Source organism: Ursus americanus, chromosome 3 (genome assembly GCF_024610735.1).
Source record: "Ursus americanus isolate L20-20 chromosome 3, mUrsAme1.1.p, whole genome shotgun sequence".
NCBI lineage: Eukaryota > Metazoa > Chordata > Mammalia > Carnivora > Ursidae > Ursus > Ursus americanus.
This window is the reverse complement of record NC_142129.1, coordinates 47,523,607-47,647,223: the sequence shown is the minus strand read 5'-3', so window position 1 is coordinate 47,647,223 and position 123,617 is coordinate 47,523,607. Positions and strand designations below refer to the sequence as shown.

The following is a 123,617-nucleotide window of genomic DNA, read 5'->3' as shown; positions in this document are numbered from 1 at the left end:
ACAGAGACTTCTGCCACCGGCTGAAGCTGGATGTCTTCATAAAGCCCTTAATGACAGAGATTTTTTTCTAAGTAAGTTCCTCTGCAAAACAACACCAAAGAATGCACAAGAAGAAATAACTTATCTACAAAATGAGCAGATAACCAGCCATCCTCTTTACTATGCTTCCTATGAAAATAGGAAGAAAAAAATTTCTCCAATAACACTCACATAGGTTTGACTGGATGCTGTATTTTTAAGAAGTCATTTAACTCCTTGTGAGTTAATCTGCTCTCTTAGGAACTCTGAACTTTTATGAAGATTACAACAGACAGAAATAAGCAAGCTGACAATATATATAGCCTGTGTGTGTGTGTGTGTGTGTGTGTGTGTGTGTGTGTGTGTGTGTGTGTTTTAATTCATGGGAAAGATTCTCTACATTGGGTAAAGCTGGATATCGGTCCAACAGCCTTTCTGCCCATTCCCACACCCAGGGTGGGATGTGGCCACGGAGGTGGTGTGGACGCTTCCTCCGGGCAAGTTACTCAAATGAACCTGCCAGAACTATCGCTCTTTTTTTCTGCTACTAATTTTAGTCACCAAGAAATCACTCAAGCAAGATCACCAAATGAGTAACTAAAATAAAACCTTAACCCAATATTTTTCAGTAAAGAACTCAAAAGTCAGAGCAGCAAAACAAAGACTCCAGAATTCTCACAGACACGCAAAATGACAAAAGAGAACCCAAATAGAGTTTATAATCTGGCTCCCACTAAGATGCGGACACTCTTCCTGAGTGCTGAAATATCAGTACTTTAATAGGTCATGCAGGATGACTTCAGGGCTCTGCCTTGCCACTATTTCAGAGATGTGGGACTTGTGGGAGGGTTTTGATTTTTCAAAACACTTTCCAGGTTTGTTTTTTGGACCTCTGACTTTGGGGACAACTGTTGGACTTATGCTGAGTTTAAGTGGCCTCTGCACAATAAAGTTTGTTGAAATTCCAAAACTATATCTTAATTTTTTTTCATTTTAAACACTTAGTAAGTATCTTTACCAATTAGCACTTGCAGCAAACTATCCAGCTCCTAAGGAGAAAGGCATTTGGAGACAGAAGGTCCTATTTTTTTTTAATTTTATTTCAGAGCTGGAGAATTTGGTTTAATTCTTCAGAGGGAGTGGGGGAAATCTGCTAGGTCCCTTGTGGGTACCCATTCAGAGAAAGACCCCTGGACAGGCCACAGCATCCCCAGTCACTTTGCTACTGAAGAATGTGAGGGTTTGGGGCCAGAGGGGGTGGTGGCTGAGGCCAAGTTGGAATTGTAGCCTGGAAAATTTTATTTCACCTCACTTCACTGTTGGAGCAATATTGGGAACTGTTTTGGAAATCATAGATTATGTAAATTTCCTGGGATCAAACAGAAAGAGCAGCTAACAAAAGAAAGGCGGAAATCTCCTACTGACAAACGACCAGTTTCTTCCCTAAACTATCCTTTATGACGTGTCAGGAAAAACAACCTAATGGCTCTGGGGACTTTTAAGTTGGGCATTGAAGACACCTCGACTTCCCCCAAAACTTTAGGGCACAGTTTGGAAGACAGAATTTGTCTGTATGTTGAGGAGGAGTAAATTTCTCTAATCTTTAGTGTTACCTAGGGGGATCCCTAACTTGCCTTTTGAGCGTCCTGCGCCTGCGGGTCTTAATTCTACAAAGGAGGAGAGGAAAAGGGAAGAAGAGAGAGAGAAGAAAGGGAAGGCGGAAGAAAAGAAAGCGCTTTAACTCCTTTCATTTAGCCTGGGGATTCAAAGACTAAAGTTAAATCCGGCCATAAAGTTTATTGCTTCAGACTCACAGGCGGGTGAGAACAGTCCCACCGAAATAAAAAGAACGTGCAGGCCAGCAAGGTTCAGGGCCTGGTCCCGGGTGCGGGGGGAGGGCGTGCTGAGCCCTCCCCCCAGGTGGGGACCCGCAGTCCCCACAGTGCCCGGCTCGGCCTGGCAACCCAGGGGCCCAGCCTGGAGGTGCGGCCCGCGCCTCGCCGGCCTCTGCCACCCTCCGGCTCTCTCACGAGCCAGCCTGAAACTCGGCCCCGAAGGCAGCCGCCTCAATTCAGGGCTGCCAAATGACCCCGGCCCGCGAAGACATATTGCCACAGCCCCGTAAGGAATCCCGCCAGAGTCTGCCTCGGCCCTGCCCGGGCCTTTCTTTCAAACTGCAAGCACTCCCCAGCGCAGCGCGGCCCTCGGCGCCCGCGGCCGGCGCCCCACTGTCTCCCAGCCCCCACCCTAGGGCTCCGCTACCCCCCGACGAGCCAGCCCCGCCAGCCCCGGAATGGGGGGCGGCCTTGCCAAGTCTCGGCACACAGGCCCGTTCGCACACAAAAATCATCTTTTGCACGCCGGCTAGAGCAGCGGAAGTCATTAACATTCGCGGTGGTGCAGCAATTAAAGTTAGGCCTGGGGACGCGGCGGCCACAGGCGCTTTTCACCGGGGTGCCTCCGCAGAGCGGGCTCCTGGCGCTGCTCCTGTGGGCAGAGGACAAGTTGGCTCTGCCCTTTTGAATTCAGAGGCAACCTCAGAGTTACTGAACCAGAGAGAGAGAGAGAGAGAGAGAGATCGAGGAAGAAAGTTTTCAGAGTACAAATAAACTTGAAAGCGCTCAGGAGGCGAGCTTACCTTAAGTCGGAGGGAGCCATTTTTCAGAGAGTTTTGAGAACTTGTGGTTTGGACACTTCTGGACCTAAAATTGACAATTTGAATGACCAGGCGGCACACGTAGCCTGCAAAAGAGTCAAATGGAGTCCAGCGTCAGTGAGATTATATGTTATGTGGTATATAATGTTGGATGTCAACTCCCCAAAACCATAAAACTTACTTTAATGGCCCCACGTGACGTTTTATAGCCAGTGAGCCGATCTGTCTGTGCTATGGATGATTTTACGATCTAATTCATAGACAAAACCCTATTCATTTGGCACCCAAATGTCATATAGCCGGAACTGGGGCTTATAAAGTTTACTGTTTTATAACTTTTAAAAGGAAAGACGGCATCAGTGTAAGCAGTCGGTAAATGTGCAAATCTCTAGTTGCGCTTTAGCCGCTCTGAGGAGTTTCCCAATCGAGCTAGGATGGGGTAAGTACCTTCCATTTGTAGCAAATTAATTGTAGCAAAAGAAGCCAACTGGGCTCAGGGTGAGGAATGGGAAGGGGTGCCTGGGTGGGTTAGGGGCAGAGGGGTTGGGAGCCACAACCTGGCACAGCAGCCTCTTCAGCAAGTGGAGGCCTAGGATGACCTCAGGAGGGAGGCAGCATCTGTGTGGGCCCTGAGGACTGCTAACAAAGCCCTGTGCTCTTGCTCCTTTCTCTCTCTTCCTCTTTTCTTGTACCCAGCAAGTTAACTTGGTTTCCTCAGAGATGGGCAGGTTGGACTCAGGCTCTGGAACCACCTACAGCTTTCCCACGTTCTGCCCTGAACTCTGATGGGTCAGAGTGAGGGAGGTCGCGGGTCAGGGTGTTGGTCTGAGGTCCCCTTGCACAGGCAGGCTGCTCAGGTAACCTCAGACTCACTGCCTTCCAGCACTGGACAGACAGAAGAGCAGAAAGAGCCGCTCGCTCTTTGGGCACAAACCAGACCAAGAGAACTTACAATAGAAAGTTTATTTTTTGTTTCCAGTCAGTATTTTTTCCTTAAAAACAAATACAAAAAAAAAAAAAAAAAGCTGATCACAGTTTGCTTAAACAGCCAGACTCGGACAATATTTGTAACTTTGTTCACAAAAACATACATCACTGAAGCTGCGCTTATGAGAGCCACTTCCAGAGTTCGTGCAAAGGGTCCTACAAAGGCACGCAGGGACACACCGCTCGGAGTCACAGTTTTCGTCACAGAGTCACTAGTCACTACACGTCAAACAAGTTAAGTTGTGTCTCATCAAGTCACCTCTACGACAGCATTAATTACACAAGGAATATAGGTAGTTTGAATAAAAATATCTTTAACAGCTTGAAGCTATTGAGACAGGAACACTTCCACTCACATGCACAGTTAAACAACTGGAGTGCAACACACAACATTGGCACTAAACGAGGTTGAAGGGGGACTTTTTTGTGTGTTTTTTTTCTCTTTTTTGTTATAGTTACTTCAAGTAACACAGCTTGCTTCATATAAATAAGTTAAAACATCTATTTTTTTTTTCAAGACAAAGCCATTCAGGACAAAGAGATGAACAGAAAGCAGATCTACTTATACAGGCGCTATAATGGCAATAAACAGGCTCATGATTAAAAGATGAATTAGGGCAACGAGAACAGGGCTTCTTCACAGAAGGAACACAAGGGAGTTTCAGAAAGTCACCTTAGTACTGACACTACGCGGGATCCGCTAATACTGCTCAGTACTTTAAACGCTCAAATACTCAGGGGCGGAAGGCCCCTCCCGCCGCCGCCATGCTCATGCTTTTCAGCTTATTATCTTTTTTCCACTTCATTCTCCGGTTTTGGAACCAGATTTTAATTTGTCTCTCGGAGAGGCAAAGAGCATGTGCTATTTCAATCCTTCTTCGGCGGGTCAGGTAGCGGTTGAAGTGGAACTCCTTCTCCAGCTCTAGGGTCTGGTAGCGCGTGTAGGCCGTCCGGGCCCTTTTGCCTTCCGGGCCGCCTATGTTGTCTGCAACAGAAAAGTCAGCCATTTAGCCACCAACTCCTCAGCCCCTGGTTACCCAAGTCCAGCTAGGGTCCTGCGCAGGGTACAGGGGAGAAAAGCTCAACAAGTCCTCTCTCCTCGCCTGCCCACCCCTCCCGAATTTCCTTCCCTCTTCCTTTCTAGAGAGAAAACAATACAATTTGGACTCTGGGAACAATCGGCCCATCTGAGGCAGGAGCCGCGTCCCGGAGGATCGCCCGGCTTTCCTTCACCCCTCTCCTGCCCTCTGGCCCTGCCCCTGGCAGTCCCGAGGCGGGGCACAGCCCTCCCAGGCAGCCCACCTCTCAGAAACCCACGGAAGCAAGGCCCTTTCCTGAGCGCCCAAGTGGCCTCCAGGTCACCCTCCCTTAAAGTTCCAGCCCGCGAGCCGCCTTCTGTTCCAGCCTGCACGCTTGGGGCGCCTGCTTTCTTTTTCTTCCCTTTCCTGCTGTCCCTTCTGCTCCCAAACTTCAGAATCCCGCCGGCTCTCGCCTCGATTATTCCCCCCCAAGCCCCTTTTCGGGGACTCTAATTAGTAACGCTGTTTCCCCAGCGTAGCCCTCCTCATAAATTATCCGCCCTGACAAGCCCGATTCACAGCCCCTACTGCCATCCTCTACCTCTCTGCGCCCTGCTCGGCTGGCCTGACCCGGGAGCGCGTTCCGAGGCGCTGGGGTTCGATATGGGATTTTTCCTTTTCCCCCGGTTTCGACATCTAAACTTGCCTGGCCAGCGGCCCTTCTCCTCCCCCTTCCCCATTTGCGAGCGTTGGGCACTGCAGAGAACAGAAGGTGAAAGGAGGAAGGCAGGGGAAGGAGAAGGGCGAGGAGAGACTCCACAGGGCTGGGAGAGGCGAGACCAGGAGAGAGATGGGGAGAGAGGGCGGTAAAGAAGAGAAGGGGGACCGAGAGCCGCGCCCCCGCGGCCGCGTGGATTTAGAAAAAGGCTGGCTTTACCATGACTTATGTGCAGCTTGCGCATCCAGGGGTAGATCTGGGGTTGGGCGGGCGGCGCCGGGCTCGGCTCGCTCTGCGCGCTCGCCTGCTCGCTGCTGGCGGGGGCGTCCTCCTCGGCTCCGGACGCCGTGCCAACCCCCTCTCTGCTGCTGATGTGGGTGCTGCCGGCGTTGGCCGAGGCGCCGCTGGAGTTGCCCAGGGAGTTTTTCCCGCCGTGGTGGCTGTCGCTGCCGGGCGAGGGGGCCACGGCGGAGCAGGGCAGCGGGTCGGGCGGAGGCGAGTGCGTGGACGTGGCCGGCTGGCTGTACCTGGGCTCGGCAGGCGCCGCGCTGGCGCCGGCCGCGTAGCTGCGGGCGCGCTCCCCGGAGCCAAAGTGGCCGGAGCCTGAGCGGCCGACGCTGAGATCCATGCCATTGTAGCCGTAGCCGTACCTGCCGGAGTGCATGCTCGCCGAGTCCCTGAATTGCTCGCTCACGGAACTATGATCTCCATAATTATGCAACTGGTAGTCCGGGCCATTTGGATAGCGACCGCAAAATGAGTTTACAAAATAAGAGCTCATTTGTTTTTTGATATGTGTGCTTGATTTGTGGCTCGCGGTCGTTTGTGCGTCTATAGCACCCTTGCACAATTTATGATGAATTATGGAAATGACTGGGACATGTACTTGGTTCCCTCCTACGTAGGCACCCAAATATGGGGTACGACTTCGAATCACGTGCTTTTGTTGTCCAGTCGTAAATCCTGCCTGATGACCTCTAGAGGTAAACTCGTGCACTAATGGGGGAGTTGGGTGGAGGCGAGAGGGGTGGCGCGCGCGCCCCAGGCGCGTGCCCGCCACCCGCCGCCGCCGTTCAGTCGGACTCGAGCGCCACCCGCTGGAGGCAGGGAGCATCGCTCCGCTTCCGACCCAGGGCTGCAAGGGCCGGGGTCGAATTGAGGTTACAGCCCATTATGGCAAAATTATTGCATTTCCCTCGCAGTTCCATTAGGATGTACCAATTGTGAGGCCGTCAGCTGCCGATCGCGCGCCCGGCGAGGATGCAGAGGACTGGGGGGAGATGGTGACTTGGATTTTATTTACAACAACTTTATTTCCCCGCTGTGCAGCCCCTCTTATTTTTGTGTCGAGGTTGGGGTCGGTTCTGCCCGTCGTGCCGGCAGCTCTGAAATTTGAAAATACAGATATCACCTTCGGGGAAGGGGGGAGGCCATTTAGCCAATTGGAGAAATAAATCCTGCCCGCAGCAGCAGCTACAATTACGGCTCTGTTTTTCTGTGAGTGCATGAGGGACAGTGTCCCTGCCGCTCTTAAATGACAGGCGTCTATTAAAGATAGCTTTTGTGTAGTGTTTCTCCGAGGCGAGGTCAAATTCCATACACTTTTATAACCGGAGTCGATTTTTCTTTCGTGTAAATATGGTTTTCGTGTCATTAGTTTGCTATTTGATTTGCTTTAAGTATCCAATCTGGAGAATCTTCACCACCAGGTTCCTTTCCTCGAGGCAGCCGGGCCCCAAGTCGGAGGGTTCTCCGTGAACCCAGAGAGTGGGCCCAGACTCCCTGCAGCCACAGAAGCTGCTTGGAGGCTGGGGATCCCTGGGCCGAATTATTAGGGTCTTGCTCAGACCTCCAGAAGTAAAATGAGGGTGCTAATGGAAGCATTTCGTGGCAGTGCCTAGTATCTTCGTAGTTATTTTCCTGGGTCCTGAAGGACGAAAGTAAATCACAAATATAGCCGAAAGGCATGGGGGGTATTTCCCGCTGGAGGCTGAGCGTCGCAGGCACCCCTGGCACATTTGGAAACCAGGACTCTTGCCGTTTCCATGGCCCTGAGCCCCCTCTTTAGGTCCTGAAAGCTACTCTGGTAGCAGCGCAGGCACTATCGGAGGCGGGGATTCGGGATCCGGGATCCGGGATCCGGAGCTGGAGCCTTCGGAAGCCCAGTCTCTCCGGGGGCTGTAAAGTTCCACCCGCGCCCAGGTTGGGTCGGCTCGGCTGAGGCTGCTTCTCTTCCACAGACGGTTGCGCGCGGGGCCGAGAGACTAGGCTGTCTCAGGGCCCCCTTTGTTCCTCACGCTTCTTCCTGTCCAGGAGCGGCCTGGGATGCCACTGCAGTGCTGGGGCCCCAGCCTTTAGGCCCCCTATTCCCAGTGGCTTGAGTCGATTTGGTGGTGACCTCCGGGACTTGGTGGCGAGGGACCGAGGTGGAAACGCCCAGACACCGAAAGGGGCTCGGCCCAGGTTCTTTCCTCTCCAGCAACCCCGCGTCCCGAGCTCAGGGGCACGCAAAGGCGCTAGCACAAGAGCCGGGGACGAATTCGGGGCGCGCCCTGGGATCCGGAGCCTGCTAGGGCAGCCTTAGAGAGCGGGACTGTGTGTGCAGTGCGCCCCGCTCCACCGCTGGGATTGGCTGTGTGTAGGATTTTTTTTTTTTTTTTGTAAGAAATAAATGCTCAGGCATTTGCAAAGCTCCGGCTCCCCTGAAGCTGCAGAAGCCCCCCGGATGGGAGCAGGCGGGGGAGAAAAGTTGGGGAGCAGGCGAAGGCAAGGGGGCAAAGCCGAGGGAGGTTGCGGCGCTGGCCTGGTCCCTGCCCAGGCGTCTACTCGCCCGCCTTTGCCTCAGCGTCCTCCCCGCTGGGCTGCGTGGAATTGATGAGTTTATTTTCCTTTTTCCACTTCATGCGGCGGTTCTGGAACCAGATTTTGATCTGGCGCTCGGTGAGGCAGAGCGCGTTAGCGATCTCGATGCGGCGGCGCCGAGTCAGGTAGCGGTTGAAGTGGAACTCCTTCTCCAGCTCCAGCGTCTGGTAGCGCGTGTAGGTCTGGCGGCCTCGGCGCCCGTGACTCCCATACACAGCACCTGCGGGCAGAAACGGCCGGGCGCCGGTGAGCCAGCATCCCGGCAGCCGAACCAGTCAGCCCCGCGCCCCTGGCCTCTAAACTGGAAACCACCCGCCTCCACTCCAGCCTCTTTCGCTATGTCTAAGGCCAAAAGCCGGCAGGATGGGAGAAGATTATTTCATACCAAGCGAGATGTTTTCCACCTAAAACAATTCGGAGTGAGAAGTTATAGTTTTTGAAAAATCTGCCCTGTAAGAAAACCATTGCAAGCAAAAGAATAGAAAGAGCATTCTTAATTCAGGGTACCTGAGTCGTGTTTTTGTGGGAGTGTAGGGTATGTGTCTGGAAGTGATGGGTGTGGAACCCTGTGAGTAGGGTGGACACTCGGAATTCACACACAGATCTCTGTGAAGGTGTTACTGTGGCCAGACATGTCAGGGCTTAATATGTTTGGTTTTTTGGGGTTTTTTTTGGAAGAAAAATGGTCAGCCCCCTCAAATCTTTGCAAACTCCCCCAAATTGTATGGCCCTTCTGAGAAATGCAGAGCTCCCTTGAAAAAACAAGTGGATCTTAAAGCAAAACACTGTCAGTTTAAAAATCTGCATTAGGTTCTGCTCTGCTAAAAAGGATTCTCTGTCGAATTTTTGGAAACCAGAGGCAAAGGGATGGAGCTATGGGCCATCTGGGGTTTCTGGAAATATAGGACTGTGATGGGCTATCTGTTCTGGTGCCAAAAGAGCCCATGGGTGGGGGGCTCCCCCCAAGCTGGATGTGTGAGACTCAGGCAGGGCCTCAAAAGGAGGCAGAAGTTGGCTAAGAGTGAGCAGTTGAGTGGAAGGGGGAGGAGGGGAGGGAGGAGAAAGAGAAAAAATCCTGAGGCTGGGGATGTGGCCCTCCAAGGCTTTAGGGAGACACTAGAAGAGGCCAAGTGAGAGCCTCTATCTATATGGGTTTCTGAAAGGCAGAAAGGAGATGGGTTGGGGAGTGAAGGGGAGTTATCAGTGATGGGTGCAGAAGGCCATCCCTGCTTGGGGATCTGAGCAGGGTGTTACCAGAGTGAAGTGTGGGCAGGCACTCCTCCCATCCAGCCTAGCTCTCTGTTCAGGTTGCCCCTGTCACAGAGTCTCACATAGAGTGGCAGTGACCCCTCTGGATCCCCTAAGGTGTCACCTTACATGGATGCTAGTGCTCCGCCTTCACTTTGCCACAGCTTGATTGCCTCACTGGGAATGGATTGGGTGGTGGTTGTTGTTTGTAAAATCTCTTTAGAAAGCCGAAAAACTTTGTTCATTCTTTCCTCCTTTCTATTTCCTCTTTCTACTTTCTCTGTCTCCTCCTTCCTTCCTCCTTTCCCTGCCCCTCTCCCCCTCTCCCTCCACTCTCTTGGGGGGGCTGCAGGGAAATGCCTTACCCGCGCAGGAGTTCATCCGCTGCATCCAGGGGTAAACAGGGCTCGTGTACTTCCGGTCGGTGCCTTCGTCATGGAGGGCTTTGCCCGGCACGCTGCTGCTGTCGGGTTTGTACTGCTGCTCGGGAGAAAAGTGCAGGTAGTCCCCGGGGCCCCTCTGCTTGCCACTGCCCGAGGGCGAGGCGCCACTGAGGTCCTTATCAGAATAGAAACACGAGGCCCCGTACTCGTAGGACGCCCGGTTGCAGGCCAGGACCGAGTTGGACTGTTGGTAGAAACAAGGTGAGGTGTACGTCTTGTCCGGGAGGCTCGACGCCCCGTACGAGGCCGGGAAGGGCCTCAGCGCGTCATAGCCGGCCGGGTAGAGGGGCAGCTGGCCCAAGAAGGAGTCCTGGCCGCTGGGCAGGCTCCCGGGGAAAGTGGGATTCACAAAATAGGAACTCATTTGCGCGCCCCTCTGCAGGACTGTGATTTGTTGTGTATTAGTACATCTGGCTATAACTATTAGTAGTCATCGAACTGGTTTGTTTCTGGATGGCCGAACGCCAAAAGCGACAGCAGCAAATCGCACCAGCTGACGCGGCGGCGGCCAATGGGAGCGAGCGCTGGAGCCCGCTCCCCGGGGACCGCGGCGACCGAGGCAGCAAAGTTACAAACAGCCCCCAGCCCGCCCGCCCGCCGCCCGCCCGGCAGATTAATGGGCGCGCACAGCCAGCCGGCCCGGCTCTCTTCCCGAACGCCAGCGGCGGGCACCGCCCGGGTAGGGGCGTGCGAATCAGGCCGGGGTAGGGGCACTGGAGTCCGGGCCGCCGCAAAGGCCCCGCCAGGCCCGCTCCTTCCTCCTCCCTTTCTTGCCTGGTCGGATTTTGCTGGTTTTTCTTTCCAAACAGGAAACCTGACAACCCCGCGCCCGGAGGGGCGGTGACAACGAAGGCTTTGCTCCCCGTCGGCCTGCCCTCCGGGCAGGGCCCTGAGTTTGCCCCTCCCTCCGCACTCCCCTAAGGGTGGGTGCGGGTTCCAGAGCTGGAGAAGGGGGTCTGAGAAACCAGGCCTTCGAGTCCTGCTCCGCACTCCTGCACCTTAGGAATCAGGAATCGGTGCATCCCTTCCAGCTCTCCTTCCCTACACCCACCAAGGGCCTGGGCCTCCCTGCCGCCGGGTGCGGAAGGCTCACCTCAAGCTGACCAGGATGCGGCCAAACGTCTTCCCCCGCCGGCCCCATCCTCCCACATACAACACGTCTCCTTTGAGTGCCGCCGGGCTCCCCTCCAAAGGCCAGCGACTGCGTGGCCTCAAAGCACCCCACAAGCTGTGCGTCCCCGTCCCACCTTTGAACCCAGGAACTGGGAGGCCAGAAAGCACTGGTTTCAACAAGAACGGGACCTACAGAGGAGTGGCCTTGAGACTGAGCTCCGAAGCCTGCCGTGGGACCTGCTCCCCTCGCCGAGCACTTGGGACTCGCCCTCCCGACACCCGGACTGCTCAGAGCTGAGACAGATCCAGATGTGGAATCTCTGTCCTCATTCCCGAGGCACAGCGACTCAAAGTCCCTGCCCAGCCAGGCATAAAGGGCAGCTGGGATGTCCCAAGGCTGTGAGATCATTGATGTGCTTGGTTTGCTGGGCGCCCCATAGCCCTCACTGTCCAGGGGTGTACCCTCTTCCATGCCTTTCCTGGGACTGTTGGGGGCCTGCCGCCTGCAGTCTCCAATAATGGGAATAGCTGCCTCCACGGCTCCAGGAACCGTCTGCATTGCTTTTTACCGTGGTCCCAGGCCTGTCCTTCCCCAGGCAGGATGTGAAAAGCATATCCTGGGTTGCTTTCCCTTGCTTGATAGGTGTGCCTTCGAGATAGTTGACTTTTACAGAACATGGATCAATCTCATTTTGTAAAATGTGATATCTTTCCAATGGCATTTTTACAACTGTATTTGTTGGGCTTGTAAAAACCTTGAATTAGCTTTAAAATCCTCAATTCTGTGGAGGCTGAAGAAAGACTATTTATACAATTTGGTTGATTTTCCAAAGGATGTTTGTAAGATCTGTAAAACTCTGAAGAATGCAGGCTCATGGGGTTCAGGACTTGGGCGGGGGGGGGGGGGTGGCGATGCCCTCCTAGGAATCTGCCAATGACTTCCTTAATCTCTTCCTCGCTTTTTTTATTTTTCCCCCTGCCCTCACTTCCCTCAAAGGGAGAAAACTGGGAAAGGACTGGGCTGCGGGTGGCCTCCACAGAACCTAGCGAGCACCCTTGAAAGTGGCTTCTGCCCACCCGATGGGGGCTGCACCCAGAAGCCTTCTGCCTGTGCCCCAACTAATCCAAGCTGGGAAAGTTTCTCCTTTGCATATATAAAGAAGGACCTGGCAGGAGAGGATAGAATGTAATATTTCCCTCGAATTTCCTCAGAGAATGGACACGATAGGTGAAAATGAAAACTCAAGTTAAAAATTCTAAAGGGAACTATTTTTTAAAAGCTATGTCCAAAGAAAACCATGTTTGAGTTATTGTTTCTTAAACAAGAGCATCAGATGACAGTGATTTCAAACAAATTATTGTGTAAGACAAAAATAACTGTTGGGAGATGTTGATAATGTTAACATTTATAATTTCGGTGTCATACCTCCAGGTCTCATACAGTATTGGGACTGATGGCAATTTACTCCATATACTACTATTGTTATTATTTGTTATGGTTTGACTTAGATTCTTAATTTAACAATTACCCCCAGACAATGACAGAATTTAATTTCTCAGCTAAGAGCCAAAAAACAAACAAACAAACAAACCCAAAAACATTGTATTTCTAGCTTCTATAGGCACTGAGATAGAAAAAAAAAATAAATTGAAATCTCTATGTGTTAGCCAAGGCTGGTACATCTTATGTTGGCAATGGCCCAATTTATTTCTCCAACCAGCATTAGGCATTTATATATATATATATATATATATATATATATATATATATATATATATATATATATATATATATATATATATGGAGAGAGAGAGAGAGAGAGAGAAACAGAGCGAGAGAGACACACCACACTCAGGCAAGAATAGGAGCCCCAGACGCTGGAGGGAGCCTCTCCTGGGATAGTGAGAATGGCTACCAGGACTCTCTCTTCTAGGTCAAAGCCACAGAGAAAGTCCACTTACCTTTCAGCGGTTCTTCAAAGGGGACTGGATGGCGAGCGGGGCCCCACAGTCCGCCCTTTCCCTGGGCTGCCCACTCGACCAACGCCAGCCCGGAGGGCGGCCTGCCGGTGTGTGGGGGGGACCTTGAGGGCCCCCCCGGGCCGCCTGCATCTGTAGCCCAGGCCAGAGCCCACAGCATACAGGTGCGGCCTCTGCCTGTCACAGGCCCTCGCCTGACGCCAAAGCCCGCCTTCCTTGCCATAGTCAATCCTCCTCAGGGCCAGCCAGGCCTGCAGGCCTCGGGACCAAGAGTGGTCTCTCCGATTTCAAAATCCCGCAGCGGGCGCCTTCCCCGCACCAGCGTGCGCCCCGGGGGCGCCTTGGGACGCGCAGTTTGGACAGAAGCAGCCATGACGTGCCAGGCCGCCTGTGCAACCAGTCTCCATGGCGCTGGGGGTGGGGGGAGGACCCGAGGCTAGTCGGGCGTCCAGCTCTTGTCAGGGGTTGCCGAGGCGGGGGAGGTTCCCGACAGGCCCTGGGAGGCCGCCCCTCTGGTCCTCCCTTGCCCCCCTCTCCTCGGCCTGCTTGGGAATCTCTGAGGGGCCCGCGCAGCAGTCGCGCCAGGCTGCACGACGCGGGGCTGCGGCTGGCGTCGGTCCCGGCGACGGCCACAGCGTGGCAGCAGCGAGCGCCCGGCGCGGTCGCAATAAATAATGTGCCCGCGGCAGCCGCAGTCAGACAGCCCGCGGCCCTGCGACGCAAAAGCGCCGCTTTATCCGCCCTGAGCGCACCCACAGCGCGCGCGGCCGTCCCAAACATCCACAGCTCCTTCTTAATTTTCTAACGCATACCAAGGTATTATCTTAAGGTGGGAAAACAACAACCAAAGCCACAAAACAAACAAAAAGAACTCGAGCCCAGAACCTCAGGATCGTTTCTGGTCGCAGTCCCAGGAAGCTCCTGGGGCAAACGTGGCCGAGGCGCACCCAGGCCAAGCCGCGGTCTGTGCCACCGCGCCACAGAAAGCCAAACGCCCACGGCACCCTCCGTGCCTCCCCGCGGGCGGCTCCAGGGTCCTCTCGCCGCTCGCGGAAAGTGGGGCGTGCGGTCGCCAGCCGGCTGCGCCGAGGTGGGTGGGGGGTCCCCCTATCGCCCAGACTCGGTTCGCGTCCTTCCTTCAACCTTAGCTGCGGCCCCTGCCACACTCAGTAACACCACTATTTTCTCTGCACCGAAACTTCCCGCCAAGCAACACCCAGCCAATTAACCCCATCCTCTCCTCCAACACAGAGTTCCACCCACGCACCTAGTCCCTCTCCCCGCGCTTCAGACACCTCTGTCATCGGGAAACCGCGTGAAGGGAAGCAGGCAATCAGCAGAGGAACCTGGCTGAATTAGTAAGTTTTTGTTTGTTTTTTCCTCATTCTACCCTTCTCTCCAGAAACCGATTCCCTCCGAATAGAAGATGCTGTGTTGATACGAATAAAACGCCTGTCAATTAATTCACTCTGCCCTCACCTCTTCCCACCTCCCCAGGTCGGTAACTGTCTCCGGTTGTTGGGGAATTCAGTCGAGCCAATTGGGTCATGAATGAAAAAAAAAAAAAAATCCAAACGCGAGAGGCTGGTAGGGAACGCCGAGTGCGGGGCCACTTCATTGGGGCTCGGCAAGGTCGCTGGGGAAGAAGAGAGAGAAGACCACAGAGCTCCTGCCCCATGCCAGGACGCTGTGCCACGGAAGGAAGGCTGGCATTTACTGCCATGGTGAGCCAGGGAGAGGAGAGAAAGGGAGTGTGTGTGTGTGCACGCGCGCGCGTGATGGGGGGGCAAGTGTGAACGGTGAGTGTGGGCGGGGGTGAGTATGCCCCCTTCAAAGCCGCCCTGGGTGCCCTCTCCCACCGCCGCCGGCGCCGGCTGCCATCTCACCACCTTTGCTCCTGTCTCCCCACATGTCTCACCTTCAGATGGCGGCTCCCAGAAGCTCCTGCCCCTCTGACAGCTGTCGCTTGGGCAGCCGAGGAGACGAATCGTCCTCCTTCCTGGTGCCAGAGGACGCAGGAAATTAGCCAGGTTGCGAGTTGCAAAGCGGCCGCCGCGGCGCCGGGAACTGGACGCGCCCCACCTCCAGCGGGAGCGGCCGGGCCGGGCCGGGCCAGGGCCTCGTCTCGCTCGCCATCGCCGGACAAAGCGCAGCCAAGCCCGGCTGGAAGGCAGAGCTCCGAAGCAGGCAGGACGGAGCGGAGCAAAAGAATGCGGCTCTATTCTCGCAAGGGAAATTATAAAAAAGTTCATGTTCACGGTTCCCATCCACATGACCGACAGCGGCCAATGGAAGGGCCGAACAACTCATAAAGTTGTATTGCAAAGTTGTAAATTTTCATAAACAACAACGGATTTATGACCCTTTCCCCATCACTAAGAGGAGGCAGCTCTTACACCGGCGCCATCTTACCACGGAGGCCGCCCCGACTTGGGGCCGCAGGTTTTACAAACCCAGTTGGGCCGGGTTTTATTAAAAGAGCAGTAAGAAGCGGACCCAACCTAGGCAGGAGACTGGAGTCGAGGTCATCGCCTGCCAGCTCAGCCTATTTTGCGCTGTCCCCATCGCCCCTCGCCCCTACCCAGACCTCCACCTTCCCAGCACCTGGACGCCCCCGCCAAGGCTCGGCAGCCCGGTCTGCGGGGCCCCTGCCCCTTCCCATATCTCTCAGTTGCAGTGCTGTTCCCCGGGCGCCCTTGCTTTGCCTGAATGCAGGGTGGGAGGGGGGCTGCGTCAGAGGCCCTGAATCCCACCTCCTAGCATAGGGCCCTGTTCAGGACTTATGGAAAATTCGGGATCATTGGCAGGGTAATACCCCTTTCCAAGCCCACCCCACAGCCTTAGAGGAAAGGGTAGATTTTGGATTTGCTCATGGAATTTGTGGAGGTTTTTTTTTTGTAGGGAGATTCATAGAATATAATGTATCCATCGAAGATTCCGTTTTCAAGAGATCTGGAAGATATTTGTGCACACACACAAAACCAAGATGAAAATCTCCGGAGAAATGCACATATGCAATTATGGACACACAGAAATGCACACACTCAATTATAGACACAGAAATACATGCACTCAATTTTGGACACAGAATTACATAAAATTACTGACTCACGTAATACATGAGTAATACACACAGACATACATAAAACACACATACAAAAGAGGTACACACATACTTATACAAATCTACACCTTAGAAGCCACACAAAAAGGGACTTATACGTATACGCCAATACATGGACACTCAACGCTTGGACCTTATTGGTCCTTCCACTTTTGCTTCCCCAAAGCTCCTGTGGGCATCCAGACATAGCAAACCCTGGCTAGGCTAACCCCAGCCAGGCTTACCTCTTTTTCCCAGGCCCCCCTGTATAAAGCAGTCCACACCTTTTTGTCACCAAGCATCTTTATTTTTCTGTTACATAAAACACGGTTAGCTGGGCAAGACAGGAAGTGTGCCTTCCCATTCCTGGAACCCCCAGCTAGACCCTACAAGGACAAGGGGGACGCAGGACAACACAAGAGATGAAGGGCATTGGGAAGGGCATCGGCCCTCCCCACCAGCTATAAAGTTAGCTCAAGACAACACACCATGCTACAAAGTCACCCCATTAACACATCCTTCCCAAGTCAAGACACTGCCTTACAAATGAGCCTCAAGACTATATAAATGACCAAAAAAAAAAAATCTTGTTCAAATATACAATATTTGCTATTGTAGGAAAAGTCAGGGTGTACATATTCAACACGGCTGGACAGTAGGACATAGGGGCCAGGGGAGGTGCAGGGAGGCTGGGAGCATCTCTGCAGTCCTACTAAGCAGAAGCTAACCCAGAGATCCGCAGCTAGCCTGGGAATGCTCCCCTCCAGAGGTGGGGGTAATGGGCCTGAACTTGGGGTGCCCAGGCCAGAGAAGGAGGGATTCTAGGTTGCAGCACTTAGAATGCTTTGGAATAAATATATTATTTTTCAATTTAAATAGAAGCCAATACCCTGGTCCCCGGACCCCAGCGCCTTCTCCATGCAGCCTCAGGGACCTCAAAGGCTGCCAGGGAGAAGCAGGAGGGGCCTGGCCGGGGAAGGGCCCGGCACTAGGTAGCAGGCGAGCCAGTGAGCACAAAATAGGTAGTTTGGGACGAGTAGGTAGTACTGAGAAAATCAGGTCCTTGCCGGTATGGGGGAGGTGCTGGGTGTCTGCCAGTGTTGGGACATGCTGGGCTTCCTGGGAGTGGAGGCCTACTGGGGCTGGGCCCATAGGTAGTTTGGGGTGCCTCTGGCCGAGGCCTGTGCTAGGTAGTATTTTAGCCGTGCCAGCACCGAGCTGGTCGGACTGGGGTTAGGAAGGGTGTCTGCTGGGGGTCCTGGGGGCAGAGAGATCCCCAAGGGGACCCAGTCTAGGCGGCTGCTCCGTCCAGAAAAGATGGGAGCTGAAGTGGGTAATGGGGCAGATGGGTGCAGGTTGGGGACTGTTTTGTTGTTGTTGTTGTTTTTACGTTTTCTTTTTCTTTTTTCCACTTTTGTAAATAAAATCAATGAGTCTCTAAAGACGCTTTTCCCGACTGTCTGGTGCAGCCAGGGCCCCGACTTGGCCCCTCATTCCTCCTCCTCTTCGTCGTCATCTTCTTCGTCTTCGTCCTCATCGTCGGCCTTGTCGGTGGCGGCGGCAGCGGCGGCGGTGGCGGCAGCGGCGGGCACGGCGCCCTCGGGGGCTGCGGCGGCCGGGCCCTCATCCTTATGCTCTTTCTTCCACTTCATGCGGCGGTTCTGGAACCAGATCTTGATCTGGCGCTCGGTGAGGCAGAGCGCGTGGGCGATCTCGATGCGGCGGCGCCGCGTCAGGTAGCGGTTGAAGTGGAACTCCTTCTCCAGCTCCAGCGTCTGGTAGCGCGTGTAGGTCTGGCGGCCCCGCTTCCTGTCGGGCCCTTGGAGCAGACATGCGGACACATGGACACATGGACACATGGACAGATAAACCAACAGAGACAGACAGGACAGTGCATTAGCCAGGCCGCCGTCCCAGAGCCTGCACCTTTCTCCCAGCGCTGAGCCGGGCGCGCGTCCCCCCTCCGCCCGCGCCCCCGAACGGAGCTGGGGGAGGAGCGGGAGTGTTAGCGGAAGACCCCAACTGCGGTGCCCGACGCGCAGGCAGCTGTGTGAGGAGGAAAGGCTCAGAATCCCAACTTTACAACCGCCCTTTCCAGCCGGCTAGGCTTCCACAATGTCCTGCTTCCCCCTGACAAAGGGAAATTGTAAATATAGAGTGTGGGCAAGTGGGAGACGCTGCGCTTTTGCCATTCAAAGGCGAGATGGGCCGCTTCCCCCGCCCCTTGCTAGGCAAGTGGGTGACCCTCGGGCGGTCCGCACTCCAGGGGCGCCTTTCCTCCCTAGAAGACCAAGCCCCCATCCCCGGACCTTCCACGGGCACTGCGACCCCCTGTCCCCGGTCTCGTTCCCCACCCCTCCTTTAACTGGCCCCTGGCACAGGGGAGTAAGAGGGGCCCTGATGATGTGTCTGGCTCTTCCTGCTTTTGAAAAAGAAAAGCCAGGCCGAAAGGAAAAGGAGGAGGGAGGGAGAGAAAAAAGGGGGAGAGAAAGAGAGAGAAAGAGAGAATAGCGAACAAAATGTTAAAATTCCAAGGCAAATGGAGTTAAATAAATTTACGAGGATCGAACCCATTAATTGGGTCATAAAAAGTTTTATGAGCCTCATTTACATACAATGCTACGGGCTCTCCACGCTATGGCGCCTTGACTCTAATTAAAACCAGAAAGGCAGCGCCGCCAGGAGTCACGGGGCCGCCGGCTCGCAGTCGCCTCTGTCCGCGCTCCGCGCTCCCCAGCCCGGCGCTCCCCGCTGCCTGTCCGCCCGGCCGCCCACCCCGCCAGCCTAGCTGCTTCGCCTACCTGAAGACCGCATCCAGGGGTAGATGCGGAAATTGGCCTCGGCCGGGCCGTGCAGCGCGCCTTCGTCCGCCTTGTCGCAAGCGCCTTTGGCGAGGTCACTGCAGAGCCCGGGGATGTTTTGGTCGTAGGAGGTGCAGGGCAGGTTGCCGTAGGCGTCGGCGCCCAGGCCGTACCCGGACGCGAAGGGGCTCTGATAGAGGGGGCTGTTGACATTGTACAAGCCCGGTACGGTGGAAGCGAAGGCGCCGGCGCCCGCCCCGTAGCCGCTTCTCTGCGAGTTAGGCGCAAAGGAGCAAGAAGTCGGCTCGGCATTTTGGAACAGAGAAGCCCCCGCCGTATATTTGCTAAAAAGCGCATTCACATAATACGAAGAACTCATAATTTTGACCTGTGATTTGTTGTCCGGCAGCTTTCAGTGTCGGTTTTACGAGGTAGCGTGATATATGATAACATTACACCCCCAGATTTACACCAAACCCCATTTTCTTTTGGACGGAGCTCGCCGCAGCACGTGACCGCCCACATGACCGCCTCCGCCAATCTCAGCAGCCCTCACAGGTGGTCTTGCTCCGCGGGGCCCGCGGCAGCCTAGAATGGAAGGGGAAGAGGCTCAAATATGTGGCCAACGAATCTGCCGGCTCCTGGCCGGCCTGACGCCTCCCGCGGGAAAAGGACCCCGAGGCTCCGCGCGAGCGCCCTGCCCACCGCAGCGTGGACAACTGGCCTGCAGAGGCTGCGAGGGGTCGGCCGGGCACAGCCTCCGTTAGCCTATTACCGAACTCTGGACCAAGCCTGCAGGCCCTCCCGACCCCTGTCTACTGACCCAGACTAGGGAGGGACTCTACACTCTGCGCACCCGCCTGCCCCACCGGCAGCCCAGGGGCAAGTCTCAGCTCCGGGCAAATCGTTTCTTTGCCCGCGTCTCCCCCACTCCCCGCCGCCCGCCGAGGTCCACCGGGCAATAGGCCCACTTAGACTATGATCCAGATGGGGCCCGGCGCAGCGTCGCTTCCAGCTGCAGCGAGAACGCCACCGCAAACTGGAACCATGTGGTTCGAATAAAGTCAACGTCTCCCAGCTTCCTTTCCTTAATCGGCGGCACACTGTTTATCCGTCTTAAAGGAAGCAGTGAAATATTTATCTATTAATGAGCCTCATTTGCCAACAGATTTATTAACGTGGGGTTCCCCTCCCTCCTCCTGGACACCGCTGCCCTGGCAGGCTCTGTGCATTCGCTCCTGGGCACCTGGCTGGCCTCTGGCAGCCTAAAAAATAGTTGGACACTCTTTTGTCCTCCCAGCAACCTCTGGTTCCCCCTCGCTCAAGGGGGAACCAAGTCTCTTTCCCCTAAGGTTGGAGGAACCTCAGGCCCCACACCTTTCCAGGTACCCCTAGCGCTGGGACTTTTCTGGAAGACTTCACCGGGGCCACCCATGGGCCTCCACCAGCTCCTCATGGGCTTGGGTGCCTGGGAGCAAGCAATACATACTTTAGAGCCAGTTTGAGAGGAGAGAAGGGGGCCCAGGTACCTAGGGACTTCAGCCCACTATGGATCTCCATTTCTTTTGGAGACCCCCAAAACAAATAGGGGGACCCCTCTAGAAAGACCACCCAGTTCTGGTGGCTTCACATTTCCAAGACTGGCTCACAGAGAGCGGAACACATAATAGTCTCCCTCCTTCCCATCCAGGACCCCAAAGCGTGGAGCTTACCTTTCCAAACCTCCAACCCCTGCGCAGGGTTGGACCAACCGAAGCCCCTTTCGCCCACTGCTCGGTGGAGTGTGGTGGGGCGAACCCTTCCCCTAAACGCCTCATAAACTGCTCAGGCCGTGCTGGAAGCCCAGCCGCCAGGTCAGTGTGCCTTTTACTGCTCAGCTCGATTGCACACCATAAACCCGACCTCACAATGGAATTGCCCCGGAAATTCTCCTCTAAATTATAGAGTTTGGTTCCTTGTGTACAAAGCACTTCCCATCACTTTCAGAGGGTCCAGGCCACCCGCCCGTTCACTGCACCCTCTCTGGGGGTCCCAGGAGCACAAAAGGCAGCAAGAGGGTTCAGACCCGGATGCAACAGGAGCCCCAGTTCCTGCCTACCGGAGTGCCCAGGGGCGTGGGGGGGGCTGTCCGGGCAGGTGGGCGCCTGCTGGTTTCCCCTGGGGGCACAGGGGCTGGGGGGGGGGCAATATCCGGGGATGCCCTTTATGGAGGATCAGGATGATAGCATGTCTCAGTTGGGGAATGGAGGTTGTAACATGGGAAGGGAAGAAAAACTAAATATTCCAAATAGCATCGCTTTCTGGCAGGAAATAAAAACCTAAAAAAGTTAAAGGAAGATGAAGCAAGCAAGAAAGCTAGGAGATCAAAGAGGCAGAATTAGACAGCTTTAGACCAATAAATTGTTCCCCTGGTGACACAGAGCAAGATGCAAAGAGAAAGACCCGGCCCCGCCGCCGCTGCCGTCGTCTGTCTAGACTCGGGCGGCTGGAGCGGCCGACAGCGATGGCGTTTAAAGTAAAACCTGCCCCGAAGTGAGACGACCCAGACCAAGTGGGGACAGAGTTTGGGGAGCGCGGGAAGGAACGCAATCCCAGCCAGAGGGCTGGGAGCTCACGCCACAGGCTCATCCCTGCTTGGGTTTTGGCCGGCGCAGGTCCAAACGGTCCTGGCAGGGCGCGCTGCCCCTCCGCTTGGGCCAGGGAGAATCCAGATACTGCCGGCCAGGCCTCAGCCTTTCTGGGCCCAAGTCAGCCAACTGGGCCGAGGCCCGCGGGTGCCAAATCCTTTCTTTCGTTTCTGGGCTTCTCTCTTTCCTCCAGCCTTCGGTGGCAGCGTTTTAAAACGAAAAGGCCAGTCAGAGCCAGGCTTTCAGTAAGGCCTCCTTAATCGCATGTTCTCGAGCCATTGATTTCCTACTTATTTGGCTGAAAAGACAGAAATGCACTGGGTTATATGTGATAATGTTCACAGAAATACTCGTTGACGATCAGCCTGGAGCAGGCACGTGCGGGCGGTTTCTAATCAGCCGAGCCGTCTTCATATAAAGACATTTTTCTCACTGCTGCCCTGGAGCTGGGTTCCTACCTACCAAGCAGAATGTGTTTCCCTTGCTTCTTGTTACCAAATAGTGCTCGATATTTAAACCCAGCTGAGAATATAAGCCCAGCTCTGGGAAAGCCTCAAGTCTGGCGGATGGCGATTTGCTTCTGGAAACGTTTCCACCCACGCCCCTCGCACGGGCTTCGCGTGGTTCTTCAGTCACTGAGCAGTCCCCGGTCGCGGCGCGGGGACACATCCACGCCGGGCGAGTGCAAAGGAGCTGGGGCTGACGCGGGGGGGGGTTGTCTGCTCAGCTAACAGAGAAGCGCTTCCCAGGCAGCCGAGCCAGGAGAGCCGCCTCCCAGCCGTCCGCCGGCCAAGGGCAAGGGAGGCGCGGCGTGGCGGTCCAGGAGGCCTCTGAGATCCCAACCGGCCGGCGCCTACCTGGAGCCTCCGTAATCGGCGGAGAGGAGCGGTCGCCACGGATCTGCTCCTTCGCCATTTATTTGTAGTTACATCAATTGAGCTTTCTATCTGCAGCTTGGATACATGACCACGGGCGGCTCTCGGGGAAGCTATAAAACCCTTCTTACAATCAGATGCTGTGAAATATTGTGTGTTATATAAGGAAATATAATGAAGACGTGTGTCTGCAATCCCAACGTGTGTATATAAACAGAGAAGAAGGGAGGAGAGGGAAGGGAGGGAGGGAGGGAGGGAGGAAGAGAGGGAGAGAGAGGGAGGGAGAGAGAGAGACAAACACTCAGGAGATCTGTCAGCCAAAATCCAGTCCCCAGTTTTACAGCGTGTACAACGCGGAGACGCAGGTTGTAAACATTTTGTGGGCTTGGCAGAGACTATTACAACCCAAATAAATACACCGCGTGGCGTGTTCACAGGGCTCCGGGGTGCTTCGAAGGGTTCTGTTTGCTTTGCGTTTTCCCTCTGAAGCCATTCTGCACCAGGGCTGCTCCTCGCACCCGCACTCGTGGCCGCCTCCTGGAAGGTTCCGGGGCGTGTTCCCCGCCCAGGGTCCAGGATAGGCTGGACCTAGATTGGGGTCCCCTCCCTCCTCCTCACCTCCTGAACACGGGAAACCAGAGCAGCCTGAGCAGCTCCACTGCCGAGGAAATTCGGTGGCGAGAGAAAGCAAGGGCAGCTTTCACGACGTGAACTCCTATCCTGGAGCTAGGATTTATTATAATTATTTTAAACATCGCATTTATTTTAGAACAATCAAAGCAGTCCCGGGTGTGCTCCCAGGGATTCCCCATCCCGGGCAATTAAGCCGCCAAACCCACACTAGAAAGTCACCAAGAATGCCTTCCCCCCCCCGATTCTCAGCCGCCTCATTTTATTGTCACTTATTCGAGGCGGCTGGGTCCTGGGGTCCTGGCTCTCCTGCGGGTTGCTGGCTCACCGGGCCTCGAACCGGGGCGCAGCGTTAGGGAGCCTCCCCGGCTGCCGCAGGACCCTTGGCCAAGGTTTGCGCCCTCTGCACACCGTCTCGGGGGTCACCAAGTCCCGGGGCTGTAGGCCTTAGTCCTTGTTTGTCCGCTGGTCAACCGAGTTCTCCGAGCGTCCGAGGGCTTGTCCCGGCCTGGGGACGGTGACCCTAGAGCCACCCCCGCGCCTGGAGCTACAGCCCCGCAGCCGCCGGACAGCCGCAGCCACGCAGCGCTAGGCCTCCGGAATCGGGGAGACGAAAGGGGGCGGGAGCGGTGCAGACCAAGCGAGCGCCACCGCTTGCTTGTTTCCCAGCGAGGTTTCCGGCCCCGGCGTGAGCAGCAAAGAAAATATACGACCGCAGTTCATTCAAATCTGGGGCTCCCGTTCGAGAAAGGCTAGCGTCAAGTCGACATCTTAGGAACTTCCCAGGGTTGCGGCGGCGGGAGATGGCGGCGCGGGCGCCTCTTGCGTGGAGCCATACTGCCATCTGCTGGCGGAATCTCTGCACTGCGGCCCCGGCGGCCCCGCCTGAACTTCGTCAGCCGCCCGGGCGGGCCCGGCGCCCCACTCCCAAAGCTGGGCGAGGGCCCAGTCCCTGGGGTGTGTGCGTGGAGCCCGGAATCTACGCTGCCGAGAGCGCAGTGCCCATAAAAGAGTTGTTTCCGCAGCCGCTTTATCGGTGCAGACAGAGCAAACAAATGAAAGGGCTTTGGTGGAAAATCTTAATTGGGGCTGGACAGTTGTAAACTCATTAAGGGCCGAATTCCAGACAGTTCGCAGACCCGGCCTTTATGGCACACCCTTACTGCCCATTCTTTGAAGTTCCTTCTGTCTGCAACAACAGAGGGCGTCCAAACCTGGCGGCGGGGTGGGGGTGGGGGTGTGAGGGGAAGACCCATCCCCCGGCGTCCTGGTTCCCCCTTTAGGCGTCGGACCTCGGATAACTTTCCAGCAGTCTCGGGGTGGTGGGGGGAGGGCGGGGAGAGCGAGAAAAGAAAAGGGGGGAGATTAGGCTGAACCCTCTGGCCACATCCATAAGGCGCTTGGGCCTCCGCAGTTGTGGCTGTTCCCCCCGCAGCCCTTTACACCCCATAAACGGCAACAGCCCTCATTTGCTTTTATGGCGCTTCAAGCTCTCCGGCTGCCTAGGCCCTGCCTCTGCCAGGACTTGTGCTCGGGAGGGGAGTGCGGGACGGAACCCAGAATCCCCTGGGCCAGCCTGACAGGACGCTGAGGTGCGGGGGCGCAAGACTTCGGTCCCTTGAGAGTCCCCAAACGTCTGTCCTGGCGGCCGCGTCGGGGCAGCGGGGCTCTTGTCTCCCTCCTCGGAGACGCCTCAGGAGGCAGGCCCATCAGCTCCCGGTCCTGCCCTCACGCTCCCCGCCCCATGCCAGGGAAGGCCACAGGAGTCTCAGCGGACCCGGGTTAGGGAAATTTCTTGGGGCACCAGGATGAAAGGGTGGCCTTTCACTGCTACTGGCCAACGAGACCCGAGACCCCAGCCCAGCTCCTCAGAGGCCTCTGGGCCTCCCCGCAAATGGGACCGGTCAAACCCGGGAGCTAGGCCTCGCCGCCCCTCATTGCCCAGCTTCCCTCGGTTGCTCGCGCCGCCAGGCAGCCGGCGGGAGTGGGAGCGCCGCTGGCTGCGGCAGGTTCCCGCTCCAAAAACCCGCCAGCGGTGAAACTGAGATTCTGTCCTCCTCCACCCCGGCCCCCACCCAGAGACTCTGCCCACGCTCCCCTATCCCGGAGGAAAAGGTGCAAAGAGCTGACCCGCAATAAATAGAAAAGAATCAATATATTTTATTTGGCAAAAGTTAAATATCATCTCAACACAACAATTTGGTCAGTAGGCCTTGAGGTAACTATTGCAAAATATACAGTGTATGTTCAGCCCGATGGAAACCCCAGATTCATCAAGGATACAAATCTACAGTAGCCCAATGGCGGTTTCATAGTGTATAATTTATTATCAATAAAATTAACTCCATTACAATAAGCATTCATTCCCCCCCCAATCAAAATTAAATGTAAACCATAGGTAGTAACCTTCTGCACATACGTATAGCTCCGAATTTCCTCAATGTTCATCTGGTGCAAAAACAATATTCAAGCTTGTCTGATTACTTTTTCTTTAATATGTGGATTATATATACAATGAACAAGACAGGTCTATAGCGTGTGTAGAGACTAAAATGGCCACATTGCAAAAAGAGGAGAAAACCATGAAATCTATGCATCCTGGAGAACACTTTCTTTCTTTCAAAATTTTATTTCACTGGGAAATCCTTACAGCTAGTTTACAATCAAAGGTTAACAGCCTAGTCATACAGAAGACATATTTCACTACAGAGCTATACTCTATGCAACTGTTTTTCTCCCTTATCAACGACCTGAGTAGAAATTGAATTCTAAGCTCTCACAATCACAACGGGTGCGTCACCCAGCACAGAAGTTTGAGTCACAAAACATAATTACCACAATAAAACACAGTGTTCAAGTATCTGGGCAGATCGCTCTGCCGCACAAAGAGCAAATTAAATTAACTACACAGACTAAAAACTATACAGCCCGCCATCAACAGTTGTGCATTATAAAAAGGTAGTTTTTTTTTGTTTGTTTGTTGGAAGTCAGGAACAGGTAGATTTTTTTTAAAAAATATATACAAGCTAGCACACACAGCCATCAGCGAAAATGTCCCCCCACCTTTTTTTTTTTTTCTTTTCATCTTATAGAAAATGGAAAGCTTACAATACCTCCTCCGTCAAAGCGGCAGGCCGGGGGGAGCCAGCCTGAGCAGGGCTGGCCAGGGGGAGATGAGGCCTGGACTTTAGAGCCCCTTTGTGCGGGGTGGTGCAGGCTGGGGTGGAATAGGGGTGGGAGAGGGATCGGGCAGTCCTTTCTCTTTCTCTCTAGCTCGCTCTCTCTTTTCTAAACGAACTCCAATTGAATCACTCGTCTTTTGCTCGGTCCTTGTTGATTTTCTTCATTTTCATCCTGCGGTTCTGGAACCAGATCTTGACCTGCCTCTCGGTGAGGTTGAGCAGTCGGGCCACCTCGTACCTGCGGTCCCTGGTGAGGTACATATTGAACAGAAACTCTTTCTCCAGCTCCAGCGTCTGGTGCTTGGTGTAGGGGCAGCGCTTCTTCCTCGTGGAGCGTGCGTGGAGCCAGTTGGCAGCTGGGTTGCCTGCGAGGGAGACAGACAGAGGATTTAGAAAGAGGAGAAGCACCTACCTCCCCCTCCACTGGGAGCCAGGGAACCCCCTGGGGTGTTCCGCCAAAGTGCAGGACGCGGCTGAATTGGTGAGGGAAGGGCTGTGGAACCGTACACAATGGAATCGTGGCAGACAGACAGAGGAACGGTCACTTACAATTGCACGCAGTAAAACCTCGGCTTCCCCCTCCCTTACAAGACCCTCCTTTCTCCTCTATCCTCCTGTCCGTTTCCTCTCCTTCTTTCCACCCTCTGCACACAGTGCGAGGCGTGAAATTTGAAAATAGATCCTCTTCTTGCCAGGCAGGGGGGGAAAGCACGCTGCCCTGTGTTCCTGTAACGTTAATATTCTCCTCTCCCTCTCGCTAACACACACACCTCTCTCTCTCTGTATCCTCCCTTCCCCACCTTTCCTTCTACTTTCCCCATTCCTTCTTTGACTTCCCTGGAAGGCCGCAGGAGCCGGGCAGCCGGCATGGCGCCCCTAGGCGCCCCAAGGGCGTTGATCACTTCTCCAGTTTATTTGAATAATCTGGCATGGGGACCACCGTGGCCCGGTCGCCTACAGCCTCATCTTGGGCAGGATTTACGCCGCCACTGGCTGAAGGCAAGAAGTGGAGGGGATCGGCCGTCTTCTCCAGTGTCTAGGTTGCAGTCGCTGCCGCCGCTCCAGGACAATCTAGCCGCACAAAAGATTCTCTCTGCCGAGCTGCTTTCGAAGAACGGCCCAAAGTATTGCTGTCCTGGTACCGGGCAGCCAGGGAGAGGGGCGGCTGGTCTTGGCTTGGCCGGCAGCGCCCGCCCCGCCCCCCCCTCTCTCGGCAGCAGCCGCCTCCCCTCCCCCCGAACCCAGCAGCCAGCTTGTCACTGCTCTCTGGAATTGGGGCCCCATCCGAGGCATCCTAAACAGCAACTTCTGGTTCCCGGCCCCTGCTCAAGAGGCTCCGAGCATAGGCGAAGGCAGACTCAAGAGAAAGCTGAAGGGCTGGCAGATCCTGGTGGCCGGCGTGGAGGCGGCGGCCGGTCTGAAGGGTGGAGACACTTACTGGGATCGATGGGGGGCTTGTCTCCGCCGCTCTCATTCTCAGCATTGTTTTCGGAGAAGGCGCCTTCACTGGGCTGTTTTTCTCTATCAACTGGAGGAGAACCACAAGCATAGTCAGTCAGGGACAAAGTGTGAGTGTCAAGCGTGGGACAGTCACCCCTTCTGGCGGACAGTGGTTCAGGTTTAATGCCGTAAGGCCGGCTGGAGGGCAAGCCCGCGAAGGAGAGCGCGCCAGGCGTGGGCTCCAGCCAGGAGCGCATGTACCTGCCGTCCGGGGCCGCCGCCGCCACGGGCGCCTGGGGGTGCACGTAAGGGTGGTGGTGATGGTGGTGATACACTGCAGCGGGCACCGCATTGGCGCCCGCCGCGTGCACCGGGTTCCACGAGGCGCCGAACACCGCCGCCTTGGACTGGAAGCTGCACGGGCTGAAGTCGGGGTGTTCCGCCAGCGTGGTGGCCTGCCGGGGAGGCTGACCCAAGGCCCCGGGCGCATAGCGGCCCGCGCCCAGCTCGTCCGCAGCGTCGGCGCCCAGCAGGAACGAGTCCACGTAGTAGTTGCCCAGGGCCCCCGTGGTGGCCATCGCTGTGCCCCGTGCCCGGCCGGTCGGCCCGACCCGCGGAAATTATGAAACTGCAGATTTCATGTAACAACTTGGTGGCACCAGGGGGGGAAGTACAGTCACCTAATAAGTTGCCGGCGCCCGCGCCCCCATTGGCCGCGCGCGTCACGTGCCCGCCCGGCAGAACAATAACGCGTAAATCACTCCGCACGCTATTAATGGCCCGGTGTTTTGCAGTCATAATTTTTATAGCAAAAGCCATATGTTTTTATGCAAAGGGATCGCGGCGCTCCACGATCGGGTTTGTTTTAATTGTGGCCAACGAAGATTAAAAGATCAAATCTGGCCTTGCCTCTGTACTCCCTCCCCTCCCACCGCCACCACGAGACACACACTTCTTAAGCGGACTATTTTATATCACAATTAATCACGCCATCAGCAAGGCGCGGGTCCCGCGTGCGAGTGCGGCCAGTGGAGCCCCTCACATAAAATTAGACAATAATTGAAGCCATAAAAAAGCAGCCAAATCGCATTCTCGCTCTACTGTATTTAAATCTATATTTATGATATTTCATAAGGAGTTATTGTTTCAGAAGCCACACAGGCTGGTGGGAAGTTGGGAACGACCAACAGATTCGTTTGCTTCGCCGTGGCTCCCAGCTGTAAAAATTTATGAGGACTTGGAAAGGTTAAATTAGACTGTTGTGTTTGGTTGGCGAGCTCCCTGTAAATAATTCCTGCAGTCCCCGGAGATGCGCGTTTACCCCCGGCCGGCCTCGAGAAGTCAAATTCAACGCAGTATCCGTCCCAAACTGAGCCACCACCGCCCCTGCCCGAGCGCGCTGGGCAGGGACAGACCTCCCTCCGAGAGGGCACCGCCTATTGTGGAGCCCTGCAATCGGCCCCATTGGATCCCAGGGCACCAGGGCAGCTAGCTCCCAGCTTCGCCGCAGCGCCGCCAGCGAGCGCGCCACCGAGGAGCGCCCGGCTGTGCCTGAGCCGAAGGGTCTGAGGGCCTGGTTGTGCCGCGGGTTCGAACCCGACCCCGCGCCCCCGCGCCCTCCTAGTCCTCAGCCGGGAATCACGATGCCCAGGCGAACGCCGCAGGAGACCCAACCCTGTGCCCAGACCTCAAAGGCCTTCACGCTGAGCTCTGCAAGCTTTGTCGCACTCCCCAAACCCGAGCTGCGCAAAAAACACAAGGCAGCCTCAGTGGAAGGCGAGATCGGCCTGCGAGAAGGCAGTCCAGCCGAAGAGACCGCGCGGCTCCAGCAGCTGGGAGGCCCGCACCGGAGCGGCTGGCCTCGGGGCCCAGTATGAGTTCTTCAGGGCTCCTTCCTTCCTTTCTTCCTGGCCACCGCCCCGGGCCCTGCCTCGGATTTCACCAGGCCGGACGGCTGAAAAGGGTTACGAGGCCCAAAGCTAGGCGACCGCAGCTCAAGTCCAGGGCTAGAAATTAAAACGGGGAGGGGCACGGGGCATTGACTTTAATCCCATTCCTTGGCTTGGCCACATCGAGGAGGGTATTTCTCACCCCTCAGAGTCTTTCAGGGTTAAATTAAAAGGCCTCGCGGTCTCTGTTAGTTGGAACAAAAAACCCACCCCAAATCCGAACGGAAAGCAGCGACTCCTAAAAACGGGGTAATTAAATTCACGTGCGAACACTGTGCCTGCAAGAGTGTGTTTCTCATTAGCCACTTCCCCGGCGGCGAGGGCCGGCGGCGAGGGCGCTTCCACCTCCTTTTCTGCCTTCATCCTCCCCAACAGTTCCAGTAATCCTCCCCCAAACCCTGATACATCCCTATCCCGGACGGGGACCCTCAAATGCCGGGCTCTCCCCCAGAGCGAGTGGCGGAGACCAACCGGGTGCCCCTTTATCCGCTCTCGCCGGAAGAGGGAAGTGGCCGACACTGTGAACTCCGACGTGGCTGGTCCTGGTCGTCTTAGCCTCCTCCCCCGTAATATTTTCCTTTCCTTGTAAATTCCTCTGCCTTATCCCCACCCCCACCGCATCCCGGTGTGTCCCAAATATTGGGCAGTTCGCGGTACCTCTGAGATTTTCATTAAGAAATATTAACCCTGGAAGAAGCCTCGCTCCTAATTGTAACTGTCTGCAAACAGGCTGGACTCACCCAGTTGCTTTTCGACTTTTTTTGCCCAGAGAAGCCTTGAATTATTATTAGTACTTTTTTTAAGTATAAAAAGACTATTTAAATAGCCTTAGCCCCCAGAATAGGACAGTTACCAAATAATTAGCAGGCGCTGAGTGTTAAGAAGGCCTTACTGGTGCCTAAAAGAGGAGAAAAATCAGAAAAACCTAACATGACCCTTCTGCCCAGAGATTTGGGGAGAAAATATTCAGGCTTTTGAGTCAGCTTTTATTTTGGAAATGAAAGGGACTGTGTGTGTATAATAAAAAAATAATAAATGGATGTAATTACAAACCGCCTCTTTTCGCCTGAGAGTTCTAAAACCTTGGCCTCCAAAACAAATCCAATACTCTGGTCCGGAAAACGGCACAGAGGAGCTAAGGGGAGAGCGGTGTGCTGGCCTTTCAGATAACAGGGCCGCAGGCAGAGCAATGGAAACAGTTCCAGGGCCCGCAGCCACAGCTGGGAAGGGAAGCACAGCTCCTTGGGCATGAGTCTGAAGGCCCCTGCGTGTGTATGTGTGTGTGTGTGTGTGTGTGTGTGTGTGTGTGTGTGTGTGTGTGTGTGTGTGTGTTTTGGGGGGCAGGGAGGGATGAAAGTTGTTTTCAGTTCGGTAGCAAGAATGGTTCTACTGTTCTCCAACGGTGGACTACAACTTGCAACAAGGGCTCAAGTTGATAACACAATGATAGTGGAATTTAAGATTCCTTTCCCCTATTATTTGAAACAGACTGGAGCTGGAAGGGTCCCTTTCTCCAGCACCCATCCGCACAAGGATGCCTTTTCTAACAGACTCTGAACCTGACAGAAACTACGGGTAAACAAGCAACCAATCTTTGCCCTAGCAGGGCTCCCTTATCGCGGTTAAAGTCAGAGTTGGGACCAGCAGGCCAGCGAAAGCGGAGAAAGCTTCCAGGCGGGGTTCCCTGCGTGGCCAGGCTCCACAGAGCCTGGCTGGGCCTCAGCCCAGGTCCCAGACTCAGTTGCCCAGTGAGGCCAGCGAAGGCCTCCTTGCCCTCAGTGTGGGCACACAAAAATGCCACGAATGCCCTCTAATCGAATCTCTCAGGCTGTGGTTGCGGACCCACGGAGTAAGAACGCAAGGCCGCCGCCATCCGGTCGTGATCATAACCGAGGCCTTGTCTGTGCAGCGGCAAACCAGGCCCAGATCCACAAGCCCCGACAGCTGTCCCATGCGAACCCTTCCTTGGCAGATTCCGACCACAACGTGAGCACGCAGAAGAAAATAACACCCCCACCCCCAGGCTCTCCGCAAGCCAGCCCTGGGTCCCTACCAGAGGAAGAGATGGGAGGACAGGAAGTGGAGACAGAAAACTGGGCACAGAGAGAATGAAGATGAAAGGCAAATGAAGGGAAGGGAAGAAAGAAGGAAGAAGTAAGGGAAGGATAAAGAAAAAGAAAAAGAGGAAGAAAGGAGGGAAGAAAAGAAGGAAGAAAAGAAGAAGAAAATGCAAGAGTCCTGGGAGCAGAGGGCGGCTTACAGAGAGAAGGGTAAGTGACAAGGCCAGGATCCCAGCCCCTTTCCGCCCTGTCCCTCCTAGTTTGGCCTGAGTCTCTCTCAAAGGGATCTTTCCCGATCTCCAACCCTGGATTGGGACTGGCAGTGTCCCAGCCTTGCAGGAGAATGGCCTGGAGTGGGGGGAGGCCTAGGATGGAAGCGTGCGCCCCTGACCTTGAATGGCTCCGGGGCCCAGAATTCCTACCACGCCCACGGCGTCCGCCAAGCAGCAGCTAACCTGATCATACCTGCTGGGGCCAGGTGGGGATGGGAATAGCAGCCAACAGCCTGGCAAAGCGCTGAGAAGGAGGCAGGGACGAGGATCCTGCGCGGGAAAAGCCGAGGTTGCCACCGCAGGCCTGGCACGACCAGGGCCCGGATGCCCCGCCCGGCCCAGCCCTCGCGCGCACAGGTACCTGGAGACGATTTCAACTGAAGTAATGAAGGCAGTGTCGTGCTGTCGAGAGAAAGGTGGATCCCAACAACAGGAAACTACCTAAATCACCGACCAGTTCTGGTGCTGCCCGCGCGGGGCTGCCTCGCCCGCCGCTGCCGCCTCCGCCGCCGCCACTGCCGCAGCCACCGCCGCAGCCAAGGGAGAACCCTGCGATCGCGCCCGGCCCGGCCCCTTGCCAACCTGCGCCCGGTTTGCCAGTGTGCCCCGCGCTGCCGCTAAGGCATCACGGACGGAGAAGCCACCGGCCCCGGTAAGGTAAACCTGGGAGAGAGGGGGAAGGAAGGTAAAGGAGAGAGAGGGAAATGGAAGGAGAGGGAAAAGCGAGAAGAAAGGAGAGCGAGCAGTGTGCGTGCTGGTTTCCCAAATCTTGCTTCTCAGGGAGCCCCGGGCGACTCAAAAGTGCCGGGGACGGCACCGAGCCCCGCTCCCTGTCTGGTCTCGGCCTCCGGCGCTCGCTCCCCGCGGCTCGCTCTCCCCCTCTCTCCCTCCCCGCCAGCCAGCCAGCCGGGGCGCGCGCTCCCGCGCCCCCTCCCCCTACCGTCGCCCCCCCCCCCCACCTCCCGCGAGCAGGAAACGCGTGGCCCCGCGGAGGGCGACCAGGTGGGGGAGGCCGTGCTGGGGGAGGGGGGCTCGCAGCCCGCAGCAGTCTACCTAACTGCTGCCGCGGACGCTAGTGACGCGCTCTGGGCCCAGACTGCGCCCCGGATTTCTAGGCTGGGGTCATCTAAGACCAGGGGACCCACAAAACAACCGGCCTCTGCGAGCCTCCCTGGGGCTCCCGAAAGAAATCCTGTTTGGCTTCCTCTGTCTATGCAGCTCCCCTCTCAACTGAAACCACTGGTCCAAGACAGCCACAATCCAGATATACTAGCAAGTCATAAAACTGAACAAAAGCCGACAAACCTTACGGCACCAGGGCTGTAGGGCCCAGACAAATTACGACCGTCTAGGTAATATTTAAATAGATGCCTAAAGTAATTGCAGGGGGCGCGGGCTAGTCCTCCTGTTGTAAAAGTGGTGAACGGGATAAAGTGGAAGGTGAAGATAAGAAGTCAAAAAAAGAGGTAAAATTAAAAAGCTTCATTCCACAGCTTTTATTCTTCTATAAGAACATAAACATCGTCTTTTTTTCCACGCACAGCAGCATTACAATATTAATTTATTCTGATTTAAGATTAGAAGTAAATAGAGCTAGAACTAACATTTATAATAACGATAGAATGCATTTGCATAAAACAAGATTGGCAATTTTTCATAATAGACATTTATACAGATTTGTATTTATAATTTTTCTTTTTCTGCACCTACAGGTTTGACCCTTTTATGCATGTAACTTCACAGTATAAAGGAAACCCAAACAATGTCTCCCTTCTCTAGTCTATTCCGCTTGCCCAGCCCTCCTCGGATTCTGTGAATTTTAGAAAGGAAAAAATAAAAGAGGAAGAAGAAAAAAGAAAATGAGAAAGAAAACTCTCCACAAGATAGGGAGAATTGTGGTGTGCTTGTCGTGTTACCAGTGGTAACAATTACTTAATGACCAAAACCCCCCACTAAATCCACACGCATAAACAAAACTATATTAGATTATTTATCTACAGCCAGAAGGATATGGAAATTCAGAGGTAAGTGAAAGAATTTAGTCCCACAATGCAAGACCTTACACAAACTGGAAGAGACGTTTCCTTCCCCTGGTCGTTCCCCCCGTTTAAAGCTGGGATATCTTACAGAGGAAGGAAAGATTAATCTTTCTGACTCTTAATTTTCTGATCAGCCAAAGCCAAGCCCTTTTGCCAGCCTGCGTGTCCATGCTTGTAAGCCCTTCTCTTTGCCAAGGAAGAAAGAAAGAAAGAAGAAAGAAACCCAGGGGCCTGTGTCCCCTGATTAAACACAGCCCAGCACTCCAGGCAGGCGAGCCCGGTGGCGGCTCCTTGCACCATTGACCTCAGGCCAGACACCTCAGCACCTACAATGGGACCTCGGCCTTCCGGCTAGGTTTGCCCGCCCCCGCAGGAAACCAGCTCCACCGGGAGGACAGGAGCCATTTCCAGCAGAGGAACCCCGAGACGGCAAACCAGCCCAGTCACCACTCAACACTTGAGGATAATATTTATCTCTATAGAAATTTAGCACGATATGGCTTTTTCCCCCAGAAAACAAGTAAACCAGCACCAAGCAAACAAAGAAACAAGAAGTCAGAACAAACCAGCCCTGCACAGATGTAACGGCCAGCGAGATGGCGAGTGTGGGAGGGAGGAATGGGGCTCCGGCACAGGTGCGAGTTCCTGGGCAGAGGCCGAAGACAGAGGGAGGAGAACGGCTCTCTGGCAGCGAAAAAAACGGCATTGCCTGGAGCTTCATCAGGAAAAATTAAAATTGGCTGTGAGCTCCCGGATCCGGTTTTCTCGGTTCATTTTCTTCAGTTTCATCCTGCGATTCTGAAACCAGATTTTGACTTGTCTGTCCGTTAGGTGGACGCTGCGGCTGATCTCTAGGCGCCGCTCTCGAGTAAGGTACATGTTGAACAGAAACTCCTTCTCCAGCTCCAGCGTCTGGTGCTTGGTGTAGGGGCAGCGCTTCTTCCTGCCGCTCTTTGCAGTGAGCCAGTTGGCTGCGTTTTCGCCTTTGGAATTGCCTAGCATTGATGAGAATAAAGAAGAGAAGGTTAAATCGGGGCCAGGCTGCGCTATGTGTAGGGGTGAATTTGGGACTTCTCTGCGATAAGAGGGATGCCCTAAGTCACACAGAGAGAGTTTTGCACACACACACCCCCTTTAGCTTGCTCGGGAAGAGCAGTTCCTCTTAAGGGCATGGGCAAAATGGAGAGGGCCTCCAATCTACACCTACCCTCCCAGTTTACATTTTCCTCCACTTTTCCCCAAACACCTGTTTTAGCACAAAGCTGTCGGCGGCTCACAGACAGAACGGCCTGGGAGGGCAGGCTGTATATCTTGAACTTAACGCCTTTCTTTGCTTCTCGCCCCAAGGCAGACAAGCATTTCCTGCAGCCCCCAAACTGGGGGCATGGGTGCTTCCTTGGAAGGGAGGAGGGCAGCGTGGCTCTGTCCCATTCCCGTACCCTGATTGCCTAAGGCCCAATGAGGAGAGGAACAAGGCCATAGCTGCGACACGGGGAAGGCACCAAAAACTGATTCGGGGTCAAGGGCCGTCCCTCACGTCTTTCCAGGAGCCAGGGACGTGCAGTCTGGGCGATTCCGAGTTCCAGGGGAAGCGAAATGGCCCCTCTCTGACTCTAAGCTCGGGGCCCCGGCGACCCGGCGGGATTTGCCTTTTCTTCTCCCCGCAAGGAGGATTCCCGCCCCTCCAGCAACTTTGAAAAAAGCATGGGGGATCGTAAACTCGAACTTCGCCGGTTAATGGGCTTATTTATTGGTGCTGGCGGCTGCTTATTTTGGATGCCTTACAAACATCCGCGCTATCTGCGGGCGAGCCACTTTCCTCCCTCCCCCTCCCCCCGCGCGGGCCGCGCCTTGCAGGCTGGGCCCAGACCACTGCTCAGGGTGCTCCGGACCGCGGAGAAAGGCATGCACAAGAGGGGGGCTGCTCGTCCATGCCCTCGCCCCCGATGGGGGTGAGCTGAGGCCAGCGCGGGGGACGTCTTGGTGTGGGGCGCTAAGCCGGACATGAATTTTTACTGCGTCCCCACGCCCAAATATTAAAAAGCAAGTTCACAAGGTCAGCCTGCCTGCAGCTTGGGCCAAGGCCGGCCGGCTGCTGCGCGGACTCCCGGCTCTCTGCTCTTTCCCTTCTCTGGGTCGGCCTGTCTGCCCGCCTGACTGCGGCCCTTCGGCGCGCCCTGCTTACCCAGGGAGTCCTTCTCGGGCGAGGCTTTGCTGCTCTCGGAAGGGGCTGGGGAGAGCTCCTCTGCGGCCGAGGACGACGCGTGCGCCTCCTCGTCGCCCTGTGAGCCCCCGCCGCCGCCACCGCAAGTCAGCGTAGGGGGCGGCGGTGAATCGAGGGCTCGCTCTTTCTGGGCTGCATCCGCTGAGCCGGAGGCGAGCGCGGGTGGCGGGTCGAAGCCGCGCCCGGGGGGCTGAGCGGGGAACGGGCCGGCGCCGAGCTGTTGCGCGCCGCCGCTGCTGCCGTAACCCTTGGCCGTGCCGTAGGCCTGGGAGAGGCGGAAGTAGCCGGGCACTGGCACCCCGCTGGAGGTGCTCAGGGCGCAGCCGTCGGGCGGCGGGCCCCGCGGGAAGGGGGCCAGCTCGGCTGTGGCGGTGGAGCCTTTGGGGCATTTGTCCGCCGAGTCGTAGAGGCAGTAGGAGCTCTCCTCTTTGATGTTCTGCGCGAAAGAGCACGAGGTGGCCTGCGGCGGGGGTTGGGGTGGTTGCGGCGGGGGCGGTGGCTGCTGCTGGGGCGGTGGCGGCGGCGGCGGCCCCTCGGGCGGCTCCATCCGGCACGACCGGGGTGCGTCCAGCCACAGGTCTATAGGCGCGGGCGCGTAGCCGTGCGCCCCGGGACCCAGGCCCCCGCTGCCGCCGCCGCCGCCCGGCGACGCCGCCTCATTGCGCTTGCCTCCCAGAGCCGGGAAGAGCCCGCAGCTCTGCAGCCCGTAGGGCAGGTCGGCGGCAGGCGGCAGGTAGACCCCGCCGTGGGCGTAGTAGCCGCCGCTGCCACCGCCCCCCGCGCCGCTGCCACCGCCGCCAGCCTCGCCTCTGCCCGAGCTGATGAGCGAGTCGACCAAAAAAGAGTTCGCGGCGGGGCTCTCCGAGCATGACATTGTTGTGGGATAATTTGGCGAAGGGAGCAGATAGCCCTTTCTGGCTGACATTTCTTGTGCAAAACATGCTGAATACGATTAGCAATCCCCCCGCACCGCGGCGGGTGCCCGCAGCCAATCCTGAGCCAGAGTTTCCGCGCGACCACTCCCAGTTTGGTTTCGTAGGCGCGGGGCCGCTCTCCGAGGGCGCCCTCTGAGCCCACGATTGATATAAATATGTAATCTGTATTGATGGGCCGGGAGACGCACACCCCATACCTCAGCCCGATGGCCAGGAGCTGTGGGGGCTGCCCCAACGTGGCTAGTGGGGGGCCTGGCCCCTGGACTAGCCCCGCCCACGCTCGGACGTGAGCCCTCCTGCGGGGTCCGTTTGAAGGGCCCTTGGGCCCCCACGCAGTTAACAAGTGGGGTGTTTACGGCGCGCACCCCGGCCCGCCGTAGGTGCTCCCCATTCTTATTTCGGAATCAGCCACTAGCCCTCCAGGCACTCTGACCACTAAGGGGACCTGTCGGGGCCTCAGGCTTCCCTTTCAGCTCAGGACCTGGAGCTGTCTCCCCAAAGCGGCGGACCTGGCCCTCAGGCCACCAAGACCCTTAGAGTGTCCGAGATCCAGCGCACGCTGGAAGCAGGCTATTGCCACTTCTTTCTTGCGCCCCACACAGAATTTTCCCCTAAATGTAATGCCCTGGCTTCTCAGCCCTTTACGCTTTCCTCGGCCAGTCGTTGATCGGGTTAGAATCTTTCCTTCCGGTGTGCTCACCTGGCTTGCTTTCTCTGCAGCTCCTGTCGGTTGACCCTGGTGAGCTGAACGAGTTGGGGGTGGTGGTGGTGGTGGAAGCAACTGGTAACCTTGGCTGAAAGACTCTCCTACCCCTATTCGGAGGTTAGAGCCAGATCCAGGCACCCCACAGCCCCATCACCCCGGTAGCTTCCAAGCTCATACGCCATTTCAGGCAAGTGAAAGAAACATTGCTCTTGGGGTCTTCGATTTGACCGGAGACGAAGACCTGGAGGGGGAGACTTGGAGGAGGGGGCGGCGGATGGGCACCTCTGCCTCAAACTCTCCCTTTAGCCTTGGCATTCTCAAGCTCTCAGAGGTTATGACAAGAACCAGTGTCACCACACTCCTGCCTCTCCGTCCCCTCCCCTATTCCCCCTCCCCTGCAAACCCGCGGCTGGGGCAGCCCTCACTCCCGCGGTGTGCGCATTTTAACGAGGCCCGCGGTGAGGAAATCCGTTCCCAGCAAGGCTGGGCTGGGCTCGTGGCCCAGTTATAGCAGCGTTCGGAGGCCAAGCCCTTTGCTCAGCAAACACCAGGGCCTCCTTCTTCCTTGGCTGTAGGGACGCGCTCTTAGTCAACTGGAAACTGCTGGCCCAGGGCGCTAGCCCCCGTGTGGGCCTCATATGTATCTCAGGAAATGCGACCTTTTTCCGGCCGGATCCAGGGGAGCCCAGGAGGTCGCTGCCTTGCCCCAGGCCTGTGGACCACAGCTCTCCAGGATGCCCCAGGCCTGCCCGCCTGCCGCACCAGCTCCAGCCCCTGCAGAGGCCTCGACTGGGGCTGCTGAGCGTCGGGATCCCAGGAAGCAGACCGCTCAGGCCTCTGCGTACAGCGGGGAGAGACCCTTGCATCCCGGCTGATTTGCCAGGCACTTGGCCTTGTTCCTCCCATTGTGAACCCAGTCCGAGAAGGAAGCCGAGCCGTAGAAGACCCAGAGAGAGTACACGAGAGAGCTGGCGAAAGAGCCCTGACGCTGGCTTCTGAGATGCAAGCGGTTTTGGTCTCTGCCTGCTGTGGCTGCTCGGCGCGCAGCACGGGCGGCCGTGCCACGGCTTGCGCGGCGCTCCAGCCACTTCCACCTAACGGGCCTGTGCCTCGCGGTGACTGGCTCCGCGGATTGGGCATCTGGGGTAGAGAGGAGAGAGATGGAGAGAAAGAGAAGGAGAGAAGGCCTGAGGGAGAGAAAAGAAAGGGGGAGAGAAGGGGAGAGAGTCTGAGAAGCAATTCTCTCCAATCCAACAAGATCTTGAGGCCGCAGTAGCAGCCGCAGCCGAATCAAGTCTGCGTGGAGAGATCAGGAACTGTCCTTCACTCCCTACCTCCTTCCCGGGAACAAGGCCAAGGCAAATTCTAACCTGGCTAGGCCCAGAGGCCAACAAACTTGAATAGGGAAAAGCTTCAGAGCAAAGAAACCTAGGACCCCTGTCGGGATGGGCTTGGTCCTTATCCAGCTCTCCAGGAAGGTGGAACGCATGGGGACTGTTGCACTCAGCAGTGCTACTGGGAAATGCCACAGAACTGAGGACTTCACGAGAAGGGGGCTTTGCCCCCTAGCACTGTCCATGCCAATCAAGAAAGCTCTGCAGAGTGTGAAGTAAGTCCCAAGAACAGGAGAGGGGTCCTTGAGAAGAATGAGTCCCAGCAGGCCCTTTGGGCCAGGATTTGGTTCCTTCCCACACTAAAAGTAGAAAGCAGCTTCCCAAGGCTGTATGTTGGGAAGGAAAGGGCCAGTGGCCATAGGAGAGACTGCTTGAGATGGCAGAGGCTAAGAAAAATAAAATGAAAGTCAATGATCTGAACCTATCTTTCTTTTTGAAAGTTAAAGGGCCCCTTGGAAAAGCTAAGGCCAAGCTCTGATTCTTATCCTGTGAAAAATGCACATCTGGGCATTCCCATAATTTGACCCATCATTTTCAAGGAGTTCACAGACTCCGCACATCCTTCTCCTTGGGCCCTCCAGAATGTTCCAGGACTCTCAGGAATTCAGCAACCCTGCCAGTTTGACTGGTAAGACAAGCCGGGTACCCGGCTGTAGGCAGCTCAGGCTCAGTCTGGTCAGGGCCCTGTAGGGTGACCAAAAGGGCTTCTAGGTGGGTTGGGATCCAAGAGCATGCAGGTGCCAACCAAGGTGAAAACAACCAGCTTGGTACTAAATCTGCTTTAAGAAGGCCCCTTGGCTGTGGACTTAGAGGAGGTGGAAGGCCCACTGCAGCCTCGCAGACCATGGCATTGGCACTTGGGTCTTCACTGACCTTTGGGAAAGCCGAATGTTTTCCTCCAACCTCTTTTCTCCCCTGGTAATAAACCAAATGGGATGTTGAGTTTGTGCTGTTTCTTGCTTAAAAAAAAAAAAAAAACAAAGATGAGGATGATGAAGAGTGTGTAAGCTGGTGTGAGAGTTCCTCTCTGGCCCAGGACTGCCGCCCCACCCCCACAGGGGCTGGCGAGCCGCGAGCGAACGGACAGCCTGCTCGCACGCCTGGGACGCAGACTGGCCTGCTGCCGCTGGTTCGGAAGAGAGGATATCCACGCAGCAGAAACTCAAGTTAGATGCTGCTGCCCTTTCAACTGGTCTTGGAGCTCGCAGCATCCCTGACCGCCCCCCAAGGCTCCGCACTCCCTAGACTGTAGCAACGAGGCGTTAACTTCCTCAGTAGAATATTCGGTTTATCGATCGCCAGGGCTTTCCCGAGGTTCCCCATCCCCAGAGATTAAGAAAAGCGATTCAGTTGCAGCATGGGTCGGCTCCTGGATACTGTCTTCCCTCTAGCCCATTTGCCATCTTTCCCTCTCTCCCTTTCGCCCTCCCTCCCAGCTGCTGAATTTCTCTGTCCCCCTTAGGATGCCTTTGGCCTAAAACTCTCTGTGCCTTCTTCCTTCAGCCAGGCCTGTGTAGCGGTTATGTGCAGCCCCCAAGGCCCACGTTTTATTTAGGAGTAAATATCGTCCATTTCTACCTGGGTTATAACGCTCCCCCTGCCCGAGGCTAGAGGCTATGGAGCCTAAGTAAACGCCAGGCCAGTGGAATTAAGCCCTTTGGCGAGGATCGCGATGCGTTTCACCAGATAGCGGATTTCTCCTTCTGTAGGCCCTTGCAAACGAGAAAGAACCAACCGTTACTACCCTAAACCCCCACCTCTTTTGAAAAATACTAGGTACTGAGATGGGGATAGCCAGTAAACAGTTTGTATCTGGAAGTCGTTCTCAGTGCTTTCCACGTTCAGAATTATCTGACCGGTTGTGGAGTTGGGCTGCGGCCTCACAGAAGAAAAGTAAACGCTACTTTCACATACCCACTTTCACAAAAATTCTGGACTTCTCTGATTCTCACATTTACTGTCTGGTTAGAAAATTTTTTTGTAAGCCACGATGTTCTTTTCTTGTTCATCTTTAAGAATGGCAACATTTCCAGGGAAATTTGATGTGTCTGTTTTGAATTAATCAGGTGCACTCTATCCCTAAACAACCCGCTTTAAATTTTTCTCTAAATCCAACCAGTAAACTGGCCCTTCTCTCCTGATGGGGGAGTGTTGGGGCCTTTTCACACACTCCCTAAATTTCAATATCCTTAATTTTGTCCATAATAAACTTCTTCTGGCCTTGACACTGGAGGTGGTTCTGGGATTTTAGGGAAGGCTCAAGCTGCAGAAAGCGCGGTGCGGGTGCCACTCGGTGTGGTTCCTGCAGTTGCCTTATTTTGGGCAGTTTGGGAGCCCGTGCTCAACAAAGACTAGTGACTTTTGATAGGCAGGATTTACACACACACACACACACACACACACACACACACACACACACACAGAGGCACACAGGCTGCACCTATTTTCTCTGAGATTCCCTCTGCCACTCACCCATGCACTGTATATTTGTGAAAACAGCGATTTCCAGAAACTAGTGAAAACATATTGGAATAAAAACTTAAATATAAGGAAAGAGGAAATTTGAATCTAGCCTCTGAAGTGGTACGTGAAATGAGTATTTAAAACTTGTTTTGTGACAACCCTGATGGAGAGATTGTGATCAGAGTTTATCCTCAGTGCCTGCTTTTGAAAATGTATAGGTATATACCAATAGTTTTTGCATCTTTGCAAAATTTCGCATATTTACATCTAAGAAATTGCTGCAAAACCCCAGCCAGGTTTATAGTAGTACATTCCAAATAAGCAAATACAGGTTCTCTGGAAGCCTCAAAAATCATATGCGACTTTTTTGAATTGGCCTTTTTCAGAACAAAGGTTTTCCCCAGGCTGCTGGGCAGACCTAGAGACCGCACCTAGTAGGAAACCAGAGACCTCCCGGATGTCTGCCCTAGGGAATAAGCCCGCCTCAGCAGCCACGGTTGCTGACCACCATCTCATTGTTTAGAGTAGAAACTTTGTTTTGCCCAGTCCCGCGGTCTGTCTCACTCTCTCTCCCCTTCTCTCTCTTCCTCTCTCTCCCTCTCTCTTTTTGTTGCCACCACAACGCCCATCCCAGCACAGCCAGAGCCCTTTTCTCTTGGATGCCCCCCATCCCTGACTCATCCCATTCTGAATATTTCTACAAAATTGAAAGATCGTGTTGGGTGAATTCCTGGCGCAAAGAGCTAAAATCGTCAACTTTTCCACTTAGGCCTCCCCTTGCTTTCCAACCTTAGGGAGCAATGGGAGAAAGGGGGGTGGGCTGAGCGCCTCTAGCGTCACCCGGAGCGCACAAACCCAGCCACTTTTCCCAGTCCTGCTCTGACATCGGCCACCTCCCCACTCCCGACTCAGCCAGATTGAAATTGCTATACTTGTGGCCTCTTACCTTGACACATTTCCGAAATCACTGCCAAGGGACAGCAGGCTTCTCCGCGGCGCGACGCCTGCGAGGCCTAGAGAAGGCGCGTTGCTTTAAATTACAACACCAATTACTTCTTGAAGGTGAGCCTCCCCTTATTTTGATATTAAGGGGAGCGGGACAAGTGAAATAATGTAACGTGCTGCTCTTAGTATCAGAAACGAACAAAGGCCAAGAATCGCGCTGGGGTTCCCGGCTCCCCGGCGGCTTTGACATTGATCGGACGTGCGCCATCTCGTGGCGGCTGAGCGACTAGACCCGGCCCGAACTTCAGCGCGGAGCCGGGAGAGGGAAGCAGGCTCTAGGCACAGACAGAGGGAAAGAATGTGCCCAGCCCGCTGCTAAAGAGATCTCATTTTTACATCTAAGAAATTGCTGCAAAACCCCAGCCGGGTTTATAGCGGCGCATTCCAAATATGCAAATTGGCCGGCCCCGGACGGGTTTACGACCACATTGTCACAGCCATCGGAGGATGGGCTTTTATAGGGCTCAGAAATCAAACCCGCGCCCGCTCGCCGCCCGCCGGCCAACAGTCCTCCTGGCTAGACTCTCTTTAGCAACTGGCAAGACTTTGGTTAATCTTTAACCGTCCCAAAGGAAGTCTTCCCTTAAACCCTAGGCTTCCCTGCCCATCCCTCCCTGCCCCCCAGGAGAGCCGTTGTTCACCTCCGTGTGTCTGTTCATCAACCTAGACATTTATCTAGGGGGGCTGTCCCATTCCCCTTTGAGCTGGATTTCCCCAGTCTCGCCAGATAGACAAACACACAAATAAACAAAGCAGGGTCTGGGGTCTGGGGCCTCTCTCCAAATTTGATCTTCTCTGCAGCTCTGGCCCTGCCTGGGTGGCTAGGGAGAGGGTGGGGGTAGAGGTGGGGGGTGGGCAACAAAAGGTTCTGTCCTTTCCGCCCTGCCCCTCAAGGTTATGGGTGATGTCCAAATTTAAGGCAGAAGTTCAAAGGCAGGAAACAAAAGAGTAAACCGGCATCTTTCTTTCCCCAAAGGGAAAAGGCAGCCTCAGTTGGGAGCTTGGGACAGAGTGTCCATAGAGGCTCCTGAGAGTCCGCTTTTTATACCCAGACTGGTCTCCATCTTCCTAAGGGGATCCCCCAAGGCCACCTAGAGTGGTTCTACTTCGGGCCTCTTAATCCTGAGGTGAGCAAGCCCAGCCTGGGATCAAACTCATTGGCCACCATCTCAAGCCCCAGGACTTTCTCCCAGGTTTCTTTCCAGTCTGAAAGGATGAAACCCCCAATTCCAGGTCCTGAGATACCCCATTATTGAGACCCCCTACTTCCCCAAAGGACCTGGCCAGTCACCTTGGCTTCTCAAGCTTGGCTTCTAGTGGACTTAAAATCCTGACTAAGTCACCTCCCCACCCCCTCAGGAGCCTGGTAACTTGTCCCTTTGGGGGGGTAGTAATGGGGGGCAGACATTTGGCAGTAAATGGCAAACAGGAAGAGGACTGTCACACCAGAACCCAGTACTCAAGTTTCCAGTCTTTATTTTCCTTGTGCCCTGTCGCCTGTATACATGCTGCGACATACGTGGTGGGTGAGAACGGAGGACAGGCCAACACTCATCACAAACAGAGCCACCAGACACTTCTTAAAACAGGGAGGCAGAGGAAATTCAATGGGAAGGTGGTTGGCTTTCTCAGCTGAGGTCCCCAGACCCTGGAGGGCCAAACTACTTCAGAGCATCCCCCTAATGCTTCCCAAACATTGCAAGAATTGAAAAGGTCATTCCTAACTCCCTTCCCGCCCCTCCAACACCCCAAGGAAATCAACTAATGGCAAAATTTAAGAAGTATCCAAACAAAATAGGTTATGGTTCTTTTATTTACAAGTCTTTTGAACACCATCCCTGTATGAAGCGTACATTCAAATATTTTTTAGCAGTGAGTGAGTTTAACCGTGGAACACTGTAAACAGATAGAGCCTTTAAATATTCTCTTCATCATCTTTTTCCCTCTCTACGTTGCATCTTTTAAAATTCGCTTTGGTTCCTGCAGGGAAATAGATATAATATAATATAATATTTACTTTTTAAAATAATTCCAAACGCTCTTGAGCTCTTGGAAGGTTGCCGGAAGCTTCCAAGCTCAGTTCTGGGGCGCAAAGGGCAGAGTGCGGTGCCAGACTGGGTGTTTTGGGGACTCAAGCCCCTCATAGCTGGGGACCGCTGGCCAGGCCCACTGTTCCGCGGAGCAAATCCAAGCTTCAGTTAAGTGTGGTGGAGACTTTGTCAGGCTGCCGCAATCCACAGGCATTTCCTGCAGAGATCTTGGGGCCAGCGGCCTGGGCGCAGCCTCTTAGCTATTCGATGTCTTCCACCTCGGGAAAGGTCTGTTCTGCGACCAGGCTTTAGGCCTGAGTGGCAGTCCAGGAAGAAGAACCTCATCGGTAGGAAAAACTAGGTGGGCTGCAGGAGGCGACTGCTAGAAGCTCAGGCCTCGGACAATGCGGTGAGTGGCTAGGAGGGGTGGAGAGCCGCTAATGCCACCTGGAATAGATTTTTTTCCCCGCGAGGATCAGCAGCCCTCTCCCACCTCATAGCCACCTCTTAGTCCAGCCGTCTTTCACATTGGCTTTGGAAAGCAGCCCCACTCCAGACATCTAGGAATCCTCCCCCCTTCCTCCTGCTCCTGTCCCCAAGCTGAACTGGGTTTAAAGACTGAATAGCTTCTTGACGCAGGGGTCCTGGGGGTGGGCAGGCTCCATGTGGAGGGTCCTGGGCCCAGGTCGATCTCCAGGGCGCTTGGCAGGAGGCCCAGTCCTGATGGAGACCACACCCAGCCCAAAGCTCCACAGTCTCCAGGAATGAACCACCAGGGGTCCCAAACCATTCATTCTAGTTGATGCACAACTCCCCAAATCCGATTTTTGTTAGGAATCTTAACCACAGATGCCCAAGAGAGTCCCAGGCCGCCTTCTTAGGGGCCATCTCCTTGTAGCCTCCCCTCTTTTGCACATCTCTTTTCTTCAAAAGTCACCACGTGCCTTGACCTTGTCAAGGGCAAAATCTGCATACAATCTCACGTGTGTGGAGCCCCCCACCCAATTCCAGCTGGCGGGAGCCTTAGAGGAGTGGGTTGGCCGAGTAGTACTGTAAACGGTCTCTGTTAATTTTTTTTTCCTTCATCCTCCTGTTCTGAAACCAGATTTTGACCTGACGGTCGGTGAGGTTGAGCATGCGAGACAGCTGCAGGCGCTTCTCCTTGTTGATATACACACTGAAGAAGAACTCCCGCTCCAGCTCCCGGATCTGGTACTTGGTGTAGGGGCAACGCTTTTTTCTGGTGCGTTGACCACCTGTGGAGGGAGAAGGAAGCAGGGAGTGAGCCAGGTGTGGGGGCTGCAATCCAACCCAGGGCAGCGAGTGGAGGAAAAGGGCTGGCCCATGGGACCTGGAGGCCCTGTCCTAGCCCCCTCAAGGTCTCCTCAGTCCCCTGCGTTCAGGCTCCTACTGCCAGCTGGGGACAGGCTGCAGGCGGAGACTCAGCCCCAGATAAAAGCCAGCTCCCTCGATAGGCCCCCAGGGAAGCTGCTCACGCTGCCCCCAGAGCAGAAAGGAGGGCTCCTTACAGCAACAGGCGAGTTGGTGCCGCAGGAGCGGCTTTCAAAGCCACCGAGAGGGGGTCGCCGGCTGCCTCCAGCCCCGCCAGACTAAACAAACAGCCGCCGGCGGCCATTTCACCTTCCAGCACCTGGGCGGCCGGTTCCCGAGGCAGGAAAGTCGGCCCCAGCCCCTGTCTTTCCCGGCGGCGGCTGAGACTCGGCCCTCCTTAGCATCTGAGGCCGCTGCCCCGTTTTTGTCAGCCTGAGTCCTGGCCACCAGCTCCTGCCTCCTCGACCAGCCTCCTGGCTTCCCCGAGGTGACGGGGTGGCGGCGGAAGCCCCCTGCCATGGGCCTTCCCAGAGCACCAAGGCCACGCAGCCGTCCTGGTCCGCGGCAGGGCAGGGCTGCTGTTCTAGAGAGCGTGGAGGGAAGAGGGGTTTCCTAAAGCTGCGGGCAGGCTCGACTTGCTCCCCTTTTCAGTAAAACTTCACAGGACGGAGGGAAAAAAAAACCCGCTTTTGACAGATTGAATAACAATTGTGACTAACATGCAGTGGGACAGAAGGCGGCACGTAATTGCCACCGCGACAGAGGAAATGGCTTCCTTTGGATAAAAAGGCCAACTTTGGCTTAATTTGTTTCTTTTAATATATTGCTCGAGCTAAGCGGGCTATTTTATCTGTTAAACACGCTCCTAGCGCCATCGTTAAACAGCGATGCCTTTGAATCCCGGCCGGGACTGGAGTCCCGACGCAACACATGGCTTTTATAAAAATCTCCGGATTACCTCGCTATCAAAGGCTCCCGGAGCCCTTGCAGGAGGAATTTACAGGCGCCCACCTCCGGCTCCCCAGCCCGAGCTGGCCCCGAGCGGGGTCGAGCTGCTGGGCTTGGGACTGGGAAAGGGAAAAAGGGAAAAAGGGAAAAAGGGAGTTGTGTGTGTGGTTTTTTTTTTTTTTTTTTTGGTTTTTTTTTTTGGTTTTTTTTTTTTTGGTTTTTTTTTTTTTTTTTTTTTTTGCAGGCATGCCTTGGCCGGTGGGTATTTCACGGCCAATTTCAGCACTCGCCACGTGATCCCGCCTTTTATAACAAAGTTTTGTTGGGGGAAACCTAAAGGCCCTTCATAAACCTTATATGCTTATAAAACAGCATATAAAAATTTAACAGCGGTGCTGCGCTAGATTTCCAACTCCCCTTTCATAAAGCGCAGGGCGCTGCCTTTATACGTACTGGAGCCGCCGGCCTTGTCCTCAGTGTGGCCGGAAGACGACTCAGGGCTGCTGCTGCTCTCAGGGCGCCGTCGCCGCTCCTTCTCCGCCGCCGCCGCCGCCGCCTCCCGGCAGCCGCCGCCGCCGCCGTCCGAACTTGAAGTTGCCGGCGTGCCCGTGCCCGTGGCCGCTGCTGCTGCCGCCGCCGCCGCCGCCGCGGAGGTCGCTGCGGCCGCTGGGGGCCCCTTCTCGGCGCTCTTGTCCCCGGGGTAGTCGGAGGAGGCGAGGTTTTCCGGGGTGCCGTAGGCCGTCTCGAAAAACTGGTCGAAAGCCTGCGGCAGGACGCCGTTCCTGCCCACGGTGCTATAGAAATTGGACGAGACGGCGGGGGTGGGGTGGTGGTAGACGTTGGCCGAGCTCTTGGCCAGCACGTCGCCAGGCACGCCGGCCGCGCTGGGCGCCTGCAGGCAGTCTCTGTGCACGAGCTCCTCCGCGGAGTAGCAGTGAGCCAGATTGCCGCGGGGGTGCCATTTAGTGGCGGGCTCAATGGCGTACTCTCTGAAGGTCACTTCGCGTACGGGTTGGACCTGGGGCAGGTTGGAAGAGTAGGAGTATGTCATTGGGCGCGAAGACGGGGTCTGGGGCAGAAAAGAAGGGAGGCTGGAGAAATCTGGACCCGAGACGTAGTAAGTACAACTTGGCAAATACATGTTAGAGGAGCAGGGACCACGCTCATCAAAATCCATCATTGGGCTACCTTGGGCTCTCCGCAGTAGCCGAGCTTAACATGATTCTCCACTGCAGCTGCCTCTTTGAAGCGGATCCGTGAAGTAGAAATTTGGAGACGTAAGCTGACGTGGAAATCTATCCCCATCCTTAGCAGGGAGGTGCTGGTCATGTGACCCGATGTTGAAATTGACAAGCTGCGAGCTGGTCCGGGCCTTTTTTTTTTTTTTTTTTTCCCTTTCCTTTTCCCCCCCTCCCTCCCCGGCTTCCTTTCTTTGTAGCCACCTCAGGGGAAGCAACAGATCGTCACTCGGTGTTCTCACCGAAAGCACGTAATCGCCGGTGTAACTCATGTTGGCTGGGGGGCCTCCAGGCGCGCGGGGAGGCTGAGGTGCGCCCCAGGCCACTCGCGTGTGCTCAGCTGCACGGTCCTGGCCCTCAAGTGCGCCGAGGGCGGTGAGAGAGCTCAACTCCTGCCACCCATCACTCCCCGGGTGAGGGATGCCCCAGGCTGGGGGTGGCCGGGTGGGAGCTCGTCGCTGCGTGGCCCGTGCGCGGTCCTGGAATCTATTCTCCTGGAGGCTCGCGTTAGCATCTCCTTCGCTATCCCCCTCCCACAAGCTTGCTCTGGGAACCACCTCTGTCTCCGACTCTGGCCGGACCCTTCGGGGCCAGGGTTCGCAGCCGTGGATGTGCCTGCCTCGTGGCTCGCCCGATTTGCACGGTGACTTGATTACATGCTCGCATTCATGGTCACTTCCGAAGCGCTTTAGTGCCTTCCGTCCCTAAACCGCCAACAACCAGGGCGGCTTCCCCCGCGGTTTGTCAGGCATCTGCAGGTCCCGGAAGGGCCTTCGTCTTACCCGGGATCCACCTCCACTTCATCCTCACTGCCGGCCTCCTCACTCCACCCCCTGCCCTTGAAGAAACCCCTTCCTCCTCGCTGCCTGTGGGGGGTTCGGAGTCGCTCGGCGGAGCCAGAGGCGTGGGGGCTGCGCCACTGTGCACGGGTCCGCCCGCCTGCCTGGTCTTCTGGAGCTGAGGACTCGGGAAACCATGCAGTTGAGGCGAGCCTTGGGCTGCTTAGAGGCACTGACATCCGAGGAGCCTTTTCCTGGGTATGCTGCACCTTCCGGGGGCCCACCAGGCTGCCGGCAGAGCTGCAGAGCTGAAAGAGAGTGGGGGCAGTGAGGAGGAAGGAGGCTAGGGCCAGGGAGCTGTGGCTGAGAAAGGGGTAACACGCCTCCTCTCCTTCCTTGCAAAGCGTGAGAGCCAGTGATGTGCAAGCAGAAGCTCAGAAGGCTCGGCGCCCTTTCTGCTACTCATCCCACAGAAGGAACACAATGCTAAAGAAAAGAGCCATGCTTCCCAAACTCCCGGCACCGTGGGTGACAAGAACACCCTGAAAGGGCTAGGTTTGAGCCAAAGGTGGAGACAGGGATCATAGCTGCTAGTAGGAGTCTAGCTTTCTAGGGAAGAGGAAAGAAAAAAATTAAGATGGTGAAAAATCGGGTTTGCCATCCTGCAAGACCGAATGACCAACGTTTGGGAGAAGTGAAAGAAGAGGGCATAGAGCAGCCAGGCAGGACCGGGGACTGGGAGGGGCCCAGAGGCCTCCCCACACCTGTCTTCTTGGAAGGAGCTGGATGTCGCTGAAGGAAAGTCGAAAAATGAAAAAGGATAACCTTTTCCCTTTCCCCATCCAGGAAATACCCGAAGGTATTTATATATCTTGGGGAGATTTAGAGTATAAACTCCAAGATCTTTGGTATTTAAGTGTCAACATCGATTTATTTATTTATTGCTGAGCTGACTGTAACTGACTCAATAACAAATCTAATCATGTATTGCGCTGGAAAAGAACTATTCTCATTATGTATTTTCTCCAAACGACGGCCCACCATTGCATTTGAATGCCAGCTGTAAATATCAATAATATCAAGTAATTACTCTGCAGTGGAGTAAACTAATTTATTAGCATTAATGTTTATGTGGCTCCTACCCCCTTCCTTTACAAGGGTTGTTTATCACAAATCAACCTACTCGGGCACATTGGTGTAATTCAGGATTTGCTGCAAGAACTTGCATACCCCTTGAATCCCTGAGAGTTGAACTTGAAATTACTTGTGCATCTTCAGCCTGACATGTTTGTCCACTGTGGCTTGTGCAGAGGGCAGCAGTGGTGTGGGAGAAGGTCTTGTGGGCAGGAAGGTTGTTGGGGAAGGGCAGCCTGAGACCTCCTAAAGCTGGGAATTACAGTTACGGGATTGCCCTGCAGCGAAAAAACTTCGATTTCCAGCAGCGGCCCACAAGGCAAAATATTTATTTCTCCACAGCATCTCTTTCTTGGAGACAGAATATAAAAGGGAAAAGGAGAGGTTTGTGAACAGTAATATCTGAGCTGTTCCCTGGATTGATTATGGCTTTCCCAAACTATCTCCCAGCAGCCCACCCAGTCCCCGCCACCTCGACCCTCGAACAAAAGGAATGCTTGAGGGGTTTCAGTGACTTTGCCATAACAAAGGCGCCACCATTTCGGGGCTTGCCCCGCCCCTGGGTGAAGGCAAACAAATTCTTGCACTTGTATTAGGGCTTTTAAGACTATAATTGAACCCGGGGGCGTCTAGGAGAACTGAAAACAGTTCTAGCCAGACCTGGGGTTTTATAGCAGTTTTGGCAGTCAACTTCAGCTTGTGCCTGAGCAGACCGGCTGCGGCGGCCCGCCTGCGGGGGACGCCAGGCCGCCTCCCCCAGCTGCATGCAGCCCCTCTCCTAATTAGATCGGTTTCCCCCTAGGTGCCAGGGAGAGGGGATCCCGGCAGAAAGGTCAGTATGGGGAGATATGCTGTTCTGCCTGATCGATGCCTCCCATGTCCTTGAGAGCCAAGCCGAGAGGGTGCCAGCAGGTCTGGATGCCATGGGTGTCTGTGGGAGACAAAGGCAAATTTCCGAGGAAAGGCTAGGGTGGAGGAGGCTCTCTCAAAGCGATCAGCAGGGCGGTTCAGAGGGCTGTACCGATGCGGGGTGCCAGGAGGGACACGCAGCCTGGAAGAGGGTGTATGGGGGTGCTGCGGTGAAGATGGATGAAGGGAAAGGCTTTTGATGCCAGGGGAAGAGAAAATGTCTGGAGTGGCGAATGCTTTTACTTCCCCAGCAGAGACAGGCGGGGGTGCTCCAATCCCCAAGGCTTCGCACTGTTCCCAGCTTTGCCTGCTCCTGCCCCTCTTGCCCGGAATATACTGGCAGAGTGAATGTTTGCATGGGGGGGGCGGGGTAGTTGGGGGTGGTCGCAGATCTGAGGATTAGACCAAATCTGGGGAAGCCGGGGAGGCAGAGCTGCAGCTCCTCGCTTTTGACTTTGCTCTGAGCCTAACAGACTCTTCCACTTTGCAGGAGATCCAACAGCCGAAGTGAGCCCACCCGGCTCAGGGGAAGACCTGACGGGTGCTAAGGCCACCCTGGAAAGCCAAGTCCGAGTTGCAGTTCTTGAAGAGATCGAGTGGGCAAGGCTATGACATTGGCCCTGGTGGCTGTTTGCCCATGAACTGTTCTTTCTCAGGAGCTCCACAGCGCAGGGCCATCTCCAAAAAACAATCTTCAGCATGTATTTCCTTTTATCCTCAACCCAGAACCCCACGGCAGCTAATGCAAAAGGCCAAAAATGTTTTGGAGGAAGAAAAACAAAGACAGGAAGTGGCGGCGGCCTGACGGTGCGTGTGTGTCTGCGGAGAAGGGAGGGAGTCTTTTCAATCTCTTCTTGTTGTTTTTCCAAACTTCAAGGTCTAGGCAGCCCTCGCAGGGCCGGGCCCTTTCGCTCCCCAAGCAGCGTTTGGAGATGGCCACCCGGAGAGGAGAAGGCTGGCGCCCGCGCCAGCGTTGTCAAGCGGAAACGGCTAACGAGGCGATTTGCTCAGCAAAGCAGACCAAGCCTTTGCAAGGCTTCGTTTGATTTGGCCCTAAATGGGGGGTGGTGTGTTTGAGGGGTTCGGCAGTACCTCACGGATCCTCCTTGCTGGGGCTGAGTGCGCCCTGGTGGGAGATTCCTGCATCCTGCGCTCCACCCACCTTCCCAGGCAAGATACTGGAATAAATTGTGTCCGGCTATCTCTGCCCAGCACTGCCGCCTCCACTTCTTTTTGCAGCCGAAGGATGCCTGCTGGCAGTGCCCAGGCTGGGTAGCCTTGGTGCAGTCAGTGCGCACCAGGGCAACGTGAGGCTTTTTCACCAGGGGTTGTCATGCTGGGGGCGTTTCCAGCGCAGTCACTTGAGGGGCTCGAGCTGAAAGGACTGTCACTTGATAGGCAGCTTAACACCTGCTCACTCCAAGGGAGAACAGAGCAGTGGCCAGGGAGCAACTCCAGACTCTGGGGTTCCCAACCCCAAGTGGCACTGCGGCTGGGCTGCCCTCCTTTCTCCTTGGTGCCAGCTCGGGCCCTGGGACTGGCTCGTTGACCCCCAAATCTGAGAATCTGAAGTCCCTAATGCCTGCACGTGCAGCCCTTGACTGCTCTGTCTGTAGTCGAAACTGTGAGTGCCAATACCAGGCTGCCTGCTCACCACATTCCCTCCTCAGCTGATCCTGTCTCCCTGCAGCTCCTGCTTGCCTGTCTTCCGGTCCTCTTTCCAGCAGTCTCCCCTTCTGCGGCCTTGCCTTTTCTGATGCCCCTCCTAGGCGGAGCAAGAGCCGAGGTGCCACTGGAGGGCACCCAGTACTCAAGCACAGAGAAATGGGCTGTTAGTTTCCTGACTACTCCCCCCCACCCCAGTTTAGGCCTCCACCAGGGATCTGAACTAGATCTCTTACCTCGTTCTTCTGAACAGTCCATTCCAAGGCTCTACCGTGTCCTTTTCTCTCTCTGCCTCTTTCACCAATATTCCCTTCTTCTCTTCCTGGGACCTAACTGCTGGAAGGCAGCCAGTCTGGGAGGGGTCAGGCCCACTGGACAAACCAAAACTTACTTGCAAAGATCTATAGTCATTTATCTCTGGATCAGGGCACCAATTTTTTTTTTTTTTTTGCCTTTTCTTGTTGGACTGAGCCCCTAGCTACCTCTGTCCCTAAATGTCACATCTATTTCTAGAAAGCACCACAGAAGACTATTTCAACCCCAGTGACCATACTGCACACAGGTGCAAAAGGGAACTGGTGGCCCAGAGTAAAAACAGCAACTGAGTCTTTCGTAGGGTTGGAGGCCAGGCTTTTATTTGGGGGCTGTCTCCTTCTAAGTGGGAGGTGTCTGGAAGTGCATCTGTCCTCCATGGTGATTCTGGGTAATGAGTTGTTTGCGAAAGCCCCAGACATCTCCCAGTATTCGTTCTCAGGAAGCAGTCTATCGGGCAGATCATGGTCAATCTATCACATTTCTAGGCGCTGTCCAGAGGCGGCACTGAGGCTACAGTGAAATATTAGGAGATCCTGTCTTCACTACTAAGTGGAGGCAGGGGTTAACTTATTTTCCCCTTGGCTTGGTGAGGCACCCTCCTGTTCACAAGCTCCTCTACCCTTCCCTATAGTGCAGGAACAGGTAAAGCCTTGAACTTGACCTTATGGTTGGTTCTCATCTGACTCACAGATTCAATCCTCCAAGGCCCCTAAACATCTGAAGAAGTCCACATCCTTCCCCTGGCCACCGAAGTGTGGGGCATAGGGCTCAGCTGAGGGTTTCAGACACCCAAGTGATCTGGTTATATTTCATTTAGTGGGTCCCAAACTGATGGGAGAGAGTTACTTCCTTTGAGAGGAACTATTTTTATTTTTATTGTTGTAGATTCATTTTTAAAAAATCCCCCCCCCTTTATCAAATGGGAACAAATAGAGTAGGGAAAACTTCGACAGACAAAGCCCTGGCTCTCAGCGTCTCCTTTCCATTCTCCCTGAAACTTCGGCCCAGACGGGTTTCTCCAGCCAAGGGTATGCAATAAAGAGGACAAAAGAGGGCGGCCCAACCAGAAGGCCAGCCCTGGCCCTCAGCTGTGGCTCACAGGAAGCCTCCATGTCCCAAGCTCCCTCCTAGGGCAGTTCCCCAGGCTCCTCCGTTTCTACTTGGGGGGCAGCTATCCATGGTTCACATTCCAGACTTGAAAAGAGCGAGCCCATGCCCAGTCCAGCCCTGCCCTTAGAAGTCTCCCCTACGTGCCTTTCCAGGCAGTTCTGTGATGGTACCTATCCATGGACAATTCCTCCAGCTAGTGTCCCCTCAAGACCCTGCTCCACCCGTGCAGTTCTAGGGATAAGGCCCAGCTTTTCTGTCTTCTGTGAAAAAAAGATGAAATCCTTTGCAGGGCCTCTCTGATTCACCTGGGGCAAAAAGCTCAGGGCAGACGCAGCTTAAGCTATTTGTTTAGCATTGGGCCCAACGTGTGACCTGCTGCAGGCAGGCTGTGGGCGGAGGGCAGGGCTCCCTCCCGGCCAGAGCACAATGAGTGGGTTTGGGGGGGGCCCCGGAGTCAGGGATTTTTACCTTTGGCAGAGTGCACCTCACTTCTTGGCCCAGATTTTAGGCAGGAGAAGAAGAGCATCAAAGTGCACAAAGCATCAGCTTGCACTTGAAGGAGCAGACCTGGACTCAAGGACCTTATGAGAAGTTCCCAGCAGGGTCCTTGCTCCCCTATCCTATTCCTGGCCCTGCGGGTCCCTTGTTTCTGCCGGAGCCCAGAACTCGGATCCAGCCACGTCCGCCTTCCTGAGCTTGCAGGCGCTGCCTCTCGCCCGGACTAGGCCTCGGCGGGCTCCGAAGTCTTCTGGACCCGCTCTTCCAGGACTCGACGGGACATAGCCTGGGACAACCCTGGCTGCGGGAACTCCTTTCCAGTCGGGCTGGAAGCCAGGAAAAGACCCCTGCCTCCAGTCTGAGAGCCCGGGCTATCAGAACCTCCTTGCAGCCGGCCACGTGTGGGTCCTGCGCCTTCCTGCGTCCGCCGCGGCCCTGACCGTGGAGGCGGCCATGGTGCCGAGGACTTGACCTTTGCTGCGCGAGGGGAGGGCGCTCTCTGAGCTGCCGGGAGGGGGATTCTGCTGTCTCCAGCTTCTCCCACCCAATAGCAGCCCGGACAACCCACGCAAGCTGCGCCGCTCACCCCCAGACCCCCCTCCATTTTGTGCAGTATCTGCAGACCCGCAGCCCAAACAAAGCCCCCAGCAGTGCGCTCACCACCTCCTTTGCGAGCTCTGGTCCCCAACTCCCCTCGACTAAGAGGCTCAGAGCTAAAGCCAAGCGGTCCAAGGCCGTCCCCAGCGCCCCCTTCTCCCGTTTGACTCCAGCCGCCTTTGGCCAATGTCAGGGTATCACTTTGGGTGTCAGCCGGGCCCCTGCCGGTGCCAGCGTCCCGGAGCGGGGTCCGGGCTCCGGGCTGCGGGCGGCGCTGGGCCTCTGGCCGGGCCGAGCCGCAGAGGCGCGGGGCGCAGCGAGGCCCGAGGCTGCTTCCCGGCCCAGGCCCAGGCGGAGACCCGGGGCTGCCCGGAGCGCCCGGATTCGGGTCCACCCCGCGGTCCTGCGTGCCCAGCTCGCTCTCCGCTCCCTCGGATGTCACCCCACCCCTCGGCCCGGGGCTCAGAAAGCGGAAGTATTTGGTAGAGAAAAACACGGTTTCTTTTCAGCCCGTCTCAGGACCCCTTTTAGAGAAAATGCTCCTGTCAAGTTTTATTTCCCGTGCAAACCACCTTCCATGCTGCCAAGAATTAAGACCGGGAGAGATTAAACACCCGATTATTCTCTTGGGGAGGGCGGGGCGGGGCGGAGAAGCGGGCACCCGCACAGAACATTCGTTTCAATCGGCTTGTCCTCATCAAACAACGCCTAGACAGGCCCGCGAAGGCCCGCTCCCGGGCGCCCGTGACGTCAGCCTGCAGCTGCGGGGCGAGTCCCCGGCGCGGGTGCCCGGCCGGGCCCTCCAGAGTCCGCCTGGCGCGGGCCTGGGATGCCGCGCCTTGACCTCGGCCGGACGCCCGCTGCCCTGCTCCTTCCACACACGAGCCTTCCGAGCAAGGCCGGCTCTGGAAGGCTTTGAGCCTCCATTTTGAGCGGAGGCTTCATTTAGGAGCCTGGAGGCTTTGGAGCCTCGCCTCTGCCCCGGGGCGCGACTTCGGGCGGCGCTCCGAGTCCGCGGCCGCGCGCGTCCTGGGGTCCACGGCCCCGCACTCGGGGCGAGCCCCGCGCCGCGCCCTGCCGCCGGCCAAGGTTCCAGCGTCGCCGAGAGGCCGTTGTAAACGCTTTCTGCCCGCTGGATCCAGCCTTCAGCGGCGCGACGGAGCCGGGAACAAATGAAATGAACTGTGACAAGGCCTTAGCTGCTTTCGTGGAGGGATTTTCCTGCGCCCGCGTCTCTTTTCTTCCCTTTAAAATCAAATTAAAAATAGCAAACACCTCGCAGGCATTCGGCGGCGCTAGGTAGAGGCGCGAGGGTTGAAGCAGCCGCTCAGAAAGTGGGTGTTTTCATAAAGAATGAGGCCGGCTGTTATCTACCCGGCGGCCTAGCAGTTGAAAACTTAATTATTGTGTGCGGGTCCTAAAACCTGGGCATAAATCTCCCCAGACCGCTTGGATAACGCTACATCATTGCTTATGAAAAATGGGATGGGAGCTACTCGCTGCACATTTCTCTGATTCTCCAGGTCTTGGGCTGCTGACACGCATTCGATCAACTTTAAAGGAATGCGCATAAATCAGGAAGCCCCTAGCGTCTCTCCCGTAGAGGTCCGCAAATCCGGAAGGGCGCCTCTGAACCCACCAGGTCTGGGGCTTAGCAGTCCGGGACAGCCTTCGTCTCCGCTTCGAAACTCCGGAATTCGTAGAGAGGAAGCGAGACGCCGCATCTTCACCGAACCCTCCACACACACGCAGCAGGGTGTAATCTGCACACATATTATACGGTGAAATCTGTGTCATTAACTACCCGCACACACACGTATCACCCTCAGCTGAATTTCACTGCCTCGTGAATTTTTAAGAAAACACTTCAATTCGGTTGAGTTTTTTTAAAAAAAGAATAATTTTCTTTCACCCTTTCTTTAAAAATTGCTTATCTTTTTTTAAAAAAAAACAGTTTAAACGGATGGCTTCAGTTCTGCATCAGGGATAAATAGTTAAATGCAAAGTGACATTTTACAGTCATCCACTTCAAATACCTTAATAAATTTGACAGAATTAAGAGCATACGGGAAAAGAGTTTTTTTTTTAAGTCCCACATTTACAATTTTTTAAAAGGTAGGCCATTACAGGATTAAAAATCTTTGCAAATTTAATAGATGAAAACGGTGTCTAGCTGTTTCCATATTTACAATGTCTCGTTCAGAAAAGGTTTCCCTTTTAGGAAAAAAAAATGTGAATCAGCTATTCAACAACACTCTTGCTGTCTGGTGTTATTATTCTTAGGTGGTGGCTGGAGTCCTCCTGATTGTCTTTTTTTCTAAAGGTTTAGGCTAATTGCTACTTGGGCATTAGGGAGCCATCATAATCCAAGGTTATCTGGTAGATCCATGGGAATTTTAAATAAGAGAGGAGTTAGGTAAGACCGACATTATCAAAGACCATTTTAGAACAGGGGAAAACAAAAACAAAAACAAAACCCAGATATATCTTCTGTCATTCGTTTCAAAAACCGAAGGGAGAAAAAAAAAGAAAACTACTACTTTACCCAGAGTTCCTGCGATGGGTTGTGGAAGGGGCGGTATTCCGGCTGCAGAGCTGCTGTTGGCCTCCTTCCTAGGCCTGAGGCTCAGAATATTTCTTACATCTAAAGAAAAATATCCCCCGTCAACAGAAGAGTCCCCTTTGGAGCTGTTCCGTAAACACACAGTATGATCCAGCTTTGAGGGGATTTTCCACCACTTTAAACATTTGGGGAGAAAGTTGTTACTTTGGCTCGATGGCAGCTCATTTAGAAAGGGAGTGCTGGGGCGCACGGTGTGGGGGGCTTGATCTGAAGCATCGTTTTCATTTGTTTCCACAAGTGGAGTGAAAATCCACTTTCAGGACAGCAAAATTGGATTGCACTTCACAAGACCATTCCATATGTATGTTTTCAAGACCACGCTGTTTCTGAGACAGCTTTAGAGATTCTAGAATTCTCCACTTATAAAGAAGCTCTAAGTCTTCAGGTTGGGGAGGTTTCCGTCAGCCAGGTTCCTAACCAACCAATATTTTTTCCATAAAATGATAAGTATGGTTTTTTGATTCACAATTACTTTCCTCTAACATAAAGATAAAATTAATGTCATCTCAAAATTCCACATCCTAAGGCTCCTGGTTCCACCAACATATATATATAATATATATTATATATATATATATAATATATATATACACATAGGTATATATATGCATAGCATGGATTTGACAAAAACACATTACCCTATGTGTATATTAAATATAAAACATACATATGTATTATTTATGACTCTAAACACAGCACCTGATGTGTTGTTGGGGGTCAGTAAGTAGTAGATATAATATTTATTATAGTTTTGATGGTGATGGTTAATATTAAATGTATCTATTTCTTCCACAAATCAAATGGCAGCTTCACACGCTCCGGGATAAGATTGCACATGCCACCCAGGAGCAGCGCTCGGCTCTGAGCTATCCGGGATAACTCCTTCTGCATCCACACTATGGTCATTTTGTAGACACGAGCTCTTTAAGCTCCCCATACTGACCTCTGAAGAGGTGAGCTTCTTTGACTTTCTGAAATGTAACTCTAGAATACTAGAGTCAGCAAGGCATCTGAAGCGTTTTATTTGCCGTATAGACTCCCCTACAGCTCTAATTAGGACGGTAGACCACCTTGGAGGGTGAGGGCCAGCAAAGAATGGTTATTTAAGAACACCTTTTAGACTGTAACAAACACGTACAGCTTTAAAGCAGATCTGCAGAAATCTGATGCGGAACAAGGGCTGTGAAGACAAATCAAACTTGGCCATTAAAGGAAAGGAGCAAAACTTCATCATGTAAAGTACATTTTGTACCTCAACTCTAGAAATCGCCTTAAATTACAACATGTTGGATCATCAGTAATTAGTGATACTCTTCTCTGTACAGATTCTACCAATATATACACAAGCACACACGAGCACCGATATGCAAACGCATACATGTATACACATATATATAATATATATTCACATATATACAGGCACATGTATAACTTACATATATTCAAATTTGTTCCATCTGGAGCCAAAGAAATGAGTACTAAATCTCTAAAACAAGGAGTCAAGGAGGTAAGACCTTTTGATTCCCTTGAAGCTGAAGAATTACAGGGAAGCTTGTCAACGCGAGGTGGCGCCCTTGATCTACTAATCCAGCCGAGGCCAATTCATGAGCTGTCAAAAGTCAAGGTCACAAATTGTCTTTTTTCGTCAAGGTCAAGGTTTAAGGCCTTTCCTAGTCCTGTCATTTCAACAAATATCAAAACCTGCCCTTTCAGACACACGCAGACCCAACAGCAGATTTTAAAATACTGCAGCCCGGGCATCACTGATACTAAACAACTGGTTTTCATTTTCCACAGTGAGCCAGGGAATTTATACTATCTCTTCCTCCTTTCTTCTTTCTCCTTTTTCAGAATGCTTAACACTTCAACTCTCCTGAAGCACTTATCCACATTTTTAGGATTTTTGTTATGAGGGATTTCTCCTTTTGCTTAAAAAATCTGTCGTGAAAAAAAAAAAAAGGCTGAATAATAATAGAAAAGAATGGTCCTTGGTTTGTATAGGACAAACCCGCTCCTTTTCTTTCTGTGCAGTGCACATTTAGCTTGGAAAATAATGAGTATTTTCTTCAGATTTTAATGGCAGTGACTATTTTATTGCCATAATTAATTCTTCTATATCACTATCTACAAATCTAAGGTTTTTAATTATTATTTTTAGTAGAAATGTTTGAAAATCAGGTGCACAAATACATTTTCACAGTGTGCTGAATGTCTTTATTTACAAGATAGCATTTTATAGTGAATGTGAACACAATGAATGTGCTGGTTGAAATAACTGCTTGATAAAAATGTGCTGTAAAGATGAACCCCTAAACTTCCTAATGCAGTCTTATAACACAATAAACAAGGAAAAAAAACACTAATCCCTTAATAGATCAAAATATAGAATGTAAACATCTAAATGTTTCTGGGGGAATGGATTTCCGTTCTGAGTTTTCCAAAAAACAAAAAAGCAAAATTACTCTCCAGCAAAATGTTTAGTAAATATTTGGAAATACCAATTGAGATGAAACATGAATTCTCTTCAAACCGGAGTTCACCAGGTCGGGGTGGACCTCTCAGGAGATCTGATAAAGTGAATTCTATGAAACATCTGATGCTTTAAATATTTTTTTAAAGTTATTAAATTCTTTGGAAAGTAAATTATATCAAGCAGAAAATACAATCCAAATGCCACAAAATATGCTGGTTATGAGCAATTTAAAATTATTGTCAGAAGGACATTCCCACCCTGGGGTCTCCTTGTAGCCTCAAAGGCTCAGCTGGTTGTACTGACTACCAAGACCAATGATCCTCGGAAAAGCTTTCTCTCCCTTTCTTCATTGTAAATAGCCCACGATCATTATTTCAGTACCTTCTTCTCTCTCCCCCTCTAAATCTATACATAAGATGTTTGCAGAATATACAACAATGGTAGGAATTTCACTAAGATATACCTGAGCAGTCACTTAACATGCAGAGGGGATGGCAATGGCGACCCAAGGACAAACAGATGTTTACAACAGCCTCTTGCTTTTGTAACCAACTTTTGGATCATTACCATATAACACAGTATCCTGAAATATTATGGTCACATAAATACTTACAAGATTTCAGTAAATGCGCAACTTATCTGAAATTGCATATTTGGGGGTTGACGTTTGACTCTAGAGTTTGTCATTTAACGGTCTGGTGGGGTTGGCGGGAGAACTGGAAGTCTTTACCTTTTCTTAGAGTAAAGTTCTAAAAGAGTTGTAGATTCCACCAAGGAGAAAGAGATCCCCCTTAGGAAAGCAAAATGCCAGTGTCTTTCTCTTTCTCTTTCCCATTCTTCAATTATTATTATTAAGCATTATGTTCATTATCTGGGCAAAGCAACCAGTTCTGAAGCATTTCTCCAGGTTGCCCTCTCGCTCCACTTTTAATCCATTAACTAGTGGTCTTCAGTTTGTTGATGACTTTTTTCTCTTTGACCCTCCTGTTCTGGAACCAAATTGTAACCTGCCGCTCAGAGAGATTTGTCGTGGCTGATATCCGCCTCCGTTTGTCCTTGGTAATGAATTTGTTCGTAGCATATTCCCGTTCGAGTTCTTTTAATTGCACCTTGGTGTAAGGGACGCGCTTCTTTCTCCCCCGCCTGTAGGAGCTGGCGTCTGAGGGATGAGAGACCACGTCTGGAAGATAGGGAAGAAGGGAAGTTACACAGGGATCACACCCAGGCCAGGACACAGGCGACAGCTTGATCTGAGCCACCCGCCTTGCAGCGCCCAGCTGCCCTTTGCCATGCATTGCACAATCCAGCCTTCCACTACAGTCTGGAGGGTCGGTGGGAAGGGTGGTTAGTTCTGCATTGAAATGAAATCGCCTAAGGCTCCAATGACCACCCCAACCAGGCCATCCTGTCTGCACAGCGCTGGCTTCCCTTGAACGCCTGGCCCGGCGGCCCACACCTTAGCGCCAGGCTCAGGGGACAACACTTCCATGCCTGACTCCTCTCTGTATACCCCAAGCCCCAACACTTGATGCTTCCACACTGAAGCCTTTTTTTTTTTTTTTTTTTGAGAGAACGAATAAGGGCAATTTGGGAAACCGTTTCCAGGTCAATTTTCCATCCTTAAGTCGATGTCAAGGGTTGGGGAGGGCGGGGCACAGAGGGAGAAGGGAGCCAGCCAGGGTCCCCACAAGCTTCTCCCCAGCCATCCCTCACCCAGGGAGAGCCAGGAGCCAGGCCAACTCAAGGGCAGTGCGGACCGCGCCAGCCAGCCGGGGTCGGGCGCCTAGGGGTGCAGCGCCCCCAGGACAGGACAGGGGAGAGCAGAGGGGCAGAGGGTGACCCGGGAGCGAGCGGCAGAGAAGCTGGAGCAGAGCCGGAGGACCCGGGTTGAGAAGGGGGCGCCATTTACCGGGCAGAGTGGACTTCCAGAGGTGGGGAGGCTGCGCCTGCTCTTTGGGGCAGTACATTTGGCCGTTCCAGCCGTTGGGCAGCGCCCAGGGCTGGTAGCTTTCCATGGGAAGACCCAGGGGCTCGTGGCGCGACTCGCCCGGGCCCCCGAGGCCGGGCACCACCGGCATATCCAGGTAGCCAGGCACGGGCTGATGGTGGTGGTAAGGCCCGGGCGCGTAGCCCTGGTGGTAGAAGGCGAACTCCTTAGCGCGGGAGCTGAACTCCTCGGCCGCCGGGCCGGCGGTATCCATGTACTTGTCCGCGAAGGCGGCGGCAGCCGCGGCGGCCGAGGCGGGCTGCGCGCACGACTTGATGGCGTTGGGGTGCGGGCCCATGCGGGCGCACGGGTAGTAGCCGCTGCCGAAATAGCCGTAGGGCAGCGCCGCGGGCCCCGACGAGCTCTGCGCCGCCGCCGAGCAGGGACTGCACTGCTTGGCGGCCTCGGCGCCCGCCGGGCCCGCCGGGCCGGGCCCTCCCGAGGACGACGCAGCCGCTGCTGCTGCAGCAGCAGCCGCTGCGGCGGCGGCGGCGGCGGCGGCCGACGGGGGCGCCTCCCCGGGCGCGCTGTTGTAGGCGGCCGCGGCGCCGGGCGCCAGGGGCGCCGGATGTGCCATCAAGTTGCGGCACTGGTTGGCTGCGGCCGCCGCAGCCGCTGCGGCCGCCGCCGCCACCGAGAAGTTGCCCCCCGCGGCCGCGGCCGCCGGGTGGGGGAAGCCCCCGCCCCCGGCCCCGGCCGCCGCCGCCGCTGCCGCCGCTGCCGCCGCCGCCGCCGCCCCTTCCATGTTCTTGTTGAGTTCGTCGGCCACCAAGCCACCGCCGTTGTCGTAGAGAAACATGACGGTGGGCTCGATCCAGCGGGGGTGGAGGAGCACGGAGGCTGTCATAGCCCGAGCCGCATGGAGAAGACCCCAGTGGCGCTGTTTTAAAAAGCCCCCAAGAAGTGAAGAGCGCGCGGCGCGGGGCCGGGGCCCGAGCGAGGGGGGCGGATCGCGCCCCGCGGGGTCGCGCCAGGCGGCCGCCCATTGGCCCTCCCCCCCCCCGCTCCGCCCACGGCGTATGCAAAGCGGGCGGCTCCAACCCCGGCTCTGCGCTGTGCACCCGCGGTCCCCGCCGCCGCCCGCGCGGTCCCCAGCGCCAGCGCCAGCGCCCGCCGCGGGGCCGCGAACCATTCACCCAGGGGAGAGGCGGGGGACGCGGACGAGTGGGGGCGGAGGACTAGGCGGGTGGGGTAGGCAAAGAAGGGCGGCCTCCTCGCAGCTCTCCTTCCCTTCCTCTGTCCCAGTGGGGCCCAGAGCAGAGTTAGGCGGGGAGGGGACGGAGGAGCGCTGTTGCGTTGAGACCTGAAGCAGTGGGAGTAGGTCAGGTAAATCTGCGGGCGGTTGGAGAAAACGGGGCGTAGTCCAGGCTGGGTGTTTCTTGGGGCCTTTGAAGCTGTTTTCTTTCCAGGTATCCGCGAGTCTTTCTGCAGGGGGACCCTGGCGTGGACACTAGCGCTTTCGGCTTCGAGAGCGTCAAGATTTGGCTCCTTCCAGGGGAAGCCTGGAGGGGCATTTACGGATGCGCCTGGCTCAGGGTTCCTGGGACGTTCCACTGGGAAACTTGGACTGTATTTAGGAGCTCTCTCCACTTTTCCTGTCTACAGTGTTGGCGGGCAATTTCAAACACTTGCACTTAGGCCCATAGGGTGTCAGAACGACCCCCTCACACCTACACTGACACACGCACACACATTCAAGTGTACTCTGATCACCCACACTTAGTGAGTGTTCCACACTCTGCCCCAATAACAACCATTCCTCCTCCAGAGACTTTGGAGCGATCTGTGAGCAGTGTTCTCCGATGCTTCTCCATCTCCAGCCAGGCTGTCCAGTCCTGGAAGTTTAAAAGGAACAGCCCCGGGTGCTGGTTGGGACTTGAGCTACCTTTCTGGGGCCTAATGAGGCTTCATAGATCTTGGGCAGGAGCTCATTCTTCAGGCACCTGGACACTCCCCCATTTCACTCCATTTTGGGACAGGAGAAGGGGGCTCGATGGGACCACTTCATGACTTCCCCCCCCAAGTAGGATTGGGGAGAGCATTGTGTGCAGCCTGCAGAGGGTGCCCGGTCCTCCTCTGTCCAAGAACCAGCCGGAGAAGCCTTTCTTTTGTATCTGGGAAATGCAGACCCTTTCCTGAGAATAGGGTGGGGTGTTGGTGCTGGAAGAGCCGAGCAGCCACCATGTTTTGGTGTGGGATTCTGGGGGTCCTGTTGCTTTGGGGTTACATATTACCATATTACCATTTCCGTCTGTGGAGGCTGTGAGCTGGTCAGATGCCCAGAAGGGGAACATGACGTTCAAAGTGAAAGTGAGTGTATTCTCCAGGAACATCAGGTTTGGGGAGAGCGCTGGATTCCCTTTCATCCCAGGTGAATTGATGAGCATCCAAGCGTGGACCTGCCTTGCCGTCCTGGCTTGCAGACTCAGCCAGAAGCTCAGAGCATTGCAAATATCCCCAGCCCCTATTGCCTGCCCCATCTGCCCTCCAAGGCTCCTGGTTTTCCTGCAGAGTCCAGACCAATAAGGCTGGGCTCCAGCTTTTATCTGCCTTGATCCCTGGGTTAGCCGGGACCAATGTAAGTGTTGCCCAATAAAACCTTCTATGACACCCCTTTCCCAACATACATATACACAGTGTACCCTTCCCCTCCTGCCTTTTTAGTAGCTCTGGGTAAATATTGATCTGTTTACCTCCTCCCTGAATGGCCATTTGCACACTAAGGAATTAGCCTCTGTAGGGACTTGATTTTTGTGTTACTTTCCGGCCCCGTTAGCCTCCCTTCCTTCCTCCAAGTGGCATTGTAAAACTCACGGTGACAAAGAGACAGGATAGGGTTCGAGGCCCCAGTTCCTGAAGACTTGAGGGCTGTTTTACATACGGGTCAGACACGGCTAGAGGCCAAGGTCAAGTTGAAAGTTGCCGTCTAGCCAGTGTGAGAACTGCCATGCAAGCCTGGAGATTCAGGCAGCTGCCGCAAGGCCCACTGCTCACCTCCCTTCTCTCACTCTTGACTCCTTTTTCTTTTGGAATTACTCTTTCTTGTTCTGTTTGGTTACCCAGCTTTTTTTTTTTTTTTTTCCCTGCCTTCGTGGAGATTTTGGGGCGGTGTTTACAGACTCTTCTTCTCTGCCTCCACCCTGCTCTCTTGGCCGGGGCTTCGAGCCTCTTCTGTTTTCCAGCCAGACCCAGAAAAACGAAAACACAGCACAGGGAGCCCCCACCAGCCGGCGCCTGTGCCAGCTCACCTCTGGCCATGGTGCAGCTGCTGGTGCACACAGCGGCCAAGGCCAGCTCCACATTCCTCCCTCCTTCTCCTCACTTCACCGGAGTCGGAGCCCTGCATGCAGAGGAAGGGCCCCAGCTCCACGGACTGCCAAAGTCGACTGGGTCCCTCCTCACCAAAAATGGTGAGACAAGATTTCATCTTGTCTGCTGAGAAGCCACAAGCAGGTTTGTCTGGGAGGGACGGCGCTGGGGGAAGACTTTGGGTTGCATCTTGAATTAGGTTTTGCTCCCAAAACCTGGCGGCTCCTGAATTATTTATTGAGCTTTGTGATGGATCTTTAGTGATCAAGTAATTTGGATATTTTCTTAGTTCCCCATATCTTTCTATCAACTTAAAACAGTCTCAAGACATCGTTACTTAGAGGGAGGCAGCCTGCTTGTTCCCTTTTTTGTCCTGGATCTCGATATATATATATGAAATGATTTTTTTGCCAGGCAAGTCACTGGCGTCCTGGTTGGTGTGCCTTCACTGTTTTTAAATCTGCAGGTCCTGTTAGATATTGAGTTATAGCCACCAACCAGTGGGGATAGTTTCTAGAATTTGAATGAGCTCTGTGAATAATTTTGGGTCTCAGTTTCTAGACTCTCTACTCACGTTGAAGGAAGAAAATCTCTCCCCCTTCTTGTCCTTTGCCCAGGGACATAAGAGATTCATTAATGGTTCCTAATACTATTTCTTAGCCTCTTAGCCCTCCAGGCAGCCACCAAACTGGTTTTCTGAAAAAAGAAATGTTGGAGGGCAGTGAAGAACTGGCGTATGCCCTAGGAAGCAAGCACAGACTCTCCCAATGCTCTTCCTCTTTTCCTAAAGGCAGATCAAGACGCATTTGCTTGCACTGCTAGTTGGATCCGACCCTCTGAGCCATCTCTCGGCTTTTTTGTCTGTCAGGCTCAGGGATTCCTACAGGATTGCAGGGAAGCGCCATCAACCTGGATCCTGGAGATGGTAGTTTTATCCTCAGACCCTTTGTGGGCTAGGCTGGGGAAGTCAGGGTACCCACTGGGATCTGCGGGCAGCAGTGGCCCTTGAGCAAGAGGGTGGCAGGGGTAGAGGTGGGCTCTGTCTGCGGCTCCCTGATTTCTTCCGGAGGAGCCCTGAGTGGGCAGCGTGGGCAAGATCAGAGGGCGGCAGCTTAGTGGCTTGGCCTTTGTTCCAGGAGCTGCCAGACCCTTTCTCTTGCCAGATCCTTGGCAGGCATGGTTTCTTACCGCCTCGTGCAGGCCAGGGTGCCCTGCGGGGCTTTGGCTGCCCTGGAACCTCCCGCTGAAGAAAGAAATGTTGGCTATGGTTTTTTTTTTGGGGGGTGGGGTGGGGTATTTGCTGCCAGCCTGGGTCATGAGGCCCTGAGCTTTCAGGGTTGGAAGAGAAAAGGACAAAAGGAAACCAGGTTTTAATCGAGTTTGATTTTCACTAGCAAATGAAATTTACCTGCTCTCACTTTAACTTGGAGGAGGCTGTCAGCACTACTCCCTGGCACTGTTTCTCTGCATCCATCCAGCATTAGGATAAACATTCCTCCCTTGGTTTTAAAGACACTTTGTATTTCAGGATATTCATGTGTTTCTAATGTATCCAAGCAGCTTTACGAGCTGCATTTGCAGAACATCTTAACCCTCTCTCTCCCACTACAGTAGGGGTGGGGGGCACGGAGATAATGGCAAAGGAAGAAAGATCCGAAGGGGGGGAAATGGCTGAGGAGCTAAGGCTGGCTAAGAGAGAAAGAGAAAGAGAAAAGGAAAAACACCCAAACCAAATTGCATCTCAGAATCTGTGGTTGACCAGACCCTTCAGGAAAGAGACAAGTGGGACTGCGCTGTTCATGGTGGGCTTTGAGGCTTCCCCACCCGCCTCCCCACCAGGGCAGAAGCTTAAGGAGGAAGGGTGGGTTCTGTAGAAACTTAGCTGGCCAGTAGGCAGAGAAAAGGAGCATCCTGAGTCACTTGTTCAAGCTTTCACTCTAGATTTTTGTGCATTGGAAGCATTAAATGAGGCAGCAAAAGACCTAACACTGTAGGGATAGTTCTGGACTGTGGGAAGTCACCTGGTACTGTGATGACCAGATGCTAACAGGGTGAGAACTGGAGGAAGTGCAAGGTCCAGAAAAACCCACGTAGACTCCACCTTGCCTTTAAGATCTCCTCACCCCATGAACTTGGAGGAAGGCAAGTTTTTGGAGTAGCAGCTCTCCTCCTGCCTCAGGTGGGTTCCTTCCAGTCCCAGGCCTTCAAAGCCACCAGGGCACAGCGCTTGGCAAAAGCGGAAGCCCAGGAAGGACCTCAGTTCTAGCACTGCCTTGCAATGTTTCCTCCAGAAAGTCCCTGAGCAGGGAAAGCCTCCTTCCTCCTTTAGAACAACCAGTCCCAGGTCCCAGCCTCTCTGGAGGAGCAATTCCCTCTGCACTGTGCCAGTCATCGGAGCCCCACTGTTGGCGCAAACTTGGAGCGAAGGGAGCGTTGCTGCCTCTGAGACCGGCCTCCCTCGGGCTCAGCGAGGCCTGGGTGATTCCGCCAGTGGTGGTGGTGATGGTGAGGGGAACGCCACCGGTCGCGACCGTGCCAACGCTCTGCTCTTGACTGGATCTGGAAACTCAGCATTCGCTTAGAAGAGGCAGCACGTTAGATGCTGAGAGAACTCAGAGAATCTCTCAGCCGGAAGGAGGAAACGCCTCCTCGCAGTCCGCAGCTGGCGGCGGAGGTACGGGCCCGCTGGACCGTAGGGCCCATGTCCCCCAGGGAGTGAGCTCCCCGTCACTCGGCCGGCGCGCTGGGAGAGCGCAGGACGGCCCGAGGAATTCCGGGCGGCGCTGACGTGAAGAGGGCGAGAGGTCTGTGGCCCCGAGGCTGTCTGCCCCTGCCACCGCCCGAAAGGAGTGCCACCCGCGGGCCTCCACCCCCATCCGAGCTCGATGCTCACGCCCGCAACAAAACAGGAAACCAGCGCCGGGCTGCGGATTCATTATGTCAACAAACGCACTGAAGACATTCGAGCGTTCGAAGGAAACAGGGGTTTGGGACGTACGCCTGGCCCCGCGGAGCCCCGGCTTTCTCGCGGAGAAACCGGCGCAGGCAGTCAGGCGGCCACGCGGCCTGGGCCCGCGGGAGTCCGTCGCTGCTCTGAACCCTAAAGCCTCCTACGTCCCCGACCCGGGTTGCGAATTCTTAACGCACAGAGCAAGCGAGGGGAGGAAACTCACCAGCGCAGCCCCCAGCTTGGGGAACAGAGCAGAGAACGCAGAGGTGTGATCAGACTTTTGCGGCACGTTCTATGCTGTAATCATCATAACGACGCGTGTGCCTGGATATGCACACAGATTCGCACATCAAATGCACGCACGCACACGGTGAACGCGGACAGCCAACGTCATGGGGGTGAAATACACGCATACCAAGGGCCCAGGAAAACTCTTTCCTCCTGCTGGACCAGCTTGGCGACATACTTTGGGGTGGCTGGCGTCTCCCTGCCCGTTCTGATTTTCCCAACCGCTTTCTCCACTCTCTCCATTCCCTCCCCCGTGGCTTCAGTAAATACACCTGTCCCCAGTGGAAGGCGAGTCCCTGGCTGGCATTTACCTGGTTCGGGTGCTCTCCCCAGAAGCTCTGGCTGGCTCTGGGGACCCGCGCGGAGCCCACCGGGAGCGCCGACGCTGCTCGTGGCGCAGCCGCCGCTCCTTTGTCCCGCTGCTCCAGCCCCCGCTCAGCCCAACGCTCAGGGAAACGAAGCAGCTCAATAAAAACTTTTGATATTAGTTTTTATGGGTATTTACACTCTAGTCAGGGGAGCCGAGTACGGAAGCTCCATTAATCAGCCCCCAACCTCGAGTTCGGATGCTCAGTTTATGGGTTGGGAAAGGGAGCTTGCCGGAAAGAAAGCCTGAGGATGGCCGGCTGATGCCGGAGAAATGAAAAGGGAGTAAGGTCGTTTTCCGTTCGTGGAAAAAGAAGATTAAGTGGGTAACTCCAGGTGCTACCCAACGGACCGAGTTTTTATTCGAAACCCCTGCCAGGGATAATTTTTTTCACCTTTGCCTAACACGACATTAAAAGAAATCTTTTTATTATAGAATTTTCTGCACGCACGAAAGTATAATGAACCCCTATATACCCAATTCCTAGTTTCAACCACAGTTGTCATTTTGTTTTTCATGTTTCATTATGACTTCCACTCTTCCTTTCTTTTCTTTTCTTTTCTTTTTTTTCCTGGAGAATTTTAAAGTAACAAGGTAACAGACATCGAATCATTTCATTCCCACCAGGATTTTGAGGATAAATCTCAAGGTTGAGCAATATAGCTCAAAAAAAAAAAAAAAAGGAATTCTTCCTATGTCTGAGGGAAAGGGGTCAATGTGTTTGAATCTGAATCGTTCTGGTTACAATCTAGAAAGAACTTGAAGGTCCACCCAAGAGAAAAATGGGCAAAAAAGGAGTTTGGAGTGTGAATGCATTTGCTTGCCTGAAATTTTATGTCTCTTCTTCATCAAAAATATATATGCATATAACATAAGGAGACTTATGTTACCTTTTCCCAGGAGTGTGTTATCCTTTACTGGAAGAGTTGTACTGCTGGGTAGGGTTTGGGTGAGAGATGATAACCATGCCTCAGTCCTTTCTGGGTTCCAAGCTAACCTATATCCCCTCTTATTGGAAAAATGACCATTTCCCATTTCAACACACTTCCTTCCCTGGTAGAAATCAGAAAGAGATTTCCAAAGATCGAGCTAGGAAGGAAATATTTGTCCTGGATCTATAGCTCATCTCAGCAACCACAGTTTTCAGGAAGAAATTCTATGTATTTTCTAAAATCTGAGCGGTAAAAGATTTAAAAAAAATTAGTAAAGACACTGTGCTTTGTTTGCTTTGTTCTAATTCAGTGGTTTACTTGACAAAGAGCATGATCCCCCCCCCAGCAAATTACGAAGGGTGATTTAACTGAAAGACTTGGCGAATTTAGAAAGCAAAGATTCAAAAATAGAAAATAGTAATCCATTGAATTTGACAAGTCTTATACCAGGCAGCTACTTGCTTTCTAACCCCATTCTTCTGAGTGAATATTGGTCATCCTTTCTGTGGCAGAGTGTTGGGTTATTTTGCATTTAGATTGTTTATGCTTTCTTAGTTATCTCTCTCTCTCTTTTTCTTTTTGAGCAGTTCTTAAATATCTGGGACGCTTTTGCCCTGGTATGCTTTTGTGCTAATAATATAAGCTAAAATAGCCACTCATTGTATTAGAAAAGAGCTATTTGTCTAAACTTATAAGGGGTGTGTAATTTAAACAAGAGGAGAAATTATGCGCACAGACTTTATGGAACTCTCTGACAGCTCCAGCTATACTCAGCAGAAGCCCCTGGAGATGTTGTCATGAGTCCCTTCCCTGCAGACTGTGGGGCATTAGCAAGGTTGAATCCTACTGGTGCTTTGGACACAGCAGCTCATTTGAGGGTCCCTGGTCTCCTGACCCTAAGATGGAATTCACCAGGGGTTCAGGGTCTGAGTTGGGGTCAGGGTGAGGACTGCAGAGTGAGGAGATTCAGAAGAAGAGGGAGAAGGAAGAGAAATGCCCCAGAAAAGCTGGGAGACAAAGAGGAAGGGAGACATGATAGGGCAAAAAACAAGAAGCAGGGAAACAGTAATCCCCAACAAAAAGTCAAGCTACAGCAGCCCAAAGTAGGCCTGTGCTTTTAAAGCTCTGCAGATATCCCTTCTCTCAGGAAGCCAATTCTCTGGAGCCTGGCTGCCCCCCTCCCCCCCCCCCCCCCCACTGCTGGTGAGGAGAAGGCACTTAGGCCACAAGCCTCCTCCCTGCCATTTGATTTCCTTCCCTGCACAAAAAATAATCTGGGCTTTAAGAAACCGATTGTGGACCAGAATCAAATGTGAGTGTGAACTTCTCCCCACGGGAGAGCCCAAGCAAGGGATTCTGGTGGGTATCAGCTGCCCCGGCATAGGTCCTGAGCCCGGCTTGGGACAAGCCCTCAAGCCTGCTAGCAATTACATGCTCTCAACCACTTTTAAAAAGGCCATATTTCTTTACATTTCTAGGGCCTAATGGGGGGTTATGTCGGGTCATGGGACCCTTGGCTAGTGCAAAGTAATTTGATGTCACTGGGAGCAAGCACACTCGTTTGTCACCCTGAGGAATAGATGTCCCCATGGGCCTGAACTGGGAGCAGAGCAGAGCAGGGTTGGCTGGGACTATAGCATCCAGCCATGGGTCCAGTGCTGGCTTAGCCAGCTGGGCAGGAAGGTGCTTTCAGCGTCATGTGTGTCAGTGCAGGGGAGTGGGGGCCAGCTCTGTTCCAAGCACACACAGCCCATTGAACTCATGTGGGATTCCAACTGCTCCAGGCCCTTGGATCCCAGGCTCCTTTGCGACAGGATCGAAGTCTCAGTTTTTCAATTCCCTGAAAGTAAAGCTGGTTAATCCCGCTGCGGTCCTTCCTCCCACCTTCCACCCACCGCCGCTCCAATGCTCCGTATCAGATTCAATAAAACCTAAGGGAGTCTCCCCACCTGAGAAACAAGATTCATCCACCTGCGAGGTGGTGCAGAGGGGAGGGCAGAAGGGGCCATAACCCTTATAGTCCTTTGGAGATGCGCTTTGGTGTGTGATGGGGTTGGCTAATATCTTGGTGAACGGCTATAATGCATTTGCCTCCAATAATCTCATTCACTGTTTCCATTTACTTTCAGGTTTGGGGGAGGATAACACAAGGCCAAAGAAATGGGGTTCCCTGAGTCTTCCTCTGAGAATCAGGAAGGATCTAAGCCCTGAGTACAGGTAGGTGTGGGGAAGGCAACTTGATGGGCAAGATGAGGAGCGGAAAGGCCACTTTGGGGACAGTTGTGGGCTGGGCATAAGGTGGGGTCCTCCTACAGAGGGCAACTCTTGGCATCACTGTTCCCTGCAGTCCCCACCTCAGTGTCTGGAAAGCCTCAGAGGAGCCACAGGCCCCCTGCTGCAGGCCCCCCCAACTGTGGCTCCACAGAGTCCTGGGATTCACACACTGAAGTGTGGTGTGTATGTAACCCTTGATGGTACAGAAGGCATCCTGGTAATGCTCTTCCTCCCTGACGATTGTAAGATGACGTCATGCCGCAATAAATGGAACAAGAGGGGAGAACTTAGATCCAGCCCCAACGGTCAGCCAGGAGGCCCCAAGGGGAGAGACCCTGCTTTAAACTGGTGAAATCGGCCAACAGAGAATTGGAATTGGCGTCCCTGAGGCAGACGGCAGAGTCCATCTATCTTTCTGCCTGCCTGCAGGTGAAACAGGCATTGGCGAGGCGGGGAGAGCTAAGGTAAGAGACAGCATTCCATATGTGGGGCTCATTCTTGCAGGGTTGTGAGGGAACACCCAGTCCTCCACAGAAACTAGACAGTCTGGGTGAGAGGAAGCAGACAGGCAAAGTCCCATGGCCCCATGAAAGAGATGGGGCAAAAATGCGGCCTGCGCACGCGCGGAAGCTGGGCTCCTATAGCTGTGCAATGTGTCTGGCTGTCCGCAGCTGCAGGTGGTTAGGGGTCAAAGGCAGCTGTTGGGTGGGATGACCTCCAGCCTCACCTGGATTTTGTGGTGATCTGTTGGTCCCCCGAGTCACTCAGGACCCTCGAGGAGAACCCACATGTGGCCTGTCCAGGACTCCACTCTCTCTGGGTTCATGAGCCCAGAAAGAGTTGGATAGAAATCCGGGGATCCTGGGCCTGGGCCGGGGAGGCCTTAATCGGCGGCCCAGGACCCCAACCGGGAGAGAGGAAAGCCGATGGGAGCTAGACCGTTCCTGGCGGAGTTGGACATAGCGCCTCGGGCGCTGAGTAGGGATCTTCGAGACAGTCGCAGGCTTCAAAGGGGCAACCCGGGAGAGAGGGTCTCCTCTCTTCTGTCCACGCACTCGCACCTAATCCGGTGGCCGTCAAGTAGCTGGAGGCGGAGGCAGAAGATGCTCGCCAGGCGCGCTGCAGTTGCGACGTCTTCCCACTAGATGTCTTCCCAGTTAATCGGAATTGAAAGGCGCTGTCTGCTCCAGGCGCCTGAGACTCGGTTTCCCCCGCCGCTTTTTGAAGTCGCTTTCCGTTGGGAAAGCAAAGCTTTTTCTCTCTTTCTTAAGGCGCCCTCCCCGCCCCGCGCTCCAAATTCTGACTCTGGAAATCCACCAGAATCAAACGCTGGCTCCCCGCGGGCTCGCGTCGGGACCTGCTCACGCCTTTGGAATCTTTATGACCTTTGATGTGTTTAAATAACATGGCTAGGCTGAGTACACACTTCGGATTAAACTTTAATCGACTGCAGTCAAGGTCGCCCAGGTGGTAAACGCGTTTCCTCCGCCGTCTCCTGGCTTCCACTGCGGGGTCCAAGGTCTGGGGCTGAGGGCCCCACTGTGCCCTCCCTCCTCTGCCCAGGCCTGGACGGGGAGTCAGGATGAAGGCCATCCCATCGGGTTCCAAAGAAGACTGAAGAAATAAGATCAGAGGCAGACACCCAGGGTGGGCTAATGACCCCAGCACAATTTTTATAGCTGCTAGACAGAAGAGTTAAAAATTCCAAGAGGCACTTCCAATTTCCCCTGACTGCAGAGAATTGTAGGTCCAAAGTCATAACCAGTGCCTTGATTATTTTCCCCAGCTTAGTTCTGGTTACCCAAGAAAGGGTGGGGGATGGCTGGTAATGATGGTGCAGCTAAGTGAGCTGATCATTTTGAAGGTTGCCAAGCCAGGTGGAGGTAGGTCAGGATCTAGAACCCAGGCTACAGTGGCCCTTCCCCTTGCCAGGCCACACAAAGTTAGCTTGACCTTCAGCCCAGCTGGGTCACCAGGTTTGAAACATAACTTTCTGAACCAATACACTCATCGTGAAGAATGGTCTTGGGAAGTTATTTAGGAAGAAAATTCAAGGCCAGGGCAGCATGTACAGTGAGGGCTTTCAGTGTGCTTTATTTTTAAAAAATTGTTTAGTAATCTCTACCCCCAGCAAGGGGTTAGAGCTCAGGACCCTGAGATCAAGAGTCTCTACTCTGCCAACTGAGCCAGCCAGGCGCCCCCCCCCCTTTTTAGTAATACCAGTGTGCTTTAAAAAATAAGGGGGGTGTACGTAAGGACTGGCAGGGTAGAAAAGTAATCCTTAACAGTGGCTTCCTCTGGGGAGAGCTGGGGTCAGAGGGTCTGGTGGAGAATTCACTTCTTGCTGTAAATTCTTTTACATAACGTGTACCGATTTTTAGCCATTGGGTAATACTCTTCAGAAAATAGGGTGCCCTGTTTATCTTAGGGCTTAACATTCCTCTGGGGGAATTCCCTCCACACACCAAACCAGGCTGGGATTCAGGGAGACGTTGAAATAAGTCCCCCTAGTGCTTAGACCCTAGCCTCTTACTCATCTACTCAGATGTCCATCCTCTGGGAGGGGAATCTCAGGCCTTTCTGTGCCGGGTTCACCCTCACCTGGAAATGAATACCCCAACCCCAGTAAATAGGGCCCAGCCCATCATAGCAAGAGAACTTCATTGTCTCAAAACGAATGAAAGCCTGATCATAAAATTTTCCTCAAGCCCTGAGTACAAGGGCCCTACATGCTCTTTCAGGCTAAAGATTCATTCCAACAGCTCCTAGCAATGGTGTGAATACTAAATATCGTTTATGTGTATATTTGGTGTGTCAATTCCTGTCTGCAAGTATCAGGAAGCTCCATATACTTAACTGAGGTGTTGACTTCCTGAGTTAGCGACAGTAATATTATCACTAACTAAAGTTAGTTTTAAAAGTACTTCTTCGTGGAGCCTTTTGGGGGCTAGTAATGCTCTATATCTTGATCTGGGTAGTAGTTACACAAGTGTATACACATATAAAAATTCAGTGAGCTGGGGGCTTAAGATTTTTATGCTTTGCTATATGTAAGTTATATGGCAATAAAAAAATTTTTTTAAAGTGCTTCCTCATAACGACCTGTGAAGTAGGTCCCGAGGTTATTATAATCGTCTCCATTTTACAGACAAGGCAACTAAGACTCAAGGGAAGTTAGAGTGTCCCAGGCCTCCATGGGAGAACATAAGCACTCCCAGCTTTCTCCTCCCAGCCTTTCTGCTTCAGTAGGAAGCCTTTCCTTTTCCAGCACATTTCTCAGGTATCAAACTAGAGATGCTCTTCTCAGGGTTGTGAGGTGGGAATTTACAATCTGCGCCTTCTTCAAATTCTTTAGACCTTTGAGTAGGGAGAAGATGGGGAGGGCACTGTGCCCAGAGGCTGTGAGGCCTAGATGGCCCCGCTTGCAGCCCTCTAATGAGAAAGGCGGCCTCCGGGGCTCCGAACATATTTTCTTCTCCTTATTCCAGGCGCAGCCCTGCACGAAGCAGAGCCCGAGGCCTGGGAGACCTCTCCAGGTGGCCGCGTCCTCCTGCCCGTCCCCCACCTCCCCCAACCCAAAAAAGCTCAAAAGCACAGGCAGGGTGGAGTAGGGGTGTTCCGAAATAACGGTGGCTGTAGTTAGATGGCCGAGGACATAGAAAGCGATTATTTATTCCAGGCACAGTCGCAAAAGGCTTCCAAAAATATCGAGCCGAGAGATTTTATTGTCCCGCCTGTCTGCAGCCTGTAATTATGCGTTCAAGATGTTTAATGTGCGCGAATGCATTAGCCGCTTTCGCTGGTGAAAACCGTGGCTGGGAGCCGGGGAGAGGCAAATCTGGAGATAATTACGTCGCACAGTCACAAACATTATTCTGCTCTTACTGTAAACGGCCCCGGCCACCTTTACGGGCCACCTTTACGAGAAGCCAGGAAAACTTTGAGAGTGACTGGTAGAGCTTACGCGGACAAACTGGTTTCTTTCTCTCTCTCTCTCTTTTCCCCTCCCGTATTGTTCGAAGTGTCTATTGGGCGGCTTCTGTGCCAGGTTCAGGGGCGCGCCAGGGAGAAGGCGCCGGCAGGGGGGCGCACGGAGCTCCCCGCGTAGGTCTGCAGAGCCCGTGGCCCTCGGAGGCGGCTGGGGCTGGTGGCCTGGAGCCCTCGCGGCTGCGGGCGGCCCCCACCTTGGGCAGAGTCGAGCACTCCTACTCTCTGTGGCTGCTCAGGGGTCCTCGGCACCCTCCCCAACTCCCCATCAGGGCGCTGATCAGCGCACCCGCAGTCCCCACTCCGAGTATGCTTCGGGTTGAAATGCGACCGCTAGGCCGAGGCCCTGGGCCCGGGAGCAGTTCTCGAAAGGCGCAGGCCGAGCCTTTACTGGGGTGGGGTGCAGGGTCGGCTCTTACAGGGCTGACCCGGGGTGAACTTGCTATTTTGAGTCCCGCGTGCTGCGGGGCCAAGAGAACAGCTGGGACGGGGGACCCCCGCCTCCACCCCCGGGCCGGCACGTCCGCGCGCAGGGGCCGATTCAGCGCTCCCACCCCCACCCGGCTAGGGCCTTGCGACAGGGGCTCTCTGGAAACCTTGTAAGGTCTTGTACTGGCACCTCCCACCCCGCGACACATACACCTCGGTTCCCGTATTCGGGCAGCGGCTCCGCCCGCCGAGTGAGAGTAACCAGTGCAGGGACAGCAGTCCGCGACGGTGGCCGGCCCCCTGAAGGACAAAGGCATACGTTTGCTCAACAGTAGCTCTCATCTTCCCAAACCTCCGTTTCAGCTCAGGCTTTTGGGACAACGAGGACGCGGTGCGGTGCAGGGACCGCGCTCAGCCCGCGTACCAGGCTGGCTGTGCCTCTGGCTGGGCGATCCCCTGACGCCAAACACCGCCTTGCGAGGCGGGTCGGGGGCTGCTGCGGGTGCCCTCCCGAGCCAGGGCTTTACTGGAGGCCAGCAGACTCCCCACGGACATCAATGGGTCTGGGCTTCCGTTGGCGCAATGTTCCGCGGTGGGCCCGTGTCCTCTCGTTTCTCCTTAGGAAACGACCACATTTTGAGACTCATTTTAGGCCACTGACAAACAAAAAAACCAAAACGAAACAAAACAAAACAAATTTGGCGGTCATTTCGTGTTGAGGCACACGGTAAGAATATCTGTGTGGGATCCAGGGTGCATTTTCTGAAGTCTGGCAGAGCTGTTGGCGGCCCCAGGGTATGGAGAATCCGGTGGGTGTGGAAGGATCTGGGTGGGAGGATGACATAATCCCAGGGAGGGAAATACTCAGAGAAGAAAAACAAAATCTACCAGACCTGATTTGTTCCTGCTCCCAAAGCATCAGCCAAGGAGAATCCCTCTGGGCTACAGTTACCTACCGAGGGTGGGAGAGGTTCCTTGAAATGTGTGCTCCCAGCCTCCCCGGGGAAGGTACAGGCTCTGGCTGCAGAGGAGATGAAAGGGAAAGCCTAGTGGGGGTCTTGGGTGGCTGCAGCCCCAAAGTAAACTCCATGCCTTGGATGCGTCTAAATTACGAAGTTGCCAAGGCTCCCAGACCTGGAGGAGGACCTTAGTTAGTTAGGCAGCAGCTAGAAATTTGGAGCAGCAAGACCCAGAAGGAGGTGCAGACTAAAACTTTCAGACTTCCCCGGGGCGCCTAGGTGGCTCAGTCGGTTCAGCTTAAGTGGCTGCCTTTAGGCTCAGGTCATGATCCACGGGTCCTGGGATGGAGCCCCGTGTTGGGCTCCCTGCTCAGTGAGGGGGTCTAGTCCCTCTCCCTCTGCTCCTCTTCCCTGCAAATGTTCTCTCTCTCAAATAAATAAATAAAATCTTAAAAAAAAATAAAGCTCTCAGATTCCCTCCTACTGTTCTTCCTCCCTCCCCTTGTGTCTTCCTCACCCTCTCTCATCTTTTCCCCACTTGAAGGTGTCAGGTCTCTAGCTACAAGTGGTTTTGCTCCCAGGTCCTGCTTGGATGGGACAGAGAGACTGCGAAGTTTGAGGAAGGGTCTCCCTAGTGGTTCAGATTTCAGAGATCCTGGAACCGACCACCACCCAAAGCCCCCAAAAGAAATTTTAGCCACATTCACTGTCCCACACACTTGTGGCCTGGAGGAGCTGAAAAATGCCATTTTCTAACCCAGAGGTTCCTGGTTGCATGAGAAGCTTAGCAGAATTTTGCAAGCTAAACGGGATATGGGGGGAAAGGCCACTGTTTCTGCAGATATCCTAGCTCTGTTCAACATCAGTGCTCACAGAAGGAGGGCATGTGTCCCGTTACTGCCCTCTTGAATGTAATTTTTCTGTCTCTCTCTCATGTACAGTCGAGGGTTCTAAATGTCCTCACAGCAATCCCATGTTTGATCCTCCCTATGGGAAGTGAATCTGATCAGGGCCTTCCTAATTCTCCTCCTCTTATGTTCTCCAGGCCCCTCAGAAGAGCCCACAGAAACACAGAAAGGCCCAAGGGGAGTCTTTCGCCGCTGGAAACAACCCTGCCTGGGACCCAGAATCCAGAAATGGTGAGTGGTCTCTCTTCAACTGCTGCCTGGGTCCTGTGGCTGGGGGAAGCCTGGGCTGAGTTGCCAGGGGGCCCCTTGCAGCTGCCTGGCCGGGGAAACGGGTGGGCTCTCAGGAAAATGGGTGAATAGGGCCACCTGGAAAATTTAGATTTCTCAGCTCTCTAGATTCCCTGGAGGAGGAATTCTCTGGTTGGGAGTGATTATTGCCAATTCCAGTTTCCAGATTTGGTTTTCCAGCCCAGGAAAATTAGGGCCTTGTTCAATTCTTTTCCTAGAAGTTATATGCTTATTCTTCGACTTTCTGTTTTCTATTAGCCAACCAGAGACTTCACATAAGATAATCTCGGTTTCTCCCTCCGACCTCTGAAACTTGTAATTTGGGGGAGATACTGTATTTAAAATGCCAATCCCAGTAATGAGCTCAGCTTAGCAGTGTGAGCTCCTACCCTCCCCTTAATGAACAGAGCTGTCGAGAAATAATTTCACTTTGATCTAGTTTGTGACCTGATTTTTTGGCTTAAAGAAGACTGGGCGGCTAATTGGATTCTTCAGTTGCCTTTAATCTCCACCTCAACACTTGGAACCTGACCAAGCTGAATTAAAGCAAGTCTGATAAACAAGATGTAGCTGGTTCCCAGGTTAACAGCAACGAGAAAATCCCCCCCACCACTGTGGGGTTTAATGATCACAGTGTGGTTGGCACCTCACAAAAAAACATGAGGCTGTAGGCCCCCAGAACCTTCGGCACGGAAGTCTTGGGATCCTTTACCCTTCCCTCCCAACACCCTGGATGTGGTTTAATTAGAAAGAGAAGGCCGGGTAGAGGGAGGTGGGGAAGAACGACTTACAGTTCAGTTCGTGAAAGAGACAGGGTTGGGGGGTTCATCTCAAAGGGAGGCAGGATGTTGAGGAGATTTTTGTCCCTGGGAGAGGAAGCAGGCTGAGCCTTTGAGGGCCGGACAGTAAAGATTGCAATTTGAATTTCCAACTGTGCTCCAAGAGTGAGGGGGTGCAGGAGGGAAATAGGAGATGAGGGGCAGGGTTATGCAGCCTGAGGGGCTGGGAATCATGGGTTTTATTTAATCTTTTCAGATGCCAGGGTTTTGTGTTCTGGAAGCAAAGCAGAAGGAGGAAGGAGTCTGCTGGGACCTCCCCATTCTTAGTGTGGGGCCTGAGAAAGGGTTCTCTGGGGCTCCTCTCCTGATACTCTAGTTTGCTTTCAGCTTAAGAAGCTGCAGGGATTCTGAGACATTATTTTCTCTGAGGCAGTGGGAGTTTGGCTTATGTCAGGATCTCTCAACCTAGACACTCTTGACATTTTGGGCTGGATAATTCTTTACTCTGGAGGCTGTCCTGGGCATTGTAGGGTGTTTATTGGCATCTCTGGCCAATATCCACTAGGTGCCAGTAGCACCTACCCCTGTTGTGAGCATTGAAAATGTCTCCAGACATGGGCAGATGTGCCCTGGGGGCCATAATTGCCCCCAGTCGAGAACCACCGGTTTAGGTCTCTATAAGGCAGACAACTTTTTTTTTAAAGATTTTATTTTTTTATTTGAGAGAGAGAGCATGAGCAGGGGGAGGGGTAGAGGGAAAGGAGACTGCCCGCTGAGCTGGGACCCCGATGAGGGGACTCGATCCCAGGACCCCGAGATCCTGACCTGAGCCGGAGTTAGAGGCTTAACCAACTGAGCCACCCAGGCGCCCAAGGCAGGCATTTTTTAAAAAAGGATTTTATTTATTTGACAGAGAGACACAGAGAGAGAGAGAGAGCACAAGCAGGGGGAGTGGCAGGCAGAGGGAGAAGCAGACTCCCCGCTGAGCAGGGAGCCCATGTGGGACTCTGGGATCATGACCTGAGCCAAAGGCAGAGGACTGAGCCACCCAGGAGCCCCAAGGCAGGCATTTCTGAGGACAAAGTGGAGTGCTTTGTTTGAAATGATGTTTGTGGGGATTCAGAAAGCCCGAGGAGCAGGATGGGGGACTCTTTTTCCTTTGGCCTCTCCGGCCAGTTGGGTCATGAACACTTTCTCAAGGGCTGTCTTAAACCTCCTTGCATTACCCGCGTGAAGTGTTTGGACAGGCCTGTAGTTTCCAAGGCACATAAGCCAAACCTTTAGATTCACTGAATCTAGGGTGCCTGTGTGTGTGTGTGTGTGTGTGTGTGTGTGTGTGTGCGCGCGCGCGCGTGCGTTTAGGCTAGATGCTGGGGGAGGGGGATCCAGGACTCACTTTTTCCTGCAGCCTTGAGTAAAAGAAAGTTCCTTCCTTAGCGTGCATGGTCTTGAAGTGGGAAATGGCTGAGCTTTTGTACAACCTGTGCTACAGAGATTTCAGTGAATAGAGAGCCTATTCCAAGTGTTGAGGGGAGAGGTGGCCTCAAGGATATTGTTCGGCAGATTCGGATCCTGTAAGTGGCCCTATAGCTCTGCAGCCGGCTCTCTCCTCCAGCTGTTAAACTCAGCCATTCTGACTCTGAGCAACCGCTTCTCACCTAGATTTTCTGGAAAGTGTAAGGTCCAGGAAAGTATGAGTTTGGCATAATTTATTGAACGGGTTATTGTTATTATGATGGAAAATAAAAAAACAGAATTTTATCACAATCCACCCATCTCAACCAAATTCCTCCTTCCCTCCATTTTTTCTTTCTCTCTCCCTTCCTTCCTTCCCTTTCCTTTCTCTCTCTCTTTCCTCTCTCTCTCCCTTCCCTCCCTCCTTCCTTCCTTCCCTTCCTCCCTCCCTCCTTCCTTCCTTCCTTCCTTCCTTCCTTCCTTCCTTCCTAACTCTTTCTTTTAAATTTTCCTTCCAGAATGTGTCCACATACATACAACACAAATGAAGAAAAGTAAAGATTGAGAGAAATTGGTTAATTCTAGGGACAACTCTATAAGCCTTGAAAATCAATAATATACTTAGGGTTAAATTGGGAGGAATCCTTAGTCTCTCCTTTAGAACAAGTTCTAACCATTTAGGAGTAGCTAGGCATCTTAAGGAGTCAGGATCTTGGATGTATTAAGTTTAGGTATTTGACAAAAATCATTGATTGAGTGCTTACAGAGTGCTAATCACTTTATAAACAATTACTCATTTAATCTGCGTAACAACTCTAGGAACTATTATTACCATCACTTCTATCTCACAGATAGGGAAACAGAGGCACAGTCGGGTTTGGTAACTTGCCCAAGCTCACCCAGCTAGTAAGGGGCCAGGGCTGGACTAGGATTGACCCCAGGCATCGGGTCCTGGGGCTATATTTTCAACTACTAATCTTTGCCGCCTCTTGTTAATGCATTGGGTAGACTGGCTCAGAGGGCAAAAGTTGGGGAGTGCGCATCTCTGTGCTCAGCAGATAGACACTGGTCTAGAAGCCTCACTCTGAGCTTCAGAGCCAGATTCCCGGTCAACAGTGGGTATATTAATAGAAGCTTTTTCTGATCATCGAAAGTAAGTTATGGGGAGTATAATACGTATCCCCAGTATTTACTACCTCAGGAACACAGGAGATGTAATGAAGGAGGGAAGGTTGTAATTGTAGAAAAACATCAATTCTAGTAACAGAAATCAGTGGCAGCCAGAGACGTTCTCCCCAGGTTTCCGGCCCTGCTGGTGGCCCCTCCACCAGACTCCATGCAGGCAGGAACCCCCCAGAGGAGGAAAGGGGCCTGTTATAGGAGTCATCAACCTGTCACCACGGCTAGGGTGAATATGGCTTCTGAGTTGGGGGGAGGGGGTGGAGGCTTAGTCTTTAGCACCACCAGCTGCAGGAATGGGGGAGGGGCAGTGGGGGGGTTGGGAGGGGGAGGCTAGAGGTGGAGCAGACCTTTTCTACCTACTGCGGGGGAACAGACATTTATTGAGTCAGGAAGGCTCCGTGCTAGGCAGCGCTTGGCATTTAACGTGAGCAAGGGGGTACTTGCCCTCAGCAGCATTAACGGTCTGTAAGCGTGTGCGTGTGGGTCTGTGCGCGAGAGAAAGATGGGGTGACACGATTAAATAGATGAAGGCACTGGGGGCTGAGAGGAGAACCCAGGGCGGCAGCAGAATGAACCGTGTTCCGCATGGGGGTCTGGTTGGGGCCAACAGCAAGGAGGTCCTATGGGGGTCCCTGACCCAGGCAGGCAGAGAGAGGGATTTTCTCCCATGGAGAGGCAAGAGGAATGTTGGGAACACGGTCTGGCTAAAGACGAGGGGGAGGGAAGGGAAGTAGTGTCCAGCAGCCACTATGTTCTGGATGCTGTACTTTGCAGGGATTCTCTCTGTTAACCCCCAGGACACCCGTATGAGGTGGGCATTGCTCTCATTTCAGTTTTGCAGATGGGGATCAGTGGCTTGTGCAAGGTTCCACAGCTGGGGGCAGAGGCTAGGATCCTTGGGACTCTCTCAGCTACCCTGTGCCAGGTCCAGAGGTGACCTTGGGCATTGAGTCCAGGTAAAGGGGAGCCCAGGTCGGAGGCTTTCTTCGCGGGTTCGCATGTTCTTACATTTCCGTACTTCCTCCCCGCCACCATCCCCTGCTGGGAAAGATACCCAATAGTGATGATAAATTGGGTGCTTTTCCGGGGCGGCTCCGAGGGCACCGTCGTTCAGGGCAGGGGACTAGGGTGTGAAGGTCGGTCGCAGACAGCAAAGACACCACACCGGTGGACAGACGGACTGACGCTGCCAGGAAGACAGGCGGGGCGGGGCGAGCGACCGTGAGAACCCGAAGTCCCAGAAACCCGGGCTCCGGAGCCGGCGGGGACCCCGCGGGGAGCCCGCGAGCCCGGCCGAGGCGTGGCGAGGCCCCCTCCGGCCCTGGCCGCGTCCCGGGAGCTCGCTGGGGGCTGCGGGCTGGCGGCGTCGCCCCCGGCCCGGGCTGCGGCGGGTCCCTCGGCCTGGCGGCCAGACCGAGACGGGGCAGTGATCCACCCGAATCCGGCCCGGTCCGGAGAGGAGCCGCGGCGCCCGGCTCTGCGACTCAACCAGACGCGGGACCGAGCAAAGCCCTGAACGTCTCTGTCGAGAAAGGGTCGTGGTGACAGCAGTAACAGTACTATCGTGTCATACACCCCACATGATAGGATCAACCGAGATCATTTATTCAGTAAACACGCAGACAGACACCTCCTCCATGACGGGCGCTGCAGTAGGCTCTTTCATTCTAAAATATTTATCTTTATTCCTGTCTTTTTGGCGTAAATTTTATTGAAATATTGTGTACAAAACAAGTACATAAAATGAACAAAATGTAAAGTAAACACACCCCTGTAATCAGCGACAGATCAAGAAACAGAACATACCCAGCATCTCACTACCCCCCAAGGGGAGCCACTATCCTCACATTTAACACCAACAAATAGTTCTTTTCGTTCAACAAATAAATGTTACCGGAAGGGCATTGCACACCACCATTGAGATGCCAGTAGTAAGAACCTCCATCACCTAAGTTAGTCGTCCTTCAGCCAGAATGGGATTTGTCTGAGTCCTCGTTTTCCTGGATCTTTTCGAGGGACGGAAGACTTGGGTTCTCACCCCCACCCCTTCACAGAACACCTAGGCACTTCCCGGGATCCCTGGGTTTCCTCGGTGGAATGAAGACCTTTCACTCTGAGGACCCTTCCTTCTGTGACTAATGAGGGTAGTTAAATATTACTCAGAAAGACTAGGACAGATTGGAAGCATGGTCTGTTGCAGTATTTATTATTACTAAAACCAATATTATTAATACATTTATAATAATAACAACACATGTTTGAAGGTGACTGTCTCCAGTCTGAGGCTCCTCATAAATGTGGGGCCTGAGGCTCATCATAAAACCTCAAAGAGGTTCTATGACTTTAAATAACAACTGGAGTTTTCTTCAGAAATCTTCAGAGAAGAGTGTTTCTGCCTGTGGCAGCAGAATCTTCCTCATGAACAGCCCCTCAAATACCACAGGGTGGGAGATCAGAACGGCCCACCTTCATTGTTACCATGCACTGCCTTGAGTTCCAACCTAAAAATTGTTAACAGTGGAAAGCATGGATCCTAAGGAGTTTTTCCCCTGCATGTTCATTTCCCATTAGACAAGGTGATGAGTAAAGGTCCAGCCTATTTTCCTAGGCTGCCTGGCCTGGGAATGGCATCAGGTCAGTGTCCAGGAAAATCTCTTCAAACATCGGAAATCTTTATCCAGTAGAACTGAGTCCTTCACGACACCAACTCTTTCCCAGAGGAGTTAGACGTTTCCAGAACAGGAGCAGCATCAGGTGTGGAGAAAATGATGGAGTCACAATTCCTTACACACAAGTGGGGATTTACAGTTGACAAAGCACTGACCATTTCTCCATCTGCTTGGTGGACTTGCTATGAATATTTTCCTGGGTTTTGTTTTTGTGATGATGGAAAGGTATGGAATACAAAGACCCCTTGTTAATTTCGAAGGTGACTCTGGCTTTAGCTCAAGAGTCACACAGACTTAGATTTGAGTTCCCCTCTGCCACTTACTTGCTTTGTGACCTTGGGCAAGTCTGTTCATATTTCTAAACTTAAGTGTCCTCAACTCAAAAATGTGTATAATAGTATTACCTAGATAGCCCATACATAGGCTGTTGTGAAGTTTAAGTTCTAGGATGCAAATAAAACACTTAGCCAGTGCTTAGAGCATTGTAGATGACGTAATAGTTAGCTTTCACTATATATTATTATTGTTGTTGTATAATAGAATTCTTTTTTTAAAAAAGATTTTATTTAGGGGCTCCTGGGTGGCTCAGTCGTTAAGCGTCTGCCTTTGGCTCAGGGCGTGATCCCGCGTTCTGGGATCGAGCCCCACATCGGGCTCCTCCTCTGGGAGCCTGCTTCTTCCTCTCCCACTCCCCCTGCTTGTGTTCCCTCTCTTGCTGGCTATCTCTCTCTCTCTGTCAAATAAATAAATAAAAGACTTTATTTATTTATTTGACAGAGAGAGAGAGAGAGCACAAGCAGGGGGAGCGGCAGGCAGTGGGAGAGGGAGAAGCAGACTTCCCTCCTGAGCGGGGAGCCCGATGCAGGGCTCGATCCCAGGGCTCTGGGATCATGACCTGAGCCAAAGGCAGACACTTAACCGACTGAGCCACCCAGGCGCCCCTATAATAGAATTCTTCAGACATGGCAGAAATCATTCTGATTTGACAGTGATAAAACAGAAAGTACTGAACTACTAACATATGCTATATCATGGATAAATCTAAAAAACTATGCTAAGTGAAAGAAGTTAGACAGAAGAGACCACCTATTGTATGATTCCATGTATCTAAAACGTCCAGAAAAGGCAAATTTATCACGACAGAAAGTAGATTAGTGCTTGCCTGAAGCTGGAGGTAGGAAGGGGAGATTGACTGTAAAAGAGTATAAGGGATCCTATGGTAGGTGGGGGGGGGGGTGAAAAGGATCTAAAACTGATTTATTCTGTGCTCACTTCAGCAGCACATGTGCTAAAATTGGAATGATACAGAGAAGGTTAGCATGGCTCCTGCCGAAGGATGTTCATAAAATGTTCCATATTTAAAAAACACTGTTCATAAGGAGGAAGAATAGACTCCAGGTTTTCAGTGAGGTGTTCTTCAGACTATGGTGCAGTCCTTTGCCTCCCATTGGACAGGAGAGAAGGCAAACATCGGGGGAGGAGCTACTGTTAGAATCTCCATTAAATAAAGGATGGAGCTAAGACGAGTTAGAGAATGTAGAGATGGCGGTATCTTAAGGAGGGGGGAATGGGGTAAGAATAAGCTTTTTGGGAGATTGTAAGAGGGTTAAGTAGTAATTGTGGCTATGATTCAACTTTTAGTATTCTAAAAAGCTTTATATTCTTGGGGTCCCTGGATGGCTCAGTCAGTAGAACATGTGACTCTTGATCTCAAGGTCCTGAGTTCGAGCCCCATGTTGGGCCTGGAGCCTACTTAAAACAAAAATAAATACATAGGGGCACCTGGGTGGCTCAGTCGGTTGAGCATTGGACTCTCAGTTTTGGTTCAGGTCCTGGATCTCAGAATCCTAAGGTCCAGCGGAGCTCCCTGGGCTCCCTGCTCAGTGGGGAGTCTGCTTGAGATTCTGTCTCTCCCTCTGCTCCCCACCCCCTGCTCATGCACTTTCTCTCCCTCTCAAATAAATAAATAAATAAATCTTTAAAATAAATATAAAAGCTTTATATTCTAAAGCTTTATTCTTAGTAGTCTAAAAGGTTTAACATTCTAAAAGGTTTGTATACATCATCTTGTTTAAATTGCATAACATCTTATAAAATGAGTAGTGTTATCACCATTTCAGAGGTCATGAACTTGAAGCACAGAACAGGTAAATAACTTGACCCAAATCATAAGCTAGCATATGCCAGTCTGGACTGGAACCTGGGTATTTTGTTCCAGAGCACGGCATTTTACAACGATGCTATTGATGCATGTGGAAAGGGGAGAGTGGCATCAGGGGTCTGAGCAAAAATGGAGTTATGTGTGTGATCCTGGAATGTTCTGAGACTTTGCTAAGGATATGTGATGTTGTTTTATGTGCAAATAAGAACCGTATCAGACATGTTGGTGGGGGTGGACCCACTCAGTTTATTGCTGCTGGGTGCCATTTTTCTATATGAATATTTTAAAATGCCAGACAAGCCCTTCATTTCTGCATGTTTGAAGTGTGGCCATGCTTATTTCCCATAGCATGAATTGAGCTCATGTTTCTGAGACAACATTCAGACTAATTTAAACAATTCCAGAATCATAGCCCATGGTCCAAGCCACATTCCCCTCTCCTAGTCTCTTTCACAATGTCCCTCCTTCAGCCAAGAGTGCGCTTCCCACTCCAATTCCCATCCCTGGAAATCCTGCTCGATTTTTCAGTGGTATTTCCTCCACAGAGTCTAACGCCTTTCTGCCTCTCTGGATTAAATAGAAACAAAAACCGTGTTTTAAAGATCTCTCATGGTTGGGGGAGAGAGAGGGAGAATATGTGCCACATCCACACAGGACTTGGGAAGTAATGGATTAAAAAGGGCAATGCTTTCAAGGGCAGAAACAAAAACAAAAACAAAAACCCTGCATCTACTCTTTCTGTTTGGACAGTATGAATAGATAAAGTGGAAGTAATTTTCTTACTTCCTTCATTCTTTTGGTTTAAATGATCTAAAAAACCATTTGCACACGTGAAACAGGCAACTCGTAAGTTGAAATGAAAGGACTGTGAGTTTCTTGGATACTGTACAGGGATGAGAGGAGGTTGAAGGGAAAGTTAACATCATAATGGAAATATCAGAGAGAAGTGGACGAGGGATAACAATCTGGTAGTCTTGGGATGGGAAGGGGTATGATTTTTAAAAATCTTTACTGTTTTTGGTGTGCGGGAAGTACAAAATTACCGCATGCCTATATTAGAAGAAATCAAACTTTGAAGAAATATAGTGTGGGACGTTAATGCCCCACATTCCCTCCTCTCAGGTCACCCCAAAGATAAACAATGCAACAGTTACGGATATATTTCTCCAGATGCATGTACGTATAAAATACACATATATTTCCTATATACTCATCCATGAAATAAAAAGTCACTAATACCCGAGTGAGTTGTAGACATTTACTTACAGTTTCTTTTTGCATTTTAACGAATATGGAATCCTACCATATCTACTGTCTTTTATAACTCACTTTTTTTATTTAACATAAGCTTAGATCTGTTTGCCTGTGAACACAAATCTTTTACATACAGTATTTCTTGATATGTGTACTCATTATTTATTAACCTTTTTATTTATATCTTGACAAACGGTTGGGTTATTTCCACTTTTTCATTATCACTAAAATGACATAGTAAATATTTTTGAATGCATCTTGTAGGAAAATTTTCAAAAAGTGAGATTCTGGGGACAAGCGAAATAACTGTAAATTCATAAATGTCAAAATTGCCTCCAAGGAGGTTTTATCTGTTTTTTGTTTGTTTGTTTGTTACGTTTCGCCAATAGTCTGAGGGTAACAGTGTCCTTGTATGTTGTCATCGCCTTCCTTCAAAGTTCTTTTGGACAAACTGAATTATATAGAAAATAGGTTTCTGTATTTGAGCTTGACAGCGCATCACCTCCTTTGGGCTTGGCTGGAACAGGTGACGGGGCTTTGAAAGGCACAGCAATGGCAGGGAGCGCCAACGTGTGTCAGAGCGGAGGGGCAGGTGGAGCAAGGGCCTCCGGGGGTCGGGGTGTTTGCAGGGCTCCCCACAGCTCCAAGAGGCCAGGATACAGCCGCCCAGAGCCCGAGGCTTTCACAGCAGATGGCGAATCCATTTTTTTTTTTTAAAGATTTTATTAATTTATTTGACAGAGACAGCCAGCGAGAGAGGGAACACAAGCAGGGGGAGTGGGAGAGGAAGAAGCAGGCTCCCAGCGGAGGAGCCTGATGTGGGACTCGATCCCCGAACGTCGGGATCACGCCCTGAGCGGAAGGCAGACGCTTAACGTCTCAGCCACCCAGGCGCCCCAAGAGAATCCATTTTTAAGCTCAGGGAGGAAAGGGCTCGACAATCGAATTTCCTCCCAACAAATACGTACCGTTCGTTGTAAGGCATTCGCTGGCTGCAGCGCGGGCTCCGGGCCCTGCCGCCGCCACGCCCGCGACGCGAGTTCCCCACCGGCCACGCGGCAGCCGCGCGCCCTGCGGTTTCTCGGTGGGCTTGACCGTGAGCGCAGCCGGGACTGCGGGAGCCGCCGAGGCCGCCGGGTTCGCAGGCGCCGGGCCACGCCGCACCTGCCCGCAGCGGGGTTTGCGACGTGCATTCCCGCGCGTCTCGGGTTTGGCGGCGCCCAGGGGGCGGGGGACCCACAGCCGACGCCTGAGCGCCGCGACCGTTCCGTTCCTGCTTGCAACACACTCCTTTTCTGCCTGCGACCGGCAGGCCCACCTTCGCGTGGAGAATAGGCCCCACCTGCAGAGAGTAGAGGAAAAGAGACCCAGGCTGAACTAGACCGGTTCGGGTGCGCTGGGGAAATTGAGGCTGGGGTAGGAGCGGTAGCGCTTTGGGGCTCAGACCAGCCAGCCCACCCTTGGCCAGAATTACCTGTGTTCTTCATGTAGGGGATACTGCATCCATCACTCCTCCCTGCCAGGTCCCCACCTCGTCCAACTCTTCCTTGGGTCAGTGGACTGCAGAAGACTCTACAATGGGCCTAGTAAGCCATTTCTGGCCCAGAGTCATTGGCCAATACAGAATTTTGTAGCAGTTCAAATCAGTTGCCAACATGTAAAAATATTTGAAAATGAAATATCTGGCAACGCAATCAGCTCTGGAGCTGAGAATCTGGATTCCAGCTTCTCAATTTCCTAACATGACCAAGGACATATTTCTCATGGCTCCCACCAGGCTGCTCCCATAGGCATTAGTGTGTGTCTGGGCTGGAGTCCCAGAAGCCAGAGTGGGGGCATGCTAGAAAACAAATCCTTCTGGCTTCCTCTGATGCTCGATGCTGTGAATTGGCAAAGGTCTCCCAGTGTGTGGCAGAGTTGGGACTGGTACTCTATTCACAGAAGAGTGAAATGACTTGTCCAAGGTCACCCAGACAGGCAATGGCAAGGGCAAGTCTAGAGCCTACTTTCCTGACCACTGGCCAATTTTCTTGGCTGCCTGGGGCCTCAATACAGCACAGCCATTGGCTAAAGATGTTGCACCTGACTCTGACCTGGACTCCAGGGCTTTTGACTTAGTCGTCCTTGGTCAGACCCGCCAAATTTCCCTTGGCTCCATCTACACCTACAGAGTGGTGAGAATCCATAAGGGCTGGCGTGTGTCTTACTTTCAGCTTTCAGGTGCTGGGTTCTTGTGTAAGAAACTTTATAGACCTGTGGACAGCCGTTCCTCATCCATACGCACAGCCTGAAAATAGACCTGGCCGGTACTATAGCAATTGTACTTGAACGTGCTAATGTGATCCCATTGGAAATTGGTGCATCGAGCCATCAGGGGATTTCCCCAAACCTTCAAGCTTGCCACCTGCAGGGTAGATGGAAACCAGCAAAGTAAGGGCAGTATCACATGGTCCGCCCTGTCATAATTCTGAGTTTTGTCCCCCATTTTTCACTGGGGAGCCAGAAAGGATTGGCTAGACTCGCAGAGGGCCCACAGTGGTGGGGACTCCCTATCGTAAAACCAGTACAGGGAAACACGGTGGATGGAAAATGAGTTGTTAGAGATAATAAGTGGTGTGGGAAAGGAGAAATACTTCTGAAACAGCTTCTTATTTTACTTAGGGGCATTTCCCACCCAAGGCTAAAGCATGTAAAACAGGCCAGAGATCCTGATGTTTCTCCATCAAGGAAATAAAAGTTTGAAGCATTTATGTTAAGTTAGCATATGGAATATCTATCTGTAACTGCATTAGCTCTTCAGACATGTCCTCTTAACTCCCTAGCAGTGAACGGCTTCCAAAAGCTACATTTGTGTGTGTGTGTGTGTGTGTGTGTGTGTGTGTGTGTGAGAGAGAGAGAGAGAGAGAGAGAGAGAGAGAGAGAGAGAGGCTCAGTTTGGATTTAAAAACAAGAAGGCTTAACAATACCCACTCTATATGAAATTACCACCCCCTTTTAATAAGGTCCAAGATGTTTAATAGCTCACTTAAAGTCTCACAGAAAATTGAGAACAGAATAGAAACAGAAGAGTTGGCTGTTTTTCTGAATTGGTCTTCTGAGAAAGGCCTGTTCATTTTCATTCTATCTCTAGAGAAACTTCTCATTTGCCTTTTTCACAACCCTTCAACAATATCTCACTTAGAAATTATCGCTGTGCAGGTAAAATAATTTTTTAAAAGATCTTTTATTTCTTTGAGAGAGAGAGGGAGAAAGAGGGAGAGGGAGAGGGAGAGGGAGAGCATAAGCAGGGGGAGGGGACGAGGGAGAGGGGGAAGCAGACTCCCCACTGAGCAGAGAGCCTGATGTGGGATTCGATCCCAGGACCCTGGGATCATGACCTGAGCCCAAGGCAGACGCTTCACGGACTGAGCCACCCAGGTGCACCAAAATAATTTTTAAAGTGGTATAATGTATACATAAAAATAATTAGTTTGTTGGTTGTACTTTAGTAACTTTTTCTTTGGCCTGCCTGGAAAAAAGTTTAGTATAGACTGAAGTTCTACGAAGATGTTATATAATTTGTCAGGGGATTACCACACACACACACACACACACACACACACACACACACATATACACACACCCCCCCCACTTTATCACCACCCAGAAAAACTCAGAAATTTACATTTTCTTATAGGCCTCTCTCTCTTTCTTTCCCTCCTCTTTGCTGATCTTTTTAAAGATTATTTATTTGGGGTACAGACAGAGAGAGAGAGCACGAGCAGGGTGGTGGGGGGGCAGAGGGAGAGGGAGAAGCAGGCTCCCCACTGGGGCTCGATCCTAGGACCTCGGGATCATGACCTGAGCCGAAGGCAGACGCTTAACCCACCTAGGCAGGCGCCCCTCTTTGTTGATCTTTTTTAATTTGGAAAACAGGACCCCTACAATTTCCATTCTCTTGTAGGCCTTTGGTCCTTTTCGAGCAGTGCCCCATGATGTCAGAGAGTCAGGCTTCTTCCACCTCGTGGGTCCAGGATGTCAGGGCACAAGCCCCAGGCAGCAGGACAGAGGAACAATAAAGAAGACTGTGCAATGGGCTTATATATTTCTGTTTTTTTAAGGAAGGGGCCTGGAAGCTGCCATATGACATTTCTGCTGGTATTTGGTCTGCTGAATTTAGTCCAAAGGCTACTCCTAGTTGCAAGAGAGGCAGAGGAATGTGGTCTTTGACTTGAGAGCCATGTGGACAGCTGAAAGTTGGATGCTCTTTCATCATGAAAGAAGGGGAGACAGCTGTTTCTGTCATAGTAACTCTGTTACCAAGTGACTAGCACAGCGTAGGGCACACAGTAGGATGGCTGTAAATATTATTTCCACTCAGTCAAACCAAAGTGTCCTTTGGGGGTTTCTGGGACCTTCACCAGGAAGATTAGTAAAATCGGAATCTTCTGCTGGGCATAGGGACAAGGAAGTGGGAATAGAAGCTGGGGAGAAGGATTCGGGTAATTTTGCTTTCCAAATTTGCTGGACCTTTAAGTCAGCTCTCTGGAGAAAGGAGAAATCTTTGTAATATATTCCTTCCACCTCCCAAAGTTCCATGAGAAACTGCCCCTCATGGCGTTGTCTTCTCATGGCTTATACTGTCCACGTCCCATAGATACCGAAGAAAGTCCCACATCACCAAACCTTTCTCTCTTCCCTCAAAATAGAAAAGAGACTGGCAGGAATCATTCTCATTTGGCACTTTACAAGATTTGTGGCATGAAGCCAGGGCATCACTGTAAGGCCCCGGGCGGGACGCTCCTCAGTGACGCGTGTGAAGGAAGCCAGACATCTTGGAAGTCTTCTCATCTCCTGCTCTCCTCAATCCTGTCTACCGCTGTCCTCTCCCCCATTCCTATGATGCTGGTAAAGTGTTGGCGTGTCGCTAAGGACTGAGCAGGTCATGGCTTACCGTGTGGCTCCTCCCAGAGGGCGTACTCTTTACTGAGCAGAAGAAAACCTTTATGAGTTCAAAGATTAAAAGCTACAATGATAGGCAATAGGTCTCTATTTGGGGCAGTAACTATGTGAAGAAGGGAACACCTCTGTTATTCACACCCATTTTACACGGGAGGAAACAGGAGCTCCTGAAGGTTAAGTGACTCGTGCACGCCCACTATGGTGGCGCTGGTACCGAAACCCTGAATATAGGCTGCAACCACTGGTATATCTGCTCCAGGCATAGGGTGCTTGCTTCACTCGTCTTCCCTCCATGCCACGGAACTCCCTTAGGCTCACATTCAGGGAAGTGACACACCACAGTAATAATAGCTAACGTCTACTGGGGCTTAGTATATGCTAGACACTCTCGTAAGTGCTTTATAGGTACTAACTCATTTTGTTGTCCTATGGTCCCTTTTTACAGATGAGGAAACTGAGGCTTACAGAAGTTAAGTCACTTGTCCAACATCACATAGCTAGCATAGTGAGTGGCAGAGTTAGAATTAGAAGCCAAGCAATCTAACTTGAGTCTGTGCACGTAACTATTATACTAAACCGCCACGACATTTTTTCCTATTTACGGATCATCTGGCTATAGAGGGAAAATTCCATTAGCACCCTAGGCATGTCTTGATCTTCTCACTATCCTAGCTCCCAGTGAATGGAGTTACAGAAAGGACACAGGATCCTGGATGCTATCTGTGATAGCACTGCCAAGATGCAGCCAGATCATTCTTAATTTTGTTGTGCACCTACCACGTCCGTATTTGTTGAACTCTGGCAAATGCACCAGTGCTATGTAGTTATTTATTTCTGGGAAATGTTAGTCACCATGTAGGGAGGGGGCACAGACACATTATGGGTTCCCTGGACACCGTTCCCCCTCACTTTACATTCACTGCTGATTCTCACTGACCAAAGGTACAATATCGAGGGAGACAAATCGCAGATGCAGTAGGTGAGATAGGGACATTGCCACGGTGGGACACGTGGGAGTTTGCATTCACTGGGTACTCCCTGTAGGCCAGGCACTGTGCTAGGCCTTTTCCTTTAAAAAAATTTTTTTTTAATTTGTTTATTTATTTGACAGAGAGAGAGCGCACAAGCAGGGGGAGCAGCAGAAGGAGAAGCAGGCTCCCCGCTGAGCAGGGAGCCTGATGTGAGGCTCGATCCCAGGACCCTGGGATCATGACCCGAGCCGAAGGCAGATGCTTAAAACCGACTGAGCCACCCAGGCGCCCCATGTGCTAGGCCTTTTCCATTTCATATCACATTAAATCTTCAGAACAGCTCCAAGAGGCAGGCAGCTGTATCTTAGATCTAACATCTTGCAGCTTTGGTCTGCTCAAGGTCACTGGCTGGTAAGTGCCAGAGTTGGGCTTCAAGCTCAAGTCTGTCTGGCTTCCAAACGAATGCCCTTACCTTGTCACCAGCTATCTCTGAAGTATAAGAAATCTTGACTAGGCAAATTTGAGAGCACGCTTCCCCCATTGATCTGTTTTCATAGCAGCTGCAGATTATCCTGTATCTTCCCAAAGGTCCCTGAGATCTGTTTCTCTCCCTCCTGAACTCAAAATCCAGGCCTCACTGCCTTGCAGACTAGCTCCCGGCTGCTCCTTTCTGCTGGATCATAAGATCTCAGAATCCACATCCATAGGGAAAGTGGGTTTATAGCTATTGGAAGTTAAACTGCATATTTACAAGCCTGGGTTTTCCTTTGTCTCTCATTCACTAGCTGTGTGACCTCCGTTGCTTAACCTCCTAACCTCCGTATGCCTCAGTTTTCCTGCCTGTGAAGTAAGGAGCTCCATGCTCCCCTCTGAGGATTGTTGTGAGACATAAGTGAAAGTATGCCTATCATGTTCCTAACTTACAGCCTGAGCACATGCGCTTTTCCTTTTTCCACTGCTTGTACTGGGAAAAATGAGGGTTGTGAAGGAAGGAAGGAATAGAAAGAAAACTAATCCATTTTTGGGGGTGATCTGGCTCTTCAGGTGCTGATGGCCTATATTTAAGATGAAAATCGTGGCCTGACTGTTGCTGCTTGTGAAAGTACAGACCCCTTCCTTAGGGCCGAAGACCAGGGCAGAATTATATCCTGGATCTGGGTTTTTTTGGCTGTTTCCAGGCCTATTTTTAAAACAGTGACCTTTCTTTCCTCTTCTAATTCTTTCCAAGAAGAGTAAGGCTGACTCTAGAATAATTAGGAAAACATTCCAAAGTTGACATATTGCCAGTAATGGAAGTTATGAAACGACTGTAAGTCCATTATAATAAAAAGTTGCATTAATAGCACATTATGTTTTGAACACTTCTAAATTGTTGGTACTTTTTCCACAACCGTCTTTCCTTTGTCAGTACTGCCAGGCTTTAAGGATGGGACAGGGAGTAAGAATGATTCATTCATTCTGTAGGATTCTCTACAAAATTCACTCTTGCCTGTGAACAGTCTGAGACTTTGCTTCTTATTGTGGCTCTGTGACCTTGGTCAAGTCCTCTGAATTCTCCAAATCTTGGCTTCCTTAACTGGAAACTGGAAAGAACAACTCTGGCCTCTTCAACCTCATCAGGGACCACAGGAGGAGCAAACCAAATGCTGGACAGAGAAGTCCTTTGGAGCAGCCAAAACTAATGGAGGCATGTCAAGGATTAAGATGATGATACATGAATGCGTGTCTGAAGTGAGATGAAAGAAAAAATAAGAAACAAAGACAAAGATGTCAAAAGGAGTAACAGTGTTCCTTGCTTTGTCATTTGTTAGCTGAGTGATCTGGGGGGAGGCACTTAACCCTTTTGGGTCTTGGTTTCCTCATCTGTAAAATGGGGATTATATTAATAGCTGCTCTTCCTATTACATGAGACTATTTTATCAAATGGGACAGTGGGTGTGAAAATGTTACCCAAATAGGAAAAGACCAACTGTTTATTATTAATACTATTGATAGGAATGCCCGATGAAGTTCTTATTAGATAGAATAGTATTATTCTAGGCCTGCGACTAATTTAGCAACATTGGGAAATTAAATCAACCCTTTGAGATTACAGGTCATGACCTGCTAGCTTCCACAGGAGGGGGCTGAACCCAGAGAGTAGGAGCCTGGCTTCTGGCTTCACACTACTGGGGTTCAGTATCACCTCTGCCACTAACCGGCCATGTGATCTTGAGTAAGCATTTAACCCATCTTTGACTTGGTTTCTCCTTCTTACTTCATGGAGCTATAGGGATTAAGTGCTAGAATGCACGTAAAGCATTTAGAATAGTGCTCCATACACAGAAGATATTTATAGCTACCTTTACTGGGTATTTTTGGTAGCACCTTGGCCTCATGCTGCCTAATTTATAACATTAGCTATAAATTTAACTTATTAAATAGCATCCCAGAATATGTCTGATACTAGGAAAGTCTGACTGAATGAAAAAAAATCTCCATCTATAGCTACAAGTCTCAGGGCTTTTTGGCTCCTACTAAAGCTGCTTGTGTTTAGCCAGCCACCAACAAACGCCTAACGCACCATCTAGATATCCACAAAGAAAAATACTTGTGTATCTCAAGCTGGTGCTGGGTCCCTGCCCGTAGTCGTTGAGGGAGCCCACAGAAAATCTATTTCTGTGCCTCGATTTCCTCATTCCCCAATTACTCCCAAGGCCCTTTATTCCATTTTATCTGTTCTCTAGCAGGATGCATATCCAAACATGAAGGGCTGCTCTTCTCCACTCTGCAGCCAGCGAACCCATCACCATCTCAAGGCCTCTGACTCCCTTTCGTGAGAGAAATCTCTGAGGGGGGCAGGGTTTCCACTGTGCTCCAGCTGCTGCAGTCACAAAGCAGTTTCTGATCTGCCACCAAGTGAGGCATGTCCTTAGGCAGTGGATGAGTGAGAAGATGAGTGAGGAGCTAAATTAGATAATGACATCATTAGGTGATAATGACATCATTAGGTAATAAGTTAGTGCACAAAGAGATACATGGAGGAGATAAAATGGAAAGAACAAGAGTGAATAAACAGAGGCATAAACTTCTGTACCAGAGGCAACCAAACATTCCAGGCACAGTGGAGGATCATGGGAACTTAGAAACCAGGGTGATGGAATCCATGGGGGAGCAGTTTTTAAACTGGAGCGTACACCAAGATCACTCCGAGGGCTTGTTAAAACAGCCCTGGGGCTGGATCCCCCTCCAGAGTTTCTAATTCAATAAGACCGCAGTGGAACCTGAGAGTTTACATTTCTAACAAGTTCCCAGGTGATACAGGGACCACACTTGAAGAAACACTGCCAAAGGGAACGGGGAAAGTTGCTATAGTAGTTTATCAATGGGCCTCAGAACTAAGTGAGGCTCAAAAAAGAAGCTTTTGAGGGCTGTGGAAACAGGGTTGTCCAAGAGGCTCCCCAATGCCTGGGCTTCCTGCCCACGACAAATAGGGACGACGCATGTGTTGGGGGCGTGATTAATCATACTGTCTGACCGAGGGAATCTATAAGGCACCCCTACCCACAAGACCCGCTTTCTACAAGCCTCAACAGGTTGGGGCGGGGGTCCACGCCCTCTCGCAGAGGAGGAAGGAAGGTAGCCTATTAGGCGAGCTCCGTGCTACCTCCAACTCCTCACCCCCGCATGGTTGATGACCTGTCCCTAGAGGCCTAGGCCGAACCGCCACCCCCCCTTCCTGGGGTCTAGCTCAGAAGGCTGGCTCTTAGGGCGACGTGAGGCTGCCCTGGGGGAGGCGGATGGAGGGTTTGGGCTGCTGCCCCTGGCAGAGCCGCGGGATCCGAGCCAGCGAGGATGCCGGGACGCACCGCAACTTCCGCCTCTGGCGGTCGGCAGTGGGGGGCGCACCGAGACAGCAATTCGGGAGCTGCGCTTTGTCACCGTCGCAGCAAGGGGAGGGAGGGGAAGAGGGCGCAGAAAAGGGCCGCGGGGACTGGACTGGGCGGTCGACCGGCTTCAAGGCCAGAAAGGGACTCTCAGGGGACTCCAGGCCGCGCCTGGCACGGCCCTGTGGGAGAGAGGAAGGGACTGGGATTCGTGCGGGGCCAGCCTGGGCGCGCACCCCAGTCCTGGGCGGGTGACACCCTGTCCTCTGGGCCCACATCCCTCCTGCTCTCCCTTCACTACAACGAGCTCCTAATAGCCGGTACCCCACCCTCCGAAACTCACTGCCGCGGGCGCGTGCGCACCTCACTCACTCAGGGCCCGGCTTCTAAGCCGGGAACGCAGTCGCTCCACGTCGCGGCGCCCTCCGGCTCTTCCTGTTTTTAGTCCCCCCCCCCACCGTGTGCCCCGCTCCTCTGAGACTTACGGTAACAGCCCGAGCGGCTCCCGCCGGCACTCAGCTGCTGCAGGGGCCGCAGGCGCAGCCACCCATCGACCTGAGAAGGGTGGCCCCTGTCCGCGTCTTTCAGTCACATCCAAGGCACCTCAGTTGTCTGCGCTGTTAGGGAACGTAGTCCTTGGCCCTGGGCGCCCAGCGCTAACGGCAGAGAGAATCTGGCTTTTGCAGGCCGGACCACTGGGGTTAAGATCCTAGCTCGGCCACTCCCCAGCTGTGTGAGCCTGGGCAAGGTCCTTAACCTTTCTAAGAGTCACCTTCGCCGCTGCACAGCGCGAGGAACTGTACCCCATCGGGGCTCTGAGAAGCTCAGTAGGAGGAGTGGAACTAGTCCGGGTCAGGACAGGGCTCTATAAAAATCAGTCCCCAGAACTCACACAAGGGTTTTTCCATTTCGCTGGAGGGCGAGGCTTAGCCCGCCCAACTGGTTGGACTTCCTCGCCTGGGGGCGGTTCTCCTCCCCCCCACACCGGGAGACCGACTCCTCCGTTTGCAGGCCGGCGCCACCGCGTCTCCTGGCCTGAGTGGTAAGGGAGGAAGGGGGTGCTGCCTGCTTCTTGGCCCGGGACCCAGGAGAGACAGACAGACGGTCAGTGAGCGCACAGAAACACAGAAAGAAACCCGCACCAGGGAGGGAACATTTAGGGCCATTTAGGGCTAGTTAAGTGGTAGAAAAGAGATCCCATCGGGTAATGACGCCACCCCGATGGGGTCACCCTGACCAGACCGCAGTAGGCCGATTCGCTCTTCCTGAGCAGGAGTGAGAGTGGGGAGCACACTATGGGGGAAGGGGAAGGACTTTCAGGCTCATCTGGCCTTTGGGCAGTCCAGGGATTGGAAAGGGTTTGTGCCTGGACAAAATCTATTAAAAAACACAAAAACTGAAAACCTGCTCACGCCCTGTCCCACCCCATGGTGTACAGGACTCCCTGATAATAACTAGCCAGTTCCCTGCACTGCCCTTCCCCTTTATCCTTAGGCCAAACCAAGTTGTGCCTTTTACAGAAGCCCAGCCTGCCATTCTCTCTCCCAGCATGCACCTCCAGGGCCTAAGTTTTGAATGGAGGTGGATGCAGAGCCTGAAGAATATGTTCAGTCCAAGATGCAGTGTGGGGAGGCCTGGCCATACCCTCAAGTTTTGTCCCTTGGGCCAACAAATCCTGGAGGACAGTCTGAGGAAGGCAGCTGCCTTGGCAGGGAAAACACCCTGGTAAAGCCACACCCCCTATCAAAGGGATCTGGCTATTAGGTCTGGGGTTGGGTGGTTGAGATGGGGGCTATAGCCAGTAGAGGAATCTCAGAAACGGAAGGAAAACCTCAATGCCTCTGTGCATTTTCCTGGGGGAGAGGTTTGCCAGATATGTGAAAGGGCCACGAATCCCAGGAGGTTAAAGCAGGCAAGGATAACTCTGGTGAGTTTTGTCCCTTCCCAGATAGATGTTCAGGGCCTCAGTGGATTGTTATGGTCATAAAGGGACGGGACTTTGTCTCTTAGGGTTTCCAGAATCACTTGCTGTAGTTATCTTCCTGATATCTTGGAACTCACACCTGAGACCTCTTTCCCTCCTGCTCAGGAGGACAGGTGGGCTCTCCTACCCCAACTCCCTAAGGATGGCTTCAGCCTCCCTGCAGGCCCCTGCAAAATCCCTACCCAGCCTCTGATCCCTGTCTTAAAAGAGGGCAAGACCAGGAAGCCTTCTTCAGGATACATTTCCAAATGGTTTTGGACCATATTTTTCTTTACTCTTCTTCATGCTCAGAGTGAGTGGTCAGAGGTTAGTTGTACCCTTAACCCCTACTTCTCTCAACCCCGGTGAATTCACTGGGAGTGAGGAGGAGGAGAAAAGGCCTTGGCAAAAACCACAAGTGGAGTCTTTGAAAGGAAACACTCAGAATGCAATTCTTGGCATTTTCTAGGAGCTCCAGTTGTTGTGAGTGTGGCCTTGAAGCTAGAGGGATAGGGATTCAGTCCTGACTGTCATTTATATGTGAACCTTCTCTCGGTGCTTCAGATTACTCAGCTGCAAAATAGGGATGATTTATACTATCTTCTTCAGGCCTGTTGTGAGGATGAAAAGAGCTGATATAGCTGAAATGCTTAGAACAGTGATTATTTTTATCATGTGGGATCCCCAGATTTCCACATAGGGTTTCTCTTTGCCCTCTTGGGAAATCACGGATGAAGCAGGATGAGAACAGTCCAGGAACGTGGGCCCTGAGGCTTTTGCTTCTGAAGGCAGGTGGGCAACCTCTCTGAGAGGCCCCTGAAGCCACCTAGATCCCAGAAAGGGCAGGAGGTCTGTGGAGGATTGCCTTATGGAGAGTTAAGGCATTGTTGGGTGTTGAGGCGTCCCTGCAGGCCAGGGATGGACAGAGCCTTGGAAGGGGAGCTGGTCTAGTGTCTGACAAGGCCACTGATTCCCCTGTCACTGTGGGAGAAAAGGCACTGTGGCCTGTTGAGAACTTTTAAAGGAATGTTGTGTAGATTAAATGAGAAATGGGCTTGTAATGAAAGCAAATTTCAGGATAGTAATGGTGAAGGAAAAATCCATACCGTCTCTGCTGGGGGAGGAGAGGAATGCCTGGGCTTTGGTTGCTTGGATGTTGGGGGAATTGCCCCTCCATGGGAAAATGGACCCTTTTAGTTGGTGGCTTGAGGCAGGAGCAAGCCTTGAGCTCGAGGAGGTCCTCAGGCCTCCAGTACTGACTGCCCTGGCTCCTCCAGCTCTGGGATGGGCAAGCGGTGGGTATAGGAATAAAGGCAGCTCAGGCAGTTGTCTGAAGCTCAGGGTGGGAAAGCCACTGGGCTCGGGCTTATAGGAAAGGGGCTGATAGGTGTAGATGCAAGAGCTCTGCAGGGCTGGCTGGCTCCAAGGACCTAAGGAGCAGGGGTCAGAAAGCATCCAGTTTCCTGTCCCAGGCTCCTGGCCCTTCGCTCTGGGAGACACATAGAGAAGGGGTCCTTGTCCAAATCAGAGTCCCAGAAGCTGCAGGTTTTCCCTGCAGGAGAAACTGTTCTGTGGTCCCCACTGCAGTCGAGCGTGCCAGGGACTCCCTCCAAGGGGTGGGCGAGGGGTTGGGGGAAGTGAACGAGGCGTAATCTCCTGGCACTGGGAAGTCGGACCCCTGGGCATCTGAGATCCAGTGGACCTTGGTCCTGGAGGGGCACCCTACGTGGTGCCTCTGCGCTTTGGGTTCCCAGATGGGCGTTGGCAGCTGCCAGGGACAAGACACGGCCCAGCCCCACAAGTTCCCTCACCCTTATGATTCCTGCCTCGGAGACCCAGCCGCGCGGGAACTTCGATGTCCACGCCCGAGACAGGCTTGCAAGATAAACAAGGGCTGAAGATCAATATTCACGACAGCTGGGCAACGCTTATTGTTGAAAAGGAAGCTCCCTTTGTTCTTGCTTTTTACCAAAGTGAGAAGCAAAAACCATTTTTTCCTGAGCAAAATTTTGCCGGCACCGAAGCAGACAAACCAGCTTCCGCAAATCTCTGCCCCTTCCTTTCGGCTGGGACGAGTGCTCGCCGTTGGGAGGCCCCGCATCTGTCTGATAGAGATACCCAGGGCCGCAATCCACCGCACCCAAGCAGGGGCCGAAGGCCACTGAGGCATTCCGCACCCCCTGCCGTCGCTCTCCGGAGCGGGGTTTTCTTGGGAAGCGTAGCGACTCCAGCGGATCAACGCGTCTGGTGACCCAAGCCCGGCTTCCGATTCCATTTAACACAAGCCGCGCATCTTATCTCCGCGTCTCCTCCCCGGGGGTTCCCACCCACCCCCGGCCCAGCCCAGCCCGGGCGGAAGCTGAGCCTCGAGCTTTTGAAGTCCAGAGAATTTCAATCGGAGAGGAGCCGGCTGGACCTAAACCTGTCTTCTCAGCGGGGGAAGGGACAGCAGGCCCGCGGTGGTGGGGGAAGGGGGTCTTCCCTGCCGAGGGAGGTGAGAAGCAGTGGGAGCCCAGGCCGTACCCCACTTGGGCTGCTATCACCCCCTCTCCGCTTTCATGGGGTTTCCTAGGCCTCTGCTGGCCTCAGACATCACTCCCTCTGCGAATTTACCTTCCTTCTGGAACAGTGTCATGGGGAATAACCTTGATACAGTGATAACCACGCTGTTAAAATAGCCCTTCCCCCCATTAAAAAAAAAAAAGGCTAAACAGAAATAGTGTTCTTATTCAGTCCCCCCACCCCACCCCTCCCGTTTTCTTCCTCTTGTAAAAAATCCGACCTCTCTTCATCTGAAGTTGACAAAAGGATGCTTTTGGAAGAAGTGACATTTGGTTAAAATTTTTTGTTTTTTCCCCTTGTGCCAGAGGGTGCAATAGGCCCCCAGAGACCGGGGGGAGTTGAAGCTGCTTTGAAAGGGCAGAGGCAGAAGGCCGGAGAGGGATGGGGCAGAGGGGGCATCCCTGAAGCTTCAGATCGGAAGCCCAGAGGAGGCAGCCCCCCTCCCGGAGAGGTGAGCTCCCGCTGAAGCCTCCTTCCTCCCTGGGACGGCCAGGGAAGCCCGGCTTGGGTAGGCCTGGCCCAGGAAGGAGACGCAAGTGGTACCTCTTGATTTCTCAATCCTACTTGGCTTTCATCTGGCAGGGAAAACCCAGAGGAAAAGAGGATCAAACGAGGAGCACTCCCATTGAATGCAAAGCTGGGGGCGGGGCGGGGAGCCCGGAGTCCCTCTGCGGACCGGGCCCCAAGGAGCTGAGCGCAGCGGGGGAGGCTGTGAGAAGGCGGCAGGCTCAGGGGCGGGAGCGGAGGGTGGGCGAGACCCAGGCTCGGTGCCGGAAGGGCCCAACTGAGGCCGCTCTAACACAAGCGCTGCGGCCTCGACTTTGACGGGAAAGAGAGGGCAAGCCAGGTGCTCCCTCAGGCTCTGGCTGCTGGCTGGGAAGGGCAAGGCGTGACGGGATCCTAGGACAACTCAGCAACGCAGCAAAAGGCTCTAGGATTTGATCCCCTCCACTCCCAGTCGCTCCTGTCACCTTTATGGTAGTCCCTAGGAGTTTTGAGCTAGCTGTGCTCAGCAGATGGTGGCTTTGGGAGTCCCAGGGAGTGGAGATGTTTATGCCGCCGTTACCTTCCGGATCCTCCTGTCCCCCCACCCCCACCCCAGGCGAGGTTAATGAGCACCTTCTGACTGAATAGGGGAAGTAGAAAGCAGGAGTGAGAAGAGAACTTTTGTCTTGCATGAACCCCTTGCTTCTTCCACAATCTCCACAAGCCCACAGATGGGAAAACTGAGGCACGGGAAAGAGGGAGAAGAGCAGAGAAAGAGAAAGGAGGAGGAGAACAAAGTAAGAGATAGAAGAAGATAAAAAGATAGTGATACACTTTTCTTTAGAATCTCAGAAATTGGGGCTTTGTCTTCGGAGGTGGAGAAGAAAGGGCGGGGGCAGAGAAAGGAGAGTTTTAGGGATAGCACGGTAGAAAAGGGGCCTGCCTTCTGCCCTCAGGAAAGTGGGGAGAGACCTAGCTGCCCGGCCTGGCCCCAACACACTTGTTCAGAGCTGGAAAGGGATCAGTTTTCTAATGGGTTCTAGCGTGCCTTCCCTGGAAGAAGACCTGAAAAGGAGCCTGTGGCTGTTCCCAAAGACATCAAGCACTACAACTCCCCCAGCCTTGCCTCGGAGGCTCCCCTTCGGTCCTCAAAGATTTATGAGCGCCCCTAGTCATTTGCTATTGCAGGACATTTTCCTTGACTTCTCTCTCTTCACCCCGCAACGCCACTGAAGCCCATGGGCAGGATCTGGGGGAGAACCCTGTAAGCCAAAGCACTGCGAACCCCAATGCCATGTGCTGGGGCACTCTCAACCCCTGCCCCCGATCTCCGGGTGAGAACAGCACCTTCTTCCAGCTTGGAGTCTCTGGTGCTGCCACAGTAGCGGCCGCCTTTCTCAGTGCCTCTTCCCTCGCAATACCTGTTTCTGGAGGAATTCGTTGACTCTGAACGAATACCTTAAAATATGGGCAAGAAAAGAAAAAAAGGCCACTCTTAGAACCTCTCCCCACCCTACATACCTGAAGTGCAGGCGAGGCCCAAGCAAATGGGAAAACGATTTCTTCTACGAATAGCCACCTGGAGGTCAAACCGAGCTGTGGAAAGCTTAAGGCCACCTAGATGGGGAATGGGAATAAGAAAAAAAAAATCAGCAAACATTTGGAGTCAGCAGCCAAGACAGGTCCTTAAAGAAAAAATATTAAGGCATTTATCTTCTGCCCCTTGGGGTAGAAAAATAGCAAAGTTCTGTTAGTTTCCAGGAGGAGGGAGGCATCTGGGGGTAGAGGGCAGGAGGAAGAGAGAAGATACCTCAGGCTCCAGCTCTCCAGACAACTGGGGGGTTGGGAGGACGGAATATGTTTTTCGGTAGCTTGTAAAAAGACTTTGGAGCCCCTAGGAGGTTAGCTCGCCAGGACAGGCAGTTGTAATAATGACGAGAGAAGCGAGGCTTGTGAGTCGGCCTTCACACTTTTAAAATGCAGTTATGGATTCTCTCATCAGATCAAGGCACCAAGTTAAGAAAACAAAAGCCAAAACAACAATAAAAAAAAAATCAGAAGCTTATTCAATTACCGAGTCCCGCAGCTCTTGCGGAACTCGCCGAGCGCCTTAAGCTCTCTTTTTCTTTCTGCGGAATTCCATTTGCATGCCCTCTGCCTGGGTGTCTCCCTGTCTCAGTGTGTGTGTCTCTCTGTCTGTTTTCACACTCTCCTCCCCATTCGAGCGAGGCCCACACCTGGCGCATCACTGCCGAGCCATTAGCTGCGGGTCTCCTTTCATCTTCGCTGTGGCAGACGTTTCTATTTATCCACTTGCGCTCGCCGAGTGGCGTCACCAGCGGTACTGTAATGACGATTGCAGCAGGAGGATGACAGCTTAGAAAGAAGAGGGCAATGGGGCTTCCTCCCAGAGGCGGTGCGGCACAGAGGAGCGCTCGCATCACAAGGTGACCCCAGCTCCCCACCGCCACCACCGCCGTCACCGTCGACATCGCGCTCCGGCCGCTCGGCGCCCGCCCAGTCGCCTGGTCTCTCTTTCTCCCTCCCGCAGCCAAGATCTGTCGGACCGCTGGGGACCCCGGGGAGACGGGGGCTAGGAGTCACTTGGGGCTTCCTCCCTCCCCCCTCCAGCAAGCCCCGGGATGGAGAGCCGAAAGGACATGGTTATGTTTCTGGATGCGGGTCAGCTTGGTACTCTGGTTGGCAAGAGGGTCTCCAATTTGTCTGAAGCCGTGGGCAGCCCGCTGCCTGAGCCGCCCGAGAAGATGGTGCCCCGTGGTTGCCTGAGCCCGCGGGCTGGCCCTCCGGCCGCCCGGGAGCGCGGCGGGGGAGGCCTGGAGGAGGAGCCGGTCGACGGACTAGCAGGCAGCGCTGCCGGGCCGGGCGCCGAGCCTCGGGCAGCCGGGGCTGCGGTGCTCGGCCCCGGACCTCCGGCCCCCTCCGCCGACAGCCTCTCGGGTCAGGGGCAACCTAGCAGCTCGGACACCGAGTCGGATTTCTATGAAGAAATCGAGGTGAGCTGCACCCCGGACTGCGCCACGGGGAACGCCGAGTACCAGCACAGCAAAGGTAGCCACCGCGCCCCTTCTCTCCCCGGGCCTCCCACCGCGCCCACCTTGCACTTCGGCTCTGGAGGGGAGGAACACACTCCTTTCCCCCAGGGCAGGGTGGCTGGGGGGACCCACCTGAGCGACTCTCCCCTGTTATCTGCACCCTGGCGGGGGTCTCCTGTGCTCTGGCATTGGTGGGACCCAGGGTGACAGCTGTGCTTTGCGGGGAGAGGGAGACGCAAGCCCTGGGCTTGAGGGGGGATTCGAAGTGCACCCCAACCCCCCAGAGTTTTGTGGCACTGCTTCAACTACTCCGGGAAGACACCTTCCCCGGCGTGGGCGAGATCAAACGCGGGTCGGGGCAGTTTGTGGCTGGAGGGGTGTAAGGCGCATCCAGGCGCGGAAGCCGGGAGTCCATAAAGGACCGTAAAATCGCGGCCGACTCGGGCTGCCTGGGTGCTGCAGCCCTCCGACCAGTTTGCACGTCGGTCAGAGGTCCAAATTACCTTGTCACTTCCCGGGCTCGGTGGCGCCAGGTCGGAAATGGTCCCAATGATCTAATTGCCTTTGGTCTCCGGTTGCATTTGAAAAGGCAGAGCTCTGGCCCTCCCCCATTCCCCTTTCCTTGCTAGTCCCACTTCTCCACCCAGAGGAAAAGGAGCTGCAGGGGGCAGGAGCCCCACCCTTCCTTGGGTTAGACCCAAAAGGAGGGGTGCTGTCACACTGCTTTAACTGGAGAACCCCTCCCTGACCGGGGGCTAGTTTGTGGGGGAGGTGGCCAGGCAGGGAGTCTCCCAGAGAGGGGTGGAAAGCTAGTAGAAGGGAGAGCCTACCAGCAGACACTCCTCCACAAAGCTGTGAGGGTAGATGGGACGGCCCTGGTATGGACGAAAAACCAGCCCCTCACCTTGGCAGCCAACACCAGGTTGAGCACCCACATCCACTCATTACCATCTTGTCCATTCAACCCAGATTCCCTAACCACAGCATGCCCTCCGGACAAGCCATACGCCACTCAAATATACCAAGGTAATATGATATTCCTACCCACACTCCTATGCCATCCCTGCAACGCATGCAACCTAGTACACATGCCCACACCTGCACTGGCAGCCTGGCACACACAAAAGCAAGGACTCAGCTTGTGTGTAGCATCCTACAATGCGCTCAGACCAGAGCTCACCACACTCCAGCACAAAGGTGCATTTCAACTTGCCTGTCAGATACGGACCTCCTTGTCCACTCCTGCCAATGGTGGGCAGAGAGCTCAGAGGGGCTGCCTCCAGTCTGTGCCTCAGGGCAGGTGGCCAGGGTGGCTGAGGTTTCTGTACCTAGCGGGCCTTGAGACAGAGGTCTCCCAAATAGCAGCCCAGCCAGGCCTAAGGGCTGCTTTGTGCTCCTCTGAACGGTGAGCCTCCTTCCCTCTCTTCCTGTGTTCTCAAAGTCCCCTGTGTCTCAGTGGAGGCAGAAACTGAGGCTACTGAGAGGAGGGGGTCCCTTTCTACCCCCCCCCACTCACACCCTGGGCCTACAGCCCCACATCAGCAGTGTTTTGTGTGTCTGTTGTGTGTTCTGTGTGTGCATGTGCTCTGGGCTCCCTATGCAGGGCCCAGCTCAGAGGCACTGGCCAGCAGTCCCAACAGCGGCAGCGAGGCCCCCAAGAGCAGCAGCAGCGGCAGCTCACAGGGCACCCTGGCCTGCAGCGCCAGTGACCAAATGCGCCGCTACCGCACCGCCTTCACCCGGGAGCAGATTGCCCGGCTGGAGAAGGAGTTCTACAGGGAGAACTATGTGTCCAGGCCGCGGAGGTGCGAGCTGGCCGCCGCCCTAAACCTGCCGGAAACCACCATCAAGGTATGAGCTCTGGCGACAGGGAGAAGGGGTGCCCCCACTCAGTAGGAAGTACATGCTTACTGTCCACTCCCTAAATCCTGAGCCAAGAATCAGGGCCTGGGGTCTCCCTGCCCACGTGGCTGCTAGGCAGGGGGTGTCCAGGCCTGGGGCAGGAGCCAGGTGTGTGCAGATTTACCTTCCCGACAGTCTCTAGGCTGGAACTGCTGGCTTGCGGTTGACTCTGTCGCTTTTCTAGCCAAATAAACAGTGGGAATGGGGTGCCTTTGCCCCCGAGAGCTAGCGGCTGTTAGGGGAGGTGTTTCTGGGGAATCGCTGCCTGCCGCCTCAGACCGGTCTACCCCACTACTTGCGCGCCCACACCGGGTTCTGGCACCCCAGGGGTCCTGGCCGCGTCGCAGAGGGAAGGAGGGACACGGACTGAAGCCACTCCCTGAACCCTCCATAAGGGATTCCAGCTCCAGGTGGTGGTGGTGGGATCTGCCCCCCCTCCTACCCCGCCCAGAGGGTCCCTGCCGCCGCCCTTCCCTGCGCTACCGGCATCATCCCCTGCGGTGGGGCAGGACTTCTGGGCTCCGCGCACCGGCCGGGTGCGGCCGCCGAACCTGCTCCTCTCCCCGCCAGGTGTGGTTCCAGAACCGGCGCATGAAGGACAAACGGCAGCGGCTGGCCATGACGTGGCCGCACCCGGCCGACCCCGCCTTCTACACGTACATGATGAGCCACGCGGCGGCCGCGGGCGGCCTGCCCTACCCCTTCCCGTCGCACCTGCCCCTGCCCTACTACTCGCCCGTGGGCCTGGGCGCCGCGTCCGCCGCGTCCGCCGCCGCCTCGCCCTTCAGCGGCCCGCTGCGCCCGCTCGACACCTTCCGCGTGCTCTCGCAGCCCTACCCGCGGCCCGAACTGCTGTGCGCCTTCCGCCACCCGCCGCTCTACCCCGGCCCGGCTCACGGACTGGGCACGGCGGCCGGCGGCCCCTGCTCCTGCCTCGCCTGCCACAGCGGCCCGGCCAACGGGCTGGCGCCCCGCGCCGCCGCCGCCTCGGACTTCACCTGTGCCTCCACCTCCCGCTCGGACTCCTTCCTCACCTTCGCGCCCTCGGTGCTCAGCAAGGCCTCCTCCGTCGCGCTGGACCAGAGGGAGGAGGTGCCCCTCACCAGATAAGGGGCCGCCCGCGGGCTGCAGGCTCCAGGAAGCCCGTGGGGGGAGTCCCCCGCGGGGACTCAGCCAGCGCCCCTCCCCGCCCCCAGGGCACCGAGGGGAAAGAGGAGGGCCGAAAAGGACCAGAGGGACTCGGCCTCGAGGATCGGAACGCCCGGGAAGCGGCCATGGCTGGCGCGTTTGGGGAGCAGGAGTGGGGATGGGGACGCGGAGGCTGAGAGACCTTCCTCTGGGGCGGCCCCTCTTTGCCGTTTTTCACCGGACCCATTGCCCCTGACCGGGGTCGAGGCCGTGGCGCCAAAGCCAACCAAATTTAGTAGCAACAGCAACCGATATCCAGCCCCTCAGTCCCTCCTCCCACCCCCACCTTCCACCCCTGCCTCAACCGGGACCCCCCACCCCCATCCCCAAGGCCAAGCCCAAGCCCTGGAAAGGAAATTGCTGTCTCTCTGAACAAAATGCTGTGTATGCAGAGCAGATAGAGATTAATCTTTGCCAGCTTTTCTAAGGCATGGCAAGGGGCTTGTGGATCGCAATGCACCAGCCATCTGAGGGGAGAGACTGAGAGAGGTGATTTACTGTCAGGAGGATCCTGGCCCTCCCATGGAACCTAGGGCCTCTCTTGACTTCCTGGAGCCTGGGTTACACATTTTCTGGTTCTGGCATCTACCAGCACCTGATCTCTTTACTCTCTCCTCGCTTCCTGATAATCTCTCAACTTGCAACTCCGCCTCTACTCCTATTTCCATCCCACCCCCACTTTTTGTTTAACACTGGCAGAGAGGCTGCCGAAGCCTCAGGGCCTCTTGGCAGCTTCTACCAAGTCTCTCTTCTCCCTGGGCCCAATACACACCCTGATTAGCAAGTGATGTGTGTGAGGAGGGCTTTTGAATGTTGAATGTATAATAATGATCACCATGCCGTGGGCCACGGAGTCCAGAGTTGAGCTGTTAACAAGGCGCCCAGGGAAGAGCTTAGGGAGCAGGGACCTCGTCTCCCTCCCTCAGTATCTGCCAGCAAATTAGAGGCAGTTTCGAGCTTTTGCCTGTTCACCTTCCCTTCACCAAGAGCTTTCTGGCTTTCCCTTTGCAGTTGGCATTTTACATCCTTCTTCCTCTCATTTTTCTCCCAAGCTGCCACTGGGGCTTGGCTTTCAGGTACTAGCAGGAGCCTTCGGCCCCTTCTGGGGACCTCATCTTTCCCCTTCACCGGGGTGTGTTTGGGAGCCCTCCCAAACTCTCACTCTCACACTCATTCTTGCAGCCAGTTTTCGAGGGATGGGAGAACGTGTACCCCTCCATAACAAGCTTCACTCTGACTGGGAGGGAGTGGTTCTTCCTGTAGGGAATGAGTTTGGTTTGGTTTTCCTTTGAAGCCTAAAGAATTTGCTGTTACAATTTGTTAACCATACTGCAATAAAAGCTGGACATAATTCTCACTTTAACATTTTAATGTTTTGGGAAGCAGGCAGTGCATTGACCCTTTTTGAATTGCTAGTTCAGCCACCATCCTAAGCTTGGGTAGAGAAGGAACCAAAAGATGGACCCACAGATGGTCTCCCAAACTTGCACTGGGCATTAGCAAGCTCCAAATGCAGACTGCGCAGAAGTGGAGAAGGCAAGCTCTGAGCTACCCTGACGTGCATGTTTTCTTAATTCTGTGCACACTAGGGGCCTTCCTTGGCAAACTGGACCACCTGGGGCTCACCCCTGCAATGGTTTCTTTCTCCAGTTGCTCCAACCCTTTAAGGAAAGGGGACCCTGGACTGTGGTCTCTGTGGATTCTGCTTCCACCCCAACCCCAGGTGGAGTTGAATGAGGCACTAGGGATGGAGCTCCACAACTACCGTGAGCTCTGCACCTTAGGGTTTAGGGAGAGGAGGGAGGAGGATTCCTGGGTTGGGATGGGGGGGGGGGGGCTGAATCATCCTCCAACTGAAAGTCATTTCCAGGAATGGAATTCTGACCCGGTCAGGGCAAGGGGATAGATGGTGCTCAAGCAGCCATCTCACCCTCATCCTCTGTCCCCAGAGGAGAGCCACCGTGGCTGCCTCTGAGTCCTGCACAGGTAGGGGAGAGATGGGTGTCATCGGCAGGCTGGGAGCTCAGAACTGTGTGGACTTCAAGGGTCCTCTGCCACTATGTATCAGTGGGTAGATGGGGAATCTTTAATCAGCTTCCATCTCTCTTTGGGTTCCAGAGAAACTCTCCTGCACACAGGGGCCCCTTTCCTCCCAAGCAAAGCCTGGAGCTGAAGTTTTCAGGATCTTCCCCACCACTCCTCCATTCCCCCCTCTTCCCCAGCCTTTCGTAGCTACCTCTGCAGCCGGGAAGCTCCCAGTGCCAAACCCAGGCAAATTTCGCGGTTACTTCGCGGCAGGCTGAGATTGCTTGCGACAGGTAAATGGGCTGCGGGTTGCCGTAATGCCAGGCGTATTTTCAGTTAATAGGGAGGGAAAATGAGGTGTCTGCAGCGATATTGGAAAGTACAAGATCGATGATCCGGCCTCGTGTCCAATCAGCAGCCTTTAATTGACTGTATTTTCTGGGTAATTGAGCCTCTCTTCCTCCAAATTGAAGTGGAAGATATAAAAATACATCTTGCCAGGAGGAATTACTCATTACTTCATAATGAAATTTCCCTTTTGCCAAGGTTTGCGGTTTGGCGCTAGGCACCACTTCTCACTTTCCCTTCTCCACCCCTGCACCTAAAAACACGTTTTGCCCACCTGCACCCAGCAACCCCATCTGGCCTAATACCCACATTTTGGCGGAAGTGGGGGAGGGCAAGAGATGACGGTGAAGAAGGCACTGCCTCTCCACAGCCTCAGTCTCCTTATCTGTAAAAGAAGGCTAAACCAAGCAACAGGGCTGACATGGTATTATTATTTTTTTCAACGTTCTAAGAGCCTCTACTTAGCTTTGCCCCATCTTGGTCCCATTTTGCAGGTGGGAAAACGGAGGCTCTGGTCTCACACAGCTATTGGGGCCCTGTGCAGCTATGAGCTTCAAATTCCGGCTTCTCCTCCCTTCCCCTTGGCACCTTTGGGGCCCCGAGTCCACGGTCACCGCTTGCGAGGTCTGACACCTCACTCCCGACTCACACTTTCCCTGGGCTCCTCAACCGCACTGCGACCGGCGGGGCCTGGGAGAGCAGACCCGCGCTCAGCCGCCGTCCGCCTGGCCGGGCAAGACCAGCCGCCCCGCAGCCGGAGTGCACGCTCAGCGCCGGCCGTCGCCGGCTTGTTAGCGTGTGATTGATTGCCTTATTAAAGCGTGTTCTTGTAAGTGTGACCAAACTGATTGCATTGCATATGTTTGGGATAATGCTCATTTTAAACAACAGGATAAAGAGGATGAGCTCGGCAGAGCCTCCGAAGACAAAATGATTCCGGCCAGCAGCTCCCTAACTCTGGCATTAAATTGCCCAGTTACATAGCAAATCACTGGGTTCCTCCATCCCTGTCCCCGGTTTTTTTGTTTTTTGTTTTTGTTGTTTTTCTGGCCTGCAATATGATCGCACCCCCCCAGTGTGGTCTGCCCCACGAATGGTTTGTCTAGTGACAATATTGGCTCTGCCTTCTCTGCCGCTAACCGTGCAGCCTCACACCTCAGACGTCGAGTCCTCCTGTGCCCTCTCAGGCAGAGGGAGAAGTGATTCAGAATGCACCCTCCCACCCCAGGCTTCCCAAAGGGACATGGCCCTGACCGATCGCCGCAAATGGGAGCTTAGGTCTCCCGCAGCAAGTCGCGTGTCTCCCCACCCCCACTCCCACCCAGCCTTTTGGCGAAAGTTTAAAAGATTCTTTTGTTCCCCAGGCTTCTCCCGCTCGGTTGCCTCCATTATTCCCCAATTGAGGAAACACCCGCCGCCATATGTCGTTGGAAGGGCGTGGGTGTCGCCGCGGTGGGTTATTGAGGGTGGCGCTCTCAAAGTGGGAAGAGCTTTTCCTTCTTAGCGTCTTCATGCACCATCACCCCAGAGTGAGAGAGAGAGTAGGAGTCAGTGAGTAGGGGGAGGAAAAGGAGGTGGGGCAAAGGAAGGGGGGGTATTTCTTTTAATTACTCCACCCCCAACCAATCTTTGTAGCCAGGTTCTCTTTCCTTGCCTATTCTCTAAACAAAGAAACCCTCAGCCTTCCTCCACCCATTCCAGTCGACTTGCACGGGAGCCAAACTGCTGGCAGATTGAACTTCCTATGGGACACGTTTGGGATACATTGGTTTTCTGATTTGTTCGAGATGATGATGATGATCAGAACAAGTCAGAAACGATGCCACTCTTTGGGGTGTCATTTGTAAGTCCAATCACACGGATTCGTTTGCAAGACCAAGCTAAACGCGTCTGGATAAGTGACTTGGTCCAAAGGGCAAATTTCTTCCATCACTTAGCTTCTGCCTGGCTCTGCCAGGACAGGCACATCAGACTGCATTAGGGGAAAACCAAGGTGCAGTTCACCACGTGTGCCAGCGTGTGGGACCCCGATATGTTGACCCTGAGTAAAAAAAAAAAAAAAAAAAAAGCCAACCACAAAACCCACGCTACCTTCTACAAAGCAAACAGAAACAAAGTCCTTTGGAAAATCGCCTTCTCAGCAAATAAGTATGTGATATTCTGAGCAGGAGCAGGAAAGAGAGAGAGAGAGAGATTGCCACTTAAAAATAACATGAAAGCATTAAGTAATTATTTAAAACAAGGCTGTTTAGAAAAATATTTGTATTTATTGCAGCTGCTCAATTGGCCTCGTTAAAGTCGGCAAGCATTTAAATTGTGTTACAATCTCATTTAAATCCCGCTCCGTTCCAGCAGGCTGAAGAGCTTGAATAGACCAATCACTTCATAATGATGATGAATGAGAAATTAATTCAGATACAAGCAAGACAATTTAGGCCTTCATCTGTTTAAATAGCCTTCCAATATTATTCGCGATCGCGGGTCACAGATTGAATCAATTGTCCAATCTTGTGAAAGTCATATCCTTGCATCTTCATCGAGATTATTTATAGCGCAGTGAGGGCTGCTGAAAGGTATACGCTGTTAACAGGGACAATTACTTAAAGGGAAGCGTTTATAAAATGGAAAACAAATGCCGGGGTTGGTAACAAATGGGATCAAAAGCAGCCATTCCAATCTGGCTTCTCGAGGGAAGGGAGCGGGCGCGGCCCCCGCAGGATGCGGGGCGCTCGGGGCTCGGCGTCTGGCCTCCCCGCGGTCCAGGTGAGGCCGAGTCCGGCCGCTGCAGCCTGCGCCCTGGCTGCCATCCGGACCCGGGCCGGCCTCGCCCTCGCCCGCTTCAGGTCCGGCGGGAAACCGCAGCGAGGCCCTTGGAGCCCCAGCCCTGGGTGCGGCTCCCGCCCTCCGCGGTCACGCCGAGTCCCTGCGCCCCGTGGACGCCGACCCCCAGGGCGTTCTGCTTTGTGCTGGGGGCTCGGCCTCGCCGGGATCCGAGCGGGTCCGCCTTCGTCGCAGGCGTCCGCCCGCCTTGCGGTGCTCGCGGGGCCGGGGTCGCTGGGGGCTCCTGACTCTGGAAGTTCAGCGTCCTGAGCCGGCCGCGCGGAAGGGCCCCCATTTCCGCAAGGCCCCTCATCCTCGAGGTCCCGAGACGGGAAGTGCACTTGGGGTCACTTCGCGTCCTTCCGGGCCTGGGCCCCTCCCCGAGCCGGCTTCTCTGGGTGCCCTCGGGCCTTTGAGCAGCGTCCAAGTTCTCCAAAGAAGAGCCCTGTCCTTCCCCCGTTGAAGTGCCCCTCCCCGTATCCGGATATAACCCCTCCCGGGGAGGCCAGTCGTCGTCCCCCTCCGGCAGGCGTCCCGGCGCCTCGTGAGAGCCCAGGGCAGCCGAGGGGCTGTCACGACTTCGAGGCGACATGTGCCTCCCCGAGGTGTCTACCTCCCCTTCCTCGGCAGAGTTAGGTAAAGACCCAGAACAAAGTGCACGGGGAGGTGAGTTGGTGCTTGCGGAATCGGTCCGGGCGTGCTTAGGTATAACTGTGTGCAGCGTCTACACCGGCCCCGTCTGTGTGCGGGGCCAGGGAAGAGAGAACCTTTCTGGGCGGCGCTCTTGGGGGATGTAAGTGAGGTGGGTCGGAACAGAGAAGCAGGAAAGATCATTCGATGTACAGAGCCTGGAGTAAGGGAGGAGAGAGAGAGAGAGGCTCCCAGCGAACACAGAGCGGAGTCCATGCGGTACAGCACACGCGCCACTCCCATCCGCGTCGAGGTGGTTTTTTTTCTTCCTCTGTATTTCTGTGTTTTGAAACAAAAGCCCAACTAATGGATTCCTGGCGCTCTGAGGACCCACTCCCGGGAGCGACTTTGATGTATTGCTGTCCAATTAGTGCCTTTAATTGGTGTCCTCGGGGACAGGCCGGCCCGGAGCTGGGACACAGCCTCTTCTCGCCTCTCCTGCACACTGGAAAGGTAAAATTTATAACGCACTGTAGCAATCCCATGGGAGAGCGAGCGAGCGAGGGAGGCAGGGAACGAAGGGAGAGGTACAGCTTGGTCTTGCAGACCCCGAACCCTGCAGGCACAGGGGGTCGTGGATAAGGGTCCAGATCACCCGCTTTCTACTATTTCCTGACTCCCTCTCGGGCCTGGCAGGAGGGCTCGGGCGGCTGAGTCGCTGAGGATTATGAATTTGCTTGCAGAAAGGCCAAGGGAGCGCGCATTGTCTGTAGAAGCCCACCCCATGTGGTCTCTCATCTCCTTAATAATGGCTGTTTGTTAACAAGGATGCGGAGGTTAAATAATCCGGGTGGAAGATTAAACACGCCTCATCAAGGCGCTGGGAGCCCAGTTGCACAGAGACCTGCACCAGAGCCACTCGGCTTGCCAGAGCCAGAGGAAGGTGGGAATAGTAGGCTGCAAGTAGCCCTGGGCCAGAGGAGAAGGGAAGGTCGAGGCCCCCTTTTCAGGATATTTCCACCCAAAGTCAGCCCAGGCCCACACGCTTGCTGGGCTGAATAGAAAATCCATAGAGGAGCCAGCCCTAATGAAGTGTGGATGTCAAACCCTGCCAGTAGGCTGCTGGCGGTCAGAAGTGGAGGCCTGGGTCTGAATCCAGAGCCCCCTTTTGAGACTGTCTGCTGCTTCCCAGGCCTGACAAAGTCATACCCCTGGGAAGTTAGGGGCATTTGTACCCACGTGTGAATAGCACTGGATTGGAAGACAGATGACAGGGCTTCTAGCTTGGGCTCTGTTTCTAAATAGCTGTGTAGTCTGTATTACATTATTTTCCTAGCTTCATTTTCCTACTGTATTAGGATAGGGAGGAGATAGGGCTTGATAGAAATGATATATAATATTTCTGTTTTCTTTCCCCTAGCTCTCACTAGATTAGGGAACTGAGCACCTTGTCAGATATGTTTCCATTCGGCCTGGAGGATTCAGTCAAGGAGGGTTTTATTCAGCAAATATTTGAAGGCCTACTATGTGCCACCGTGCAGTATGTATTTTTAAACTGTGAGAGCAGAATATCGATTTGTATATCCATGTGTGTCATTCCCAAATATAATATTTTATAAAGGAAGACAAGGAAGAAAGAACTTTCAGTGAGAGTAGAATACAATATGTGTGTATGTGTAGGATAGAGAAATCGTAGAGTGCCGGGAAGAGGAATCAGTAAAAGAAGTACAGATCTTGTTGAGATGGCAAGAAAGTCAGTGAGGAAAATATGGAAGTAGTTCCTTGATAGAGAGAACGTCCTCTCCTAGACTCCTGGGTGATTTGACAGTGGACAAAAGGTGAAGGATCCCCGAATTTGAGTAGGAGACCTATGACTTATGCATCTAACATTCCCAATTTTCTACTTACATGCTGTTTCAGTAGAGTTCCACTCTTTAGCTAATTCCCAAAACATATCATTTTTTGAATCCACCAAACAGGGAACTCAGCTGCTAGGCTGGAACTCTTCATGCTTCTGGCTGATGGGTATCTGGGCTCAAGGAAAGCAGGGGATCTGAATTTCCTTCAGATCAGCAGTAATTGTGGCTCCTACATTTCTCTGCCTTTCTTGTGAAGTCCAGAGACTGGATTTGCGGTGCTAGGCAGTAAGGTTGAAAAGCTAACATTTATTGAATACTTGTCACATGCCATTCACTGTTCTATGCTTTCCATGTGTTATTATCCATGCATTAGATAAGGGTAGCTAGTGTAGGAGGCAGGATGGACTTGTGTGTCTGTTTTTAAAGATTGCAACTCTACTCTGCCTTCCAAAAATACAATCTCCAATTTCTCTGGTGGACATTCAACGAGCAGCTTAGCCCAATGAATGAACCAATAAATATCTACTAAGCGCCTACTATATGGCTGATACCAGACTTAGGTTTATACAATATCTTTGTTGTCCTCCAATTTGGTGCTGGTGTGGCTTTGATTGTGTTAGTACAACTAATTTGCACTTGGCTTGAGAAGGACTCATTAGTGATGCCAACTGTGGCTAGGCTGATTTTATGGTAGGAAATACAGTTGCTTCAACAGGGACCCTGGCAAAAGAGAACTCATCTGTTACTTGGTTTAGAGCCCATGCATCTTTATTTTTTTTAATTTTTATTTTAAAAAATATTTTACTTATTTATTTGACACAGAGAGAGAGAGACAGCCAGTAAGAGAGGGAACACAAGCAGGGGAAGTGGGAGAGGGAGAAGCAGGCCTCCCGCTGAGCAGGGAGCCCGATGCAGGGCTCGATGCAGGGCTCGATCCCAGAACACTGGGATCACGCCCTGAGCCGAAGGCAGATGCTTAATGACTGAGCCACCCAGGCGCCCCCAAAAGCCCATACATCTTTAGCATCAGCAGCTTTACATTATACAAAATACAAAACACAAGCATTTTGACATTTATTTGTTAAAACATAAACCATTCAAACAACTCAAAAAGCATGGATTCTGGAACCAGAATTCCTGGCTTTGAATCCCCAATCTGCCACTTACAAGCTTATGCCACTGAAAATTTCTTAATCTCTCTGAGACACAGTTCCTTCATCTGCAAAATCGGGACGACAACAATAAGTCTGTAGTAGTTACCTATGGCTATTAACCCAGAGTTTAGCTGCTTAAATCCATAAACATCATCTCCATTTCTGTGAGTGGGAATCTTTTTACAATTTTAACTGGGTGTCTCTGGCTCAAAGTCAGTCCACTGAGGCTGTGGTCTCATCTAAATTCTCCAGTGGGGTGGGTGGGTGGGGATCTGCTTCCAACTTCACTCCTGTGGTTGTTGGCAGGATTCAGTTTCTTGCTGGTGTGTTGTTTGACTGAGGGCTCAGTCCTTCACTGACCGTTGGTTGGGGGCTTATTTCAGTTTCTTGCCATGTGGACTTCTCCATAGGGTAGCTTACAACATAGTAGCAGGCTTTTCTCAGAATGAATAAACCAGGCAGCACACTGGAAAGACTTGAGAGAGAAAGAGAGAAGGAGAAAGAAAAAAAAGTGAGTGCAAGCCAAGACATACCACAGTCTTTTTGTTACCTAATCTTGTAAGTGACATTCCATCATTTTTGCCATATTATATTGGTTTGAAGCAAGTCACTAATCCAGCCCACACTCAAAGGGAGAAGATTATACAAAGCATCAAAACCAGGAGTCAGGGATCTCTGGGGGCTATCTAAGAGGCTACTTCCCACAGACCCTATCTCCTAGGGTTGTTGTGAGAATTATATGACTTTATATATATATGAAGAGCTTAGGACAGCACCTGGGCTTGTTTGTTTGTTGTTGTTTTGTTTTTTTAAAGTAATCTCTACACCCAACATGGGGCTTGAACTCACAACCCTGAGATCAAGAGTCTACATGTTCTAAGAACTGAGCCAGTCAGGTACAGGACAGCACCTGTTTGCTCTGATCATTCTTCTGATACAACCAGCACTCATTTCTTCATCTAGACTCTCCTATTTCAATCTCTCTCTTTTTTTCTTGCAAAGCTGTGTAAAAGACTGTCGGAAGGGCAGGGCAGGGCAGAGTAACTGCCGCAAGGAAAAGGGGAAGAGGAAGCAGAATAGAGAGAAAACAGAATGGAAGGTTTGGAAAAAGTCCAGGGGAGGGTACCTAAAGATAAGAGGTCAACTAGGAGATTCTTTTTGGCTAACTTGCTCCTTACTTTTAAAAGATATTCTTTTCTGCCTCAAGTGAATACTGTTTGTACTCTTCCGTTTGTAATCATACTCACTGACATTTGTATGGTAGGCTCACCGTTTTTAATTAAAAAGTTCCACATACGCTGTCATTCTTAATTTTCGCCACAGCTCTGTGAGACAGAAATTATTGTTATCACCATTTTAGAAATGAAGGAAAAAGCCCAGCGTGATGGTTAATTTTATATGTAAACTTGCCTGGGCCACAAGGTGCCCAGAAATGTGGTTAAACATTATTCTGGGTGTACCTGCAAATTGCCCTTCCCAGTGTGGGAGGGCTTCATCCGATCTGTTGAGGGCCTGATAGAGTGGAAGACTGATAAGGAAGAATTCTTTTTCTCTGCCTGCCTTTGAGGTGGGACATCAGTCTTCTCCCGCTTTCAGATTTGGACTGTGACTGGAACTTAAAGCTTTGGCTCTCCTGGGTCTGTACTGCTCAGCCCCCATAATTATGTGGAAAAAAAAATGTATATGTAATTGGTTCTGTTTCTCGGAAGAATCCTGATATACCCAGAAAGGTCACACAGCAAGTCAATGGGGGGAATTCAGGTATTCAAATTCAGATGGTCTTAGTCCAGCCCTTGGTTCTTTGTGCTACACTCTGCTGTCTCAGCTGCCTACGTTTGTTTTATCATGAAGTCGTGGCTTCAGCTGGAGCCATGGAAGAGGATATGGCATGAATGTGGTGGGGAAGGTGGGGAGGCAGTATGTCAGATACTGAAATCAACTTGGCTAAAAGTGGACTCAAAAATGGGCAACAAAGAGGTCAAGTTGCAGCATCCAAAGGGGTTCAGTCTTGATTCTCTAAGCCGTCAGTGCTGGGCTACTCAGTTAGGAAGGTGGACCCCAGGAGCAAGAGGACAGCAGTTGAAGATACATTAGTACTCAGCAGTCCGAGGGAAAAGATAAAAGCTGTGGGACTGGCAAGAGAAAGTGGTGCAAGGAGGGCAAGACAAATCAGGCTCCCAGACATGTTAGATTGCTGGGGTTCAGGTTAGGGCTGTGGCCTTAGAGGGGAAGACTGAAGTACGAGGCAGGGAATCATGGCTGAGACTTGATGCCCATGTCCTGTCAGACCCTTCTTTAGTAAAAGCAGCCCTGTTTTCAGTGAGGCAAATGGCCACCTATAATAAAGGCTACATTTCCCAGCCAGCTAGATGTGGCCATGTGATTAAGTTCTGGCCACTGGGATATAAGCAGTGTGACTTAAAAGGAAGTGTCTACTAACAGGGGTGTGTGTGCGTCCTTCTTCATCCCTTCTTCACCCCTTCTTCTTTCTTCTGGCTGGAATTTGACATAAAAAAAAAAGCTATCTTGGAGCATGAGAAGTAAGCCATGTGTTGAGCAAGGAAGAATGAGATAGAAAGAGCATGGGTCTGTAGCATTGTTTGATCTCCCTGGATCACCTACGTCTGGACTTCTTTTACAGGAGAAAGAAGTAAATTTCTGTCTTCATTGAGTCACTCTTATCGTGGATTTTCTGTCCCATGAAATGGAACGTAATCCTAACTAATACAGTATCTACGCTGAAGTAGGGTAAGAGTGAGTGTAAGTGACTCTTGCACACTGATCACGCAAAGACAGGACTTGGAAGGAAGCAAACTGTTGGCACCCGGATTTACATCTCTGTGGTGATGAAGATGAGGTGATGCATATGGTAAGGAGCCTAGAAGGTAGACTTGCAGGGTAGGGAGTATAGCATGGGGAGAACGTGGGTTCTAGGGGGAGAGATTGGTTTAAATTTTCATTTTGTTACTTACTGGCTGAGTGATGTAGCAAGTTGTTTAGTTGCTCCAAACTGACGTTTCCTCATCCTGGGAGGTGGTTATGATTAAATGAGATAATAAGCATAAAGCGCTTGAACCCCTTTTCCTTTTCTTTGTTCTTTTTCTAATCATTTACCCCTAATTCTAACTTCCATTTACCCCCCTGGACTGGGAGTATGCTCTAATCTCAAGTACCACCTTCTCTGGGGTGAAGGAAAGTAGAGGCCACTTATGTAAGTTTGCCACAGAGCTAGGGCAGACTGGTGGCCATGGTGGCTTTAACCGTGGAAGGTTTCGATGTTGGATGTACATTAGAATCACCTGCAGATTTTTCTGAATCTGAATCTTGGAAGCAGTAGTCTGGACATCGGTAGTTATCTATGCTCCCCTGGGGGATCCTAATATACAGTGAAGTTTGGGACCATCGGGGAAGGGAAAGCATAAGCATGCCTGGCACCTATTATGTACTCGGTAAATGCTGTTAATTGTAATTGAACTGAGATTGGGATTAGTAGGAAAAGAGCTGGGTTTCTTTATTATCTTTAAATATAGACGATCCACTCAGATTATCTACCGACTAACCCAATCTTTAGTAGTTTGGATATACCAACCACATAAACAGGAGGCACACTGCCATTTCGAACTAGCAATGACCCTTGAGGTCATTTGGCCAAAGACTTCACTTTATAGGTCTTTCGGTTTTCTCTAGGCGAAATGGATCTTGTATGGCTACTGTGGATTTAGAGCAGACCCAGGATGTTGCACAGGAAATATGCCACCTCTGTTCTCGTTTGTTTTGACGCCAAGGAGGGTGTGATTGCACATTCCTTTGGTGTTTCACTTGGGCAAAGCTAACACACCCAGATCCAAAGGTCAAAGCTGCATTTCTTAATGATGCTCTAGGAACTTCATTGAAAGTTGACATCCCAGTTGTTTGTCTCTGGGGTCAGCAATTGCAATTAGTGGAAGCAGGGTGCTGAGAAAAACAGGGCAATGGGGGCACAATCTCATCTAGCTGTTACCCCACTAAACTATCAGGAAAGAAGTGCAGAGGAGGAGTTACAAGCTCTGCGTGCAGGCTCCAGAAGGTAAGTTTGCATGTTGACTTCAGTGTGCCTTGGTGGGGGAGACGCTTTGGAGAGCTCTCCTAGTTCCTGTTATCTAGATGACCAGAACTGGCCAGGTGGCTTTGGGAATCATGGTTGCTTAAGATCAGAGATAAGGTTTGGGGGTACCAGTGACGCTGGAAGAAACATGTGTAAAAACAATCTTCCACTTCTAAAGAGAATTTCTAGAATTCCCGGAAACTGCTCTTAGCACTGCCTGAACAGGGTCTGCTTCTGAACTACCATGATCTCCCTGTAAAGGAGTCAATAATTCTACTTTCTGCAGGAGAAAGCTTATTCTTTTTTAAAGAAATAGATTTGGTTCAATATATACATAGTAGTTCTTGAAGTACCAGAGATGTCTTGGTAAGGATGTCTTTTCTCTGTTGCCATAGCCAGAAGCTTGCATTTGCTAGGACATCTGGATCCGATCAGAGGAGATAGAAAAGAAAGGCAGAGTTGAGTATAACTGCAAATCTCAGCACATCGCTCAGGTCATAAAGCAGGCTGGTGGAAACAGGAAATGCCACTTGGGTCTGGAGACCCACACTTGGTTTGAGCTCATGGTGTAGAGTGTGATTGCTCTGCTTTTGAAGGTACCTAGAGGAAAGTCACTGACCACACTCTAAGAGTATTCTGACCACTCTACCCCAGGGCAGATACTCTTGGTAAGCTAGAATTACCATTGGGGCCTGGTGAAAATCTCACTTGTATTTTATCCACAACAGGGTTTTAGGAAGATGTGATGAAATGTCCTTTACTAGTTTCATTGTGTTTCCCCATCTGTGGAGGAATCAGGCTTGTGGACAACACAGTGGGAACACCATGGACACTTAGGTGACTTCCTGTGACTATTGAGGGTGGACATTTAATGGACTATGCTGTCCGTATGTCACAAGATCGCCTCTCGTTTGAAAGACTGGAGTGAGAGTTTACACAGACTCAGAAGAAGCAGAGGGGAGTTCTCGGTTTTATTTGCAGCGGGTGCTGGTGTCCCCGACTATTCGTGGGGAGATCTCTGTCAGACTCTTAATTTCTTGAACTCTGCATTTCTTTTTTTCTTTTTTGAGGTAGAGCTGGTATTTAACATCATGTAAGTTTCAAGTGTACAAACTCTGCATTTCTTATGACCTTCCTACAGTGAACAGAGGTTCAGATCCACTTCCCATGACCCCTCTATCCACAGT

At 52.9% G+C, this 123,617-nt stretch overlaps 8 protein-coding genes, 2 long non-coding RNA genes and 2 pseudogenes across 19 annotated transcripts; 4 read left to right on the top strand and 8 right to left on the bottom strand.

Annotated features, from left to right (window-relative positions):
* Window positions 1-2,656: 2,656 nt before the first annotated feature.
* HOXA5 (homeobox A5) lies at window positions 2,657-6,512 on the bottom strand. Of its 2 annotated transcripts, XR_006778689.2 has the most exons (3): window positions 5,618-6,512; window positions 4,335-4,646; window positions 2,657-2,760 (listed from the first exon to the last, which is right to left on the bottom strand). XR_006778689.2 is itself a non-coding variant. In XM_045792977.2 (2 exons), the coding sequence occupies exons 1-2, from the start codon at window positions 6,510-6,512 to the stop codon at window positions 4,396-4,398; spliced, it is 1,146 nt and encodes a 381-aa protein (XP_045648933.1). In that variant the 3' UTR covers window positions 3,619-4,395. The 2 variants fall into 2 exon arrangements, 1 of the variants encoding a protein (XP_045648933.1); XM_045792977.2 differs by lacking the exon at window positions 2,657-2,760 and having other exon boundaries at window positions 3,619-4,646.
* Window positions 6,513-8,220: 1,708 nt separating this feature from the next.
* Window positions 8,221-12,832, bottom strand: HOXA6 (homeobox A6). 3 transcript variants are annotated; one of them, XM_045792984.2, is made up of 3 exons: window positions 11,045-12,832; window positions 9,874-10,135; window positions 8,221-8,480 (listed from the first exon to the last, which is right to left on the bottom strand). In XM_045792984.2, the coding sequence occupies exons 1-3, from the start codon at window positions 11,621-11,623 to the stop codon at window positions 8,221-8,223; spliced, it is 1,101 nt and encodes a 366-aa protein (XP_045648940.2). In that variant the 5' UTR covers window positions 11,624-12,832. The 3 variants fall into 3 exon arrangements, with proteins under 3 accessions (XP_045648940.2, XP_087717083.1, XP_045648939.1); XM_087860957.1 differs by having other exon boundaries at window positions 9,874-9,988; XM_045792983.2 differs by having other exon boundaries at window positions 9,874-11,186.
* Window positions 12,833-13,746: 914 nt separating this feature from the next.
* Window positions 13,747-16,786, top strand: LOC148110384 (uncharacterized). Of its 2 annotated transcripts, XR_015723928.1 has the most exons (3): window positions 13,747-14,402; window positions 14,542-14,768; window positions 14,969-16,786. It is a non-coding gene; the product is annotated as an uncharacterized LOC148110384 (long non-coding RNA). The 2 variants fall into 2 exon arrangements; XR_015723927.1 differs by having other exon boundaries at window positions 13,747-14,768.
* HOXA7 (homeobox A7) lies at window positions 16,432-21,017 on the bottom strand. 3 transcript variants are annotated; one of them, XM_045792979.2, is made up of 3 exons: window positions 20,661-20,973; window positions 18,949-19,536; window positions 16,432-17,966 (listed from the first exon to the last, which is right to left on the bottom strand). In XM_045792979.2, exons 2-3 carry the CDS (start codon window positions 19,325-19,327, stop codon window positions 17,638-17,640), a joined length of 708 nt encoding a protein of 235 aa, XP_045648935.2. In that variant the 5' UTR covers window positions 19,328-19,536; window positions 20,661-20,973; the 3' UTR covers window positions 16,432-17,637. The 3 variants fall into 3 exon arrangements, with proteins under 3 accessions (XP_045648935.2, XP_087717084.1, XP_087717085.1); XM_087860958.1 differs by lacking the exon at window positions 20,661-20,973 and adding an exon at window positions 19,920-20,480; XM_087860959.1 differs by having other exon boundaries at window positions 17,824-18,566; window positions 20,661-21,017.
* Window positions 21,018-25,216: 4,199 nt separating this feature from the next.
* HOXA9 (homeobox A9) lies at window positions 25,217-32,170 on the bottom strand. Of its 2 annotated transcripts, none has more exons than XM_045792971.2 (2): window positions 27,701-32,170; window positions 25,217-26,627 (listed from the first exon to the last, which is right to left on the bottom strand). In XM_045792971.2, exons 1-2 carry the CDS (start codon window positions 28,278-28,280, stop codon window positions 26,389-26,391), a joined length of 819 nt encoding a protein of 272 aa, XP_045648927.1. In that variant the 5' UTR covers window positions 28,281-32,170; the 3' UTR covers window positions 25,217-26,388. The 2 variants fall into 2 exon arrangements, with proteins under 2 accessions (XP_045648927.1, XP_045648928.1); XM_045792972.2 differs by having other exon boundaries at window positions 26,435-27,397.
* Window positions 32,171-33,450: 1,280 nt separating this feature from the next.
* On the bottom strand, window positions 33,451-43,065 carry HOXA10 (homeobox A10). Of its 2 annotated transcripts, none has more exons than XM_087860953.1 (2): window positions 42,691-43,065; window positions 33,451-35,017 (listed from the first exon to the last, which is right to left on the bottom strand). In XM_087860953.1, exons 1-2 carry the CDS (start codon window positions 42,698-42,700, stop codon window positions 34,743-34,745), a joined length of 285 nt encoding a protein of 94 aa, XP_087717079.1. In that variant the 5' UTR covers window positions 42,701-43,065; the 3' UTR covers window positions 33,451-34,742. The 2 variants fall into 2 exon arrangements, with proteins under 2 accessions (XP_087717079.1, XP_045648926.1); XM_045792970.2 differs by lacking the exon at window positions 42,691-43,065 and adding an exon at window positions 36,208-37,859.
* Window positions 43,066-45,050: 1,985 nt separating this feature from the next.
* LOC123789134 (uncharacterized) lies at window positions 45,051-52,333 on the top strand. Its single transcript, XR_006778687.2, has 3 exons — window positions 45,051-45,188; window positions 45,885-46,022; window positions 51,610-52,333. It is a non-coding gene; the product is annotated as an uncharacterized LOC123789134 (long non-coding RNA).
* HOXA11 (homeobox A11) lies at window positions 45,183-48,531 on the bottom strand. The gene is made up of 2 exons (XM_045792969.2): window positions 47,513-48,531; window positions 45,183-46,035 (listed from the first exon to the last, which is right to left on the bottom strand). Exons 1-2 carry the CDS (start codon window positions 48,237-48,239, stop codon window positions 45,803-45,805), a joined length of 960 nt encoding a protein of 319 aa, XP_045648925.1. The 5' UTR covers window positions 48,240-48,531; the 3' UTR covers window positions 45,183-45,802.
* A 3,956-nt stretch (window positions 52,334-56,289) lies between the features above and the next one.
* Window positions 56,290-63,333, bottom strand: HOXA13 (homeobox A13). 2 transcript variants are annotated; one of them, XR_015723925.1, is made up of 4 exons: window positions 62,310-63,333; window positions 59,364-61,580; window positions 57,850-57,948; window positions 56,290-57,067 (listed from the first exon to the last, which is right to left on the bottom strand). XR_015723925.1 is itself a non-coding variant. In XM_045793648.2 (2 exons), the coding sequence occupies exons 1-2, from the start codon at window positions 63,232-63,234 to the stop codon at window positions 61,336-61,338; spliced, it is 1,170 nt and encodes a 389-aa protein (XP_045649604.2). In that variant the 5' UTR covers window positions 63,235-63,333; the 3' UTR covers window positions 58,546-61,335. The 2 variants fall into 2 exon arrangements, 1 of the variants encoding a protein (XP_045649604.2); XM_045793648.2 differs by lacking the exons at window positions 56,290-57,067; window positions 57,850-57,948 and having other exon boundaries at window positions 58,546-61,580.
* Window positions 63,334-83,604: 20,271 nt separating this feature from the next.
* LOC148110383 (uncharacterized) lies at window positions 83,605-105,808 on the bottom strand (annotated as a pseudogene).
* On the top strand, window positions 86,428-86,525 carry LOC123789730 (U6 spliceosomal RNA; annotated as a pseudogene).
* Window positions 105,809-105,904: 96 nt separating the features above from the next.
* Window positions 105,905-109,432, top strand: EVX1 (even-skipped homeobox 1). The gene is made up of 3 exons (XM_045793647.2): window positions 105,905-106,436; window positions 108,024-108,271; window positions 108,893-109,432. Exons 1-3 carry the CDS (start codon window positions 106,010-106,012, stop codon window positions 109,430-109,432), a joined length of 1,215 nt encoding a protein of 404 aa, XP_045649603.1. The 5' UTR covers window positions 105,905-106,009.
* The last annotated feature ends 14,185 nt before the right edge of the window (window positions 109,433-123,617 follow it).

Coding starts and splice junctions, on each gene's coding strand:
- HOXA10 (XM_045792970.2), bottom strand. CDS start 37,171: ATGTCAGCCAGAAAGGGCTATCTGCTCCCTTCGCCAAATTATCCCACA. Junction 35,018..36,207: donor GCCCGAGAAGGACTCCCTGG/GTAAGCAGGGCG, acceptor CATCAATGCTAG/GCAATTCCAAAGGCGAAAAC.
- HOXA13 (XM_045793648.2), bottom strand. CDS start 63,234: ATGACAGCCTCCGTGCTCCTCCACCCCCGCTGGATCGAGCCCACCGTC. Junction 61,581..62,309: donor CTGGAAGTCCACTCTGCCCG/GTAAATGGCGCC, acceptor CCTATCTTCCAG/ACGTGGTCTCTCATCCCTCA.
- HOXA11 (XM_045792969.2), bottom strand. CDS start 48,239: ATGATGGATTTTGATGAGCGTGGTCCCTGCTCCTCTAACATGTATTTG. Junction 46,036..47,512: donor GGACAAGGCCGGCGGCTCCA/GTACGTATAAAG, acceptor CTCCCTCCACAG/GTGGTCAACGCACCAGAAAA.
- HOXA5 (XM_045792977.2), bottom strand. CDS start 6,512: ATGCTCCCTGCCTCCAGCGGGTGGCGCTCGAGTCCGACTGAACGGCGG. Junction 4,647..5,617: donor CAAGCTGCACATAAGTCATG/GTAAAGCCAGCC, acceptor TTTCTGTTGCAG/ACAACATAGGCGGCCCGGAA.
- EVX1 (XM_045793647.2), top strand. CDS start 106,010: ATGGAGAGCCGAAAGGACATGGTTATGTTTCTGGATGCGGGTCAGCTT. Junction 106,437..108,023: donor CGAGTACCAGCACAGCAAAG/GTAGCCACCGCG, acceptor CTCCCTATGCAG/GGCCCAGCTCAGAGGCACTG. Junction 108,272..108,892: donor TGCCGGAAACCACCATCAAG/GTATGAGCTCTG, acceptor TCTCCCCGCCAG/GTGTGGTTCCAGAACCGGCG.
- HOXA7 (XM_045792979.2), bottom strand. CDS start 19,327: ATGAGTTCTTCGTATTATGTGAATGCGCTTTTTAGCAAATATACGGCG. Junction 17,967..18,948: donor CCCCTGGATGCGGTCTTCAG/GTAGGCGAAGCA, acceptor GTCTGCTCCAAG/GGCCCGACAGGAAGCGGGGC.
- HOXA9 (XM_045792971.2), bottom strand. CDS start 28,280: ATGGCCACCACGGGGGCCCTGGGCAACTACTACGTGGACTCGTTCCTG. Junction 26,628..27,700: donor CAAGCCCCCCATCGATCCCA/GTAAGTGTCTCC, acceptor TCTCCCTCGCAG/GCAACCCAGCTGCCAACTGG.
- HOXA6 (XM_045792984.2), bottom strand. CDS start 11,623: ATGCAGACGGTTCCTGGAGCCGTGGAGGCAGCTATTCCCATTATTGGA. Junction 10,136..11,044: donor CGCATCCTGGTCAGCTTGAG/GTGAGCCTTCCG, acceptor TTCTACCAACAG/TCCAACTCGGTCCTGGCCTG. Junction 8,481..9,873: donor GCGGATGAACTCCTGCGCGG/GTAAGGCATTTC, acceptor TTCTGCCCGCAG/GTGCTGTGTATGGGAGTCAC.